Source organism: Meleagris gallopavo, chromosome 1 (genome assembly GCF_905368555.1).
Source record: "Meleagris gallopavo chromosome 1, MGAL_WU_HG_1.1, whole genome shotgun sequence".
Classification (NCBI taxonomy): Eukaryota; Metazoa; Chordata; class Aves; order Galliformes; family Phasianidae; genus Meleagris; species Meleagris gallopavo.
Window position 1 is genome coordinate 151,436,645 of NC_139404.1, and position 136,186 is coordinate 151,572,830.

The 136,186-nt window shown below is 38.7% G+C and overlaps 1 protein-coding gene across 8 annotated transcripts; it reads left to right on the forward strand.

Moving 5' to 3' along the window:
* The first annotated feature begins 60,668 nt into the window (after window positions 1-60,668).
* EDNRB (endothelin receptor type B) lies at window positions 60,669-117,510 on the forward strand. 8 transcript variants are annotated; one of them, XM_085215680.1, is made up of 9 exons: window positions 60,669-60,816; window positions 62,804-100,874; window positions 100,996-102,061; window positions 110,518-110,630; window positions 110,796-111,000; window positions 111,350-111,499; window positions 112,414-112,547; window positions 113,112-113,220; window positions 114,794-117,510. In XM_085215680.1, the coding sequence occupies exons 3-9, from the start codon at window positions 101,207-101,209 to the stop codon at window positions 114,923-114,925; spliced, it is 1,698 nt and encodes a 565-aa protein (XP_085071806.1). In that variant the 5' UTR covers window positions 60,669-60,816; window positions 62,804-100,874; window positions 100,996-101,206; the 3' UTR covers window positions 114,926-117,510. The 8 variants fall into 8 exon arrangements, with proteins under 8 accessions (XP_085071806.1, XP_085071807.1, XP_085071811.1 ...); XM_085215681.1 differs by having other exon boundaries at window positions 62,804-72,108; window positions 72,750-102,061; XM_085215685.1 differs by having other exon boundaries at window positions 62,804-63,871; window positions 68,536-102,061.
* Window positions 117,511-136,186: the final 18,676 nt, after the last annotated feature.

The window sequence follows — 136,186 nt, forward strand, 5'->3', positions numbered from 1 at the left end:
GTGCCAGGCCCTATCGGCCCCAGGCTCCCGGCATGCATCTGAGGCTCCCTATAGAGCATGTGGCCCCCAGTTGCCTTGCAAACAGGTGACAGAGAGGAATCGGCAGACATACTGTGCTCCTGTTACAGTGAGCCCTCAGTCTGCTCCTACCCCTCACAATACTAATGAAGAACTAGGGGGTGTGGGACTGGGTCAAAACCACTGTAACTCTCTCCCAAAAGGGCAAGGTGATATCCACTGCTCAGTGGAGGAGCCTCTGCCCTGTTGTTGCCGACTAGAGCAAAGCTGTTTGAGAGAGAAGGACGGGTGGAAACAGATACCTACTCGGCTCCCCAGGTGCCTCTGCAAAATAGATTTGAGGCCCTGGAACCCGAGGGAGAGGTGTGTGCAGGTGTGGAGGGAGGCCCACCCGTTGAGGGTGCCTCGGGGGAAGAGGTCACCCCCGTGCCTCAAGACTTCCTCCACCCGGAAGGATAAAAGGGTGGTTGTCATAGGCAACTCCCTGCTGCGAGGAACCGAAGGCCCTATATGCCAGCCCGACCCTACCCGCAGAGAGGTGTGCTGCCTCCCTGGGGCACGAGTCAGAGACATTGCTAGGAGACTTCCCAGACTGACCTGCCCTTCTGACTACTATCCACTATTGATAGTACAGGCTGGCAGTGAAGAAGTTGGTAAGAAAAGCCTGAAGGCTATCAAAGATGACTTCAGGGGACTGGGGCGGGTAGTTGAAAGAACAGGTGTGCAGGTGGTTATTACATCTGTACCTTCAGTGGCAGGAAACGATAGTGGGATGAGCCTAAAAACCCATCTCTTGAACAAATGGCTTAGGAGTTGGTGCAAACACAGGAGTTCTGGTTTTTTTGATCACGGGGCAATTTACTCAGCACCTGGCATGATGGCTGCAGATGGATGCAGCCTGTCTCCATGGGGAAAGAGGGTTCTTGCTGAGGAACTGGTGGGACTTATTGACAGGTGTTGAAACTAGGTATGAAGGGGGAAGGGGACAAAATGAGGACCGCTGGGACTGAGGGGGCAGTTCGAGGCTCCAAACAGAACTTGATGGGTGGAGACAGTGGAGTTCAAAGGCTTGGAGAGGGGTGGAGGGATGCTGCTTCTCTTAAGTGCCTGTATACTAATGCGCGTAGCATGGGGAATAAACAGGAAGAGCTGGAGTTCTGCGTGTGGTCGCGAGGTCATGATCTCATTGCGATCACGGAGACGTGGTGGGACAGCTCGCATGACTGGAATGTTGTCATGGAGGGCTATGTGCTTTTTAGGAAAGATCGGCTGGCTAGGCAGGGTGGTGGAGTTGCTCTTTATGTGAGAGAGCAGCTAGAATGTATTGAACTTCACTTGGGGGAGAGTGATGTAGCAGTGGAGAGCTTATGGGTGAGAATCAAGGGGCAGGCTGGTAAGGGTGACACTGTTGTGGGTGTGTACTACAGGCCCCCTGATCAGGATGAGGAGGCTGATGAGGCCTTCCATAAGCAACTGGATGTAGCGTCACGTTCCCAGGCACTGGTGCTTATGGGGGACTTCAATTATCCGGATATTTGCTGGACGACCAACATGGCCAGGCATGCACGGTCCAGACGGTTCTTGCAGTGCGTTGAAGACAACTTTCTGATGCAGGTGGTGGAGGAACCGACGCGGGGAGAGGTGTTACTGGACCTTATTCTCACCAACAGGGATGGACTTGTTAAGGAAGTAAAGGTTGGGGGCAGTTTGGGTTGTAGTGATCATGAGATGGTGGAGTTCAAGATCCTGAGTGGAAGAAGCAAAGCAATAAGTAGGATTGCTACCCTGGACTTCAGGAGAGCCAACTTCGATCTCTTCCAGGACCTACTTGGAGCTATCCCATGGGCTCGGGTGTTAGAAGGTAAGGGGGCCTCCGAAAACTGGTCAGCATTTAAACAGCTCTTCTTCCAAGCTCAGGATCGGTGCGTCCCTGTGAGCAAGAAATCGGGAAAAGGTGGCAGGAGACCTTTGTGGATGAGCAAGGAGCTCATGCGCAAGCTCAAAGGAAAGAAGAAGGTCCATGAAATGTGGAAAAAGGGTCTGACCACTTGGGAAGAATATAGGAATGTAGTCAGGGCCTGCAGGGATGCAACGAGGAAGGCTAAAGCCCGTCTGGAATTGAATCTGGCTAAAGTGATAAAGGATAATAAAAAAGGCTTCTTCAAGTATGTTAACAGCAAAAGGAAAACTAGAGAGAATGCGGGCCCCTTACTAAGTGAGGGGGGGGTTCTGTTAACGGGGGATGCTGAGAAGGCAGAGATACTGAATGCCTTCTTTACTTCCATCTTCAGTGAAAAGGCTCTCCCGCAGGAATCCCACAGCCTGGAGGTTAGTGAGAGGGTCTGGGGAATGGGAGACTTCCCTTTAGTCAGGAAAGAGGACGTGCGTGAGCGCCTAGGCAGTACTAAGGTCCACAAGTCCATGGGACCTGATGGGGTGCATCCACGTGTGCTGAGGGAGCTGGCGGAGGTCATTGCCAAACCGCTCTCCATCATTTTTGAGAGGTCTTGGACAACAGGGGAGGTCCCCGAAGACTGGAGGTTAGCCAATGTCACTCCGGTCTTCAAAAAGGGCAAGAAGGAAGATGCGGGTAATTATAGGCCTGTCAGCCTCACCTCTGTCCCTGCAAAGGTGATGGAACAGCTTGTGCTGGATACCATCTCCAGACAGCTGGGAGAAAAGGAGGTTATCAGGAGTAGTCAGCATGGGTTCACCAAGGGGAGGTCGTGCTCGACCAACTTGGTGGCCTTCTATGATGCTGTCACATGCTGGGTGGATGGGGGAAGAGCGGTAGATGTAGTCTACCTTGATTTTAGAAAGGCATTTGATACTGTCTCCCACGACATCCTTATAACAAAGCTGAGGAAGTGTGGGATAGACGAGTGGACAGTGAGGTGGGATGAGAACTGGCTGACTGGCAGAGCGCAGAGGGTCGTCGTTGGTGGTGCAGAGTCTGGCTGGAGACCTGTAACCAGTGGTGTCCCCCAGGGGTCTGTGCTGGGTCCCGTCTTGTTCAACATCTTCATCAATGACCTTGATGAGGGGATAGTGGCCACCCTCAGCAAGTTTGCTGATGATACAAAGTTGGGAGGACTGGCTGACACACCTGAAGGCTGTGCTGCCATTCAGCGAGACCTGGACAGGCTGGAGAGCTGGGCAGTAAGAAACCGGATGAGGTTCAACAAAAGCAAGTGTAGGGTCTTACACCTAGGGAGGAATAATTGCATGCACCAATACAGGCTGGGGGATGAGCTGCTGGAGAGGAGCTCTGCAGAGAGGGACCTGGGCATCCTGGTGGACGACAGGTTGGCCATGAGCCAGCAGTGTGCCCTCGTGGCCAAAAAGGCCAATGGCATTCTGGGGTGCATTAAGAAGAGCGTGTCCAGCAGGTCGAGGGAGGTGATCCTCCCCCTCTACTCTGCCCTGGTAAGGCCTCATCTGGAGTACTGTGTCCAGTTCTGGGCTCCCCAGTTCAAAAAAGACAGGGATCTCTTGGAAAGAGTCCAGCGGAGGGCCACAAAGATGGTGAAGGGCCTGGAGCATCTCTCCCCTATGAAGAAAGGCTAAGTGAACTGGGTCTATTTAGCCTTGAGAAAAGACGACTGAGAGGGGACCTGATCCAGGTTTATAAATATCTGAGGTGTGGTGGCCATAGTGGTGAGGCCAGTCTCTTTTCAGTGGTAGATGGAGATAGGACAAGGGGAAACGGACATAAGCTGCAGCACAGGAAATTTCGCACGAATGTGCGTAAGAAGTTCTTTACGGTGAGGGTGACGGAGCACTGGAACAGGCTGCCCAGGGAGGTTGTGGAGTCTCCTTCTCTGGAGATATTCAAGTGTCTTCTGGACACCTGTGCGACCTGGTGTAGGGAACCTGCTTTGGCAGGGGGGTTGGTCTCGATGATCTCTGGAGGTCCCTTCCAACCCCTACAATTCTGTGATTCTGTGATTCTGTAAACTGTTCCAATGCTGACTGTTCTCATGGGGGAAAGGTTTATTCCTAGATTTAGTTTGAAACTCTCCTCTTTCAAGCTCTCCACTTCCCTCTCATCCTCCCTCTGTATGCCACTACAAAGAGCCTGATTTTGACTCCTACTCACTTTCTAATAGACTTGTGCTCCAGCCCCTGCTATCCTGGTGGTCTTCCTTGAGCTTGCCCTACCTTATAGATGCACTTCCTGTACCAGGTAGTCCAAAACTGGATATATTATTATTAACATGGTCTAGAGAGCACTGAGCATAGTGGCGTTACAGTGGTAACCTTCACCTTGACCTGCTGGATGTGCTCCTGTTAATTTATCCCTAGACTTGACTGTCTGTCTTTGCTGCCAGGATGCACTGCTGACTCGCATTCACCTTGCAGTTTACCAGACCTCCTAAGACTTTTTCCATAGAGCTGTTTCCCAATCCATTAATCCAAATTGTGTATTATTAACAGGGGTTCTTCTTACCACCTGCTTGATGTGGCTGCCTAAACAGGTCTCTTGTGACCTTTGAGATCACCTAGAGAGTCTGAGAAATACTGCAGCCCACTGTAGACCTGCTCTCATCCAGAAGGGCATACCAAACAGTATCTCAGGTGACTGTGGATCTGTGTGTTCAGGCCAGAAGTATCTAGCGTCTGTGGCTAACTCCTCTCCCTGCTGAAGTTTCAAGCAGTTCATTGTGCTCCAAACTAAGCTTTTAATAGTGAATCAGACAAGTACGCTATGATGCTATGCATGCAAAGGAATAGACAATACATTCCAGTTGGGAGAGTTATGAAACACAAATTTAAATGATCAGCTGTATAAAAACATTAAATGATGCAGACTTTAGCCACCAGGAAAACCAATATTAAGAAAATAGAGGGGACTTAAAAAAATTAGATAATAATTTAATTGTTATGTTAGTGGTTTTATTGGAAGATGGAAAGAATGAAGAATATAAGTTTAGCTCAGTAAGGAAAAGTTTGATGTCACTTAAAAATGGGGAATGAATAGAAGCTGCAATAGGCATTATTCCAAAATCTGTTTCTTAGTTTGATTCCATGTGCATTATATAATTTTGAATGACAGCTAATAAGGCTTATTATAAATTGATGATTACACAGCACTTTGTATTTCAAGTCTGTCAGACTTATTTGCTAACCCTAATCTCATCATGAAAGACTTTTATCTGCCCTGAAAGGAAGTCTGTAGATGGAAAATGTGCTTAGGATATCAGAAACTGCTTGGAAGCTGGAAGAATAAGAACTATAAAAGCCTTTATATATTGAGTTCAGAAGACCAGTAGAAAAGATAAATGTATGCAATAGTCCATATCAAAGATCCTGCTAGACAAGTCTCTGTCTCCAGCAGTGGAAAAATGGAAATGTAGCTAAGGGTTAAGGAGGGAGCAACAGTATTCTCCCACAATGCCCAGACACATTCCAAAGTTGTGTTGATTTGAAGCTTCTTGAAACGCAGGTTTCTGATAGCCCCTTCTGGATTTCTCTTCCACAAAGAACAGAATGAGGAGGTGCTGTCTGATATAACAGCAGGGGCACAGAACTCCCACCACAAAGCCAACTCCACCTACTTGTAAAATAACAATCCAGTGAACTAATGAGTGCTCTGTAATTATAGAATTTGATATGACTAGACAAGCATAACTTTTCACTACTTTGGTTCTTTTATACATCTTTATGACTTCCTGGTCTAAAACAGCATGAACAGAATCTCACACAAGGCCTTGATTTGTCTGCCTTCTAAGATTCACCCAAGGTGAAGAACTAAGATGTAAGGGTTTCAGGATTTGGACTTGTGCTTTGAGGTTATAAAAAGGATTATAAAAGGGCACTAAGGTGAAGATTAGGGATAGGATTGAAAATTTGGTATTACTGAAGGATTGTGCGTGAACATAGAGGGGATAGGAAAGGTGAGCAATTGATCTTTGTTCCAGACATATTACAATCTCTTCAGGCCACCTTAACTCCACAGAGCTGAGAGACCTCAACTGCATTTTGTAAGTCTTGCCCTCTAGACCCTTCTTCATAGCCCTCCTTTGGGAACTCTCTAGTAGCTTTATGGCCCTGTTATATTGTGGCACCCAGCCCTGCCCCCAGTGCTGGAGATGAGGCCGCACAGCGCAGAGCAGAGCAGGACAGCCCTTCCCCTCCCCTGCTGGCAGTTCTTTGGTACTGGGGGGGCTGCAGGCTGTGTGGGAAGAGGACATGAACTGCTCTGTGCCAGGCAGCCCATGCCAGCTCTGATGTGGAATAACAGAAGCTCAGCAGACAGAGGAAAATCTGGAACTTCTGCAAAACCGTGCTAGGTGATAAATGCTGAGACAAGGAGAAGGAAAGCGACAACAATTCTAAGGAAGCACGGACAAGTGATATTGCCTGAAGAGGGTGGGCAAGTAAAGCAGGTAAAAAGCCGAAGTACTGCAGCCTGATCAGGGGCTGGAACTGCGTTAGGTATGTGGGCATGGACAGAGAGGAGACTTGAGAGGATATACAACTCTAAAGGGACTGCAGCTGGGGGAGGAAACACTGAAACAGTAAGAAGGAATTGCAAAGGAGCCTGATCTTAATCTCTTGCATTGTCCCGGAAGGGACAGAGTGTAATAAGTTGAGTGAACTGAAGATATGAAAGGGAGGAATACACCTAGAAGGAAACTGAAATGTTTTCCCTATGTGTCTGAGTTTCTGTTTGTTTGTTTTTAACAACATCAGAAAGTAAAAGGGTTGTGGGTTGTTTGTTTTAGTTTTGTTTGGTTTTTTTTTGGTTGGTTAGTTGTTTTTAATTGGCATTGAATTGCATTAATTGAAATTCCCTAACACAAAACTGTTTTTCATGCCTGTAATACTCACCTCCTCAGGCTTTAACTCTTCAACCTCACAATCCCTGCCCTTCTTCAACCTCCTGGGGTTGAACACATGCAAGCTGAGGTTAGGAAAGGGCTGTAGCACCTGAGGCTTAGAGCAAGAGAGTGATGGCGTTGGGTTAAGGTTGTGGCATCTGGCATCTCATTAGGATTTCTGCGTAGGGGTATGCATTCAGGCTAGGTTTGGGTGTTGAGGTCTCACTTATGAGGTTTAGTAATTAGCTTTTGGGATTAGGGAAAGGCTTCAGGTTAGGGTTCAGGGTCTACTAAAGGTTCCTGATAAGCAGTTAGGTTATGAGCTAGCTTTTTGAGTTAGGGAGCTGTTGTACTTGTTAGAAAAACTGCCTTTCTCAGTCAGTCTTATGTTGGCCATTTTATACAGAATCTTTTTTTTTTTTTTCTACTTGTTATATATTTCTAAAGGAAGTTTATATCAAGCTATATTTTGGATCTTACTCGTTTCTTTTAGTCTATTTATACTTGATTTGTTTCCTTGTTGTTTTCTTATACTCAATCTAAATTTATCCTTGAGATTGGTGGATTATTGGGAATATTTATTAAATATTAATAGAAATCAGGAATTAGTATATGCTGTCTGCCAAGCTAAGTAAAACCTGATTCTGCAACAAAACTAGGGATCACACAAATTGCACTTCCTACTTACCACCAGCAAAGGGAGCTGTTAAATGCTTCAAACTGCTGCATCCTAGTGACGGAATGGAAACCTGAATGTAAACGTGAGTGATGTTACTACAGAATATGTTGCCTCAGTTCGTTCTGTTGTTTATTCATAAAATATCACTTCTTTTGCATTTTTCTTCCCCAATAACTTTTGCACAGTACTTCAGAGTCCTGAAAATTATATTTCACTCACATCATAGCAATAACTGCTTAGAAAGATGTTTAAGAACCTGTTGGTAATATCACACTCTGAGCAGGTGTCTGTTGTTGTCTTTTTGTGATATATTTGCTTTGTGACTGACTCATAAATGAATACACAGTAATTACATCTTCTGACTGCCTTTCATCTCCCTGAGATAGTGATGAAATCATTCTGCTTTCAAAACAGAACTAAGAAGCCCATACCATAACACACTAATTGTGTGAAGGATAGGCTTGATAGATCATGAATGCACTTTCTGGTCTTTCAACAAGCCAGTGTATATAGCAAAGAGTACAAAGATCTCTTTTAACTTCTTGAGGAAAATTCAAAGACAGGAAAATGAAAGTGGGCGGCTATAAAAAGGAGAGGTGTTACTTTCCTCTGTTCACTCATCACTTAAACTTGAACCATCTGTCTTATCATTGCCAAGATTAAGGAAAAATAAACTTTGCTGTGTAATGCTATCTCCTGACAGGTATTAATAACATTTCAAACAATCTAGCACTTACATATGCTATAAGTAAGTGTAACTGAGCATTATAAAAATATTCTGAAAGTGTGTTTTCTTTCTGTAAAATGGCTATGATAAAGGAATTACATTTATATGACAAATGTGGAAATCTTCTTGGAAGAGTACATCAGCATAATTCATGTTATTGGAGGCCAGTGGAGCTGCGGAAGAATCATATACTCTGAAACACAGGTGAATTGGTTTTTGTTTTAGTACCTAATCACCACAAGCTCAGAGCTATGGACTGGAAAGAAAAATAATGATTACTGCCCTAGAGCTATATCATGAAGATATGTTTAGAAGCCATGAGACATATACAACAAGAACAGTTTGGGCATAAGGGTTTGGTGAGCTGTAAAATGCAATTTGATAAGATTGAACATTTGATTATTAAAATAAACAAAGAAAAATAAAATATCTACTTGTTCCACTAACATCTCCTGACTTTACCTCCCAGTCCTTACTTTGTACTAATTCCAGCCCTCATTGGATTCAGACAACCACATTTGCTAAACTCTCAAAAAACTTAATCTGGTCTTCTCATCTGTTTCTCACTCTCTAAAAAAAGTGAGAAGTTTTGTGCAACAAAGTCAGTCAAAACTATTTGAACCAGGACCAGAATTCCCAGAGGTTTCTTACAAGGCAGGACTGTGGGATTTTCTTCTTACTAGTAGAGTTCACTGATAATAAAATGGTTATGCACCACGACAAAAAGTTTTGGAGTCTTCAGAATTGAAGCATTGTATGCCACCACTAGATTGAAACTAGTGAGCCTAACTCAGAGCTTAGCAATTTCTTCTCCTTCAGTTCATGCCTAGACTCCTCTCTGCTTTCAGCAGCAGAAAGCTGGGCTTCTGAGTTTTATAAGGATTAAAGTTGCTTTTAAGTATGTCTTTCTGAACAATTCTTAATTGTTACCTCTTTTTTACGCTGTTACACAATATGTTTGCATATACATTAAGATGCCTCTGACTGCATATTAATATGCCTCTAACTATAAATGCAGAAAAGGTTATATATGAACTTAGAAAACCTATTACTAATCTTGTATCTTGTTTCAGCTATAAATATAGTGGAGAGAAGACTTCATCTGCTTTACACATGGCGATGCCTTTCACTACCCTTCTTGAAAAACTTATGCCACAAATGTTTCAGTTAGGGTTTTTTGTTTTGTTTCATTTTTCCCTTTCATATGTTGCAAGATATGTGCATCTCTTCTATTTCTCACAATATTTAATCAAGAGAAAAGGCAGAGTGACTCTGGGGCACCACAATCTGAAAAAACAGGAACCAGGAACCTAAACATCATGAAACCAGAACAGCAGAGGCTGGCAGTACAATTTTCTTAAAACAAACATCCTTTCAATCACAAAATGATCTAGGAGTTAGTGGCCTCTGTTGATATGAAAATCTTTAAGAGGACGAAACAGCCCTTTTGATGAGACAGAAGTTTTTGAGGAAGGTCCCTCACCCTAAGTAAGCAGATACGGGTTTCATCAGCTTTCCAGAAAATTTCTGAACTTATAAATTAGCCAAGTAAGAATTTTATTCACAAATGTGATGGTTTTTCATCTCTGGTACAGCAGTAATAACAAAGCACAAAGCAGTACAAAAATACCTTGCATTACTGATTCTAAGCTACACATATAACACTGAAATACAGTGAATTATTTTCTCTGCAGTGGAGGTTCACTTCTAAAGTGCTTGATGAAACTTGGTCTCATTTAAATAAATTGATTTAAATTACATTGTCTGCAGTCAAACCAGGACTTTGTGTGTAGAGCTGAAATGATTTTTTAAATTATTTTGTCTTTCTTTCATGTGCAGAAAATGAAAGCAACAAGGATAGTTTATGACAACAAAATATCACAGTTTATTACTTACCTATTGGCAATAATGTGATAATTGTGTTTTTTACTGTACAACTTAAGTACAGAGACCTAGACAGACAATTGGAATACAATTAGTAAGTTTATGCAAACCTCACTTCTGTGATTTGCCAGGTCAGTGAATTCTTGAGTGAATCTGACAAAAAAGATCATGAAAAACAGTGATGGGAACATGGCAGTGAAAAGTATTCCTTGATCATGAAATCTTTTCCTCTCCTACCATGTTAAGCAAGATTTTAATTTATTTTCTATAAATGATAGCACCCTCCATCTTCAAACAGATGGGTCTTCTCTCTCCTTTTTTTTTTTTTTTTCTTTTTTTTTTTTTTAATTTCCCATCGAAATAATCTGTTCCTTACTCAGAGGAAAAGCTTCTAATTTCTAGTCCTAAGTTACTCACTGCCACTTTATATTCATTTATTAAATTCATATTCCAAGTGTGTAAATATTTTTTCCTTCTACCTCATATTTACTATCAGAAATATTATCTCCTCTCAACTCCCATTCTGTTAAACAAAAAGAAACATGTCTCATTGGTCTCCTGTTGCCTGACAGGTTCTTTGTCCTCTGTGCTCACTCTACTCACCATTCTGCACTTCTGGTGTGATTTCAGAAGCGCTCGTACCTTCTCTATGTCTTCTGCTTAGACACTGCAGTGCTTAGTAGAATACCCAGGGTAATCTAGACTCCCCAAGGCTGCAGAGGGCTTAGGAAGATTCACACTAGGCATAATCTCTATAAACTGCTAATGAAAAAACATAAGAATAGTTCTGAAAACTTAAGTGAAATGGCAATGTCTCTCACTGTCAGTTCTGATGTCCATCAGAGATGAGAGCAGAGACCACCCACAGAGTCACTGAGCATTGTGGTTTCTCATCAGGTTATATATATCTTTCATTCTCTAGATATGTGCAGCATATAGGTGTTTTAATTCAAAACCAACCAAACAAAACACTTAGTGCACCACTAACCATACGTCTGAATTGTTTCTTCTTATTTTGTACTAAGTGTTTGACAATAAGAAACAAGAACAAAACTTCAGTCTGATGTTAAGTCAGTTTCCTCATCATTTTCAACATCAAACAGCACCAATATGGGACAGCAGAAAAATAATTTTTCTAATTTATAGGTATCGGGGCTTTTAGTAACATCATTAGTTGTTATATTTTTGCTCACTTGTGTACTTTTTTTTTGTCTTCTAGAAGGTAACAGCTTGCTCACAAGTGTGGAAGAGTAGAGAAGAAGCTGAACAATCATGCAGGTTTCTAAACCTGATATCAAAAAATCCTGTGAAGGAAATAATCATTTAACAAGCAGCAACCATTATGAATGACATAAATGAACACCAAATGACCTCGTTGCTCTGAAACTCAGCCAGGCCTATTCTATCTTTTCATCTCCTGCGTTTACATTAATTGGAATGCTTGTTCCTTAGTTTAACATTGAGATATGTATCACTATTACCACACAATGCACATTTGCAGGTTGTTTATAGTGGATTTTGCAATAGGATATGGATTTCAGTATACTATACTTTAGGGGAAGTACAGTGATGATCCTTTAGAAATATCTATATTGAGAATTTTGAGAATTTCCATGACTCAGGCAAGCTCTATAACTCTAAAACTCCCACCCTTCTTCCTCAAATACCATATTAAAGAAGACAAAGAATGTTCTCACAGCCAGTCACTTCCTTCAGAAATCCAGTGGATTAGTCATATGTGAGAAGTTGTGCAAGTAGCCATTTTTGCTGAGAAAATACTGCATTGCTAATTAGAAAAGTGTAGTTTTTAATCATATCTTTAATTGAAAACAAATTTGGCTACAGTAACTCTGTACATAATATTATATTGCTCTGAGTTCACTTTCCAACAAGGCATGTCCCGGTTCCTGCAGAAATACAGAAATAAAAGAGCAACGTGGTCAGATGAATTACTCCCTCAACTCCACTGATTACAGATTAGACCTCCTCCACCTATAGTGTGAACCTAGATGATTTTATATAGGTACTGCAGTATTTATAGTGCAATAGGATTCATGTCACCTGCAGATCTGCACTGGATTTCCTTAGCTCTGCTAATGAAGTTTAATTAAAATTAAGCCTAAATAGAAAGTGCAGAAGCACATGTTAGCATTTGTTAATCTTTAACATTACTGCTGCCCAGATTACAGAATAATCAACTTCAAGGGAAATTATTAGAGGAAGAAAACTTTAAACAGAATTTGAATTAGCATACAATTCAGTTACATCCCAAATAAAGCCTGAGCCATTGTCTCAAGGCTCTTGAAAAATTGTTTGTTTACAAAATTCTTGTGGTATTGTTCCAAGGAGGAAAATTTAGTCTTCTACCAACAATAAAATATGTGAGAAAAATGTAAGAAAAAGTTTTTCAAATTACTACTAATGATTCTTCTCAAACATTTGAAGCATTAACCCAATTACGATATTTTCCTGTAATGAGAAAATACAATCAGAATATAAATTGGTCAAAAAATTGATAGATAAATGGGTTGACATCATTAGAATTAATGCATGAATCTAGCTTACATTATCATTGAGGACACTTAAATTTTTTAAATTACTTTAAAATAGATTCCCTCAAAAGCAAGAACAAAAATTATACTTCTTTGGAATTTTCCTGATTTCAGATTAAGAAAACTGTTGAAATACAAATACATTTTTTTTTCTTCCTTATGTTCTTCCAGTTTATGCTAGATTTGCCATCTTGAGAAGGTTTTGGCCTTGCTTTGCAATCCAGGAAACTCCAACAAAAGGCTATAGAAAATGGCCCAATACTATCACATAGATAGAAAGTATGGAACACTTTGTACAAAGCACTTCAGATACAATAGGTGACTCAGCTTTAGGAGAAGTAGTAGCAGAGATAAGGAGAGTAATGGATGGTAGAACATTGTTCAGAATAATCGTTCAAGCAGTTACAGGAAGAGTCTCTGTGAAATGGGTAGTATGTGGGCCAGGGTGCATCTTGCTTTTATCAGCTCAAACTCTGACCTAACTCACAGGCTCTACATTTGTATTAACCCTTAAGAAAGTAATCACCATGCAAATAACCTGCAAACTATGACTTCTGTATCCTTGTTCTGATACAGGCTTTGTGTAAGATGTCTGCACTCAATCTCCTGGTAAGAAAAATTAAGATTATGATGTCCTTATGTCAAGGAATTGCAGCAAGAAAAAACATAATCCTCTCAGAAGAATGCAAATATTGCTTAGTGCTCAGGACATGGTCAGCTGGTGTGGAAAGAAGGATTCTAGAGGGTTATTCAGAGAAGAGAGTCTGCCACATTCTGCACAGCTGATGGGTATAGCTAACAACATCCATATATCCAGACAGAAAATTGGTTAGCTTGCAAGAAGGACTTGGCAAGTGGCATGAAACACTACTGAGTTCTCCAAATATTTCTGCAAGCCAGAAATTATTTCAGAGAATGTATAAACAATCTAAATGTCGGGCATTTTCAGCACCCTCAGAAAAGGACTGTGAAGAACATTACGTGAGGAAGCATCTCTTTTTTCTTGTTTTGTGTATGGTTTTATTCAATGTTTATTCTATACACGTAATAAAATGGGCACAACTGGTTCCAGGACCAGAGATAGAAGAGCTCATGTTGAAAGTGAATGAGGCAACAGAGAGGGCCAATTTTGATCTGTATTAATCTCAAAAACTTGTGAGGGCAGTGACATGATGCATGATGCTTCAGATTACAACAGGAAAGTATTATGTCCACCACAAATATATATATATATATATGTATCTTAATATATATATATTTATTGTCCTGTATATACATATATATATGTACTTATATAGACAATATCTATTTATATAACTACATATATAGGACAATATAAACAAATATATATAAAAAAGAGTTATATAAATAGATATTGTCTATATAAGTACATATATATGTATATATAGGAGAATAAATGTATATATTAAGATATATATATAGTTACTCTCATTAAATATATAATTAATATATATAGTAAGCTCTCGTTAAAAATTACTTTTTTCACATTTTAAGATTTTTCAGTTACAAAGAGTAGAAAGAAAAGGCACATGGAACAATCAGTGATTCATATTTGCAGTATTTCAAAATTTTGAAATTAAGAGCAACTTTTTTTTTTTTTTTTTCCGCCTAGAGGAAAATGTTCTGGGGATGTTGGTTGAAGCTCGGCTGAACATGAACCAGCAATGTGCCCAGGTGACATCCTTGCTTATATCAGAAATAGTGCCACCAGCAGGAGCACGGAAGTGATCATCCCCCTATTCTAAGCTCTGATGAGGCTGCATCTTGAGTACTGTGTTCAGTCTTGGGCCCTTTACTACATGAAAGACATTGGTGCCCTGGAGTGTGTCCAGAGAAGTGTAGTGAAGCTGGTGAGGGGTCTGGAGTACAGGTCTTATGAAGGAACTGGGATTGTTCAGTCAGTCAAAGAGGGGAGACCTTATCACTCTCTACAACTACCTGAAAGGTTGTGGCAGGGCAGGGATCGGCCTCTTCTCCTAGGTAACAGTGCTAGAACTAGTAGGAGTAGCCTCAGATTGTGTCAGGGGAGATTCAGGTTGCATATTAGGAAGAACTTCTCCAAAAGAGTGGTCAGGCACTGGAACAGGCTGCCCAGGGAGCTTCCCCTGGAAGTTCCCATCCCTGAAAGTGTTCAAGAAATGTGTAGATGCGGTACTTTAGTACAGGTTTTGTGGGCAATATTGGTGGTAGGTGGACAGTTGGACTAGATGATCTTGGAGGTCTCTTCCAAATTTAATGATTTTATGATACTATGAAGATCTGGAAGATTTCACAGTACAAATAGATATAGTTTCTCAGAACTCCATCTGTAAATTAGAACCTGTTCCATGCTAAACTCTGTGTATACACTTAAGACTAAAGATAAGCTGTCTCCAAACAATTTACAGATGAATCAAGATACTGGAAATATGTAAGATGCTGAATACATTTTTTTTTGCATAGAAATATTTCTTAAACACTCTCTGATAAAGTAAGCTGATAACACAGCCAGATATTGCTAAGCTGATTTTTTCTTAGTTTATTTGGGACAGCATCAGCAAGGAATAAGCTGTGCAGTTTTACTCAACAGTTTCTCATGTATCTATAGCAACTTCACTATCTTAGCAATTAAAATGAATGCGTCTGTTCTGAAAATAAGAAGTCATTACCGTTGATTAATTAGAAAGTTGAAATTCTCAACCTTACTAAAGGTTGATTAAAAAGCAGGATTTAGCACTGATTATTTTTAAGCTCTTAACACAATCTCTGTGTGCTCATTCTTCAACAAGCTTCTTAGGAATTCCCAACAATGTATGATCCATGGAATGTATGTTATTTCCACAGAAAGCAAACAGTAGTAAGTTTCTGGTTTGACCATTCAACTAGGTAATAGCCACAGGCAGCTGTGGCTAAAATTAACCTAATAGAAGATACATAGATAAAAAGCTTTTGAGTTCTTTTAATGTGGCTATGTACAAAACTGAAAATAGATTTATTTTTAAGGAAAAGCAGATTAACCAGGTAATGCTATGTTGTGGCCCTTTTTATGCAGAAGTTGTCTGTAGTGGCTACAGAAGTTTAACTCAATATGATAAATCAGAATGAAGGAAATATATAAAGTTACTAGAACATAAAAAGTTTTCTCTTGCTTTGTTTTTAATTGAGAGAGAATACAAGATTAATCCAAATTCTGGAATGTCAAACATCTTATAAGTTTTGAAAAATACCATAATTAAAAGATTTGGTAAGGATGTAGAACAGTCTTATCTTTATATATATTTAGCTTTTTTTTGCTGTGAGCTACATTAATACTGTATAAATATTAAAGGTGAAAGCTTATAAGTTTCCTATAATATAGGAACATAAGTTTTCTATAAATATAGTACCCTTGCACAAATTATTTTTAAGTATGGAGATGCTATCACTAGGCTGAATACAGGACTGATTCTCACATATAGTCATCCTGGCCCAACAGAGATTCCACATGGCCCTCATCTGACTCCACAGAAAAGCACGTGTTCTCATAACCTTCACGTTTTATCTCCCAGCCTTGTGGTGATAACTCTAGCACTTAGGAGATATCAAACAGCAGCTGTTGGCTGCAGCTTGGCAAGGGAATGAAACTGTAAGTGTTGGAAGCATACATCTTAGTCTAAACTATAGCTTAGCTCACTTATAATTCCATGAAATATAATCCAGTGAGAAACAGAACTGACAGTATAGCACAAAAAAAAATGCCTGAGGCTTCTATTTCTCTTCATAAAGAAGCCTCCCCAAACTAGATCAAACTTAGAGTATAATTTCCCTGAATTAAAGTTAGGGCAGAATCTCAAATTTCCCTAAATACCCTAATACTATATGATCTCATATTTCTGATGCAGATGGAAAGTTTCTTAATGCTCTGTTTAATGTTCTGATAGAATGCTCCTTTTGCAACTTGCAATCTCACAAGACAAACAAAAGAGAAAAAATAAATAATACAAAAAAAAAATCTACTTCTCACTCTTTTCTTCTAAATCATGAACATGCAGAAACTTCTAGGATAAATGAAATCAAGACCATTGGATCCCACAGGAACAGTTAACAAGATGATGCAGTCAGTAAGAGATGGCTGCAACAGTTTGGCTGCCAGAAGATGTGGCCAAAGTATCTTTCGTAGAGGTGACCAATAAAGAACAACACCAATTTTATCAATAAATTGGAAGTTGATGTGGTTTGTTAATCCTTTAATAGTTTCTGCCAGCAGTGTAAATCTCATTACATGCTTATCATCTTGTAATATTACAGCAAAAATGAAAATTGATAAATAGGTGATAATTTGTTAAGTCAAAGTCTAAACATAATCATAACCCAAAATTTACGTAAATCACCTAAATAGTACAAGGATATCTCTTAACAACAATCCCATCATATAAAAACATATAAAAAGGACAAGCCTGGCTAGAAGAGTCAAGAAGTGTTGAAATAAGTTGCTGAGAAAGAGAAGCCTTGCTGTTGGCTACCCAAATAATTGTGCTTAGTAAGCTGTGTGAAAACTCTGTTCTCTGTGTAATTTAGCATTGTTTCATTGTCAAAATAGGCTGATTCTAATTAGAATTTTCTACTTATGCTAAATTTGGTTCTGATCAGTCATTCTAAAAGTATTCCAGGAAGTCAAAGTTTGACCCAAGCAAAAATCAAAAGTGAAGAGTTGTCACATTTTATTGCTAGACTTAAAGGTGTGTTCTTAACCAAACAAAACCCGATCAACTATTATCCCTTTGCAAATAACAACTCTTATCTTGAAAGGATATGGATATTTATAGATGTTAGTGTCTTATCTTTGAGAATGGTCTAAAAAACATTCTTAAGACCCATCTTGTTATAATTGAAAATATGTAACTTGTATTATCTTTTAAGCCTGATATGGTCATAAGTCCCACGGTCTACTGGGATGCTACCTTCTCACTGTTTAAATACAGTTGTTTATATTTTCATCACGTGACATTAACAACATAATTGGCATCTTTATCAATATTTATTGAAGTAATTAGAATCAGAACAGCATAGCATCCCGAAGATCCCATTAGAACATCTTTTTCACCTACGGTAAGAACGTTCTTTGTGAAAAAAATTGTTGTCTCAAGAATTCCACACCTACCACTCTGTCAAAGACAATTTATTTCTATTTTTTTATTTCTGCTGGAGTAATTAGCAAAGCTAAACCAGTCATGCTTCTAGAATCCAGTTATTTTCTAATTAGTCCACTAGAATTACGTTTGAACAGTCAGGGCATGACACTTCAGATATTACATTACCCTAATTGCTTCACTGAAATCAAATAATGCTTCCGATTCACATATTCCTTAGAAATACTCTGCTACTGTTGTCTCATTCTCTTTATCCATGGTCCTGCACAACTGCAAATTTTCCAGGTCTGATCATCCTTGATGTTTGGAACAAAGGCACAATGGACTCTGATGATGCAGTTATCCACAGATATAAAGACATGAAGCTATTGGAGTGGAGGAGGGCAATATCAGAGGGCTGGAGCACATCCCTTATGAAGAAAGGCTGAGGGAGCTGAGCTTGTTCAGCCTGGAGAAGAGGGGAGACCTCATTTGAAGCCTTTCAGTATTTAAAAGGAGTTATAAACAGAAGAGATCCTGACTTTTTACACAGCCTAATAGTAACAGAATAAGGGGGAACAGTTTTAAATTAAAAGAGGGTAAATTTAGGTTATGTAAATCACTCTGAGTAATGCCTCCTATTTATTTCCTGGAAATCTACAACAGATACAAAGAGTACTATTGATACAACACTACTTGATAGACCTAATTCTCAGCTACAAAACACTCTTTTTGACACAGCGACCATCATTCACAGTGCATTTTCACCAGCAATGAATAAGAGCTTAGATCAATAGGAAAGAAAGTGATAGATTGAATAGAGTAATCTGTTCATAATCTGAGAAGTGAATGTTTCTAATTCACAAAACCTGTTGAATTAGAAACAATGATGGTTTCCAATCTAGAGAATTAAAACTGTTTTAAATAGATTGGCTAGTGCTAGCTGCTGAACATATTACTTTTCTTAAAAGAGTGTAAAATATTGAGATGTGTAAGACAAGATGGACTTATGTTCGTTCACAAATTCTAGGCATCAACAAATTTCTGTGACTATATGACTCATGGATACTCTGAACCATAATTACTTAGATAAATCTGATTTATGTGCTGTGAAAATGATATTATCACTCACATCTGTTGCAATCGCTTCTAATTAGCCTCCATCACCTAAATCATACTGCAAAATAATCGTTAATTGGCTTTATTTATTAAACACAAGGCACATCCCTTATGAATTTATGAGTTATGAATTAAAGGAAAATAATAAATGCACTAGAATTCAGAATTATTCAGTTGATCACAAATATTTCTCAATATATTCGATTGTATTTTAATAATTTAGCATATTTATGATATAAATCACCGTCAGGTCCAGCTGAAAGGATGAACAGTAAAAGGAATTATGTCCAAAGGTTTTCAGGGTATAGCCAACCTGAGGAGAAGTTAAAAAAAATGCCTGCCTTATCCAAAGCTTCAGATTCTATAATCATTGAATTAAAACAAGTTTAAGATTGCTTTATTATGTATTGCTGTTTGTACACTGTATTGCTGCTAACATGCAAAACAGATTATTATCTACTGTACACTATACATATTTTATTTCTAAGTAGCATTATCAGCTGAGCTCCAAGGTAATAAATCTAATAAATATAATTTCCAAGAGTATGAATCAAAGGAAAATGTTTATTTTTAGGATCAAAAAGGCCTTTTTTTTCCTTACAAAAATGCAGTTACACTAATAGTTCAGGCTATAAAAACTAAAAATACATGTATCTATCTTCACAAATTAATAAGAGTTCATGTTACAAATACAAGAGACTTGTATAATATCGCTGTTCTACAGAAAAGATCTGGTTCAGATCTCTTAATGATACATAATGGCAAAGTTATATTTACTTTTTAGACATAAGTTATTTCTGAATTTGTACTATACTTACTGCCTTTTGTTGTATCACATAATATTCAACAGCTAAAGATTTTTGTTTGTTTATTTATCAAAATGGAGTAGTCAAAATGGACTAATCTGGAATTTTGAAATGAAGTCAAAAATTCTATAAGGACAGGGATAGGATCATGAAAGGTTCACAGGAGAATTCTGGATACAGGAGACCTTCTTCCAACCTCTTACTCAAAGCAGGAGCAACTCTGAGGTCACACCATGTTGCTTGGTGTTGTGTCCAGACAGATTCTGAAAACTTCCAAGGACAGAGACATCCATCCTCAACCATCCCTTCGCTGCGCTCACCACAGTTTACAAATAACTTTCCTGTACTGCAGGGTACCAATATGAATGCAATAGTATGAATCCTGATACTTGAGCTGCGAGTAGAGAGGATAATTCAAAATCAAACGTGATTCAAAATCTTAACATGATAACAAAAAAATGAGATTTACTTCAAATTTGGTAAGTAGCCCTTTCTGATATTTAATGTAAAATCATGGCATTTTTCTCCAAAGCAAGAAAGATTAAAAGCTTAATAAAAAATATCATTTTAGGAGAATATTTTTATAGCTTCACTCATAGTTTTCAGTTTTGACAGTGCAGCTTATTGGAATTCCCCTCAAATTTCTTGCTTGGCTTCCAGTCCTCACTATACATATTGATAGAAGAATGTTAGATTCCTGTAGCCAGCTGTGTAGCTCTTGCCCTCTTCTATTTCATCATGAGCCTTTTAAACCAAGATAAAGCAGCACATTTGTTTTGTGGAAGGTATGTCTACTATCTTCCAACATTAAAAAAATAAATAAATAAACAGATCCAGAGAGCACTTAGCTATGTCATTATATCTCATTGCATAAAAAAAGGGGGGAGGGGGAAGTAAACAGGTTAAAATAAGAAAAGATGACAAAGTACAAAATAAGCTTACAAGGAAGAATATGACGTCTGCTACATTATTGTGTGATCTTTTTCAGGGATAAGGAGAGGATTTTTATTTGGATGATAGATTTTATCCCTACTCTTATTTTGTCAAATGATTGTAGAATAGCTTGTAAGAAATGTTACTCAATCACAAACATTACTTATCTTCTTAATTAATTTACTATCTTTAAATGTATGCATACCAGCAACTAGAATTATGCACGTTGGTTTATTCAGCTTACAGACCTGAGGACTTCAGACTGATAAAACCCTGAATAATACTAATGAAGAGCGTAAGTACCTCGTGAGAACTTTTTGCTTACTTTTCCTGTCTCTGCATGTGACAATTTATCTCCATCTGAAAATCTTTCTGTAATGTCATATTTCTCATTCCTTTGTGAAAACCATTAAATCAGATGAAAAAAAAAAAATCCAATTAAAGAATTACCTCAAAGATTTTGAACCCTTTAAAGTATGTAGATCACTCTGAAAGTAATGTCTCCAATCTATTTCCATGGAAACTATGGAACCAAGGGCACAGTAATGCTATCTATCTGATAGAGAAAATTCTTAGCTACAGAACACTCTTTTTCAACACAGTCACCACCATTAGCTCTGCATCTTCACTGGTAACAAACAAGAACCTGCATGCCACAGCCACAAAAATCTGCACCAGTGGAGGTGATCCACTGCTTCATAACTGCGCCTATTGACAGCATTGTTATTAAGAAAACGTTGCTCACAAAGTCCATCTTTCATTAGCCTGAACAGACAGAAATTAGAATTGCAGACTATATAATGGGCAGTGGTAGGACAGTCCAGCCAAGATTGGCAGTGTGTTCCACAGTCTTCGATCTGGTATGGGGCCTGACATTATCGCATTGCAAGAGAAAGATTATCTTTTTCTCTGCCTGACTCTGGAAGCTGGAGCATTCAGTTTAGTCAGAATGTAGTGGTCACAGCTGATGATTTATTTGGGCTTCACGAAATTCAGAAGGAACCCACTTTTCCCATCCCAAAAGACAGTGAACATTCCTTTATCTGCTTAGTGCTGCATCTTGAACTTTGATGGGGAATTCACATGCCATCAGTACACAGGCTGTTGTTTTGACTCCAGTTCATAGATGTGACACCCTGTCTCATCACTTGTAATGATGCAATCCAGGAAACTGTCACCTTCAGACAGTATTACTTCAGTAGGTTTTGACAAGTTTCTGCTCCTGTGTGAGCAGCTGTGAGAATCACCTGTCACAAACTTTGCAATATTCCAACATTGCCACCATTATTTCCCATGTATTGACACCAATACTCAGCTCCATACACAGTTTCCAGCTTGGAATTCACCTATTCACACAGATGAGCTGATAAAGACACTCTTCATTTCATGGTGTGACAGATGTGCAAGGTATCTGGAACATGGCTTGTCTTTTACATCACCACTGCTGAAATGCACCACCTATCACCTCAGTGTGCTCACATCTCCATAAACATTCAGCAAGAGTCAATGAATGTCAATAGCTGCAATTTTTTTCTGCATAGAGGAATTCAATGACATACCTTTGCTTCATACACACCTCCATGTCAGACACATTTTTTGTCAGACTGCCCCTCTGCTGCCATCTGTCACATGGCAACAAAATGTAAGAGAATATTGGTGGGAAGGTTCAGCTTCTACTGTCATATCACCAACACCCGCCTCTGATGTCATGGGCCAACATAATGAAACAGAAAGCATTACTTTCAAAGCAGCACTTGGTGATAACTGTGTTGAAAAAATATGGTCTTGCTATGTAGCTAGCTCATTTAGAAATTTGAAATTAAACTCAGAACAAGATAAAAAAAGGAAAAAATAAAAATATCAATATTAAATGCATAAGCCATAACACCAATATATGATAGAAGTTTTCAGGGTACTTTTTCAAAGGCTTATTTTGTTTTTAATTTGGTTAGTTCAAATTTAGTTTCAATGTTAAATTTGGATCATTTTGAACCAAGCATAATTTGAGAAAGAGATCAGAAACCAAATTTAAAAAGTACAAAGATCCCTTTCTAAACTCAAGGAATCAGAGCTTCTCAATTAGGGTTAGGGTTAAGGTTAGGGTTTCCTAAACTCTAGAAAACAAAAGGAATTAACATAGATTAAATGGATAAACAGCCAGTGCAGCATACTGTCACAGAATGCAGCAAATAAGCTTTCTACAATTTTGTTGCATGTCATGATTTAGATCTGAGGTCTTAAAATCACCACAGATCATAAAAATAGAGAAGAGAATGAAGAATTTCTCACAAATAAAGCTATTTTGTCAAGGAGGAAAAGAGATAGGAAGGGCCTGCTACTCATTTTTGAAGTTTATAAGTCTGGACTTTGGGGAATGAAGTCTACATATCAAAGCTGGAAAGTTTTTTAAAATGCAGTAACCCCTCTTGACCACATCTGAAGTTAAAAAATTTAGAAAAATATGAACTTTTTCTGTATGTATTTGAATTTGACTATGTTGATTTTATAGGAAAAACACAATCTTGGACACCTACCTGTGTGACCTATCATAGGGTACCTGCTTTGGCGGGGATCAGTGACAATGATCTCTTGAGGTCTCTTCCAACCCCTGTGAAACTGCGATTCTGTGTCACAGCTACCCATTAGATAGCTACTGAAAGCTATTCAACACAAAGCACTGGCATAGTGGGTGCCTTAAGAACCCACTATGAGGCAACACACTGTTGTGCTCTGCAACACCTTCAGCTCTGAGCAACAACAAGGTATTTCACCATGTCATCCATCTAATGGCAAATTAGCCTCTGGTTTCATGAATACAGCCTGCCATTGTGAAGTTCACACTGGAAACGAGAGGCCATCCGTTCCTCAACAGCCAAAGCTGTTTCAGAAAATGGTGGAGGAAAAAAAAAGGAATGAGATGACAATGCACAGAAAGATGCACTCTAAAAGTGGGGCATTTTATTGGGTGTTATTATTTTCAGGAAAAAGAAGAACTAATAATGTAGTTTAAAATGTAAAAGTTCTTGGGGAAAAATAGCTATTTTTGTATGTCTTTCAGAATCACAGGCTATAAGCAAATATGGATTATCAAAGGTTATGTTTTAGTGATGCAGCCTTATTTGTTCAGACAATGCCCATGCACAGCTTGAGACACTTTTAGTCTTATTTTGGGAAGCTTGATTATAGAAGGTGATTGAGCAGAGCAAGGGCCATGACCTTTCTCTCATTAACCAAATTAAGTCACTGTCAGTGCTTCACTCTAAACTGGTAATTAAGCATGTTATTCAGAAAACAAATGAATAGCACATAATTCCACATTGCTTTCCAGTGTCCCACACGCAGTCTCTCTATGCACACATTGCGGGAAGCCTGTTGTCTCAGACGAGCATGAAGAAAGACAACATACACAAATCATCACTTCACTAATCTGCAATATTCTTAATCCATTTAGAAATACTGGGCAGCATATTAAACACAATCACTACTAATTCTGTGATTGTTCACCCTTATTGCCCTGCCCCATCTCTTTTCCAGCTTAGTTCCAGATCATTCCTAGCATCCAGAAATCCTTTTGCTCATGACAAGCTGGTGATGTTCTGTGACAGCTATCTGTCACCAAACATTACCTGTTGTGTTTAGTTGCTGTTCTTGTAGAAAAGCTCATTACCCAGTAACCAGGATTCACAGATGCCATCTTCCAGAGATCTGAAAGTTCTTTCCTCTAATTCATTCTCAGCTCCAGACTGTTGGATAATAAAACTTCATAGTACAATGTGCATTTGGCCATACTATTTGTGACTTCTAAATTGACAAAAACTTTATTTAAGCTCCCATCAAGGACATCTGACTGATAATGGAAAGCATCCTTTTTGCCTCAGCTACTCTGTCACAGAGACAAAACAAGATCTTGGTCTAAGAGGGAAAAAGGTAACTAACCAAAAACCTAGGTAAATCCTGTCCCTTTCTAATACATTGGTAGGAGAGCACAAACACGGAGCCAAAATGTAACCTCTCTCCAATGATCGCTCCTCCTTTTATCTACTATTATCACTTCAGTTAATTTAATGACTACAACAACCCTTCCTCTACTTCTCCCTGTGCAACCCCACAACATAGATGACAAACTTCAATAAATTACCCTCATTTTTATTATCAGGCCAGGAACAGAAATAGATTAATGCAACTAAAAGCTCTGTGTTTGTCCTTTGCTCCTTATGAACCACCTGATTATCTTTCCCCATTCTTGTCCTCAGAAGTCTGTGGAAATTTTAATATATTTCTTGATACAGAAGAGTTATGTAAAATCCAGTGAGACTGTAAATGAAGTTATGACAATTTGTTCCAGTACAGATTTTTTTTTTTTTTTTGGTCTGAATACAGATAAACAAGCAAATTCTGTTGCATTTTAGTTAAATCTCTATAAATAATAATCAGCATTTTAATTGGATCTCCTTAGATTCTGTGCTGTGTCATGTAACACAGCAATTAAGCTTCATTTTTGCTGAAGATATTGCCTCTTCTAGAATTTCAGCATTAGTTTATGCGAAAATATGAGATAGCAGAGAGAATCTTTCACTGAAATGAAGCATGTCCCAGTGGTTGTTGAACTGCAGAAGTATTTCTGAAAGAGCGTCATTTTTCCAGCGAGATCTGTGGATCGACAAAATATCTAAAACTCCATGGTTGTTTAGGGTTATTTAAATTAACACATACTGTCAACCTAAGGGCTCTCAATAAGGGCGGCCATAACAGTGAGACCAGTCTCTTTGCAGTGGTATGTGGAGACAGGACGAGGGGAAATGGACATAAGCTACAGCATAGGAAGTTTCGCACGAATGTACGTAAGAACTTTACGGTGAGGGTGACGGAGCACTGGAACAGGCTGTCCAGGGAGGTTGTGGAGTCTCTTTCTCTGGAGATATTCAAGTCTCGCCTGGACGCCTACCTGTGCGACCTGGTGTAAGGAACCTGCTTTGGCAGGGGGGTTGGTCTCGATGATCTCTAGAGGTCCCTTCCAACCTCTACAATTCTGTGATTCTGTGATTCTGTGAATCAAATTCCAGTAAAATTGTCTTATCTGACAAAAAAACTAACCCCAAATAACATAAATATTTTTGACACTGGGTGAGAGAACAAGGAAACAAACAATTTGAATTCAAAACTGGTAGGTTATTTTATTAACATATATATATTCATAAACTTATGCCTATATGTTATGTGGTTGTAAGATGTATAAATTCAAAAATAAATGCTGTGATGGCAATTGTTTCAGATTTCTTATTTTGTTTGAAATAGTTAGGAAGTTTCTTATTTGGTTGGAATTGTGATTACAAGAGCCTATGTAAGTTTTTCTTCTGATTCTAGTTAGATTCTGATTTTCACATCCCCAGATTCTGTTTGGGGGTGAGTAGAAAACCACAACAAAGCTTAGCTGTGATTATCAGTTTCTGGTTCCTTAGAGTACAAATCCAAATTCTTAATGGCTTTTACCTAAAAATGCGCTTCATTAGAAATTTGGCTTGACTTTTTTCAACACGTGAAGGGCCAGTTATTAAAGCAGTCCCACAGCTTCTTTTAAAATATACCCACAGTTAATAAAAAGTCTATGATAGCAACAATCTTCACTGATGTTTAATTCTTTTGTTTACAAGGCAGATGATAAGTCTTGAAGATGTTTTTAGATGTGGTGGAATACACTTGCACTGTGTTCCTCCCAGAGAAAAGGACTTGGGTACTTTGTAACTCATACATATTTAAGAAGTGTGAAATGTTTTATTTGGAAATAAAGTTAGATTCGATTCTGCATTTTGAATATAAACAGGAGCCTTGATTCTCTTTGAGAAATCATAGTATGCTAATAAAACGTACTGTCTTTGTATCATAACAAAGCCAGATCTTTATAAATACGCACATCTCTTACATGCTCATAAATTCATCTTCCATTTCCTCTGTTTCCTCCAGCCTTAGTTCCTTAAACCACATGCCAACACTGCCTAATCTGCCAATGATTACTTTACCTGTTCCTTTCATAGGTGACTGAGTAGTTTGTTCTTCTAAGCTTTATCTGTTAAACATCTTCTCTTCAGATTGGGATGATTATTTTCCCTTGCCTTTTGCAGTGAGGGACTCCTCGGCTCCAGGCTTCCCATGATATTAACTCCTATTTTCTCCTCTCTTTTCTTGCTGCCAATCCACAGAAATTATTAAACTAACAAAACCAAACAATTCGAAGAGTTCCACTGATGTTGTTTTGCATACCAATATCTAAGCATTTTGCTAATTTGGGAAGCTAACCACTTAGCATTAAGAGCTTTATTATCCAAATATATCAGGAAAACAGTGATTCTTGGATCAGAATCCAAGGCAACAGTATTTTATTTCGCATGGAATCTTCTATGCAACAGATGTTTTACTAACAGAGAAGAAGGAAAGGAATATTAAAAGCTTGTTTTAACTGTGGACCTAGAAACAACAGGGTGGAATTTGTGCCCTCTGAAGGGGTACTTTAAAAACATTTTTGTCAGGACAATAGTTTTTCATAAAAACATTTTGCATTCCTTATATTTTCAAAAGAAAAATGCCTTTAAAACTGCTAAAACTTCAATGAGATAAAAATGTTTTAACACCACTATTTCAAGTCATTTTGTAAAGTATATCTGGAAATACATCAGTGACTTTGTAATCTGACTGGGGAAGAGTGATGATTTTCTTCTCACTTTTTCATTCAAAGTGTCTATATTTCTTTTATTCTGAAATGGAAATTCATTTTTTACCATCAGCTCTGCAGTTAATCTTTTCTAACACATCTCCCAGCACGTCTAAAATCCTCTCATTCCAAAGTAATACTGCATTAAACCTGTGTTTAAGCTCCTTGAAGAGGAGACACCAGACTCGAGGAATGCTGACATTCCCCACTATTCTCATTATGTCTCTTTGTTTTCTCAGAACTCTACAAAGTCCCTCACAATTCACTCATATTCGCCTGTGGCTGCACTGTGAGCCAAGACAGGGCCCCTGGAAGTTTTAGCAGTGCATTTAGGTGAGTGCACACTCAAAGGATTGCTTTCCATTCAGACTGCTCGCTGTTAGGCTAAACTCATCCATATACAGATCTCACTGCTTAGTATTTTCTTACATATATGCTCAGGCAAAAAATAGTAACACTGAAAACAACAAAAAGGACAGAAGTAACACGAGACAACAGAGGAAGGAAGACAATGGATCTGTGAATGTTAGGAAGGAATTACCCAAACTGCATCAAACAACATAATGCTTCTACCATGTCACTTTCTAACAGACATACATAAAGCATACACTTATTATTGAAGCCACTGAAAATGAATGCTCTCAAACCGCTAGATTTGCAAATCTGTAAGGATGTCTACAAAAATGAGTTCTGAGGTTGAAGTCAGAGGCAATCACTGCAGATGATTTCATTTAAGCACTAGTCTGCTATCAATTCGTAAGAAATAAGAAATATTGTCTGACCTATTAATAAAATTCTCATTTAATATTTTGTCAAAATAGCAGAACTCAAACCTAAACGAGATTCCGCTAGTTACAATAGAAAATGAGATGAATGTTGAACATCTCTTTTATTTGTTTGATCATTTGCCATAAGGAAAAATTATCCTCCATCTTTTGAATATGCACATAAAAGAAGTTTCCTGCTATTTTGCAACTGTAAAGCCACAACACAAAACAGTTCTTGGGAATTTGCAAATCAGAAGAACTTCTAATTGCAATATCAATTACTAGTAACTTTGAACTAAAGCAGTTTATATAAGGACAGAAGCGTCAGATCTTTAAAATGGAAATGAAAAACTGCTTTAAAAAGACATGAGGATGCTGCTTTAATGAACATGTGTGCCCAAAAGGTCGTTTTAATTCTGTTAAGACTTGAGTGACTTACTCCACAGAGCAAAATACTGTTTGTAGGTTCATTCCAATCTGTCTAAATCTCCAGGCCTCCATACTCCTGAATTCCATAAATGAGTCCATTGACCTAAAATCTACAAGGGAAAAAAAGAAGAACTTGGAAAAAAACAGAGAATATAAATGGAATGAGAATCTTTGTATTAGTTAAGAATAAGAGTCTCAATGGTCATAAAAGTTAAATGAAATCTTCAACACAAATTATAAAAATAAACGTAAATTGCAAAAACTGCATAGTTTTTGCTATAAATAAACTGATAAGGGATTTTAAACAATGCACTGTGAAAAAATAATACCTAAGAATTTTTTCCCCAGAATACTGAAAACTTCAATTTTTTTCTATTCTAATATAATATAATAATATTCTATTATATTTACATGTAAGTTTATTTTAAACAACATGGAAAATAGGTATGATTGAGAACATCTTACAAGTGTTTGGGTCACCTTGCAGCATAACAAAGGCTTTCTCAGCCCACAGCCCCATGAACGATGTACTTTCAAAAAGCTCTGACTTAAGCCCTTTATTCTTCAAACGGTGACATAGACTGAAAAACTGAAGATGCTGAAAAAATACCTGTTTTTATGCAGGAATTTAAGCTTGTTTTCCAGCAGTTCCTTAATCCAGCAGAACATCTGTGTCCCAGAGCAGGGAGCTGCCTATGCTAATGGAAGTGATGCTGCAGCTGAATGCATAACTGTTGACTCAGAGTGAAGAGCGGAGTACAAACTCTTCTGAAGGATGTGTACACATCACTCTCTTTCGGTTGCAGATATGTCACATGAAAAGGTTAAAGAAGGGTCATCTCATTCTGCTCATCTTACTGAATGCTATCACCTCTTCCATCTGCCATTTGAAGTGTTTGCATGATCTCTCTCTTGTCCATTTGAGGTAAAACACACTAGATTAGTTTACAGACATTAATGGTAGGGCTTGACTGACAAGAGTTAGGAATTTCTTACAAAATCAAAGTGGTTGGCAGTTCAGATCTCCAGAAAAATGGCAGTGAGATGTTGGCACTGGTCTGCAGATCTCTTTAGTCAACCTCCCTGCAAGACAAGGAATCCATCCCTAGGTATCTTTATACATATAATTATACCATTAAAGAGAGCACTGTTAGACAAGACAGCCAGAGCTCATACTGAAGAAGTCAAGTCTTTGCTTTCTTTTCCACCTCTCCCTCTCTGCTCTTGGATATGTACTTTTGCCCTCACCCTCACTCTTTCTGTGATCAATGAAGAGCTCATGTAACTCTCTAGCCTGTCAAAATACATTTTCTTCTTCCTCTTTGGCTGAGCTGGTTTCCCACTACTTCACTGAGAGGAATGGGCTCACAGTGTTACAGCAATTATAATATATTAAACAGTACCAAGAAACACTCCCAGCCTCTGAAACTGAATTGTACACATTGTCCACACTAAATTGTTATAATGACTTCGACATGGTTCTGGCCCAGGTTAACTACCTTTCCTCCAACAACTCTCAGATGCAGCTGCAAAATCACCAAACCATTCCCTGCAGGCAGCTTGTATGAGGCCACCAAATGCCAGAAGATTCCAGAGAGTGACAAATGTGAAGGAAGTTGTGTCTTGGCCAGAATATGGTCCGGGCAAATATAATTTACTAGAAAATATATAGCCCAAAAGTCTGAAGTGCCTGAGAGTGCAATAAGGGGAAGGAGAGCATATGAGAATAAGAAACAAGTTAAAAAGCTGCTGAGGAGGAAACAAGACTGTTCCTCTCGCCAGCAATAAGCTGTTACACAGGCTCAGCTTGTCTCATATAACCGCATCCCTATAGATTTATAATTTTACTCCTTAGCTAATAGTAGTACCAGTTGCTGCTGACCGCAACAGATACTCCAGGCAGCTGCAGAGCTACTATGGAGACAGTTATCTGCATGAAGGGAAAAAGTTGTTTTTCTCTTCTCCATTCCAAGACTGTGACACAGATTGTGTTTACACAAAGCAACCCTCAGGGACACAATAGCCACGCAAATAGTGGTTAAATGTTATGCAAATGATCATGATAACTGCTGAAAGTTTAGAGAAGAAAGAACACAGAAATGCATCTTATATCCACCAATCTTCTCTGAAACAGGGAACTGAGAACTTGGCTGGTGCATTTGTCCAGAAGATAAGCCAGATGTTAGCCATTTAAGCATTTTCATTTGTGGTTTCACGAGGAGTTAGACGCATTACTAGTTTAAGCGAAAAACAAAATGCAACCCCCCCAAAAAAAAGCAAGAAAAAAACAACTGAGACAGCAAAGACATTTGCCACAGTAGCTGCCATTAACCAAGCACTCAGGGTACTGGACTATATGAGACTCAAAAGGCTTACGTTTCTAACTGGACAAATTCACAGGTGAATTGAATCCTATGATCCCTCTAAGAGTCCCGAGGCCTTTCTTGCTTCTATTACTTCGCTTTGAGAATTAGCAGCAAAACAGAAGGGTAACTGCTGTTAACTGGGTCAGATCCAAAAAAAATGATTTTTGGAAAATGACTTCTTCCCATTTTTCTTTTAGTCTCCATTACCTCATTGACGAAGTACACAGACTCTTCTCTCTCTCCCCGCAAAAGGATATAATCATCCCAGTTGGTAGTAAAAGGGCTTAAACTAGAAGAGTCTTAAGCAAGAGAGCTGTCAGATATATTATGTTTATCTTTTGTGTGGTAGATGATACAAGAAAAGATCTGCATCACCATTCTGTTATGATAAACTTATATTCATCACTATTCCCAGAGTGAATCTTGATACCCTTGGTTATAACGATGCTGCTAAGCAAATAACTTTCAGAGACCAGTTCCTTGCTCTAATGCTAAGTGGCATCAATTGACACACATCCCAGTGCTTTGGAGCCATCTCTGGCAGAACAGATCCATCTTGGAAATTTGGCAAGATTTGTCTTGTTTCGTGCAGAACGAGGTGCAGCCTAACAGATGCATAACAGGGTAAAGTTCTTGAACTCTTTTCCTGGCCCTCTTGCGTTTTGTAGTGCAGACACTATCAGAGAAAAAAATTACACAGCATCTGGAAAGAAAAGATGGGGTCAGGAATGCTTGACAAGACAAGATCTTTCTATGGCAGTTTCTCGGTTAATTGCTCAGGAAAACATTTTCCAAAGTTGCATTTGCTTGTCCAGTCTCTCAACATTGTGATTCTGTTTGACATTTAGAATTAATTCGGGACTTCCTCACATGGAACTTGCCTCAGAATGACCTTGGCTTGAGCAACTGATTCTAGAACAGAAGTTTAAAATAAATACATTCAAATAAGTAACAAACACTTAAGCTACGATGTTTGCATCAGTTACTCAATAAAACAACAAAACAAGGTTATTTCTAAAAAACAATTATTTGAATTTGTTTCTTCAAAGTGCTCCACACTGCATGCATACAGTTGATCATTTTGCAGATAAAATCTTGCCTAAAATTGCCCTTTACTTAACTGTTTTATAGAGTAACATGTCTTCGATCATTTTTTAATTGTTACCATTTCCCTTCTTTCTCACTAAAGGTCTGTCGTCACCCAGTGGAAGACTGTTAAAAAATGAAACAAAATAAAAGACACTCAGGCATTAGTATGTTATAATCTTATTATTTTTGGTCCCATCAAGAACTGTGACATCAAAGCATGGATTATTTATGTCATTCCAAAAGGAGAAATTAGGAGAAAGTAAAAGCCAGAAGTTGATCTGCATCAGTGGCACAAAGGTGCTCTAAACCTGTCAAAGCCAGATGCTACAAATAAAGGTCCATCCGCTTTGCATCAGAGGGATGGTGAGAAACAGCTGGAGGATCTCCATGGTTCTGTCCCTAATTATCCATAACGGGGTTATTTCCTCTTTATACTCTTATACTGTATTAAACTAAGTTGGCACAATTCCTCCTGTCCTGGGTCTTTGAAGTGCTATATGTATCATTTTTTTCCCTATGTTTTCACAGCTATTGTTCTCCGTCTCCTTCTCCCACCCCATCTATCTTCTTCCTGGGGTATTTTTCAGTTCTTTCTACTTCTTCACTTATGATTTTATATCACTCCCCATATAAGTAACAACTTAATATTCATTTACTTCTATCTATGGAGAAACCTGTATTTTCTATTACTTCTGCCTGTCTTTTTCACAGATTTGCAAGTACAATCATCTAAGTCTGGATTACATATTTTCAGGTTAGATGTTACAAACCATTTATTCTCTGAAAGAGTGGTCAGGTGTTGGAATGATCTGCCCAGGGAAGCAATTGAGTCATTGTCCATGAAGGTGTTCAAGAAATGTTTAGATATTGTACTTAGGGATGTGGTTTAGTGGAGAAATACTGGTGGTATGTGGATGGTTGGAATGGATGATCTTGGAGGTCTTTTCCAATCTTGGTGATTCTATGATTTTATATCAGCTATGGTGAATCTATGGAAGTTGTACCTCAAGCTCTGTTGAAATTGGAGTAGATCTAAAGAATCAAGTTTTTTTCCCCACACATTTAAAAAAAAAAAATGTAAGTAAGCAGAATATATCATATTGTTGTCTGAAAATGGATTCTTCCAAAGAAAAGATGATAAGCATGAACAACTATGGTAACTATGGTAAGGAAATTAAAGGAGAGTTAACGCAGGACAATGAAAAACAGACAAAAAGAAAAACAAACATGGTCTTTCAGATCTGACATCTGAACTCCAAGCCTAAATTTTGCTAGTTCTCATATACTTATGTAATGCAAAAACTATCCCTTGTGAGCTCTCGGTGGAAGTCTCAGATAGCAATAGGTCTTTTTGGTACTCTGGGTGACTCAAAATTTTGCTGGTGGCAACACAAAAGGAAAGACATTTTACAACAATGGGCCTTTTGTGGCCCATTTGCATTTTGCCACTTGATTTCTTGGATAAAGTTATAAACACCAGTTCCAGGTTCAGGTAAATGGCATCAGTAGTAAAGGCAAACAGGCCCTGACTTCCAGGAGCTACAGAGCTTCCATGTACACCTGTCTTTGTAGATTTTATGTCCTACTTCATGTCTATGGTATCTTATTATCTATAAGAAAACACTGTTTGAATAGGACTTCTGGCCTATGATCTGCAAGTCCCCAAATAATGATTAACTTATATTCAAAGTCACCAGATCTCTCTATATAGTCACAATCAAGGACTTCTGATATGACTTGTTTATAAATAATGTAGTTATGACATTAATAATACAAGGAATTAGATCAGTGTGTTATCACAAGGAATTTAGATTTCGCTAGGAAAAAAATTGAACACTATGCCTGAACCAATCCCAGTAAATGAAGGATTCCTCTTTTTTACAGTAGAATTATTTTCCTCCTTCTCAGCACCTGACAACATATAATCTTGATCTCCACCAAAAGCATGAAATGATTGAAGTATCACTGTTACTGTTTCCTGATGTCAGCTTTTAGGATCTTAAGTTTCTTGACTCTTTAAACCACGTGTCCAATCTGCTAATTACATGTTTTTTATGCCCTTTGTTTTTTTCTGTTTTAGTAAAAAATATTGAATAAAAAAATAAAAGAAATTAATGTACATAAGTAACAAAACTATATTATATATTTTATATGCAGCCCAAGACAATTCCTCTTCACTCAGTGCAGCCCAGGAAACCCAAATGTTGCATACACATGCTTTAAAGGATACAGCCAGATCTTTTGCTTGACTTAAGATTATATGCCTTTCTTCAATGTTATTAGAGGAAAAAAATTCGTCTCCAAATTTTATGTGAATGCACTGTCAGTAAGCTGAAAAAAACTTTCTTTCCATTTCTTTAAGGCCCATTCAGAGTGAAATAAGATTAGACTGATTTAGGATTTTATATTCCTGCATATTCAGCTTAATCTATTTCATGCTTAACACTCTTAAGTAGTGTTTTAATTACATTTCATTGTCATTTTAATGCCAAAATGAGAGCCATTTTAGTCTACCTGAAAAGTGAGATGAATTTACACAGAGAGAAGGTGGTACATAAATAATCAGCATTCTAAGCAACTGTGCAGCCTCTGACAAATGTTTTAACTCTAGGCCTAAGCTAAAGAAGACCATCTTCAGATTTTTGTGGGTATCTGTTTCTGACCCACATGCATCCTGATCTATTCACTTGAATGTTAACATTACTGCTTTGGGTCTGATTGTACTGCAATTGACACAGAGATCATTAGGGAGATCGTGTTCCTGCTTATTCCCCACTCTAAACCACAAGGTGATCAGTTACTGTGAGTTTAAGAGTCAGTGTTATTGAAACAAATTCTGTGCTTTCAATTTTCCATTAGTTTTCATTAAGATCTGCGAAAGGATCTTTCCTTTTGGATGCCTTATCCTGTGGTCTTCTTATATCTTTTTCTTCAGCAAATAATGTTAAAACTTGTGGCTGGTGCAAATGGCTTAGTGATGTTTTAAAGAACAGGCCAAGCTATCTGCGTAGCACCTGAATAAGCTTGCAAAACTGCAGATGCTAGTTATCCTGATAATTTACATTTTATTTATTTATGGAGAATGTCCAAACCCTGTGTAGTCTCAGAGGTTAAGTATCATAAATATATTATTATGATTTTTTCAATTAGGAGGATTCTAAGATTAGCAGCAAGTTGCCAAATTAGAGGGAAACCTGTTCTGTTCTGGCACATTTCATAGAATAGAATCACAAGGTTGGAAAAGACCTATAGGATCATCTAGTCCAACCGTCTTCTCATTACAACTGCTACCACAAGCTACTAAACCATATCTCGTAGCTCCTCGTCCAGACACCTCTTGAACACTGCCAGGGATGGAGACTCAACGACCTCTCTGGGCAGGCCATTTCAGTGCCTGACCACTCTCTGGGGGAAAAAGTTTGTCCTCGTGTCTAACCTAAACCTTCTGTGATACAACTTGTGGCCATTTCCCTGGGTCCTGACCGTTGCCTGGGAGAAGAGGCCAAACCCCTCTTCAACCCTCCCTTCAGGAGGTCGTAGAGTACAATGAGGTCTCTCCTGAGCCTCCTCTTCTCCAGACTAAACAATCCCAACTCCCTCAGACGCTCCTCATAAGACCTGTGCTCCAGACCCCTCACCAGTTTCGTTGCCCTTCTATGGACACACTGCAGGGCCTCAACATCTTTCCTGTAGTGAGGGGCCGAAAACTGAACACAATACTCGAGGTGCGGCCTCACCAGTGCTGAGTAGAGGGGGATGATCACCTCCCTGTTCCTGCTGGCCACACTATTTCTAATGCAGGCCAAGATACCGTTAGCCTTCTTGGCCACCCAGGCAACTGTCGGCTCATGTTCAGCCGAGCATCAACCAGCACCACCAGATCTCTTTCTTCTTCACAATCATCTAGCCACTCATCCCCAAGCCTATAGTGCTGCTTGGGGTTATTGCAGTCAAAGTGCAGGACCCGGCACTTGGCTTTGTTGAACCTCGTCCCATTCATCTCAGCCCAGCGATCCAGCTTATTCAGCCCCATTAGAGGCCTCTCTGCCCACTGTAGGGCCTCCCTACCCTCAGGCAGATCCACACCACCTCACATCTTGGTGTCATCTGCAAACTTACTGAGGGTGCACTCAATCCCCTCACCTAGGTTGTCAATAAATATATTAAACAAGATGGCCCCAGTACCGACCCCTGGGGGACGCCACTCGTAACAGGTCACCAGCTGGACTTAACTCCATTAACCACTATCCACTGGGCACGGCCCTCTAGCCAGTTCCTTACCCAAAGAAGTATATATCTGTCCAGACCACGGGCAGCCAGTTTCCCCAGGAGAAGCCTGTGAGAGACCGTGTCAAAGGCTTTGCTGAAGTCTAGGTAGGCTACATCAACAGCCCTTCCCTCACCTATCAGACTGGTCACCCAGTTGTAGAAGGAGATGAGGTTGGTCAAGCACAACCTGCCCTTCATGAACCCATGCTGGCTGGGCCCGATCCCTTGGACACCACGCATGTGCCATGCAATCTCACCCGAGATGATTTGCTCCATTACTCTCCCTGGTACTGAGGTTAGGCTAACAGGCCTATAGTTCCCCAGATCCTCCTTACGGCCCTTCTTGAAGATGGGAGTCACATCGGCAAGCCTCCAATTCTCCGGGACCTCTCCAGTTAACCAGGAGCGCTGATAGATGGCCGAGAGGGGCTCAGCAATCACCCCCCCAGCTCCCTCAGTACCCGAGGGTGTAGCCCATCTGGTCCCATGGACTTGTGACAGTCCAGATGGAGGAGGAGCTCTCTGACTGTCTCCACCTGAATCGCCGGGGTATATTCTGAATAGGGTCCCAGACTTCCAGATCAGGACATAAAATGCCCAGCGGATGACTGGTCTGGCAATTAAAGGCAGTTGTGAAGAAGGCATTGAGGACCTCAGCCTTCTTCTTGTCTTCAGTGGCCACATTCCCTGCTGCATCAAGTATAGGATGAGAAATATCCTTGGCTCTTCTTTTGCCATTGATATATTTATAAAAGGATTTTTTATTGTCTTTTACTGCAGTGGCCAATCTGAGTTCAAGTTGGGCTTTTGCCTTCCTAACTTCCTCCCTGCATACCTTAGCTACTACCTTGTAATCCCCCCAAGTAGCCTGCCCCTTCTTCCAGAGGACATAGACTCTCTTTTTCTCCCTAAGTCTCAACAATAGTCCACAGCTCATCCACACCGGTCATCTTCCCCTATGGCTTGCCTTATGGTACTCAGTGACAGCCTGTTCTTGCGCCTTTAAGGTTTCCGTCTTGAGGAGTGTCCAGGCCTCCTGGAGCCCTTTACCCTTGAGAAGTGACTCCCAAGGGACCCATGCTACAAGCGCCCTGAACAGGTCAAAGTCTGCCCTCTGGAAGTTCAAGTAAGTAGTTTTACTGGTCACTCTTTTGACTTCTCCAAGAATAGAGAATTCTACAATTCCATGGTCGCTCTGCCCAAGACAGTCCCCAACCTTCACTTCTCCCACCAGCCCTTCTCTGTTAGCGAAAACCAGGTCTAGCAGGGCACCACCCCTGGTAGGCTCTCCTACCAGTTGCATAAGGAAACTATCTTCCATGCAGTCTAGAAACCTCCTGGACTGCTTCCTCTGTGCTGTATTATATTTCCAACATATATCAGGGAAGTTGAAGTCTCCCATGAGAAAAAGCGCTGGCAATTGTGCGACTTACGCAAGCTGCTCATAGAATGCCTCATCCAACTCTTCATCCAGATTAGGCGGTCTATAACAGACCTCCACCAAGATGTTGCCCTTACAGGCCTTCCCCCTGATCCTTACCCATAGACACTCCACTCTGTCATTCCCAACCCCAAGATCTTTAGCATCGAAACAGTCCTTAATATAAAGGGCCACACCACCACCCTTCTTGCCTCGTCTATCCCTTCTGAAGAGCTTGTAGCCATCTATCACAGCACTCCAGTCATGGGAGTGGTCCCACCATGTTTTGGTGATAGCAACAAGGTCATAATTAAGCTGACTCACAGTCGCTTCCAGCTCTTCCTGCTTGTTGCTCATGCTGCATACACTGGTATAGATGCACTTCAGTCGAGTCATCTGCCTCACCCCCAGCTCAAGATCATTCCCCTAGGCTCATCTCTTGAGAGGCCTGTTTTGTCCTCTTCCCCCTTCGTAGCTAGTTTAAAGCTCTTTAGATAAGCCCCGCTAGCTCATCCTTTTATTTCTAAGAGTTGTTATTCCTCCTTTCATATTCACATATGACTGACCAGATATTAAGTGCAGGAAGTAACTTTCCATGCCTGACTGTATCCTCTCTTCACAAGACATACAACAGGAGAGTTTAAGAAGGACTTGGCTACTTTCACAGGCTTTGTGTCACTGCTAATTACTCTCTGATCCAACTGGCAACTCAGGCTAAAGTGAAAGGAAAGACAGGAAAAGAGTCTGACAGCTCTCAAAGCAAATAGCATCCAGTTCCTTTCTTTTTTCAGGCTTCCAGGAGTGTCTTTCCTATAACGTTTAAACAAGTGGCTAATGCCTTGGTCTCCACTCCTTAGCAGAAGTCACTGACCTTATTTTACTTCATGTGTTGGCAGTCCTGCCAGAGAAACCATGCCACCAGTCCTGTGACAGGGACCCATGCTCTGTCCCTTCTGAAGTTACTAGAAGGATTCTTGCAACCAGAAGCAAAGCATGCAAGCGAATTTATAAAGTGTTTTCAATCCTGTAACAATAAAACCAATGTACTTGAAAATGGCATTATGTTTGCCTTTTCATACTGCAATTTTCTGATGCACTGTGTTAAGTCATTTCAGCCTGCACAGCACTTCAATGAAAGCTAAGGATCCTATCAGTACTCTCTAAGGAGATGCACAGTTCACATGACCATTAGAACCACTATGACAGCTGAGAGTCACATTTAGTCTACAGTTTGTATTCTAAGAAGAATAACTTCATTTACTAAGTTGTACCTAACATGTAAGGAAAAGGAAGATAAACTGAATGGACCTGGAGAATCTGATACGGTAAGCAGTGCTTATTTATGAATAGTAGTTATAAATCTGCAGAATAACGAAGCTTTTCTTTTCAAAAGCAACTAAATAAGTGCAAGAAAGCATTTTCCTCTGTCTTTTCCTTCTCTTTTCCTTTTCTCTTCTATCACACACATAAACACAGGAATACAGATGTTTAGTGCCATTTTTCAGCACAACTCAAGATATATATATTTAACATTGGTCTCAAACAGATTAAAAAAACCTGTTTATTGATCAACTTTTGAGTAAAAATTACTCAAATTTCAGACCTTTACAAATCTAAAGTCTATGTTTCCATATAAAAGTAGAAGATACTCAACTGTACTCCCCCAATTGGACTTCCTCTTGTAGATATTGATTCTGCATTGTTTAAAATTAGTCTGGTGATAATCTGTAGGTTCAGAGCTCTTATCGGTACCCTAGTAACATGAACAATTTTTTCCCCCCCTTTTCTCTTTCCTTTCCCTCTCCCTTTTCTCTTTATCTTTTTATTTTTCCTTCCATATCCATTTTCATACTTTTTTCTTTCCCATTTTGCTTCTTCAGTTTTCAATTTTACTTAACATCCTGGGGAAAAAAAGTTGCTAATTATTTCATCTATAAACTATATGGATTCAGTGTATCTTCAAACATCTTTTCCTAAAATGAATCAGCTGAAACTGAAGAGTTTGCTGCACTGAGGTGATGGGAATAATGATTGGCATTATACCAAAAAATCTTTGTTATTTATTGAACCAACCTTATTTTGGTAAGTGAATCTTTGTAAAATCCATCCTTCCTAAATAGTGAGGATGTTACAGTTAAATTCAGAGTGTTTAGTTACAAGTAGTAATAATATTTTAATATTTATATTATCAAACATTTCTAATGCCTCTGAGATGTTCAGTAAGACATAAAACAAAAGTTGGTTCAATTGCCTTATAAAGCTAAGCCAGTCTTTATCATACCAAAGTCAACATTACACTCATATTTCAAATTATTTATATTAGATTGTATTCTATTATCTCTAAATAAGATGAATTTCATATGATGGTCATGATCTGTTCCTTGTTATTAGCTTATATGTTCTTCTGTGTATAAAAGAGAAAGTTTATTTGTTATTCTGTCTTTCTTAAATTTACTGAGGTTGAAATATAACTGATGGTGATTTTTCTCAACTGTGCTATAATGCCCAGTACTTCAATAAATGGTTAAGAATCCTTAATAATTTCTTTATGTAGTATTCATGCCTTAAGAAATATAAATTTTGAATCCAGTAACATCCATGCCGCGCATGAGACTCCTGCTGATTCAGCTCATTGCACTTAGAGTGCCTGCAAATATAGACTCTAAGAAAAAATGTGATTTTTTTTTTTCTTGTTTCAGAGATTCATCAGCTCTGCTCTATCAACTTTTTATTCTTCATTTATGTAAAGGAGTATGTGTGGTGGAAACCTGTCTTCGCACAACTCATAACCCCTGATGTGCAACTCATCTTCTCCCACTATGCTGGCCAAAGTGACTTAATAGGCATTTGACAATTGGAAGAGGAAGATTTTCTTGTTGAAAACTAAGCCAGGCACTGATCATGGAGCTATCAAACTGATACGAAATCACACAGTTGCTGGCATAGAAGAGTGACAGTATGTGGTCAGTGTTAAGGGAAAATCAGTGTTTTCATCAGTGTTGCAGTGCAAACTTATATTGACCTAGGTTGGTTGTAAAATGGCATCTATCTGAGCTAGTTTTTGAGTAAAGAGGATGATTGTCCCATATGTTGCACAGACTGGTTTTGGTACTAAGCATGATGTAGAATATGAGCAGCTAGCAGATGAGACCTATTCATCAAGACAGTTATAGGATACATACTCAAGGTGTATCCTGAGACACAAGGATGAACTGCTTGTACTCAGCTGCTCTAGCACTCCCAAGATACATATATTTGAAAAAGCTCACAAGACACATCTAGAATAGACATATAGAATGTGAGGTAACAGCTGAGGTGTGGAAACTGAGAGTCTTTAACTTGTAACAGTCATGGGGGCTGAATGCTCTTCTGGATCTAGGTTTTGCCATATAATAAAATTATGTCCTAGAATTTTCTGTCTATTTTTAAGGGTTTAAGGTATTTTTCCATGTTTTGTTTGTTTGTTTTGCATTCAATTTTGATTGATTTTCATTTCTGAGGTAGAATTCACCATGCAGATACCCTTCACTCAGCATTTCACCAGTGGTTTTCTGCATGCTTCCATCTCACATCTGTTCAGAAATTTCTTTTAGACGAACACCAGAGAAACGGATATCTGTTGATTTTTTAACTTCAGTTACTTTTTGGCAAACTTTTTCCGAACTTCCCTGGGAAAGATGATATCTTCACAGATGAATTCCCTGTTCACAAAAAGCATTTTAATAAACTGTGTGGCCCAATGGCTTAATGGCTTATTTGGCAGAGTGGACTTAACAAGACCTACAAATGACAAATTTATTTTAAAAAAGCAATTGGGTGAGGATGTATAAATAACCAATTAAATGGAGCTGTACATTCTGTTAAGAGCTTAAGGCTCTTTCCAATGTATGAGATACATGACTCTTCGAGCTGCCAGAAGTTTCAGTTGTCACCAGCGGAGAGAGAGATGTGTCTCAAATCCCAGTTCTGCTGTCACTTATATTCACTTTACATAGTATAATTTTTCTGGATGCTACGTTAAAGACAGGATGACTGAGGATGGAATCAATTAAAAAACCGAGCCTTTATAGAAGCTACAAAAATTACTGTGAAAATTCTGTATTACTTACTTATAAATTAGTAATTCCCAACACATAAAGCCTTGCAGGCTTTTTTTGCAGAAGAAAGTAAGAGGAGGTTGTAAAGATATTAGTTTACTATCCAGTGTACCCCTTCACAATTCAGTGGTCATTAATTTTGGAGAAACAACTAAATACTTGTTACTCCTTAAATGAGGCTGACATGAAATTTCTATACACACAATTCAACACATAAAAGTATCCATTTCAAGGAATGTCTATCAAATCATAACATTCCTTATTTTACAACTGAACTAAAATGTAAAGAGATCAGGTACAGGAATTATGTGCTTCTAGTTTAGGAACATAAATAAAAGGAACATCTAAGTCAGAAGTACAGAGCAGTAGAATCTGTTCAAGTAAATTAGCAGAAGCAGAGTGCAATTCAGTTAACCTATTTTGAAAAGCATTAAGAGAAATTAAACCCAGTACTAACAGCTAAAGACGTAGATACAATGAGTTCAGAACTAGAGTTCTTTGTTCTCCACTGAGAAAATCAGACTGTTGCTCATGCTGTCCCATGTTGTATTCAGTTGCCAAGTGCAAAGGAGGCAGTCTAAAAGTATACATAATCATAGCAAACCCAGGTTAACCACTTTATTTTTATACCTACATTTGTAGGTAAAATGAAAAAGCTCAACACTTTTTTCACTCTTCTCAAATTTTGGAGTGTTGTTGATCCTTTATTTCAATGAAGGTTAAAGTTAAATAGTAGTCCCCACAGCATTTTTGCCTTTTCAGAAGTACGTCTTCTCATTACAGTTACCCCACTTTCAAGAGGAGTAAGCAACCATTTCAAAGCAATCTGCCAATGTCAAATAAAATCTAGTGTAAATGAATCTAATAAAACTTCTGACAGATTGAAAAATCTTAGTATTCTATATTTTCATAAGACAAAATGTAACTAAAAGCTCTGCAAATGTTGAAAAGAGTTTTCATAGAAGTATTTTGCCTTCAAAAAGGGACAGAAAACTTTATTAAGAAATAAAAATTGGAATATTATTGTAATTTACTCAGCCATTTTTGGCAGCTGAATTATGAGAACAGCACTTCAGACAGATGTTCAGCAAGGATTTCCAGCTGCTAGCAGAAATGATGTCAGAGTGTTGCACAATTCCCAATGTTTGTAAATGACTGGAATAAACAGTCACATCTTTAGGTCAGTTATTAGTATCCAAATTCCTTTCAAGGCTTCTGTGTTATGAACTGAACAGCACTGTATACCTTTTGGCTCATCTAAGTGATCTTATAAGCATTTTGGATTTTGGACATCTGTTTTATTTAGAACTATATAACTGTGTATAATAGGGGATTGTACAGGTAGAAGATTAACCCATTAATTACTTTTATCTGTACTTGATATATCAAAATGATTTTAAGGCGTGACTCTGAAGTTCTTGCATCAGTCAAAGCCTAGGCTGCAGCGTCAGACTTACCAATCTCTTTCTGCGTCAAGCTTCACAGTTCAGAAGTTTCGTTAAATTTTCCTAAGTGCACAGTGTGTGAGCCATTTAATTGTGTCACGTTCTTATATAGCCTCTGCCCTTGAAATTTAAATCCAGAAAGACAGTCTATGTCTTTCTAGTCTATGAGGATCATCTCTTATACTTTTTCCATAATCCCCCCAAGTTTGCTTTATTTCTGCGCAGTCCTAGGAAGTGCTATTAGAATACTATGTCCGTGAGAATTAGAGTATATCTCACTTTGAATCTGTTACAGAACTTTTGCCTTACAATATTATAAAGAAAATATGTAGACTGAAACGAGTAGTCAATAGTGCATGCACTGGCTGAGATAATCCCCACTTTTTTAAAAGTAGTAAACCCCCTCTAGGCAGGTGGCTTTCTCACATTGTTGTGACTCTGAGAGTAAGGAATGAGAATATTCATTACCCCAGCCAGAATTTTCATTTTGTGGAAGGAACTCATATATTTCAGATTATTTGAAAGTCAATTGGAAGTTGCTGACTCTACAGACAGAGTACTTAGCTCTCCTAAGAAGTGCAAAGAGGTTTTTGTTTACTGAGCCCCCCTACTCTTTGCACTTGGAAACTTACAGAACAAAAGGGCATTGTAAAGGCAAAGATCAGGAGGCTATATTCATTCATTTTGTAACTCAGACACCAGCCTTCATGTAGACTTTAAACTATATATGAGAAAGATTAATTTCATAGTGCGTATTAAATATATCTGCACTGAACTATAAAACAGAATAGATTACTGTCAGAGAAACGAGATATCATTTGTTCAGGCTGGTAACAAGTAGCAAAAACAAAGGAACGGGAAAAGGGAATGAGGTGGGAAAAGTCTATCCAAGCAGATATTCAGAAGTTACAAATTCATATTAAAAGAATTAATATGTGTATTCGTTTATATATTATAGCAATCATTAAGCTTGACCATGTTTCCAATGAAAGATAAAAGACAAAGGGTATGTTTGTATTCATTCACTCCACTACATAAATTATATTTTCTTAACAATTAATGTTCACTATTCAAAGCTTAGACCAAAACTCAAATGCTCATCTGTTCTGTAAAAGCATGATTGAATGACATTTTGACATATTCTTCAAATATGACATAAATTCCTAAGAAGCAAAGAGGACTTTCTAGAGTATGGTTCACAATAATCTCAAGGATTTTTCTGCCTACCATGTCTGAGAGCAGTTTAAAATGGACTGTTCCTGTTAGATGTTTATCTGTACCATACCCATGAGCTGAATTCACCGCAACAAAAGAAAAATGATAACCTATCATCATTCTTCCAGGTCACCATACTGGGGCAGAGACCTCTCCTGTGACTTCTGTGCTCAGATCAACTTACTGAATCAATCATTCTTTGAAGACAATGAAGGAGTTTTCTCCGAGGAAGAAGCCACAAACCTCAAACAAGTTGCTCATGGGTGGACCATGGGAAACAGGTTATGAAGTTATATTTATATCTACCTACATTTCAACTATAGTTTCTGTTGACAAGTCTAAAAAGGTTTACAATACATATTGATAAGTATGGGTCAAATGTTAAATGTTGCTAAAACTGAAGACTGCTAATATCCTTGATAAGGATTTCAAGCTATTTTAGGAATAGTCAAAAGTTTTTGGAAAAGTAGGCAATTGTTGTAAAAGTCTCTGTAATTTATTACAGGCAGCAAGGAGTGAGGCAGATCACCTGACGTAACGTAATGCAGAGAAGTCTGAAAAATAAGGTAAGGCAGCCTTGGTTATTAAGCTAAAGAGAAGTTCTGAAATTATGCCTTCTGCAAGACCTGCAACAGGCCTTTTGCTTCAGTTATTACACTAATCTCTTTTTCCTGTTTCTTACTTTACCTATGATAGACTATGAAATCTTGTTCTTTAATCATTGTTTTCAATGTGCTAAAAATACATACAATTAAGGGATATAAATGGCTCCAAAATTTGTGACATAAATATTTGGTCTGGTATTTCCTGATTAGCCTAAATAACATTAACAAGTGTATTCCTATAAAAGGACTCTAAGTACAAGTATTTATGTTAGAGATGAGCTAATACCCTTCTCAATCCTTGTAGAAAGAAGTTCACTGAATGCCAAATATTTCAGACTTCCTTTGAATTTATATTCCTGCACTATGTTATAGTTAAGCTTTTCACTGCACATAAGATATTGCCTTGAGAACATGTTAATTGGTCCTCTACCTAAGAAATTATTGGTGTGCTTCAAATACTCTGATACAATAATTTTCATTGCAGGAAAAAAAGAAAGAAAATTTTAGACAATACCCCCAAGCCTAGAAGTTCATCAGTTGGGGTTTCTGCTTTTTCACCATTAACAAATGTGTTATCAGGCCATCACTTAGGCATGGATTCTTGCAGATGTTTGGCACCTGAGAGTTTAGAGTTCTTTACTGGAAATGAAAAGACATATCCAAAGAAAAAGTTAAGTAACAGATTTCATGGCTGAGTGCACAGTTACAAGTGCTTGTTTTATCTAGAAATAGGTTAGCATCTTGGGCTGAGATTCACAATAAGCTTTGTTCTAAATTAATCAGTAGAAACCAGGATATTTGGGTCATCTCTGTCTTCCAGATAGAAAGTCATGCCTCAGATTGTATAGAGATCAGCATGAACCTGGGTTTTACATTTTGAAACACTTTACTATGCTTAGATTCTGTATTCTTTCATTTAAGTTGAGAGACTTTGCCCACTGAAAAAATGGCGAATGCTCATATGAAACTACAGTGCCTGAGGTATTCACCATGAATGTGCATTTCCCCTCTCCTATATTAGAGAGGAAATAACACATACCTGATTTTAGTTTTTCTTTCAAAATGATATGGAGTAAGAAAAAGGCTACAGAATTTGAATGGAGACTCCTCTTTGTCCTTTACAAATAGAGTGACCAAGAAACAAAGAATACTGGATTCTTGAGTCTACGAGGAAAGCAAGCAAGATGTATCCTAAATATCAGACATTACCAAAAGTAAGGTTAACTTTATCTAATTTAAAGCATCCATGGTACAGATATCTACAGAAGAGATTCTCTAAATGCAACAAGAGAAATTCACAGGTGTGATTTACCTGTCCTATTTTAGGCAGCATTGTAGATATTTCCATTTGATCCCATGAATCCCACCCATGTTGTTCTTGTTCTCTGACATAGCCAAAGATGCAGGAAAGACACCAAAATAAGGTCTCTAAAGATGTGATACTTCACTGCTTTTGAAAGAATCATACTAATATATTGTGTAGGCTGATAGTTCGACTCTCAATACTTTTACAGGAATTGCTTTATCATTAAAGTTTCATTAGTTTTCCATATGCAGCACATATAGACAGTGAACAGATATTAAATACAGTTACTGAGAAGATGATGAAACATAATCCAGTACAAAAACATGGCATGATAACGTCAACGTAAGAAACATCTTGTAGGACAAAATGTTTGTAAAAACTTCTAATCATAGTTCACCTTTGATAAATACAACTTTACTGAAACTGATGCAGTTGTGGCAATCTTTCCATGTATGAGTTTGTGGTAGAAGTTGCAGGTCCAGAAGAATACCTACAAGTAGCATAAATTAGACAGTTTTGTACTTTTCAGATAGAGCAGAAGAATTCAGAAATTTTTTGAAAGCGTTTTACCCATGGAAAATACACTAACTGAAAATTAAATGTTTCAGAGAATTTGATTGACTGAATGAATATCTTTTTTTATAGTAAAACTTTATAGTAACAGAATCATTTCACGAGTAAGGATGTAAGAAATCACGCAATTCAAAATCCTTTCATTTTCCTAGTATCAGTAGAGTTCTGATTCAAAAAGGAAAACAGAGGAAGAACAAACCTGCTCAGGCAGGTTTTGCAGTTGCGACAGAATCTCCAGGAAACCTCCAAGAGACTTTGCTTTTCTTTTTAACTTTACATTTCAGACATTTAGATAATTGGGCTACAGCACAAAACTCCAATGTAGATATTTACTTTAGATCAATTATTATGGTTTTTTTTTCCATTGTAAAATTATATTAATATTTGTTCTTTGCTAATTCTGTATTATTTTTGACATCTTTTTACCTGGGATAAACCATGACATGTAGAGGCAAGTGTCTTTTATAATGAGGAAAAGAGTAGCTTCCTTTGGAAAAGAACTTGTGGAAACACTTGTAAGAAAGCTATTGTCTCGTCTGTAATAACAACCTTCCAAAGAAGTAATGACTTGCTGCTGATGATTTAGTCACTATTTATCTGTGATAATAGCTCAAGTGCTTGTGGTTTGCATGCCTATGAATAAGTACATTTGAAAAGGAATCCATCTAGTTACAGTTGTTTCTTCATCCTATTGAAGTGACATTTTTGCATGTGCTGTCACTTTCTCTTGATATGATGTTAAATGTTGGCATGCTTGCCCAGTCCTGTCTTAACTACACTTCAATAACAAGTTTTGAATCTTAGTTAAGTCTTGACCTTGAAGTGCAGCTGGGTGTTCTACTAGCTGGAAATGTGGGAAATTGTGAAACAATATTGCCGAGCAGAAGCGTGGGTGTTTGAGACATAGTAGGTGTTTCCTTTGGATAGTCCCATTTCCTACAAGAGAAACAGAATTCCATCTAACAGTAGAACTTCTCCTACAGCTCTTTCACTTCTAAGTATGACACAGCACCAAATCCAATGCTTAAAAATGAAACATGAATATATATATATTCATACATATATGTATATATAAAATAAAAATATGTAAGAGGAGGTATTACTATATGCCAGTAGAATCCAGAGAATGAGCAAACAAAGCATGTCTGTTATAAGATTATCTTCTTAGATTCAAGCGTTGCCAGAGGCAGGATGTAGCACCTTTTCTACAACAGTTGAAGAAAGAAAATGAATCTCATAGGCACTGAGCTTCAGATATAAAATTAGAATGGAAGAGTCAGTAACTACTACAAGCAGTATTTTCAGTACTGTTAAGGGGTAAACAGTCTGAAAGAATAGGGTATGTGGCAAAATGACAAACAACATTATTTTTTTCCAGTCAAAGTCATCCTTTATTTTGCTGTATCTGCTCTTGTCCTATGCAAACATTTTTGAATTTTATAGTTAGAATTAGTTTAGTGCCCATGAAAATTACCAAGATGAGAGTCTGGGCAAGTGACATACTCCAGATTGTAAGCAGTAAAGGAAAAGGGAGCATAAGATTTCATACAATCCTCTATCAGTGAGTTTGTCTCCTGAAAATAGAAATAAATGACATCAGATCTGTGTTAAATCTTCCTCAGATTTCTTTAACAAGTTCTTTGCTAAGTCTTCAACCTAGATGGGGTGAACAAATGCGCCATATATTAACAACAGTAATGCCAGATGTTATGGTCAATAATAAACAAGTTCTTCAAAAAATATACTTTTAAGAAATGTTACTCAGTTTGTAATAATACAGAAAAACCAGTAGAGGATGCTCACTTGGACAGAATGGTGATTTTAATTTAAGATATAGGAACATCTTAAGTATTTATTTCAGAGGAATCTGAAGTTGGAAGAGAGAATTGGAGAAATGTTAAAACTTGTGGGTTGAGATGAAGTCAGTTTAGTAAAAGAGAAGAGGAAGGGAATATAAGAAGAATAAGAATATACAAAACAAGTGATGTATGATACAATTGCTCACCACCTGCTGACTGATGCCCAGACAGTCCCTGTACAATATGCCCTGGCCAACTCCCTCAGGCTAATAGCTGAGCATGACAGCAAATGCTGTGGGATTTCCATTTGGCCTCATTACCCTCACTGCAATCTGAAACTACCTGTAAGGTTACAGCAAGAATGATATCAGTCACTTTTATCAGGTGACAAGTGACAGGATGCATGCAAATGATCTCAAACTATGCCAGGGGAGGATTAGATTGGACATTAGGAAGAATACATTCACGGAGAGGGTGATCAAGCATTGCAATGGGATGCCTAGGAAAGTGGTGGAGTCCCCATCCCTTGAAGTACTGAAGTGATCTGTGGATGTGTTGTGCTAAGGGACACAGTTTAGTGATGGGACTCAGCAGGTCTTTTAAAATAAAAAAATACTGAAAATTGCAATTGTCAGTGCACTAAATTAATTTGGTTCTTTTATCAGACAAAATCATGGCATTTTCTTCACAATTTTGCTAGGTATATAGTCTACTTTTGGATTTATCTTGTCTGTCCCACGATTTTTTTTGCCACAACACACAACATCTTTCATGTTGAATGTATTATCATTTCTGAATTATTTCATCAAACAATAGAGTTGAAGGGTACACTTACTTGAACAGTAACTTACAATGATCTTATAAGACACAGGGCAATTGTGACAGAGGAAATTAATTTCTGATAAAGGATTAAATTTGTCCCCATTTCTAAATGAGTGTGTTCAAATACTACGTTACAATAAGGCCATAATTTTCTATTAAAAGAAATACTTTAAATGTGATATTGGATAATACTTTACATATTTGTGTTCTTCATGAAAACCAATCACTGAAAACACCAGGCAACTGGATTTTAGAATGTTCTTCACTGTCTCTTGCTTACTAAATAAGCAGGAAAATGCTTGACCTCACATTGCTTCAGGGATTAGAGACACACTGTGTAGCCTGCAACCTGGTCACACAGAAATACCCACAATCTGAGCAAAATTATTAGAGTAGTGCTTGGGGGAAAATTCCCCAGCCAATAATAAATACCCTCAACAAAGAAGTTTCTTCTCTTCTGTCTCCATTTGCACAGAACATGACCATGAATAACAGCTTTATGAATCTCATAAATATTTTTCAGACAAAGCTTCTTTACTTAGTGCAACACTGAATCTTAATGGCACAGTAAGCTGATTAGTATACCTGAAACATGAAAATATTTTGTAAAATACTTTTATATGATTAAAGTATTTCACTAGAATGAGGCACAACTGTTTTAATACTGGCAATTTTGTTCAAACCTAAAAACAGTAGACAAATGAAAGGTGGGTTTTGTGTGTGATAAGAGTTCTGTAACTGACAACTGGCATAAACGGGTGGATAACAAATAGATAGATAATTTGGCCCAATGACACAGGAATGGAAAATCCTTACAAGGATACTGTGTGAAAACTCTTCCTCAGGAAAGTTGTTCTGAAACCTGTACAACTTGCTAATGAAATTTAAAAAGTAATAAAAATATCTAGCTCTCATTTGAAATGCCATAATTCAATGCACCAAAAAAAAAAAAAAAAAAAAAAAAGAGAGAGAGAGAGAGAGAGATGCATAAATTAAACATTACAACAAACAAAATTATCCTGCAGGATCTATTTTTAAGACCTCATTCAAAACAGTTATACATAATAAGCTCCATAAAGCTCAGACTGTCTGTGTTAGAAGGATAAAGAGCAACATTTCTTCACATTCAAGGATTCTATTTCAAATGAATGTTTAAGCCAGTAAGCTAGTTTTTCTGGAAATTTCAACCTCAAATATCCAATTGCCTCTTTCTTTAACTTCCTTTGTATATCAGATGTAAAACAGGTTTTTTTTTAGAATAGTTTTTAACAGCAATGAAAATGTTTTCATGGTTTTTTTTTCCTTTCCTGTACATCCCAGTCACTTTAGCATATGTAAAAGAATACTAATATTTAGGAAAAAAAAAAAAAAAGAGTATCTACTTCTATGACTTCTTTTTTCCTTTAGTTGTACTTATTTGGCACAATAACCTCTAGTATCAACTTCTTTCATCAGGCTAAAGGGAAGGAAGGAAAGACTTAGTTTACAAAGCTCTGCTGTTGCTGGCACTAATATTTTAACAGTCAAACGTGACTGAAGAATATGAACTAATGTGCACAAAACAAAATGTTAAAGCTCACGAGTTGTAACTTCATTTTGACAAAAAGTGATGTTTTGAAATTTGGATAAATATCTTGAACTAAAACTTCATTTGCCCTTATGAAATAAAGGTAAGAATATATAAAAATTTCAGCATGAACAAAAATCAATCCTTGATTGCACAAATGATCAACAGGTTTATTTCATAAACTCGATTAAGAATGTACTTACTTTACATCCCTAGTTTGCTACCATTTTGAATGCAAACAAAACACAGTGTTTATCATAATCTTTGACTCAGGTAACTAAAGATGAAATCCTGGATTTTGGATAGTAATACAGATTTTACATAGCCATTCTGGTTTCCCTAATTCAGTATTTTTGCTGTACGGATTGTCATTTGACAATATAAAAGCTGGAAAAGTATCAAAGGCATCAAAGTAAGGTTGTATATTGCACTAAGGAAAAACATAGTATCTTAAGAATTAGTAAAACAGAAAGTGAAAAAAAAAGAACACTGTCATCAGATTAATGGAATAGAGTAATGGGGATTACTGGAGATTATCCTGAAATTTGTCAGAAAGTAGTTGTGCAAAGAAATACATTATAACTATTTTCTAGCTTATGTAAGGGAAGGGAGTTTGTATAGGAGAAGCACTCTGGGAACTCTGTCAGGGCATTAAAGTTATCCAGGCTTTGGAGAGATGACTGGCGTCACTTCCCATGAGAACCACTGCTTCAAAGTGCCTTCATGAGTTGTCGTTGTCAGAATGAACAAGTAAATGGATGTCTCACACATCAGTTACTCAAAGTTGGAACGAAAAATTCCTCAGATGTAAGACAAAAGCATCACCAGGCAAAGCCTGAGTAGGGATGAGCTGATATCATCCTGTACAACAAATTAATAATAAAAATAATTTAAAAAAATCAGAGAAGGTCGTTTGACTTATTATTTCATTCAGATTGTTAGTAGAAGTTACTTGCTTTTTGAACAGAAATGAATCTGGAACTGTGTCTTGAGGAGAATGGTAGATGTCCAATGGCTAAATGGTAAAATGTGATAGGACAAAGTTGTAGAAAAGCTACAGAAAAAGATAATTTCAACATGTGCCATTGATGACTTATTAACATGTTTCCAACTCTGATGAATTCTATGGCTTCTTTATTTACAGAGAATGCCAGTCTTGAATTTTTTCACTAGGAATGACTAGACAATTCATAATTACTGACTGCACATTACACTGTACACATTCTTTGCAGCCTGGTCCTTTACTGTTCATTCTCTGTTAGTGCCAAAAAAATGCATGACAGTTTAATTGAATCTATACATATAAATGATCTTTCAGACTCTATTTCACTTATATGCATCTGAAGGAAGACAGGGTCTTTCAGTGATGTTTCTTTGATTTCCCTGCACATAAAAACTTCTAAGTATGCATAAATGTCATCTAATATTAGTTTGTCTTAAAAAATAAAACAGAACAAAACAAAAAAAGAAATCCTTGTATTGTCAAATATAAGTAAGAAATTCAGAAATAGCTGTAATATATAACTGGATTTTGTACTTTCTACAAAAGAGTTACATCTGGAGAGGAACAACACCAACAGCTGCAAAGTCAGTCCTGTTCTCAGAGGAGCTTTCAGCAGAATAAATTATGAAGCAGCAGTAAACTCTCTGTGGGGTAACAGTTGATCTTTGACCATGCTGACAGCCAGAGCCCTTATAATCTTGCTCAGCAACAAGTCAGATTGGGGTTTAATTACTGTTCTGAGAACAGTGCACAATTAAACACATGCAGCACAGAAACTGGTATGGGGCAGAAGGAAACAAGAGATGTCAAGGAGTCACAAGACAAACTCTTTTTTTGATACTCTGTTCTAAAGACAGTGAGCTTTATACGTAAAGTTAAACTTGAGAAAGTTCCCTAACAGGCACTGCCTTGAAAAATCAATACTTAATATCTGGTTTCTTAGCCAAAGCTTGAAGTGCTCTTGGGACAAAATCTATACTAAAGATGTCTGCATCAAACTGTCAGGATTCATTTGTTGCCTACATTATCTTTTCACTTATTTGCTTACTTAAAAGATGTGGACACTGAGAAACTTGCAGATAAATTCAAATTAGCTAAAGGCACAATGGACTCCACTAAAGTGAATTAAATTATCACAGAATCACAGAATCACAGAATCACAGAATTGTAGGGGTTGGAAGGGACCTCTAGAGATCATCGAGACCAACCCCCCTGCCAAAGCAGGTTCCCTACACCAGGTCGCACAGATAGGCGTCCAGGCGAGACTTGAATATCTCCAGAGAAGGAGACTCCACAACCTCCCTGGGCAGCCTGTTCCAGTGCTCCGTCACCCTCACCGTAAAGAAGTTCTTACGCACATTCGTGCGAAACTTCCTATGCTGCAGCTTATGTCCGTTTCCCCTCGTCCTGTCTCCACGTACCACTGAAAAGAGACTGGCCTCACCACTATGGCCGCCACACCTCAGATATTTATAAACCTGGATCAGGTCCCCTCTCAGTCTTCTTTTCTCAAGGCTAAACAGACCCAGTTTACTTAGCCTTTCTTCATAGGGGAGATGCTCCAGGCCCTTCACCATCTTTGTGGCCCTCCGCTGGACTCTTTCCAAGAGATCCCTGTCTTTTTTGTACTGGGGAGCCCAGAACTGGACACAGTACTCCAGATGAGGCCTTACCAGGGCAGAGTAGAGGGGGAGGATCACCTCCCTCGACCTGCTGGACACGCTCTTCTTAATGCACCCCAGAATGCCATTGGCCTTTTTGGCCACGAGGGCACACTGCTGGCTCATGGCCAACCTGTCGTCCACCAGGACGCCCAGGTCCCTCTCTGCAGAGCTCCTCTCCAGCAGCTCATCCCCCAGCCTGTATTGGTGCATGCAATTATTCCTCCCTAGGTGTAAGACCCTACACTTGCTTGTGTTGAACCTCATCCGGTTTCTTACTGCCCAGCTCTCCAGCCTGTCCAGGTCTCGCTGAATGGCAGCACAGCCTTCAGGCGTGTCAGCCAATCATTTTTCAAAATTATTTTTTTCAAAATTATTTTTGAAGATATTCTATTTAGATGCAAATTCGCCTTGTTTCCTTGTAATTTAATATTCAACTTCAGTAAATAGGGTCTAGGGAAGGCTATCATCTCTTGCACAATGTTCTAAAATGTTATGCATTCTACTTTCTTCAGGTCTTTCACTTGCTTAACGTTTAAACTGAGTTTTCTGATATCTTGGTAACAGTTGTCCAGCAGAGTAGTAAGTAGTTTCTTAACTAGTAGTAAGAAAAGGGGCAGAGACTGCAATTCTATTTGCATAAATAATACTTTACAAGCTGTAGGCACAACTACCTAGAACACATCTGCCAATTTAAAAAGCGGAGGCAAATCCAAGCACACTTAGAAACATAGAATAGAATCATAAAATCATAGAATGGCCTGGATTGAAAAGGACCATAATGATCACCTAGTTTCAACAACCCCTGCCATGGGCAGGGTCGCCAACCACTAGACCCGGCTGCCCAGAGCCACTTGATACCTTAAGCTTCTCTAAAGCAAACCATAAAGGCCAGAAAACTATAAAGCCAAAATAGCTCAATCAATTGCCATCACAAGCTAAGGTAAGTGTGGGACTGAAGCTGGAGTTTCTTTCAAAAAGCAGAGACCAAATCATTCTGCCATAACTCCTTTTAAATGGAAGAGTTTTTTTTCCCAGAGTAAAGAAAAGTATTGTATGACAACCCAAATTCACCAAATTCTCCTTTGTAGGTGTTAAGGATTTGAATCAGACTTATTTTGAATTAAAAACAGCATGCAACCATTCTCCTCTAGTCAGCTTCAAGAAGCCAAGGACTAAACCATGTGCCTTCCTGCCACATCTAAACATTTCTTAAATCCCTCCAGGGACAGTGACTCCACCACCTCCCTGAGCAGCCCAATTCAGTGCCTGACCACTCTTTAGGAGAATAAATTATTTCTAATATCTAACCTGAACTTCCCTTTGTGCAACTTGAGGCCATTCCCCTAGTCCTATTATTACCTGGGAGAAGAGGCTGAATCCAACCTTGTCACAACCTCCCTGCAGGGAGTTGTAGAGAGCAATATTGTCTCCTATACTGAGCCCCCTGTTCTCCAGATTAGATAATCTCAGTTCCTTCATTTGACTTGTGCTCCAGACCCCTCACCAGCTTTGTTGCCCTTCTCTGGACACACTCCAGGGCCCAAAACAGAACATGGTACTCAAAGTGCAGCCTCACCAGAGCTGAGTATAGGGGGACAATCACTTCCCTGCTCCTGCTGGCCCCACTATTTCTGATACAAGCCAGGATTCCACTATCCTTCTTGGCCACCTGGGCACACTGCTGGCCCATATTCTGGCAAGCATTGACCAACACACCCAGGTCCATTTCTTTCATGCAGTCTTCCAGCCTCCCTGCCCCAAGCCTGTAGGACTTGCCTTTCATGAACCCATGCTGGCCGGGCCTGATCCCTCGGTTGTCCCACACGTGACGTGATCTCACTCAGGATGATTTTCCCCATAACCTTTCCCGGCACCAAGGTCAGGCTGGAAGGCCTGTAGTTCCCCAGATCCTTCTGACTGTTCTTGTAGATAGGAGTCACACTGGCAAGCCTCCAGTTTTCTGAGACCTTTCCGGCTGTCCAGAAACACTGACAGATGGTAGAAAGTGGCTTCGCAATAATGTCTGCCAGCTCCATCAGTACCCTTGGGTGGATCCCATCTATCCTTATGGACTCTGTAATGTAAAAGCCACACATTCTTTAGATCCCAGTTCAGGCCCTTAGAATTTTATGATCTGATGCATTCTTTAAGTCTAGAAACTTTTTGTCAGTGTTGCCAGATTATTTCAAGAGAATAAGCAATCATTTCTTAGTGTATTTCAGTTTCATAGATACAAAATAATATCACAGCAGGAAAAGTTGTTGTTCATGTTGAGCACGTAATAAACTCATTTTTCATCCCAAACAAATTCACATTCTGAAAATCGTGTTTGTCATAGTACTTCATCAGGGTAACTTGAAATATTATATCACCAAGATAAGCAATTTGAGTCTCTTGATTCAGTGAAAGGATTATTCGATTTTATCTCTCCATGAAATCATTACACATTTAATCCAATTTAACATCATGCAGTGTCTTGGCATTGTTCTCGCATGTTGAGAACTACAAATATTCAGGCTGACAAAAGAATAGGGTGCTAACTCACAGCCTCCCAGTTCCCATTTATTTTCTTTAAATCATTGTCTTAGCTCCTGGCTTTAGGCATTTTTTTAAGAGACTAAAAGGGAGAATATAATCTCTTGATAGAAAGTAGAAATTTAGCACGCTTTTTGTATTCATTAAATTTATCTTTACATACCTGAAGTTCTCTCAAAAGAAGGAAATGGAAGAAAACCAAGAAAGAAAGACAGCTTTTCAGCAGTAAAGAATTCAAAGCCAGAAAGTTGATAAATTGCATCTACAATACCACATTGTAGTTTCTGTCTTGATTCTGACTGACATTTAAGAATGTTGTTAAAATAATATTCAGAAAGCACTTTTAGCTTATTCTTACTAAATGTTATACAAATTTATGTATGTCCCTACAGTAAGGAGTCTTGGGTAACTGTAAGGTATACTATGTATAAACATAATTTTTTTGAAAATATTCTGCATTATATTCAGCAATAAAATAATTAATGGCAGAAACTATACATAGCACAGCTAAGGAACAAAGTTAGTGAACCAGGCCAGCAGTGATCACACATAATCAGTGTTACTTAAGAAAGGGAGGATAAAACAAACAAACAAACAAACAAAAAAACCAACAACAAAAAAACAACCTTCTGTTCTTTTTTGCACATCAGCTGAATGAAAAATGAGATTGTCTACACTTTGTCACAGACCAGATGTGTTTTTTGACCTGATTGTAAATGGGTAAAGTCCTGTTTCATACTCAGGTCAAAATACTTGTTATTTATTTCAGTGGAACTAGGCTCCTGAATGTCTACCTTTCACATCTACATCATGTCTGAAATAGATCTGGATTTTCTATTACATTTACAATTTCTTAATTTGTACTAAATTTTATATAACTTTAGGGTCTCATGATCACCCACATAAACAAGAAGTACGTAAGATTTTCTGTATTTTCTGGATGTTTTTAATTCTATTTTGAAAGGTTTTCTTTTAGCAGAGAGAATATATTTTCAGAAATCAGGAGAAGCCACATCTGCCAGAAGTTTTACAGAATCACAGAATGGTTAAGATTGAAAAGGACCACTTGGGATCATCTAGTTTCAGAACTTTCACATAGAACACATTGCCCAGGATCACATTCAGGTGAGTTTCAAATATCACCACAGAAGGGGAATCCACAGCCTCTTTGGGCAGCTGTTCCACCTCAGAGTGAAGAAGTTTTCTCTCATGTGCAGATGGAACATCTTGTCTTTTAGTATGAGCCTATTGCCACAGAAAACAGCCCGGCCCCTTTCTGTTGATACCCTTCCTTAAGAAATTTGTACACCTTAATTCCATCTCTGTCTTCTCTACGCCAGGCTAAACAGGCCTGGGATGTTCTTGCCCTGCCGATCTCCCCAGCCTGTCAAGGTCTCTGAATGCCAGAGCAATCCTCTGGTGTGTCTGCCACTCTACCCAATTCAGTATAAGCAAACTCACTGACAGTACACTCTGCCTTCATCCAGGTCACTGAATAATTTGAACAAGACTGCAAAACTAGTGATATAACTTGTTACAGGCCTCTAACCAGACTCAGTGCCACTGATCACAACCCTCTGAGCTCTGCAAGCCAAATAGTCTTTGTCTATCTAGCTGTCCACTAACAGAGAACTTATTTTCTAAGCTTACTTACAAAGATGCTACAGGAGACAGTGTCGAAAGCCTGCAGAAATACAGGTAGACAACATCCACTGCTCTTTAAGAAATGCTACTTATGAAAAGCATAATTATCCATGATTTAATCTTGTAAAAAAAAAAAAAGTGTTATGAGAATATTGTTTCCTTTGAATCCAATCTGCAAGAAATATTTCCACTGAAATGTATTTTAAAAAAAGAGATCTGGAGAGGAATTACTTACGAAACTCTACTTAAAACAATATAAAAACAGTAAGACTGAGTGATCTGCCTTCATCAGTATTGCACAAAAATTCTGTATAAGAATTATTAAAACTACAATTAGCAGCAAAAGGAAAACAAAGTTGCTGAGCTTAAAAGTGTGGCTTCTTTTTAGGGGGGAGCTGGAGGATATCCGTCTTCAGTGAAAAGGCCCTCCCTCAGGTTTCCCACAGCCTGGAGGTTAGTGAGAGGGTCTGGGGAATGGGAGACTTCCCTTTAGTCAGGAAAGAGGACATGCGTGAGCGCCTAGGCAGTACTAAGGTTCACAAGTCCATGGGACCTGAGGGGTGCATCCACATGTGCTGAGGGAGCTGGCAGAGGTCATTGCCAAACCGCTCTCCATCATTTTTGAGAGGTCTTGGATAACAGGGGAGGTCCCTGAAGACTGGAGGATAGCCAATGTCACTCCGGTCTTCAAAAAGGGCAAGAAGGAAGATGCGGGTAATTATAGGCCTGTCAGCCTCACCTCTGTCCCTGCAAAGGTGATGGAACAGCTTGTGCTGGATACCATCTCCAGACAACTGGGAGAAAAGGAGGTTATCAGGAGTAGTCAGCATGGGTTCACCAAGGGGAGGTCGTGCTCAACCAACCTGGTGGCCTTCTATGATGCTGTCACATGCTGGGTGGATGGGGGAAGAGCGGTAGATGTAGTCTACCTTGATTTTAGAAAGGCATTTGATACTGTCTCCCACGACATCCTTATAACAAAGCTGAGGAAGTGTGGGATAGACGAGTGGACAGTGAGGTGGGTTGAGAACTGGCTGACTGGCAGAGCGCAGAGGGTCGTCGTTGGTGGTGCAGAGTCTGACTGGAGACCTGTAAGCAGTGGTGTCCCCCAGGAGTCTGTGCTGGGTTCGGTCTTGTTCAACATCTTCATCAATGACCTTGATGAGGGGATAGTGGCCACTCTCAGCAAGTTTGCTGATGATACAAAGTTGGGAGGACTGGCTGACACACCTGAAGGCTGTGCTGCCATTCAGCAAGACTTGGACAGGCTGGAGAGCTGGGCAGTAAGAAACCGGATGAGGTTCAACAAAAGCAAGTGTAGGGTCTTACACCTAGGGAGGAATAATTGCATGCACCAATACAGGCTGGGGGATGAGCTGCTGGAGAGGAGCTCTGCAGAGAGGGACCTGGATGTCCTGGTGGACGACAGGTTGGCCATGAGCCAGCAGTGTGCCCTCGTGGCCAAAAAGGCCAATGGCATTCTGGGGTGCATTAAGAAGAGCGTGTCCAGCAGGTCGAGGGAGGTGATCCTCCCCCTCTACTCTGCCCTGGTAAGGCCTCATCTGGAGTACTGTGTCCCCTTCTGGGCTCCCCAGTACAAAAAAGACAGGGATCTCTTGGAAAGAGTCCAGCAGAGGGCCACAAAGATGGTGAAGGGCCTGGAGCATCTCCCCTATGAAGAAAGGCTAAGTGAACTGGGTCTATTTAGCCTTGAGAAAAGACAACTGAGAGGGGACCTGATCCAGGTTTATAAAGATGTGGAAGCCATAGTGGTGAGGCCAGTCTCTTTTCAGTGGTATGTGGAGACAGGACAAGGGAAAACGGACATAAGTTGCAGCATAGGAAGTTTCGAAAGTGCATAAGAACTTCTTCACGGTGAGGGTGACGGAGCACTGGAACAGGCTGCCCAGGGGGGTTGTGGAGTCTCCTTCTCTGGAGATATTCAAGTCTCGCCCAGATGCCTACCTGTGCGACCTGGTGTATGGAACCTGCTTTGGCAGGGGGGTTGGTCTCGATGATCTCTAGAGGTCCCTTCCAACCCCTACAATTCTGTGATTCTGTGATTCTGTGATATTCTAACATTCCCTAAGAAGCTTTAATTATTAAGAATCACTTCAAAGCTGATTGTATCACACCACTTGTAAAAGCTGGTTTTTCCTGTCAAGACCATAATATTCTCGTAGTAATGCATTTTTAAAAGAAGCTCAGTCTATTCCAACCCTTTAATCAAGGAAAGATGACACAAGGTAAAAATTGATATTGCCTTGCCTACACTAGCTATTTAAGTGGCATGGAATAAGCATTGGTTAATTCATACATCTTTGCCTTCTAGCTATGAAAAATCTAGTAGCCTTAAGAATTAAATCAAAACATGCTTGCAAGAGTAGATTCTGTGGAAGTTAAGAACATGGATGTTATAATCTCAGGTCAAAAACCTAAAAGTAAAACACTGTTACAATGGAAAAAATAAAAACACATTCAAATTTGCTCTCCTGATTTTAATGAAGTCTTATGCTGATAGTGCTAGGCGATCCTTGATCGAGGTTCCCTGTTTCAGAGCTGCACCAGCCAGAACCGCAGCGAATGACCACGAGATACAAGGAGGTTTCGGTCGGTTGCCTCATTCGGGGATCCCCGAGACAACAGAGCTGCCGGGCAGTTCTCGGCCGGGCAGTTCTCGCGAGAGCGGCTGACGCGGCGGGGGCGTTGCCATGGCAACGGCTCTGCGTCCATCCCCTGGCCTAGAAAAAGCCTCCGGAAGGGCAGCAAGGCGTCGCTTCCCAAAGGAGACGCAGAGGAGTTGGGGGGGTGAGAACCACCTGGGCTGTTTTAACGAGGAGAAATAGTAAGTCACCCATACACGGGATTACACAGCAAGGACGGTTGTTATCACCATCAAGTGAGTGATACGTGCGCGGGCTCCTGTTAACGACCCGGCAACAGGGCGAGGGCAGAGCCCACACTAACGGCAGCAGGGTGGGGCTGATCAGTCACACCCAATTAAGGCTATCTAGTAGTGTTAGTGTGCCTGCTGATTTGCAATGGCTGCATCCCAGTGGAACGCTACTGCCACAAAAATTGTGGAGACCCAGACAGAAGTCCCATGCTTATGCAGAAGGGAGACTGCAGCCAAAAAGAGCGTGGAGACCCAGACTGAGGTCCTGTGTGTGCTTGAAAGGATAGCTGATGCTAAGAAAAATAGGGAGTCTCAGACTGAGGACCTTAAATAAGATGCTAGTATGCAGGTCGTTGACTGTGATGAGTGCCAGAGCCTGGCTTGTATAAGATGTGACCACCTATGTGACTTACTCAGCTTTGTGGTTGACCTGAAGGAGGAGGTGAAGAGGCTGAGGACCATAAAGGAGAGGGAGATTGATTGGTGGTGTCAGTCCCTATCAGCCCCGAGATCTTGGCACACAGCTGAGGCTCCACAGTAGGGCATATCACCCCCTGCTGCCTTGCAAACAGGTGGGAAAAGGGAACCGGCCAGCAGATGGTGCTGCAGTGAGCCCCCTGTCCTCTCCTCCCCCTAGCAACAATTTGAGAAAGGAGGAGGAGTGGAAAGGAGTTCTGGCTCAGCGAAGTGGGCATCCCCCTTCCCGACATCCTTGGCTCCCCAGGTGCCTCTGCAATAGGTTTGAGGCCCTGGAACTTGAGGGAGAGGTGAGTGGGGCTGTGGAAGGAGGTCCACCTGTGAGGTTGCCTCGGGTGAAGTGGTCAACCCCATGCCTCAAGACTGTCTCCACCTGGAAGGACAGAAGGATGGTTGTCATGGGCGACTCTCTGCTGAAAGGAAGGGAAGGCCCTGTTTGTGGGCCTGACCCTACTTGTAGGGAGGTGTGCTGCCTCCCTGGGGCATGGGTCAGGGACATTTCTAGGAAACTTCCTGGACTGATTCACCCTTCTAATTATTACCCCTTATTGATAGTTCAGGCTTGCAGTGATGAAGTCTCTGAGAAAAACCTGAGGACTACCAAGAAAGATTTCAGGGGACTGGGGTGGGTAGTTGATAGAGTGAGCGTGCAGGTAGTTTTTTTTTCTTCTATACTTTCAGTGGCAGGGCAGGATACTGAGAGGATCCAAAAAAGCCGCCTCATAAGTAAATGGCTTAGAAGTTGGTGCAAACACAGGAATTTTTTTTTTTTTTTTTTGACAATGGGGCAATTTACTCAGCACCTGGCATGATGGCTGCAGATGGAAGTAGCCTGTCTCTGAGGGGTAGGAGGATCTTAGCTGAGGAACTGGTGGGACTCATTGAAAGGTCTTTAAGGTAGGTATGAAAGGGGAAGGGGACAAAACAAGGGCCACTGGGGTTGAGCGGGTTGTTTGAAGGCTCGTTCCAAACTTGATGGGCGAAGATGGTGGAGTACAAAGGGATGGGCTATGGCAGGGGTATGCTGGGGATGCTGCTGTTCTAGAGGATCCTAGGTCCTCTATAAAGGCGGTGAGATGGGAAGCCTAGCTGAAGTGCCTTTATACCAATGCACACAGCCTGAGAAATAAGCAGGATGATTTGGAAACCGTGATGCGCTTGGAAAGTTATGACCTTGTTGCTATCATGGAAACATGGTGGGATGACTCCCACAACTGGAATACCGCCATTGAGGGATATTAGCTCTTTAGAAGGGATGGGCGAGGTAGGAAGGGTGGGGGAGTTGCCCTCTGTGTCAAAGAGTAGATAGACTGTGCTCCCTCTGAGAAACAGTCAGGAACAGGTTGAGAGCCTGTGGGTTAGAATTAGGGATGGGACTAACAAAGGCCAGCTGGTGATAGGCTTATACTACAGGCCACCTGATCAAGGGGAGACTGTTGATGAGGCTTTCTTGCTTCAGATGTGGGAAGCATCATGCTCACAGGCTCTTCTCCTGATGGGGGACTTCAACCATCTGGATATCTCTTGGAAAGACCACATGGCGAGCTGCAAGAGGTCCAGGAGGCTCCTGGAATGTGTTGATGATAACTTTCTGGTCCAGGTATTGGACAGATCGACCAGAGGTGAAGCTTTGCTGGACCTGCTGTTCACCAATGCAGAGGAGATCACTGAAGGTGTTAAGGTTGGAGGCAGCCTGGGCTGCAGTGACCACACCCTGGTCGAGTTTGTGATCTTGAGGGATGTGGGCCTGGCAAAGAGTGGCATCAGGACCCTGAACTTTGGAAGAGCGAACTTTTAAGCTGTTCAATGGACTGTTGGCCAAGATCCTCTGGGATGCTGTCTTCAAAAACAAAGATGTTGAGGAGAGCTGGCTACTCTTCAAGGATGCCTTCCTGAAAGCACAAGAGCTCTCTGTCCCTCTGAATAAGAAAGCAGGCAGTGGAGGAAACTGGCATGGCTTGGCAAGGACCTGCTGGGCATGCTGAGGGCAAAGAAAGGTGTGTACAAGCTCTGGAAACAAGTGTGTTTCACTGGAAAAAATACAGGGATGCCATCTGAATTTGCAGACATTCTACAGGTACATTGGCCAGAAGATACAGGCCAAAGCGAGTGTACCTCCTTTGGTAAATGTAAAAGGAGAACTGGCTTCTATGGACGAAGAGAAGGCTGAGGTACTGAATGAGTTCTTTGCCTCAGTCTTCACCGGCGGCCAGGATTCCAGTATTTCTCACATCCCTGAGCCCTGCATCCCTACACCTCTAGGTGGGGACCGGGACAGTAAATTCCCCCCACACTGTAAGGGCAGAGCAAGTCCGAGACTGCCTCATGAAACTGGATGTGTACAAGTCTATGGGCCGGATGGTGTGCATCCCAGGGTTCTGAAGGAGCTGGCTGAGATGGTTGCCAAGCTGCTCTCCATCATAATTGAAAAGTCGTGGTTGGTGAGGTACTAGATGACTGGAGGAAGGGTCACGTCACTGCCATTTACAAGAAAGGGAGCAAGGAGGACCTGGGGAACTGCAGGCTGGTGAGTCTCACTTCTGTGCCTGGGGAGATCATGGAACAGATCCTCCTGGATGACATGCTTGATCACATGAGGAATGAGTGTATGATCCAAGATAGCCAGCTTGGCTTCACCAGGAGAAGGTCATGCTTAACCAATCTGGTGGCCTTCTATGATGGAGTGACGGCATTGGTGGACAAGGGAAAGGCGACTGATGTTATTTACCTGGACTTGAGCAAGTCCTTTGACATGGTCCCCCACCACATCCTTATCTCCAAATTGGAGGGATGTTGATTTGATGGGTGGACCACTCGATGGTTAAGAAATTGGTTAAAAGTCTGCAGACAGAGGGTAGTCATCAATGGTTCTATGTCCAGGTGGAGGCCAGTAACGAGCGGTGTCCCCCAGGAGTCTGTCTTGGGACCGGTGCTCTTTAACATCTTTATCAATGACATCAATGAGGGAATTGAGTGCACCCTCAGTAAGTTTGCTGATGATACCAAGCTGAGTGGTGCGGTTGACACGGTGGAAGGAAGGAATGCCATTCAGAGGGACCTCAACAGGCTTGAAAGGTGGGCCTGGATGAACCTAATGAGGCTCAATGCAGCAAAGTGCAAGCTTTTGCATTTTGGCTGGAGGAATCCCAGGCATCTATACAGACTGGAAGGAGCAATCCTTGAGAGCAGCCCTGCAGAGAAGGACCTGGGGGTCTTGATGGATGAAGAACTTAATGTGATCCAGCACTGTGCTCTTGCAGCTTGTAAAGCAAATGGTATCCTGGGCTCCATCAAAAGAGGGTTTGCCAGTAGGGACAGGGAGGTGATTGTCCCCCTCTACTCTGCTCGTGTGAGGCCCCTTCTGGAGTACCGTATCCAGGTCTGAAGCCCCCAGTACAAGAAAGGGAGCTCTTGGAGAAGGTCCAGAGAAGGGCCACAGAGATGATCAGAGGGCTGGAGCACCTCACCTACAAAGACAGGCTGAGGGAGCTGGGCTTGTTCAGCTGGGAGAAAAGAAGGCTGCAGGGTGACGACATTGCAGCCTTTCAGTACCTAAAGGGAGCCTACAAACAGGAGGGAAATATAACATCAGGATGTGGGGAAATGGTTTTAAGTTGAGGGAGGGAAGATTTAGGTTGGATGTCAGGGAGAAGTTCTTTACAGAGAGAGTGGTGAGGTGGTGGAAAAGGCTGCCCAGAGAGGTTGTGGATGCCCCATCCCTGGAGGTGTTCAAGGCCAGATTGGATGGGGCCCTGGGCAACCTGGTCTAGTGTTAAATATAGAGGTTGGTGGCACTGCTTGTGGCAGGGGGGTTGGAGATTCATGATCCTTGAGGTCTCTTCCAATCCTGGTCATTCTGTGTTTCTGTAGTGGCTATAAAGAATGAAACCAGAATTACAGTCCTGGAGCTCAGACCTAGTCTTGTAAGTGGTTTAACATCTGCCTACTCTTCAGTTTGTTGCAGATTAAATTGCATGTGAAACCCATTCTATTTAGTTTAGGTAATTCAGTTGCAACCATTTAGGTTCAGAGAATAATCCAAGTCACCTAATACAACTACTTAAATTCCTAAAACAGTCATTGAATATTGTGAGGTAAAACTGAGGATCAGTAAAAAACCATGTTGAAGGTAACTCCAAATCATTATTTTGTTCCCCCTTATTTCAGTTTCTACTTTAGCCAAAGATAGCACTGATATTCAGTGAGGAGTATAGGTGACTCCCATTCTTCTCATAGAATAGCAGCTCATCAGAGAACAGGAAGGTAATTTCCACGCTGGCAGTCTGTTGACTGTGGCTGGAACTGACCCCAGAGGAGAGGAAAATAAGAAAAGTTGAGTCTGTATGTTCCCAGTGTTCTAAGACAATGCCAAAACACCAAGGAAGAAATCATTGTGGATGAGGCCTTTTTTTTTTTTTCCTATTATTACTAAGCTAACCACAAGGAACATTTACTGAAGTGACATAATCCAACTTCATATGAGGGGGTACCCTGTGCCTTGTTAATCAGGACATTCTCCAGCAGTTTTAAGATGAGGGTTCAGCACTCTGCTCAGATTATATCTAGTCAAAGATTGTCTCTTACTATTTAGATTTCTTCTCTATTATCCCTTATTTCAAACAAATGGTTCCAGAACTTTAGAATATTTTTAGAATTCAGGTACCTGTATTCCCAATCTTTGATCACAACCTATTTATTTATTTATTGCAGACTTTATAGGACATACATTAAGAACTTTTAAACAGTTGTCAGTGACTTCTTTAAAGCAACTAAAGAGGTACTCCAATCTAGCAGGGAGGCACTTATTGAAAGTCAGAATGATAAGAGTTAAGTAGACTTTGAAAATTGCTGACTCCAGCTGTGATGGGTATTAGGCATCTGCATACTCAAGCTATATTTAGGCCTACTAGATACCATCTAGTTGTTTTGCATTCCACACATACATATCTTTTTTCCTGCAAAATATTTGAGCTTTGAATACACATACATTAAACAAACAAACAAAAACTGGTAAAACACAAGACAACACAGCAGAAATGCATGCAACCTAGTCAGAACATCATACACCTGTCAAATCTGTACACAGCTATCCCTCAGTGTCCCACCAACTAACTCAATCTCTGATTTCTGGATCATCTTTAATGGAAAATGTATTAAATTTAAATTTAAAAGGTTGTTAAATATTTAAATTTAAAGTAAATGCTTAAATCCTGGTGGCTCCTCAGGATCTGTCCTTTCATCTCACAGACTTCTGTCATGGTACCAATAATTAACTCCACACTTGTTTAAAGAGATTCCTCTTCCTGTGTTTTTCTGAATTATTGGCAGGTTTAGTAGTAGGATGGAAGATGTCAAAACATGTCAATTCTCCTGTCACTTTTTTTTCTGTGCTGATGCATCTTGGCATTTCCTTTTCCATAGCCTCTTGCCAAGGTGTTCCTTCAGTCTATGGCCTTTACTTGCACTTCTGACCACTGTACTTTCATTCAGGTTGTGGCAGTGGAAGGACAAAGTTTTATAAGTAAGACTTTTTTATTATTATTTTTAATTAATGCTGCCTTTTTAGCAGTAAGTACAGAAAAAAATAAAAATTGAAATATGGATCAATATGTTTATAGCTGACATTTTTATCAATTCCTTCAGCTGGGAAATCGTTATAGTTCTTATCACATAACTTAGCAAAAGTACTGAGTTTCATTTGAAACACTGGAGAGAGGAGAGAAAAAAAAAAAAAAAAAGGAAAGATACAGTAAAATGTAGTAAAATCTTAGTTCATCATGCAGAAGGAGAAAATCAATTTTATTTCTGGACTGAGTTTCTTTATTTTCCTCAACTCTGAATTAATAAGAGCTGTAATGTTGAAAATCATTCTAGTCACGATGCCTTATTTTACAAAACTAAGAAAAGAAAAAAGGAGAAAAGACCCTAAGTTAAAGAATTTCTATACACTATTCTATGTCTTGTAGAGCTCTACACATTTTGTAACATACTTCACACAAAAGTCAACAATCTAGATTCTTTTAGCGTTACTGAAAAGAGTAACAATAGTAATAAAAATTCCTGAAGGGGTGTTTTCCATTGTCTGAACTCTGACTGGGAATTGTCAGGACCCAAAACACCACCAGCTGCACAAGCCAGAGGATCTTCAGGAGGTAATTAACCACAGAGTTCACAGCTTTGGCTGGCCCAGGGGCAGTGCAACTTGGTGCTGATTAAAATGCTTCCAGGACCTGAGTTGTTAGCCTTCTTTTGAACTGCGCTGCCAAAGAGACCTACCAACAATTACAGAACCAGAGTAGAAATCCCTGTGTGATCATCATGTGATCTAGCCATACTACAAACTGTCAGCAGCATAGAAGTTTCCACTCTGATATTTTTGAACTCCAAGGATGTATTCAATTGCTCACATATTTCAAAATTATGTAGCACCAACAATCTCAGAACATTTGTTTATCAATACCTTCCTTATAAAGTAGACATGGATTTCATAACATTTTTTCCACCATTTCCCAACTACTGATGTTATCACATATTCCATAAAGGGAGCATGATTTTGAATTATAGTAGGCATATTTCATAGCTTGTCATTAATACCCACATATTTTTTGGAGGACTTAACTTCTGAATAATATTCAGAGTATTTTTTTCTTCTGCTATGATACATATTATATTTGACTTTCATATTTAGTATATCCTTTTAGTTTCCTAATAAGTGACTCATAGAATTTTCTAGTGATTTTGCTACTGGTGCTGAATACTGACCAGTTTGAAAAGTATGTAGCTAAATTGAAGGATATCAGAGGTAATACAAAAGGAACACAAAATTATTCTGTGCTCAATGAAGAATGAACGTTTGGTAAAGTCTTGCTCATCAAACTCATGAGAGCTTCAATGAGTATCCAAATACCCTATTTCTCAGGAATCTTTCCTTTACTAGATACAATCTCTGAAATACTTTCTATAAAATCAGTACTTCATAAAGATAATACTACCATAGCATTATAATACAATGCAATAACAAAAATAAAACAATAATATCACCTATTATAAACTCCATCTATTACTTGTAAGTTTTGTTATCAGCCTGAAGCTACTACGTTAGTAACTAATCATTACCCTTTGTTTTCTATGTAAAACTATGAATACTGCTTAAGCAGTCTTTAAAGCAGAATATAATCTGTCTCTTCACAGAGTCACAGAATGGCTGAGGTTGAAAGACATTTGCAGAAGTCATCTTGTCCACCCCACTGTTCAAACATCCATCTAAAGCTGCTTGCCTAGGACAATATTTCAGTATCTCAAAAGGTGGAGACTCCACAGCCTCTCTGGGCAACCTGTTCCATTGCTCAGTCTCACATTAAAAATTGTTCCCTTGTGAAAAAAAAAAAAAAGTGTAAAAGTGTTTCCCAATGTAAAAAAAAAACCAAACTTTTTTTTTCCTCTCGAAAGAAATACAGGTCTTGCTAACAAAGTCCAGGTAATCTTTCTGTTGTATAAAACTATCCATCATTTGATTGTGAAGGCCTTTAAAACTACTGAACGGACATTAGTAAATGTCCTCTTCAGATTAACCAAGGTTTGTACAGAATCAAACAGTAGTCATGTTGATGCTATCTGATCACAGGATTGGCTGGGGCATTATTGTCAGTGTCTTGATCTAAACTATCATCTGAGAGAAATTATCTCCCCAGAGATATTTGTATATTCTAGTGCACATCACCAAATTTCAATTTGCTGACATTAATAAACTTCAATACTGACAGACAGCAGCCTGAAATTGTATCATTTTGGATGAAGGTAACCAAGAATTCTCCTTGTTGAAGATCTATTTCAGCGTCACATCTTAGGGTTGAGATTTCTGAGAAATGAATATCTCAAAAGATTTGAGAGAATTACCAGCTTTATATTAACATCCTTCCAGTCAATACAGTATTAATCATACACCTTTATCTATGTTTGCATCACTGTGATGACTATAAATATATACTTGAATATGTATGAACACACACACACAGAGACAAACATATTTGAAGGTTGCATGTGTGTGTGTTTAGGTAAATAAAGTGTACAACATTAACCACTGCTTCCTTCAGGTTTCCCATCAGTGATTTCTTTGGAAACAGACCTAACTTACAGAAGACAAAGAATGAAAGATGTGGAGAAATGGGTTAGAAAGATTCACTCTGATCAGCTGTGCCATATGTTGCCATCATATCATTACCATTTTGGTCTCATTATACTTATAACACTGGTATTTTTTCTTTCACATCTAGAAGGAAGGGCTCAGAAGGACTGTATCACTGACTTAGATAATGGGATTGAGTACACCCTCAGCAAGTTTGCAGATAACACTAAGCTAAGGGGTGCCATTGATAAAACATAACGAAGAGATGCCATTCAAAGGAACCTGGACAACCTTGAAAACTTGGACCTATAAGAACTTGATAAGATTTAACAAGTCCAGTGATAAGGTGTTACACTTGGGTTGGAACAATTCCAGATATGTGTACAGACTGGGAGAAGAAATCATCGAGAGCAGCCCCATGTAGGACCTGGAGGTTCTGGTGGATGAAAAGCTTGATGTGAACCAGCATCATGTGTTTGTAATCCAGAACGCCAACCATATCCTAGACTGCATCAACAGAATGGTAGCCAGCAGGATAAGGGAGGTGGTTGTCTCTCTTTACTCTGCCTTTGTGAGAACTTGTCTGGAGTACTGTGTCCAGGTCTGGGGCCCTCAACACAAGAAAGTTGTGGAGCTGTTGAAACAGGTCCAGAGGAAGATTATAGAGGACCTGAACACATTTCTTATGAAGAAAGTTAGAGAGAGCTGGGCTGGTTCAGCTTGAAGAAGGCTTTGGGGCGACCTCATTGCAGCCCTCCAGTATTTAAAGGGAGCTTATAAACAGGAGAAAGACTGACTTTTTGCATAGGCAGACAGTCAGACAGTGATAGGACAAAGGGTAATGATTTAAAGCTAAAAGTGAGAAGATCATTAGATTAGATATTAGGAGGAAATTTATTACTCACAGAGTGATGAGGCACTGGTGCAGGCTGCCCAGAGAAACTGTGGGTGCCCCATCAAGGCCAGTTTGGATGGGACTCTGGGCAGCCTGGTCTAGTGGGTGACAGCCCTGCCTATGGCAGGGGGTTGGAACTAGAGGATCTGTAAAGTCCCTTCCAAACCAAACCATTCTATGATTCTATGATTCTATAATTCTGTGATTCTATTGTTCTATGATTCTACCATTCTATGATATCTCTAACCTTAGCTCTGAAAAGTCATATATAATAGAATGTTCCCCTGGAATCTTTTGGAAAAAAACTTCAGAACTGAACTTTACACATCACAAATCAAAATGAGAAACTATCTGAAAGCTCAAATGTTAGTCAAGACAAAAAAATTCCACACATCATTATTTTAGCAGGAATGATATGCACCAGAGAGATTCTTCTTTAACAGATAATTTAGACAATGAACTTTAGTTGGAGACTCGATATTTATTTGATGAAGGAGAATGTAAAGATAGATAGAAATCTCAAAATGTCTTGGCCAGTATTTAAATTTAGACACTCATGAGTGTAAGAAATTTTCTCAATATTTTGAAGTGTGGAATAGAATCCAGATAATGTAAAGTAAATCAGCAATAGTTCTAACAGAAACAGGAACAAGTAAATGAACCGTCATTTGTTGAATGCAAAATCAAAACAGACTAGAAAGCTCTCTTTAATTTCTTCTGTTTCTACTTCATGAAGGATAATAACTCAGTCAGTTTGTCCAAACTGGAAAAGTGCCCAAAATGGAAAAGTGTGAGAAGTTCAATGCATATTGGAAATATAGCATCTTGCCAATATATATTATTCCTCATTTGAAACAATTATTCCTCATAATAGAATAAATTCACTGTGCTTTATGCAAAGTCAGTGTCTCACAAGGGAAAAGTACCACGTTCTTAGCTCTTGGATTACTTAATTTTGATGTCAAGTAAAAACAGTATTTTAGTAGTTTACTCCCCCAGTTTTCTCTGTACAGCATGCTTATGACATTTTTAAATCGTCTTCACCAAGATTTCATAACAAAGTAGAGTTGTTGTGTCTCCGTTTTTAGTCTGGGAAAGTAAGGGAATTATCTGGCTTCTCCTTTGCATTGATTTGCTTGTGTTATTCCATAAGCGCTGAAGAATCTAGGAACACCTGTACCAACTTTGGTTTCTAGGAGTTATTTAAATGAAAAAGACAAATTACCCACATCAGTTTCAGTCTCTTAATGACCACACAATTAAGACAACTTTTATTCTTTTTTTTTTTTTTTTTTAATAACTGCAGCATTGCTGTGTACTGTGTGTCTGGCCTGTGTCTGCATTAGAGAATTCTAAAAAATTTGTAATGAAATATGGAACTCTGGTGCAGCAGTAACTGATCTAATGGGGACAAACTCTACTAACTTCTACTAATTTCTACTTTTCCTATCATTATGTCCATTAATACATTATCTCATGTAGAAAAAAGCACAGTCAGGCTGAGCACCAAACAACTGCAGTAATCTGTATAAGATCAAAATGATCTTCATTATGTGACATATTATTGCATAGAAATTGAATGTTTACCAGTTTCTTCACTATGCTGGGAGAACTGTCCCATTTTTTTATTAAGTAAAGTTGAACTGAATTCTTCTTAACTTACTTTCGCCAGATATAAGACAAATTTTAGATATGAAGCAAGCTCTCTCTGTCATCAGTAAAGAACATCCAAAGGACAATTTATGTGAGTAATCTTGTGCAAATACTTTGAAAATGCCTAACTTTTGCACTGACTATAGAAGAAGTCTAGATGACTACCTTAGATTAAGTGCCTTAATTTCAGTACAGCTTAAAGAAAGTGAGGTCAGTCACATCCCATATGTAATATAATTTCAGTACATAATGCAGGTATTATATAGTTCTGTGCAGAAGTAGTTTTCTTCTGTGTTTATATGTATATACACATGAAAGCAATATGGATGGATGTGTGTCTGAATATGCAAACTTAAATATAAAATCTATATGTTTTAAGAGCTTCATAAACTTAAATTAGCACAGATATAATGGAGCACACAAAAATATATTCCTGGATCTTTTTATACAATAAATAGTTTAAAACTTTGAAGGTAGAGATCAATAGTACACCTAAGTATATTTCCTTTCTGATCTCTGTTTCAGTAGCTTAACATGTACTTAAACATATTCAGGGCCCTAATCTTGAGACCAGTCATAGCATGGCATAAAAATAATGCCACAAAGAGTGAGAGAAAGCAAGATTTTAATCCAGCAACAATGAGATAGTCTTATTCATGTCTGGTGCACACTGAAATCATTTATATGGGTTCTTTTTGTCATTGTTTCGTTTTGTTTTCCTACACATCACAGAATCACAGAATCGCTTGGGTTGGAAGGGACCTCAAGGATCATCAATCTCCAGCCCCTCCACCACAGACAGGGCCACCAACCTCCACATTTAATACTAGACAAGGCTGCCCAGGGCCCCATCCAACCTGGCCTTGAACACCTCCAGGAACATGCTCCCTAATTGATTTAATCTGTGCGTTCCAAAATCTTCATGCTTAATCTAAAGCACAAAGATTCACTGACCATTCTTCAGTATATTTTCTACAACAATACACATGGTGTAAACTACATAAGGAGGATGCAAAACGAAAGTAAAACGAGAGGCCAAAACTACTGCCACTGCAACAATGGGACAAAATTTGCTGATTTATCATTAAAATGAAATGTTAGTTGTCATTTTCTTTTTGCCAGATTTTATGCATATATATGTTTGCGTAACTCCCACTGATTTCATTAGAATTTATTCTTATGTACTAGAGAAGTGGGTTTGGCTTAAGGTTTGTAATCATATCACATTAAAAATACTTGTTCTTCAGGTGCAGCCAGAAGTTCAATGAATTAGCGTCACGCAAACCACAATATGTAAATATTTAGGCTCATTATTTTTTATTTTACAAAACATCTCAGATTGAGTAATGTATTCTGTTACACTACTTGTCTTATCAGGAACAGTATTTCTTGCCAATGTCAAAACAAACCAAACAGGAGAGTTAAAAACCTATAATGCAGAATGCAGGAAATAATGTATACTGAGAGGAGTCATTGAGAAGCAAGGAAATGAGACATTTAAGGATTTTAATAATTAATCACTTGTTCTGTTCCACCAGATTACATCAGGAAGGTGATAGGATGTTCTTAACAATATCATTACCTCTTGCTAGTGACACAAATACTATATATAATAGAAGAATTCTTTTTCAAAATCACTTTATCTCTATGGGAAGAGACATTCACAGGAGGCATAATCAGTGCTGTAGGTTGGAATAAGACTATTTCTCCAGTTCTCAGCATTGTACGAGTGATATGAATATTCCTCTGAATAGGATTTAATTTCCAATTAAAGCACTTAAATTCAGGTGTTCATTACAATGTATCTATGAACTGTGTATTTATTTGATCTCACATTATAGACACAGCACTGTATTCAGTCACCTAAATATAGATGTGTGGTGTCCTCTGTAATATCAAAGGGTACCTGAGACCCCATATAGTGCTGACAAATATGAGACAGGACCTACACAACAGCTGAGTTTTCTAATAGTAAAAAGCCAAGCAAAATAACCTAGACAGTGGAGTCAAGCCTTGGTCAATGCACAGTTACAATTCACTTCCCTGAAGGTAAGTATCAAGTGGCGTTAGACACTCCTAGAATGTTAAAATTTCTGTACATATCTGATGGACGTGATTCAAGACCAATGCAAGACTGGAAATTTTCCACAAAAGTGACTGTATTCTACATGTAAGACTGTAGAGAGTCTGAAATGGCGCAGAAGATACATATTTAAGCAACTGCAAATGTAGTCTGAAACGCTATTGGAGTAGACATCCTGGGGTAAGATTCATTTTGCTAAAAATAGGTGTGATATTTGAGATTCCATGGGATATTTGAGAAACCTTCATGAGTTGAGGAAGGTATGAGAGCACATCTTGTGCTCTTCTGAAGTTGCAGCTCACTGAGCTTAAAATGACCCTGGTCACCTATCAGCATGCAACAAGGTTCATCTCTCTATGTTAGTTGAGCTGAATAGCTCAATGCTGTCTTGTAATGGGCTTTTTTGACTGCAGGGGGATCTTGCATTCCATATTGGTATTTATAAAATGGACACATAAATTTGTGTGACTGAATCTGGAGTTGAAATTAAATCAGTTAATGTCTCTGGTTAGAGTCATTCCAAATATTTGATGTAATACTGTATATAGCAGCATTACAATGCTATATAACATGAAACTCAAACTTTATATCAGCCACCATGATGCTAGAGGACATCCCTAGTGTTCCTGTAATTCCATCTTGCATCTAAACTTTTAAACATGAGTCATATATATAAATGGCCCTCTACAGTGACCTTCATATGACCTTCACCAACTCTACTTCATAATCATGGTCAATACTGCTGAAAAAAACAGCTTTAAATGCTGCAATATGAGCAAGAAAATCCATGAGCTGTTGTTGAATTCAATACCTTCTATAAAAAGTACGAATTTTGTAAAAATTTTTACGATTTCTTTCATACCGTGAGTAATTTGATACATTGGAGGGAAGTGAAACCATCCAGAGGAACCTGGACAGGCTGGAGAAGTGGGCCCGTGAGAATCTAATGAGGTTCAACAAGGCCAAGTGCAAGGTGTTGTACTTGGGTCGGGGCAATCTCAGGTAGTTATACAGACTGGGGAAAGTTCTAAAGAGCAGCCCTGTGGAGAAGAACTTGGGGGTCCTGGTGGATGAGAAGCTGGACATGAGCCAGCAGTCTGCGCTTGTAGCACAGAAGGCCAACTGTGTCCTGGGCCACATTAAAAAAGGGGTGGCCAGCAGGGAGAGGGAAGTGATTGTCCCCCTCTACTCAGTTCTTGTGAGGCCCCATCTGGAGTACTGCGTCCAGGCCTGGAGCCCCCTGTACAGAAGGGGAGATGACTGTTTACTGTTGGATTGATAGTATTAGGACAAGGGGGATTGCTTATAAACTGAGACAGGGGAAGTTTAGGTTAAATATTAGGAGGAAGTTTTTCACTCAGAGGGTGGTGACGCACTGGAACAGGTTGCCCAAGGAGGTTGTGGATACCCCATCCCTGGAGGCATTCAAGGCCAGGCTGGATGTGACTCTAGGAAGCCTGGTCTAGTGGCTGGTAACCCTGCACATAGCACGGAGGTTGAAACTAGATAATCACTGTGGTCCTTTTCAACTCAGGCCATTCTATGATTCTATGATAATTTTTCCCTCTCATTTGTACTATCTAATGTGTTCATTAAACTATACAACTTAAAACAAACCAAGTGATGAACTGCAAACTGAACAGATCAGTTTAATATTCTGAAGTGTGGGTATTGATACATTGGAAGATCACAGATTTGATCTTACATTTCTACTCTGAAAACAAGACAAATGCTTACATGTCTGAGAGACAAACAGACATTTGTTCTATTGAAAATAAATAACTGGTCCACACAATTTTTATACTGTTGTATACACATGATGTAACACAATCTAAACCTCTTCCTAATAAAAATAAATTATTTAAGATTCATGTCTTTAACCAAGAGAATTTAAATTTGGAATCATTTTTAAGCTGAAATATAGCTTAACTGTAAGTCATCTTTTTTTCTCACTTTTACAAGCTAGACATTTAAAAATTAAATACCACATAATTAATCATCAGAAGGTCAGATTTTGCACTCACTTGTGCCAGAATGCGTTCATAAAAGGACTAGTGAAAGCAGTGTATTTACATTAATGATATATTTATATCACTGAGAGATTAATCACATTCAGTGTATTTAAAAAGAGCAGGACACTGATCTAAGCAACATACATTCCCACGAGTATTACCTTCCAACCGAGGCTGTCAGATTAGATACCCAGAACTTATGTGAGAGTCCAAATAAATGGAGCCTGATGAAAATTCTTGCAAGGTGATTTCAAGACCTATGTAAGTTTAAATCATTGGAGCTTCATTAAATATTCTAGCGAAATCCAGTGCTCAGCCAAGTAGAGCACCAAATATTTTTCTGTCAATCTGGAAAATGACATACATTATTATGAATATAATGAACAGAGTAACTTAGGGTCTGTGTCCTTCAGTGGCATGGGGTCATAGCTTCTGACTGCAGCTCTCAGTGTGAAGTCAGTGTCTATGAAAAGCAAGAAAAAAATATATTGTATATTACAGAGTCCACATTCAGAAGGTCCAGGCAATTGATATCTTTTGCCATTTTGTGTTTGAAGCACCCAAATTGCAGCCCAGCACGATGACCTTTGGTAGCAGGAAATTGAGAGTGTGTGGTATACCTCTTGGAGTGTGACTGTATGAGTGACTTTTAGGCTTGAGCATTCCTAGATTGAGAGATTCCTGGGGAGTATAAGAGAAGATATGACATGGAAGAAGCCAACTATAGTGCTTCCATGTGAGAATAAGCATTCTTAGAAGAATAGAGAAGGTCTACTGTGAAGAAGGAATCAAAATGGAGAGGTTATGAATGTAAAACAAGTTGCATAATAACAAAACAAAATATGTCTAGTGTTCTGTGCCTTTTTACCCGCAGCAAAAGTGTGTACCCTAGCAGTTGAAGGGCCTACCAGCAGAAGTGTTCTGACTCATCAGATGCCGTTTGAGGAATAGCCAGAACAAATGCAGATAGCTGATAAATGCACCATGTATGTCATCCACAGATAATGTTTAGTAAGAACAGTTTGGAATAACACTGAAACATGTAGATAATGTCATAGTCAGCCTGACTTAATCATCTACTTCAGAAAACCCACAAAAGAGAAAAGAGGGCAGTTACTGTTCCTATTGCATTCCTATAGAAGTTTTTCCGGGGGAGGGGGGGGGAAGAAAAAAAAAAGGTTTACTAAACTTTTCTGAGATGCACTTTTCAGAGAAATATATGTAGTATAATTGTTCTGAAATAGCACATCCCACAGGTATTGTGACCATCCTCTGATTATCACTCATCATTCAGTTCTGAAGGTAACACTGAGGTAAACACAAATTCTGCAGTCATTTTACATGGTGGCAGTCTGCCCTGGAAGATTCTTTCTTATCAGCTCTGTGTCTTTCCTTTGTGCCTTACCACAGGAATCAGGAATGATTCTCTTATTTTATTATCTTTTTGCATGAAATGAGAAACTTGCTGAAATAAGTATTTATAGCAGTAGTTCTATATACTGTAAAGGAAAGGCAACACAAGGGAGGTCCTGCTTTCTGATAGTCCATCTAAAGCTATCCAGATATAGCTTGCTGGCTCGTCCTTGCCCTTTTCAATATCTAAATTGCATTACAAGATGATAAGAAATACACTGAATACTCCCACAATGGTTGCTACAGGAATGCAATGTAGTTACAGATGAGAAGAGAGATGGTCTGTCTGAATACAAGTGAGGCAGTTCCCCTAGACAATCTCTCCCTCTCTTAGAACACTGCTGAGATTCATATTCTGGGACCATGATAAACTGTGGGAAAACAATGAATAATTAGCAGTCTCTTACAGTTGCTTCAGAACTCAGAGCTACCATGCAGCTACGTGACCTCTGGTTCTGCAAGGTCGCAACGAGGTAAATAATAGGACAAAGGCAGTAAGTGAAGCATTATTGTGCAGACTCTGCCTGTACTGTATCAGTTCTGTAGAAAAATAAAGGTTTCCTGTGTTCTCTTCCTCCACGGTCTCAATTGTGTGATTAAGCACAGCACTGTGTGGTGTGACTTGCTTTGCCCCAGGCTAAGCACTGGGAGGTTCAGAGAAACAAAAAGATTCCCAGCATGATGTAGTTTACATAATGAAAGTTTGGGTAAACTGCTTTATATCTGTGGTCTGGGACATACGGAGTGACCGAGGGGCAGTACCATGACCATGCCTTACTGCAAGAGGTGAGATAAGGGGAGAAGTGGTCGTGGAGTCTACTTTTCCTTTTCCAAGATGTGTGTGCCTCCTCTACTCTTCTCCCCTAATTTACTCACATTATAAGAGTATAATCTGCAAAACTATCCCTTAAATCCATGAGCACATTTGCTTCAAATCAGTGACTGCATGAAATATATCACTGGGAGAAGGGAGAAACAAGGTGCATTATACTAGACAGAATGCAATAGGTATATTGTCATTCCAGAAATCTTGTCCATTTGGACATGACATTGCAGAAGATCTTGTAGTGATATTCCCTGGGAAGTCCCTTTCTAGCCAAACACAGAGTTAGAAAACTGCAGAATTTTAATTATACTCAAAACTCAGAATAAAACAGATATACGAAATGTAGAATTACAATAAATATTTTGCTTTACTCTCGTGATTTCTAAACAGTCTCACAGATCATGATTTACAATTTTTAGACAATCAATATCCATCACATCATGGTAAAGTTATTTTTATCTAGTAAAAGATGGTTGGCTTGTCAATCAAAATGCAGCATTTTCACAAATATGCAAGAATCTGCTGCCTTGAAACAAGATCTGGACTTCCTCCTAGAAGCCCTTACTGTTGTCAGAAATCCTATTACACATGAACAATACCAATTAAATAATCAATAGTATTCACTTCAGATTAAAAATATTATGTCAGGCCCAAATTTGAATGTTAAACAATGGCTCTTCCAGGTAAATGAGTCAGAATTGCGCATTATATTTGCACTTCCTTTGAACATCAAACCAGCTCCAGCAAATTTTTCACAAGCAAAATTAACCACTTTCACACCCCATTTTAATCTAAGTCATTCATCTAATGCTCTTCCTCTAATGATCCAGACATCAATTTATCCTCTACTTTTCTACTACAAATGAAACATCTATGCTTAATGGGAAAAAGGAAATACATAACTTCTAAGAAGCAGAAGCAAATTTGAAGTAGTCATAGCTGTGCAATGTTTTGTTTGTAGCTTACTAAGATTTAATATATATAAATTACAAAATCTCCAAATTGTCGTCTGAAATCTGGGAAGAAAACTAACTCCAATGTGGCGTTAGAAAGCAGTATTCCTTTATTTCTTACGATATGTACTGGGCAACTTGACAAATCAAGCACACATGCACTCAGAGTTACAGTTATACGTTTAGGCAGTTAAGACACACATATGCAATACATTTGTCCTTAAACTAATATACTGATTCCTATTGCTAAACCAGCCTATATGAAAGTAATAGAACACACTTCTCATCAAAAGCTATATGCCACTCTTATGGGCAGAATTATACTATGGGCCAACAAAATAAACTTAAGTACTCTTTTGTATCCAGTAGCCCTCTACGAATAGTGAGCGAAGTATGAACTTGATGTGGTGGCAATTCAGTGAACAAGAAAAAGAAGAACGATGGAAACTAGAAAGACGTGTTTACAAGAGAAAAAAAGGGAGGAAGCTGACAAAAGAGCCCACAATAGACAGAGTTTTTGGAAAACGTGCAGAATATCTGTTGAATATCTGAGTCTGAAAATGTTTTTCACAACAAGCTTATCTGGACAAGAGAATTAATAATATATTTCATTACATCTGGCTTTCAACAAAATATCTGAAATACATCAGTGCTGGCTTGGGTGGCCAGTCTGCTTTGGTGGTCACTTATTTTCCCATCAGAGACATTCAAGTTTATCTCGGATTAAAGTTCTACTATAATTAAATTTTATGATCAGTAACAGCAATCCATTTTCATTTAGATTAATGATATATCACTCTGAACATTCTAACAAGACAGAGAAGGTCTTGGAAAACAGGCAAAAAATGCTGTAGATGTTTATGTACATCATACCATTCAGCTGTTTCACAATGAATTGGCTTGGAGATATTTCTATCCATGTTTTTATAGGAGATTTGAGGTATTTATTTTTGCCTCCAAGAACTGTTGATTAAATAATGCTTTTCAAATGAACTTTAAGTTTACTCAGTTTTCAAGAAGCAATCAGACAATTAACTATTTAAATGTTGAATCAGATTTTCTTGTAAAATGCCAGAAAATTTGCAGTCTAATAACTGAGGCCTCATTAAGGACAAATATGCTCACACTAGAGTCTTCGGATTTGAAGTTAGTTTGATTTTAGTTACTAATGGAGATGGCCACCAAACAAATACAATAAATGAACCTGGATTTCATCTGGAGACATCAGTCCATGTAAATATCTCTCACTCAAACAAGATCAGGGGAAAGAGCTAGGTATGCCATCCAGTCAATAATAATCTGACCAGTACCAGCATCAGAAATATATCTCTGTTTATGACAGCATACAGGCATAGGAGGAGCTGAGCGACTCAAATGAATACAGATGAGCCTGTATTCTTGTCTCAACTACAATTATCATGCAGCTGATATCTTTCTCACATATTTCCTGAGTAGGCAAGTGCTAATCATGCCCACACGCTACAACTTCAGCTTGGTCCTTAACAGAATGACTTTGTTCTTGTTTCTGTGGTTCCTTTGGAAAACATTGCAGCCTAACACATTCTCAGCTTGAAGATTCACTTCATGAAAACAGTAAGAATAGCTTGGCATATCTGCAAGAGCCAATGTCCTCAGCTGTTTTCTAGGAGAAACTGTGCAGGTGTCAGACAAAAGACATACTTCAGAGTATGAAACTCAATATATGAATCTATAACTCTCAGTCTGCAGTGATATTGTCACAAGTTCTCCATATGCTGTGAAGAAAAACTGTAATGGGGGAACTTTGACAGCACTGAGGCTAGCCATGAGAAAGTCTTGCCTGACAAAACATACAAGCATTTCATTTTCTAAATAATTGGTATTTGGTGAAATATTTGTGCACACTTATCATTGTGTCAGGGCCAATTGAACATCTGAGGCATTCTGCAACTGAGATGACAATGGCCCTCCACTGTGCAATTTGCAGTGCTGTACTTCAGTGAAACCTTTTATGTCCCATGTCAGACAGACATACTCAAATGTATCTGCTCTGCATGACATTGATGACATTCTTTTTTGATAGCAGTGGACTTTCATTTAGGCTGGATCTGTTAAAGTTATGTGAGCAGGAAATGATGTGAACCCCAGTGTGCAGTTTACCATATGCTATACACAGGATCTTTGCTTAAAAAAGCTTTCAAATATTTCTTATATCTGTAGATTGCTATTCTACCTGATTGTCATTTTGAATCATTTCTGCACTCTTAACATCAGTGCATAATGTGCAGAGGAACACAATTTAAGCAATAGTAGAATATACACTAAGCTGGAATTTGTTTCATATCACCAGGAATTCTATTGCAAGCAAACACCCTCACTCTTTATCTCCAGTTCATCATTAAAGAAGAGAACACTCCCTCTGGTATGCTCTAATAGCCCCATGCCATCTCAGATGTGCAAAGCAATCATAAATCCACTTTAGCTTGTTAGTTTACTGCTGTTTTCTATCACCAGACAAGCACAAAGCAACTGGAATGTGTCAGTGAATCTGGCACTAAATCACACTTCCTTTTTTTCTTTTTCAAGTGGTATTTTCAAGCCATGCCAAGTAATGACATTCCAGGGAAGAGTGTTACACTATATTCAGTGGCTTTCTAGTATGCAGATAGCTCAGTTCTCTGGAAGCACTGGTTGCATGGCTCTCTTCAGGAAAAGGCAATTTAATTCCAGCCCTGTTGACGAATTAAATAGAATTTACTAGAGTAGTATGTACAAGTATATTCTTTGTGAAAGAGGTGCAGCAGCATTCAACAATTTAACTCATTTATTTGTTTTATTAAAACGTTCAGAAACATTAATAAAACTATAATTGTAGTGGAGAAAGTTTCTTCCTATCTTCATTCCATTTGTACTGCACTACATCTACATCGTACTGTTGTTTTATCAAGAGAAAACCAGAAGTATGAGTGACAGTTAGGAAGATAAAACTGCACTGCTGGGTCTAAGTTAAAAGTCAGATCTGTACTAGGTTAAAAAACATGCATAGAAGATGCAAAGACAGTGGCTAGTAAGCCTGGAGAGACAAAGTTTTCTTTAGCAAGACATAGAAGCCTATAAAGGTCTCGTTAACACTACATTCCAAAATTACCATGGTGGTTCCATAGCCTGACTAAATGAAGTGACAATACATTTGACAAGGATGTTGCTGATACAAAAAAAAAAAAAATATTTCTTTCACATGTCACTGACCCAAAGAAAACTATGAGATTACATCAAAAACTAATGAAACATTAGGATGATCTGAATGCTCCTGTGGTCAGAGAACGACTTCATATCTTTGGAAATTATGGGACTTCAATATTATTTTGCTTAATGTGACAGGAAAAAGAAGTCTGACTGTTTTTCTCAAAATCATGTATAACAACTTCAGTTGCCTTAAATAAGTACATGGATCAAATTATCTACATGCTAAAAAAAAAAAAAAGGAAAATTCAATACAAATACATTTGGTTTATTGATAGACAGCAATCCAAGTAATCTAGGACGGGAGAGAAAGTATTTATATGGAGACCCACTTTCCACATTTGTGACTTAATTGTCCAGCCTAGCAGGACTTCAAATACAGGCAACCGTTTAAGGTAGTTAGGGAAATAAAGCCTATAACTGGAGGTCCTATAGAGAACCATGTTTGTTTAAAAAAAAAACAAAAAAGAGAGAGAGAGAGATTTCTTTAGTGTATATTCTTCTGCTCTTATTCCATTGGTGATCTATTTCATAGATATTCCACAGTGCTGTAACTTAGTGGCACATGGCTTCCTAGGATAAAATAGTGATGTAGAGGTTGGTATATATTAACGGCCTGATTTCACAAAGCCAAACAATGTGATCCATCTCCTCTCCAGGCTGAACTATCTCCCATCCCTTGGTCTTTTCAAAGGGCAAATGCACTGGTTCCCCTAAGCATCCTGGTGGCCCTTCTTTGGACCATTCTCAGGAGCTGCACAATTACTTCTTTGGCATATACAGCTCAGAACAGAAGTTAGGTAGAAACACTCCATTTTAAAGTTAATTAATTCAGTATGTATTTGAAATATATACTTATAATCCAGTATCTGCAGGAGTTGTTCTCACCTAAACCTTCCTTTACATTGTTGAGCTTTGAAATGTTTCTCTTTAGACTTTCACATCCCAAATGTCTCATATAAAATTCTATATGGTATTCAATCACTCCCTTAGGTTTTTAACATCTCTCACACTCTCTCGCTCTTTTTCTTTCTAATGATCACTTTCTCTCCACATCTTATCTCCTTTCATACAGAAAAGGTATCCAAAAACATATTTGTAGATGCTTTCAGAGAGAGCACTTTTAAACTGACAAGACTGTAAAGTTGCATCATGCCCCAGAAGAAAAGCCACTCAGTTTCAGCTTTGTTTTCTCTGGTGTTTTGAGGCCTACTTGGAAGAAGAATAATAGCAATAATAACTATAGTGCACTCTGAAGCAAAATCTGGCAATCTGTGAAGCAATTTGAAATGAAACAAAAGAGAAGAAAACAAAACAAAAACAAAATGGTACAGGTACAGGTACAGGTACAAAATGTTTCTTGACTATTTTGAAATAATTACCTCTGTAGTTAGTTAACATTTTAAAAAGAATACTCACTGTAAGCTGACAGTCTAAACTATTTTCTATCATATCCAATATTCATTATTAGATTCCAGAAGATTTCAAAGACCTATTAAAAACAGAAGTATGGTATTTCTTATCAAAGTATTATAATTTTGATTATTACAAAGAAGACACTATTTGGCAGCTTTGGATAGGGAGTTCAAATTCAGCTTTAGGGGAAATACATTTTGGAATTGGCTAGTCAATTTTGTCCTTTGGTCCTTACTAAAATGACTCCTAATATATTCAACAAGCCAGAGAATGAGTTAATTGAGACACTTCACTGTGCCATTAGCTCCCTGTGCATTAAAATACTGCTTTTTCGAACTGAAATATTTCCTTCTGTTATCTAGACTTCTATGTATAAAAACTCTTCCACTGACTGCAGCCTGATCTTTAGGCCAGAAAGGGAAAATATCCCTATGAGCATGATGATCCTTACAAGCTAAATGGTCAGAGCATATTCAGGAGAGGAGACCGTATTTCCTGTTACTGTTCATAGCTTACTCAAAGCCAAGAAAAAATTAAATACAGCAAAAGTCCTTGTAGCTGATGCCAAAACATTCTTAATTGTTGCATAAAATATACCATCATAAAGTCACTGGCTGTCCTTCTAAAAAAATGAAAGCAAAACTTCTTAGCATATGTTACACTTGTCCAGAGTATATTGGTTGTATCAACTTTATCAGGGCAGACAGGCAAATGAATTTCAGATTCAGGACTCCAACTCTGTTAGGTCAGATGCTCAGCCTTGTAAAAAGCAGAATAATGCTGGGTATAGTTGGAAACATGGAAGTCAAAGAGGGAATTTTCTGGGACATTTAAGTACTTCAAATTATGTGATACCTGAGTGTACTAATTTGTATGTATATATAATTTAAATTTAAACTCTCAGTACCTACCTAATTCCTGAGATTTGATCTAGCTCCTACTGAAATCATACCAGTTTTTCTCCTTGGCTTCCCTGGTTGTTTACATCTAACCTGTGCTCTCAAAGTCAGGAGTTTTTTCCAAAATTGTAATTTCAAAAGAGTGAGATAACTGCAGATGAATCAGCCTTGTATATCTCAGACAAAACAGAATCACATGTGCTAAATGCCAAAACACATGCCCAAAGTGGTTCTATCCTACGTTTGTGAAATATTTTCTAATGAAAATTTAATCTAACATAGCACATTTCTACTAAGGATTTTAGTTTTCTAATAAAATTCACTTTCCTAAGCATACCTAACTGCTTTTACTTACAAGCAGGACTTCAGTGTCTTTAAGAGAGTTAGATTATGACACACCGTCTTCAATCAAGGAAGGGTCATACAGGAATCCACTGCAGCACGTGTTTAATTGTTTTACTGGATAAGGAAAAGTGTGACAAGTATATCTGAAGATCAAGTCCACCTGTGCAGTACTATTACAGATCAAAAATCTTACGAGACTTCTAAGGGTATTGAATACATTAAGCATCTGGAACAAAAAAACTGCTTAGGATTTGCAATGGGAAGATCAAGGCAGCAATTTATCTCCTATATTACTGGGGAGAGAGAAGAACAAACTCTCAAGGACCGCAAATGAACTAATCTTCATGAGGAAAGAAAAGTTGTATGAAATCCTAGATGTCTCAAATCACTTCTGAGAGATAAAGAACTGAGCATATAGTATGACCAGCTTTTTAATGTATTTTAATAACTCCTTCTTGCTTCAAAAATTATTAATATCTAATTATTTGGAGCTTTTAATTATTTTGCCATTTTCTGCATTTCAGCAATAGTCAAAGGGAAAAAAAATATAAAGAAGGCACAATAGAATCAGGTATGTACAGATGTTCAGAATTCAAAACATGTTGACAGTGTTTTATGTATTAAATGAATTATCAGAAGCCTTTAGATCAGTTTTTTGATTGCAAATTAACATAATTAAATAATCATAAATAATAAAAAGGATTATCAAGTCTAGACGTACTTAGGCTTCACATTCACAGGTGTATGGATCACTTCTAACATGCTTTTAACACTAAAAAAAAGATGTTGGCATTATTGCTGGTGATAGAAAATGTTTTCACGAGTTTATTAGGTAGGAAGCAGAGTGATCTCAGCAGGCATAGAAAAAATCTTTCAGATGCTCTAAACTTAGCATTTGTTACTGTATGACTTCCTCAGACAGAAAATTTATTACTGATGAACAAACCCTGAACTATGCACTGAAAAGTATCTATTAAAGTCTTATCTCTGTATCAATGACACAAATATATTTTATCAGGACCAGTATAATATCCATCTATTCAATTCTGTCCACACAGCCATAATTTGAGACTAATACTAATTCTCATTCAGACAGTCTGTTCATACTGATGAATTAACATAAATAGACTTTGATTTTCTTCTATCTCTGTAGCCTTTTACTGAAATATTAATGTCAGAGCACAGAAAAGCTACACAACTGTGTGTAACTAATGATAACATATGCAGAATTGCGACAAAGCTGTACCAGATGATAGATATTCAGACTAGATATTAAGAAAAATGTGTTTAAAGTAAGGGTCCTAAATACTGGAACAGGCTTCCTGGTGAAGTGGTTGATTCCCCAAGCCTGTTAATATTCAATAAGCATTTGGATAATGCCCTCAATAATACACTTTAATTTTTGTTTAGCCTTGAAGTGGTCAGGTAGATGGACTTGATGATCTTCGTAGGTCCCTTTCAACTGTTCTCCCCTCCTTTCCTTAGAGGAGAAATCCAGACTACTCTCCTCATCTCTGTTCCATCTCAACATTACAAAACACTTATTTGCTGTGAAAGTAACTGGCCACTGGCACAGGTCTCCCAGAGATGTTGTGGAATCTCCCAGCCTTTAGATACTTAAAAGACATCTAGGCATCATCTTGGGCAACCCTCTCCAGGTGGCCTTGCTTGAGAAGCGGTTTGGACCAGACAGCCTCCAGAGGTCCCCTCCTATCTCAGCCAGTGATTTGTGATCTTTGATGCCAACAAATGAAGCCTCATAGATTAAGACTTTCACAGGAAGGATGATAAGTAACTGGTTAACTGTAAGAAAGAAGCTGGGACAGAATAGAGAATGTAGGTAAGTTCCAAATATTTAGTATGAAAGAGCACCTACATCTTACCTAGCTTTTCAACTTATCATATCCACCACATATTTTTCCACAAGCCCTCTAAACTTCAGTCATTATCTTTTACTAACTCTGACTACTGAGAATGTGGGAAGAGAGCAGAACACAGGTCACTGGAACTCCTACATGATAATCCAAAATGAACCACAACAAACATGAAACACCTTCTAACTTTATAATATATTTCTACTTTAGCAATCAGTTACCCAAAGTCTCTGTATCAGTGAGAGTTACCTGTTCATGTAGGATGTAGAAGCTGTTTCACATTCCCTCTTTAATAACTTCATTCTGGTACAGCCAAATTCTCTTTCTTTCTAGGCTGATTAATGTTTCAGGTGAGAAGTCCAAAGACGTTTTCACCCAGTGAGTATAATTCCCTTTTCAGTCCACAGCTCTCTAGAAGCTCTTTCATTTAAAAAGGAATTCAGAATGAATCTTCTTGCATTTGTCTGGTTATTTGTGGTGATGTCCCTAACTCCGTAATTTAAAATACATTACACACTTTTTTCAGCTTCCTGATTATTTGTTAAGTATTTTTCTTCTGATAGGATTCAAAGAAACCTTCCAAGCCTACATTCACACATCAGCTCAGGGGCCAACTGTGTTTTATAATCCTGGCAAGAGTTTATCTTACTGGAGTTCACAGGAGTCTTCTGAGATGGAACAAGAAGATTTCCTTTATTTTGAGTGATCTCATGAAGGAAATACGATGCATGATCTGTAAAACACCTTTTTGAGTTACATTCCCAAATCACACTTTAGTTAATCATCAGCTAAATCTTGTAATTTGCTATGAATACGCTTACTTTGGTTGGATATTTAAAACCACTAACAAAAATTTGTGATGCTTCTGTCAAGTTGCATTCATTTCAGATTTGGGAACTACTTAAGTACTTAATGAAGTGTTTTCACACAGAAAATCATGGGTGAACTCCAGTAAGCTTGGACAAACCAATAAATGTCCAAATGATTATTTAAAAGTCTTTTGAACTTAATCAAGCCATGTTTCATGACAATCTTATGTTAAGCTTCTCTCAAAAGATTTCTATCTTTGACTGGGCCAAAAATATATTAAAATTCCTTAGAATATACTGACAGACACATAAATAATCCAACAGTAAATAACGCCCTGTAACCATTTTAAAATAAAGTTAACCCTATTTGATAGGTTTGATTTTGGAAAGGGTTTTAGTTCAATTCATTTCAATGATGGGAGAAACTGAATTTCCTATAATCTCTCTCACCTTTTTTTTTTTTTTAATAACATTAATTATTTTTAAAAAGTACTAGGAATTATAATGAAAAATTATCAGTTATGCTGAAGTAGGATGCTGAAGTAGGAAATTATACTTAGAAAAGATACTTAGAAAAGGCAACTGCATATCCTTTTTATGTTATACTTACACACAGCAAAAGAAATAACAGAAGAAATTAAGAGAGAAGAACAAGAAAAGAGTAAAAAAATTGAAAAGGGAAAAAAATCCACAGAAAGAAAAAGAACTTATGATTCAAATTCAAATGCCTAGAATCATGTTAGGAATTAGGAGCTCATTTGTTGTATCAATAGCCAACACCAATCTGGCTTTGTTGAAGTCACTAACACCTTTGCATCAGTTTTTCCACCTTTAACAAGGATATTTGACAGCACAGAAGTAATGGTTGAAATTAGATTATCTTTTGTGAGATGAAAACTAATGCTTGGAATCTTAAGTCTTCAAAAGGCTGTCCAATTATTAACTAGCTTACTAGAGCTTTAAAGCACAAAACATTGTGACAAGATTGACTCAGTAGATCACAAACAGCCAATACAAATGTTTTTTCCTCATATATAGAAATAAATCATTTGTATAAAATAGAAAATGCCTGCTGTGCTTTTTATGAAAATAACAGTAGCACTTCAGACAATGAAGCTGAGGGTGGGACTACTAACAGTTATAAATACAACATTAACAGCGTCATTGTATTTCCCTTGACTTCCACACTTCTATCTCTGGGGAAATAAAGGCCCTGTTACTTACTAACTTGAATTCCTGTCATTGTGCTTTGAAAATCAGTTGCTTGAGATGAAAATATACAACATATGCCTAAGGTTATCATATCTGGGGTCATACACAAGCGCGAATGTATAGTTGAAATAAATATTTTTATTTTATTCTTTTTATTTCTTCTTTTTTTTTTTTTCTTTTGTGAAAGGGACGCAGAGGGAGAGAGCTTCAATAAACCAGAAATTAAAAAAAAAACTATTAAAGTGATAGCAGAAATGTTGTGGGAAAGTGAAAGATTTCCCATAGTAATTTTACTAGAAAATAACCATTCTGTACTGTGATAATGATAATGTCATTATTAAGTTTTTGGCCTGTCAAAGCGATTATGTCTCAAGTTTTGCAAAAATATCAATTCCATAATTTCCTTTCCAATTTCTTTCCCTCCTTCTTGCCATTATGCTGTTAAATTGAACTGATGACATCAAAACATACTGTTCTCATACTATCTAGTTTTCCAATAGATGTATGATTAAAGAGATATCTAAATTAAGAGCATTATTGCTGCAAGTTTCCTTTGTTGTCATTAAGACAGGGAGGTCCTGCAGATTCTTACTCAGCAGATGCTGATTTCCCAAAACTATCTCTGCAGATTTTGTTATTTCCTACTGAATCTAGGAGTTCTAGGAAAACAAATTCTAAATTCAAATGACTTTCACTATATATTTTTCAAACTACCTGCATGGTCTGCATGACAATTTAAGATTCTCCAGTCAATATCTATTTTCAGTGTAATGTGTGAAATCCCAATAAAGATAGTTCAGGTCATCAAATCCATTCAATTTACTTTTTGTACAGTAATCATTTCTACATTTTCAGACCTTCTGAAACATTTTGATTATCATGATAATTCAATACAATTTATCAGAGCACACTGCCTTTTCAAATACACACACACACAATTTTTTTTTTCTAGAATGTAGAATATCCTATCTCCTTTACTTGTTACATATTTATTAAACTATTATTTATATTATATATTATAATTATTTATATTATATAATATATTAAATATTTTGTCCAGAAAATATAATTGCTGCTGATTTGTTGCTTTTGTTATCAATATTTTAAACTAAGATAATTGAATTAATCAAATATATTTATTATGTTATCCTGTCCCTCCAGAAGCCCAATTGGAGAGACATTACGGATTTTCAGAAGAATAGGACTGAATAAAAATTATTTGACTCAGTGCCAATAAAAAGTTTGTTTTGGTCTGAGCTTTTAGCTAGTTTCTACCACCAAAAATAGAGATAAAGGAAATGTTTCCTCTTGACCATGAATATTAACCCATTTGAATCAAAATATGTGTTACACTCTGACAGCCAGTTTAGAAATGGAAATTGTAAGGAACAGGCAATAAGCTGTTTTCTAGAAAAAATAATCCTAATTTACTAGTGATGACTGAAGTTATACACGGCTAATTATTGTGTCAAGGCACACTAATATTGAGCAGAGCTTTAATGACAAAAGAGTCTCTCTCACATAGTTTACTTTTAATTGAGTAAAAAATTTATGTGATAAACTGTGGAAAAATGAGGAATCTCAAGAAGTTCAGCCAGCAAGTGTTGGAAAAAAACCTTATTATCTTTTTAACTTATGTATCCTATCCTAAACATTCTTCCTGAACTAACGCTCAGACGCCGGTGTTCATCTCACCAAGTTTGAAATATCTAAAATCTTGACAATTAATTCTCAGCTAGTGGCTGTGCTCTCAATAGACTCAACAGGAAGAGAGTAGTAGATAATCCAGAAGACAAATGTCCTGATCAGTTTTATGCCTAATCTGCAGATGCAATTAATCACCTGGTTTCATTCAAGCACAGAAATAGAAGCTACTTCAGGTTCAGAACCCTTTACAGATGTCTAGCTCTGAAATTATTCTCATGTGTAGTACAGCCTCTAGCATACATTTTGTAGAGAAGCAAGGAAATCAGGAAAAACAGAGCATTGTTTAGCCAGAATCTGTCCACAGTTGCCTAGTCATTGCTGAAGGCCTCATTTGCATCATAATACTTTGAAACATAACACTGAAATGCACAGATATTCTACAGCCAGCCTGCAGTGACCCATTAACTTATTTAGATGGTTCTGCATCTAGATCTAAAAATGGATACTTTTCCTCTTTCCTATTCTACAGCTGTCATTCTCCTCAGTTGAGTCTGAAACTCCCGTTTTTTGCCAGATGACCCTTTTCTTTCAGCTGCTCGTCTATATGTTGCCTGTGTTATAAGCTGATCCAGACCTCACTGTGAAAGCTCCACCTGCTTATATTTGAGATGAGTGGCTCACAGCTGCATGACATTCCTCCCTAGACAGAAAACAACTCCAATTTCAACCATAACCCTGTCTTTGAGGCTTCCCTGGAATATGCAGTTCGTACCTGCATCAATAAATACGATTATCCTGGGAACCTGGCATGACCCAGCTTACTTATAGGCATCTAAGTGCTCTTTCTTCACACACAAACCAAGGTGGTTATGTCCAGATTTCTTACTGTAAAAGTCAATACACACATTATCCCCATAAAGCACCCAGGAATCACAGAATCACAGAATCACAGAATTGTAGGGGTTGGAAGGGACCTCTAGAGATCATCGAGACCAACCCCCCTGCCAAAGCAGGTTCCCTACACCAGGTCGCACAGGTAGGCGTCCAGGCGAGACTTGAATATCTCCAGAGAAGGAGACTCCACAACCTCCCTGGGCAGCCTGTTCCAGTGCTCCGTCACCCTCACCGTGAAGAAGTTCTTACGCACATTTGTGCGAAACTTCCTATGCTGCAGCTTATGTCCGTTTCCCCTCGTCCTGTCTCCACGTACCACTGAAAAGAGACTGGCCTCACCACTATGGCCGCCACACCTCAGATATTTATAAACCTGGATCAGGTCCCCTCTCAGTCTTCTTTTCTCAAGGCTAAACAGACCCAGTTTACTTAGCCTTTCTTCATAGGGGAGATGCTCCAGGCCCTTCACCATCTTTGTGGCCCTCCGCTGGACTCTTTCCAAGAGATCCCTGTCTTTTTTGTACTGGGGAGCCCAGAACTGGACACAGTACTCCAGATGAGGCCTTACCAGGGCAGAGTAGAGGGGGAGGATCACCTCCCTCGACCTGCTGGACACGCTCTTTTTAATGCACCCCAGAATGCCATTGGCCTTTTTGGCCACGAGGGCACACTGCTGGCTCATGGCCAATCTGTCGTCCACCAGGACGCCCAGGTCAAATCATTTAGCACAGCAATAGTTAGCACAGACATAACAACACTGCGGTGCAGGTGTTTGCTAAACAGCTTTATCCCTACATTAATTCATAAGAAAAATGTGGAATTGCTCCTTGTTTGCCAAATCTTGCTCTTGTACTACAGTGTTTAGATATGTAACTGTTCGTGGTACTTAACAGGCTAATGTGCTCCTGAAGTAAAATCACCTGCCAAGGGAGAGGCAAGAGGGATGTGAAACTCTCATAGATATCCTCTGACTAACATTCTCAAGACCATTTTCATCAACCAGCCATTGATATGTAGGAACCACAGATGTACATGTTTGCAGCTACCATAAAAAAGTTAGGGAAGGAACAAATTTCTCCGTAACCTACTTCTTTGTTCTTGACCCAAGGAACCTACACATCAGTTTTCTCTTTTGCCTGTTGAGCTTATTGGAGTTTAAATATTAAAAGGGGTAAAAGAGTTCCTTAAAATAGCAGCTGAAAGAAAGAGTGATGAGAATGGCAGCAAACTGTCTCTTTTCTTATCAGTAAGGGCAAGCACAGAGATACTCTGGCAGACACATTGCTGGTCTGATATATATCAGTACTAACTAGCCCTAACCAACAACAAGCAGCAGTAAATCTGCACTGCTGCACTTCTTAATTCCTAAAACAGATATAAATTTATTAGGAATTAAGCTGGTTACACTGGCACTAACAAGTAACTTTTGGCAAATTGGATGTTGCTATAAAGGAATCATACAACAGAGAAAATTGCAGTTGCATTCTTAGATATTATAGTATTTTATCTTCCTTACCATAATTCTCATGGCTTTTTGCCCTTTGCATCTGGGCTTCTGGCATAACACAGCTATGAAAGAAATGTGCATTTCAGTTAAGTGATTCAAAGGAAGGTTTGCATCAATCATAATGCACAGGAATCATGTCTGAGGGATGCAACTTGTATTTATCCAGGAAATTCCTACTAAAATAAAGTGTCTTGTTTGCAAGGGCATTCTGTGTCTAAAATAGAGGAAGCAGTGATCCTCATTCACGTCATCAGAATAAGGAGGCAATGCATCTGTAGTGAGGACATGGGCTAAAGGGTTATCATTCTCTTACATTTGACTAAAAATACAACTTTGGCACTTTATTTTTAACATAATAGAAGCAAGTTCTTTCTGCTGACAATGAGCAGAAATAGGGGAAGTGGCTCAGATATAAGAAAACCTTCTCTGTCATTTCTCCCAAATTAGAATGACCTTATATAATCTGCAATATTTACACTTACTTTTCTTTATTATCACTTAAGTTTCTGCCTCTAAATCCTACCAAAAAAGAAACAAACAAACAAACAAACAAAAAAACACAAATAAGAAAACAAGTGAAATATATCTATTGCAAAATTACTGTCCTGACTAGAAACCAGAATTGTAGAAGTGACCACGTACTGAATTTTCAGTTAATTAAAGCTGTTTCCAAAAAGAACTCAGCTGAATTTGCTTAATCAAACTGAATGCATACTGCAGGTAATATGATGTGATGCAATGACGTGAATTTTTGTTCAGTTTCTAAGTACATTTTATATGGTCTCATTCCAAAAGTCAGTCATATATAAATATCAGACACACCAGAGAAGAGGCAAACAAGGCAAAGAGGTAACTTTATTAACTATTTGCTCTACTGTGCGCATTAATGAGCACAGAGAGACAAAGGTGAGCTAGAATTGGCTTTGTAAGCCACTGGCATCATGGAAAATGAGAAATGAGTGGTTGTCAAGACTTGGAATGGTGAGAGTGATACAAGGCAGAAGAATTGTGAAAACCACAACTAGTTATTTTTGAAGATGTAGGCTATTTATATGAAGAATTTATTCGTTGAGAACAGAGGGTATCAAGAGACACTCATTTGGATTGAAGTTAAGCTTGGAACTACCTCTCCAAGGCTTTGTCACATAGGTGTAGAGTCCTCCTGGAACCTAAAGCTGAAATTTCAGAAGAACTTTATTCTGCCTGCTTATGGCAGAATTACAACCCTTATTCAGTTATGGTGAAGACAACAAATATGTCTATAAGAAGACGCTGCCTTTGTGAAGGACTTAGAGGAGTTTCAAGCCTCTGAAAATAGAAAATGAGCAAAATCAAGATTCCAAAGGTAAAAATTGACATAGTAGAAGAAATCTAATCTAAATTTTAGAAGAAATCTAAATCTAAACAAATCCAATTTATGAAGAACAAGTAGGAGTAAAGCAGTAAATTTGAATACCATTTTTCTTCCAGAACCTGGAAATACCTGGATCATCCTGTTAGCCTGCACGTATGTGAATGTGGAGGTTTATCTGGGTGTTATAACAGATTCATGTCATACTCAGAAGCTTTGAGGAAGGAGAACTAGAGAAGAGAAGAAACAGTATTCTGTGTCTTTGGATTCCGGGAAAGTTCAAATTCTTCTATGGAAAAATTTCAGTAGATGAGGTCAAGGCTACATTAAGTACATGAGATATCACAGGAAGAGAAATGCCAGAAGTGCAGTTTCAATGACTGGATCAAAAAGCCAAAAAAGATCAGGAAAAGTGAAAAAAAAATTAGTTTCAGAGTATAGTTAACAAAAGAGAAGAGATAGCGCTGAACCTTGAATACTATATTTGTACCCAATGCAAACAATGGAAAAATTAAGTTAGAATGGAACGAGTGCAATATTAGAGAAGCTTATTTGGAAAGATGAATCCCAGCTGTAGAGTGTCTCCAGCTCAAAAAACTGTGAGAGGAGTGGTAAGGAGCTCATTTCTAATTGATGCTGGGGAGAATATGATTATGCTGGCCTGGAAGCTTAAGAAAACAGAGGTATAAGGACACTTCTTTAGCAAAGAAGAGAGGAAAGGAAGGGTCATAAAGGGAAAGTCACTAAAAGATGATATGTAAAGGTCAAGGATGGGGAGAGAGCTAAAAAAAAAACTGGGGGAACTTTTCCTTGAAGAAATCAAAATGTATTTTTGAGTGAGAAGTAACTTTAGAAAGTTCTTCCTGAAACAAGAATACCCTACTTCCTGGAGAGAAAAAAAAAAGAAAAAAGATTGCCATTAGGAGCAAAGAGGTCCACTTCAGAGAACAGTGGCTTGATCTGAGAACGGACACATAACCAAATGAATCTACAGAGATTTACTGTTAAGTCTGCAGATTCAAAAACAAGCAAGGGAATGTTCTGTTAATGATTATAAGTAGAATGGATATAATGGAGCACAAGTGTATGCAAGCCAGATGGAGAGTTCTGGGCACCCCCATACAAGAGAGATATGGAGCTACTAACCAGAGTTCAGTTTAGATGATTAAAGGGTTAGAGAATCTTTCATATGAAGAGAGACTGAGAGAGCTGGGACTGTTCAGCTGGGGAAGAGGACGCTCAGAGGGGAATCTTGACAACATGTATAAATATCTGCAGGGAAGATGCCAGGCCCTTTTAATTGGTACCCAGTGCCAGAACAAGAGGCAATGGGAACAAACAGGTTGTTTCCTCTGAACACCATAAACAATTTTATTGTGAGGATATCTGAGCACTGGCATAGGTTGCCCAGAGACACGGAGTTTCCCACCTTAGAGATAATTAAAAGCCACCTGAACATGGGCCTGGGCACACTGATATGGTTGTCCCTGCTTGAGAGGGGGTTAGACAAGCTGGAAGCAGGAGTCCCTTCCAACCTCAGCAATATTGTAATTCTGTGAAGTTTTGTCATGACCAATGGCTACCAAGCTGTTCATCTGAAGGACCAGAGACTCCAGGAGATGTCACACATTTAGAACCCAAAATGGATTCTAGAAAAGAAAAAAAAAAATAGAGAAAGGGAGAAAAGGGAAAGAGGAAAGGGAAAGGGAAAAGGGGAAAAGGAAAAAGGAAAAAGGAAAGGGAAATGGGAAAGGGAAAGAGAGAAAGAGAAAGAGAAAGAGAAAGAGAAAGAGAAAGAGAAAGAGAAAGAGAAAGAGAAAGAGAAAGAGAAAGAGAAAGAGAAAGAGAAAGAGAAAGAGAAAGAGAAAGAGAAAGAGAGGATTGGTTCCAGTACACCTGGGGGAAGAAGGGACAGTAAACTAAATAAATGTCCTTTATGTAGCAACAGGATGATCTCTTTTTATAGAGGACTTGTTGTGAATCAGTGCCTATACTGGTTATATTAAAGGATTATTTTAATAGTTGTACTGTACCCAAGCAAAAGAATCCACTTTGGTCTTTAAGCTCCCAATGTGCTGAAATAATGAGAAATATGTGTAGAGTGAAATAGAAGATTTTGAAGCTAGAATCATATTGGTAATATCAATAATAAAGTTAGGGTTTGAGACTTCTTACAGAGGCCATCTTCTATAAAACAAAACAAAAACAAGCAGAAAAAAAGCAAAGCAAAACAATCAAAAACAAAAAACAAAAAACAAAAAAAAAAAAAAAAAACCCACACCAGCAACATCTGAAAACAGAATTCTAGTTTTCTTTTAGCTAACAGCATAGGATCTCCTAGCACTAACCACAGATGTCTGTAAAACAAACATTCAGTTTGAGTATCATATGAAGGGCAAAGTAGGTCTTACTTTACAACCACATTTTTTTAACTGGTGAAGACTACATATTGCTGCAAAACACACAAAATAACAAAAATATATATCTGTATTCAATATTGTATGGACTGGATTTGATTAGTCCCTAAGAAGTAATGCATCTGTTGTAACAACAGAATGTGTATGTCAAATACAAAGCCTACACCAGTACCTTGAAAAGTATAACTGAAGTAACAATCTCAGCAAATATCTGTACAGATGTGATAAAAGGTGGTTTCAATTCATGAGATGATGATCTAGGTCTCCTCTGGTACAACTTGTGGCCATTTCCTTGGGTCCTGTTTGTTGTCTGGGAGAAGAGGCCAAATCCCTCCTCACCACAACCTCCCTTCAGGAAGTTATAGAGTGCAATGAGGTCTCCTCTGAGCCTCTTCTTCTCCAGACTAAACAATCCCAGCTCCCTCAGCCACTCCTCATAAGACTTGTGCTCCAGATCCCTCACCAGTTTTGTTGCCCTTCTCTGGACACGTTCCAGGGTCTCAATGTCTTTTTTGTTTGAGGGGCCCAAAACTGAACACAGTACTCAAGGTGCAGCCTCACCAGTGCTGAGTAGAGGGGGATGATTACCTCCCTACTCCTGCTGGCCACACTATTTCTAATGCACATGCACCCAATGAGCAGCTCACACAGCAGGGACTATTCTTTCTGTTCCTCTGGAATTTGCACAGTTAGTGGGCAAATTTCCACTGGGCTCAATAAAAACAAAAGCAGACCTGATGCGGCAGATTTCCAAAGCTACTTGGTTGCTGATCAATATAAACTGAAAATGAATGAGATTTGCAAAAGTACCAGCAAGCCCATGCATTTGTTCAGTGAATACAGCATGCATTAAAATATGCATTCCTGAGCTGTGTCTCATCATCTTCATAAATGGAGTTCTGATGCCACAATCTTGACCATTCTGCATGATTTATTCTACATATAATGGCATCATTCTAAAAACCTTTCTTTTATTGAAAATCATCGTGGTAGTGGCTACAAGTTATCCAGTCTATCTAGTTTGTGTATGAAGTTCCAAAACTAATTTCAGAGCATTATCAGCCATTATATTGTAGGGCACCTGCTTTAGCAAAAGGTTGGACTCAATGATCTCATGAGGTCCCTTCTAACCCATGCGATTCTGTGATTCAGTGATCAGCCACTGATAAACATATTACATCTGACTTACAATTAAGCGAGTCACTAGCTATAGTTCATAAACTGCTAGTAGATAATGAAGTGGAAGTACAGAAAATATTTAAACAAGTGTTAGGGAGCCTGGAAGATATATTAGATGATGATTGAACTTCCCTCACTTTGTAGAAAAATGAACTAGGTCGGTCAGGAGTATTTCTGCTTCCTGAGAAAAAAAAAAGAAAAGCGAGTCAGATACATGAGCAGAACATCATTATCTGCGATGAATTCCATATAGTTCAGCACAGAATTTATTTCACAATTAGCAACCTTAATCAGCAGTTAGTTAATTAGTAATTTGGACCACTTAAGACAAACAGTCTATTTATTTACAGATGTTTCTCTCCTGTTACAATCTAGATGAATGACATAAGTTGCTTCTTCATTTATGCTACAACTGATTTGCCAGTCTATATATTATGTGGAACTGAGCTTCCCTTTTTCACTATTTAAAGGAGATTTGTATCATAGCATACTCTCTTTTTTAAATTTCTCCAAGTATTCTATAAAGTCAGAGAATGAAGAAAAAAAAGAAAAAGAAAAAAAAAAAAGAGGCAAACATAGCAGCCCTTTGGCTTTTCTGAAAGTAATGCCTCCTATTTTATTATGTTGGTCCATGATGTCAGAGGCAGATGCTAGTGATATAGCAGCAGAGGTTGAACCTTCCCACTGGTATTCCATTACATTTTGTTATTGTGTGACAGATGGCAGCAGAGGGGCAGTATGACAAAATGGTATCTGACATGGAAGTGCATATGGAGCAAAGGTGTGTCACTGAATACTTCCGTGCAGCAAAAATGATTCCCACTAACATTCATCATTGCTTGCTAAATGTTTATGGAGACCAAACAGTGGATGTGAGCACTGTGAGGCTGTGGATGGTGTGTTTCAGCAGTAGTGACAGAGACAGTACAGCTTTGTATGAGCATGGCATGAAGACTCGTGTTCATCTTCAGTGAAAATGTATTGCTAATTTCCTAGGATTTCCTAGGTAAGTCTGTTGAAAAATCTTTTTTTAGTTATTTTTTTCTTTTTTGTAGCTGAGCATTTGCTCTATCAAATAGTGTTATTTTGCTCTTTGTATCTGTTGTAGTTTCCAAGGAAATAAATAGGAGGCACTACTTTCAGAGTGACTTTGTATTTCCTTGTCTATCCCTTCAATTCTGAAGACCAGTGAATTTTGTCATTACTGATTACTCACCATAACTAACTGGTCCAGGAAGACTGCTGGATCCAGAAAGACACCAGGTGCTTTTTTTGTGTAATGCTACAAAGTAATTTTACCTCAAGAATCAGCAGCTGTCTGGAATTCTGCCTGCACTAATGATATTACTAAAATTTTCTGAAGCTAAATTGCAATTAATAATAATTCTGAATCTGAAATAAACACTCCCAAACAGTAAGAAACATATCCAGTGGAACTGAGCTAACAAAAATGTTGGCAAACATATCTCTTTGTAACCACTCTACATCTATTTCTTGATGGTCAGGATCAGCATAGAAACCCTCTAGATGTAGAAAACAATCTTGCTAGTCAGAAGCATTTCATAGAATCACAGAATAGTTTTATTTGGAAGGAACCCTTAAAGGCTGTCTGGTCCAACTCCCCTGCAATGAAGAGGGACACCTACAGCTCTATCAGGTTGCTCAGAGCCCCATACAGCCTGACTTTGGATGTCTCCAAGGATGGGGCATCCACCACCTCTATGGGCAACCTGTTCCAGTTCTTCACCATTCTCACTATAAAAAACATCTTCCTCATATCCAATCTAAATCTCCCCTCTTTCAGTTTGAAGCCATTTCCCCTTGCCCTATCATACCAGATCCCACTAAAGAGTCTGTCCCCATCTTTCTTACATCCCCCCTTTAGATACTGAAAGTCTGCTCTCAGGTCTTCAGCACTTATTTCCAACTAAAAGTTAATGCTATGCTAATTGGCAAGAGCTTGTAATAAAAATCAGCGCTGCAAACACCGACTGCAGAACTGTAAATGCAGAAATGAAAACCAAAGGACCTGAAGCGCACATATCTCAGGATTTTTTTTAATTTAACACTTGTGTCACACAGAGCTGAATTAGCTCTGCAAAATGTATCCTACTGCAAAATATAATTGGAAAAAGGCTGAACTTGGAAAGATCACTTTTCCAGCTAGAGTGCAATTAACCTCCAGCTACACTCCTGCAGCTGAGAAGTGAGCGCAGTGCCTTCATTTCACAAATGCAAAAGAGGAGAAAAATGAAAGTGCCACTACATTAGGAAATGGATCGAGAGTGATTAAATGGGAAAGATGCTGGATATGGCCAACTTCAACAAAGATGAACGTACAACAGTGCAGTTAAATGAGGAAGGGAAAAGGCTGTCTGCTATTGTGGCTTCAGGAAATGATAGCAGGAGATGCTGGAAAGATGAGAGATCAGACCAGCAACTGAAGTGAGCTTAAAATAAACGTTTCTTTTTTGTTGTTTTCCCCTCTGGGTGTATATCAGTGATGTAGGTGAGTTGGTCATAAACGCAGTGTTTACTCATCCACTCTGCATACGACTTTTAGCTTCCAGTGGGATTAAGAAGAGATTGGGAAGATGCACTAGCTCTGTTGGACACAGCCTCACATTCATTTCAGCTGGACGTGCAGTTGTTTCCAACTTTCGGAGGCACTTCTCGCTTTCAGAAGACCCTGCACAGATGCTTCGCTCAAGGAAGGGCCCTGTAACTGGAAGGAGCTGAGATCAGAGGTATCGCTGAGGCTGCCCGCAGCGGTGAGATAACCGCGCTACATCACACGGGTTCGTAGCGGTCACGACGCTACTGCAAGGGGGATAAAACGCGGAGGGAAACGCCTCTCCCTAGATACTGGGGAGGGGTCCCGGTGAGACCGGCAGGGAAAAACCCTCCTCCTTCCCATAGGCGACCTGTGACAACGCCAAAAGCTGCGTCGCTTTGAAAACTGCTGTGACACCTCAGCGCTGCTGTGGCTGAAGCCGACGCACCTGGTGCAGGAGGAGGAGGACGGACGCAGGGAGCCGCGGGACAGGCGGGCAGCCCCCAGCGGGGCAGGCGGAGGGCGGCGAGAGGGGCGGGAGGCGCGGGTTGGGTCTGGCCGTGACGGACGGGTCAGATGCGGCCCTATGTTTTAGAAAAGGGGGGGAACTGCCCCGCCGCCTGGGTTTTAGCCGCCGTCTTTGGCGCCGGACCCGCTTTGGCTGCCGCTGACAGCCGCCGGGTCCCTCCGGCCGCGGCGCGGGGCGAGTGGCGGCAGCCGGACGGGGCGGGGAGCGACCTGCGGAGCGCGTTTCCCTCGCTCGGCAGCCGCAGCCCCGTAGGCGGCGGGCGGGGAGACCCGGTCCGACCCGACCCGGCCCGGCAAGAGGGAGCGGAGCGGGAGGCGCGGGAGGAGAGCGGGTCTTCACGGTCACGCTTTTTCCCTTCGCCCCGGCGGGACTCGCTGCGGCCCCGCACTCGCTTCCCGGCCCCGCTCACCGCGCGGCTCGGGGCCATGCCTGCCGCCCGCCTCTGGCTGCTGCCCGCCCTCTTGCTGCTGCTGCTCGGCCGCCGCCCCGCCGTCGCCGAGGGCGACGGAGCCCTGCGCCCGCCGGCTCCCGGGCGGCTGAGTCCGGCGGCGGCCGACAGAACCCCTCCGACGGCCGCGCCCCCAGCGCCGCGCGGCGCCGAACCCAACGCCTCCCGGGCGGCAGCGCTGCCCCAGGGCGGCGGGGGAGCGGGCGGAGGGCGGCCGCGTTCGGGTTCGCCCCCGATGTGCACCGGGCAGACGGAGATCAAGGAGACCTTCAAGTATATCAACACGGTGGTGTCATGCCTGGTCTTCGTCTTGGGCATCATCGGCAACTCCACGTTGTTGCGGATCATCTATAAGAACAAATGCATGAGGAACGGCCCCAACATCCTCATCGCCAGCCTGGCGCTGGGTGACTTGCTGCACATCATCATCGACATCCCCATCAGCGTCTACAAGGTGAGTAGACCGGGTGTAGTGTGGATGTGATTCCTTCACAGCCAGACGGGCCCTGTCCTGGCTGGAAATAAGGCAGAGATTTGTGCCTGGAGGTGGGCAGGCAACAAAGTCACCTGGAAGCCGGCACTGACCTAGGGATGAAAGATGGTTGGGCAGCAGGTGAATGCTCTGTTTTATAGAGTCATAGAATCATGGAATGGCTTAAGTTGTATGGGACCTTAATGCTCATCTGGTTCCAAACCCCTGCCGTGGGCAGAGCTGCCACTCACTAACTAGATTAGGTTGCCCAGGGCCCCATCGAACCTGGCCTTGAACACCTCCAGGGTTGGGGCATTCTCAGTTTCTGTGGGCAGCTATGCCAGCACCTCACCATCCTCTGAGTAAAAAATTTCCCCCTAACATCTAACTTAAATCTCCCCTCTTTCAGAAAGAAGCAATTCCCCCTTGTCCTATCACTATCTGTTCTTGTTACAAGTTGGTGTCCTTCCTGCCTATAAGCTCCTTTTAAGTACCGGATGGTACACCTCTCCTTCCCCAGAGAAACATAGGCAAGGCACATATGTGGGTACCGCTCAGATCCATCTGTTCCACTGGGAAAAGGCTGGTGGGTCCTTCACAGGGACCCACACAGTCAGCATAAAGGGGCTTTGAAATGTTTGTTCCATACTTGGGGTGATAATGGGTGTGGTGCTGTCCTGTCTGGAGCTGTGAGCTATTTCTTAGTGCTGCAGCATGAGCTGCAGGACGTAGCCACACCTGCTGCTTTCTGCTCTTTAATGTGATGTGGCTTGGCACAGGAGCACAGTATGTCCCATATACCGACTTGAGCAGCATATATATCCTTATGGATTCATTGTGTGTGTGAATCCATACTCTAGTGGGATGAGTGCTCTGGAAGGGGATGCTGGTAAAAAAGAGCACTTTCTGCCTGGACAGTGTGCATGTCCTTGAGCACCCACTGGGTAGATGGACCAGATGACCTTTTAAAAAGCCCCATCCAGCTCAAGTCTCATTCTTTGATCAGCTACTGCATAATGTGAGCAAAGACTTCATCTCTTACTTCTCCTCATTTATGTGGTTTAAAGCTCTGGGCTGCATTACTTTTATCTTTGGAAAAACCTGTTGGAGGGACAGGTTTTCAGTTTAGTCTTCTGTGTCTGCAGTGATGAGTTGCAGAAGCTGTTGAAATGGGAGAATGCTAGATCTTAGCATCAAAATCATAGAATGGCCTGGGTTGAAAAGGACCATAATGATCATCTAGTTTCAACTGCCCTGTTATGTGCAGGGTCGCCAACCACTAGAATATAGAATAGAATATAGAATAGAAGGATATTTTATCCTTCTAAAGTACTGTATTACCAAACAGGGAACTCAGAGCTCATCCTGGTTGCATTAAATTCCTGAGCTGGGTAATCTGGGTTACGTGAGAGCTCCTCAGTTTGTAGTGTATTTCCCATACGGTGTGTTTATCATAGTTCTTGTGAGAGCTGTGCGAGTCTGGAATTCACTAAACAAAACAAACCGTTGTGAAAAACTGTATTTTTTAGAACAGATGAACCATTTTGTTTCCCTTCTGTTTCCAAAAAAGAGTATGGGGGTAACAGTTGCTCAGCACGAGACTTCGCAATCTCAGTGACACTATTTCAAAATTAAATCAGTGATAAAGTGCAATAACATGCTGCTGTCCTTATCTCAATTGAATGCCATTAAGTATATCAGCGTGGGTAGGTTGGAGTGGGAGGAATAAAGGGTCAGAGGCAAACTGGTAAATATTATACCAGCTGCAAGCCCAGGGTTTTGTTGTGCTGGGAGGATAAGGCTGGGAGCTGAGCTGTGGCCCACAGGTGCTGAATCTGCTGCATGCCCGCTCATCTTGGTTAGCAGCCCATAACAGAACTGTATTATCCATTAGAACAGTGAGTGAAATATTGGCTGTTTTAAAACAAGGCTTTTAAATAAATGGGAGTAAATATGAAGGCAGACTTTATGTATGAAGCATGTGTTCAATTTAAGGTGATAACTCTTTTTCTTATCAATTCTGCATCCATTTAATTCCACCCACAGAGCACCCACAGAGCAGCGAAGCCATAATCACGCTGCCATAATCACCCAGCAATGTGGGAAAACAAAGGCTAGCAAGGACGCAGTTTGTAAAACAAGTGTGCTTCACTGTTGTAATTTGCAAGCTGAAACAATTTCCAACTGAATGAAACAGATGTTCAGAATTGCTACCAGATCCTCACTTAGCCAGCAACATGAACAAAAAAGTGAAAGGATTTCTTCTGTTAAATGCCATCAGCTTCCTTAACTGCTCTGGGAGTAGAGTGCATGGAAGTGTCCCTGAACACTTTCCAGACAGATCTGTAAGAGAGAACTCAGAATTCACACTAGGAGCATCATTTTTTTAGCTATTAAATGTGATAACTGCAAAAGATGTCCCCTGTGAGTATTTGAGTTAAGTGAGTGGTGTCCAAGGAGCTGAAAAACTACACAAATGAACTTTTACATCACTCATTTGAGTGTATCTGAAGAAAACCAGATTTTCTATATACTGTGAGATAGAGGCAGTCCAATGTGTAACACACTAATTAGTCCATTGCAGCTGATAAATGTGTTGAATACGTTCAGTAGAAGATGGGTAACACTGGAATCATTCACACTATCAGCAGAACAGATACAAGATTAGGGAAAGAGGAGCACTGTGTTTTGGGAAGCAGAACCTGGAAGGTATTTCATCTTTCAGGGTCCTGGGAATCAAGCTGGCTTTGGCTGTATCCCCAGAACTTCAGAGTGAAGTAAAGAAAAGTCTGAGACTCTCATTCTGCAGCAAGGTGCTTTGCCAAATTGCTGCCAGTTGTAGTGGTTGCAAATATGCTTTATGCCTAGATCAGCTCCACCACCATGTCTTTGTTCATTGTTAGATTTTAATTTATTAGACTTTCTCTTCACTTAATCTATGGAAATTGGAAAGCAGTGGCAGTTTGTTCTTCTGACGGTACAGATCTGGGAGGCTGACACTTAGCTTCCCGAACTGACAAAGGTGATGTCTCATGTGTCAGATACCAAAACAACATCAGGACAAACTTAATGCCTTTCCACAACAGTAGCTCTGCTTCTTATATGTATATCTGTAGCGATATCAAAATGTGTAGCTTTAAGAACTAACCAATCTGTGTAACACCCTCCTTTCTCTTCTTAAGTTGACCTCTCTCTTTTTTAATATTCATTCTCTTATATTAAACTAAATTTATGGTCATGTTCCAATGAATATCTAACAGGGGAAAGATCATAGCCTTCACAGACTCTTGTGTGGCTTTCTGAACTCCGGTTATCAGTCTACTGAGAATAAATAAATGAGGAAGAATGTCTACCTGGAAATACTGTGATGGATTCCTTTATCACAGAGTGTAATTTAAGAGTAGAGGAAAGGAATTTCAGAGAAGGAGCAAAAATTGGTGTTTATCTAAGAAAATGATCTAAGGCCAAATTCAGCTTTGTAGGGTGTTTAATTGGTTTAGGATTTCTTCATTGTCAATGAATGGAGGTTGTGGGCACTTGGCAAATCATAGAATCCTTAGAGTTGGAAGGGACCTTCAAAGGTCATCTCATCCAACTCCCTTGCAATGAACAGGGACACCTACAGCTCCATCTGGTTGTTCAGAGCCCTGTCCAGCCTGATCTTGGGTATCTCCAGATACAGGGCATCAACCACATCTTTGGGCAACCTGTTCCATCGTCTCACTACCCTTACTGCAAAATACTTCTTCCTTAAATTCAGCCTAAATCTACCCCCTTTAAGTTTGACACCATTTTGAATGGTCCAGCAAAATAACCTAACTGGACTCCAGAGACGATGGGGGTAACTTTGTTATGTAGTTAGAAGGGAAGAATCTACACTGAGATCCAATATGCGGAGTAGCAGTAATGCCTGTATGGTGGAAGTGCATGCAAACAGTTTTCACTATGGGTCTCCAAACCAGAGTACATTAAACAACATCAGCATAGATTTCTAAATCTAGAGTAATTTTTTCACTGTGCATATATTTGTTATGCATACATTCACTTAAAGATGTATGTGACAAATTTCAAAACAAGTTTTCATATTCTCACTTGGTTTTGTTTTCGGTTGTTTTTTTTTTTTTTTTTTTTTAAGCTCTGTTCTGCATTTATGCTCCCCAGTCTTACAGTAGAAGAACTTTCTTTATGGTTACTTTTGATGCAGTCCTCCACTGGGTTTATGAGATTGCAGAAACTTCTGAGTTTGACAAGACCTTACAAGGCTTCTGTCATTTTCAACATGTGTGTGTGATACTGTTTTCATCTTAATTCAGTTTTTTGGTTTGTTTTTTCCAAAAAATACAATTGGTAAGCAAAATTTATGAATAAAGGCAGATGAAAAGGGAATTAATCATGTGTTGCACATTGAGATTTAGACTGTTAATTGGATAGATCAGTAAGACATTCTTAGCTTAACTGTGAAAAAAGAAACTAATTTTCTTGTCTGAAGAGAAGATCCCATTCTGACATATGAATAAATCCTAATCATCGTTAAATACTAGTACATTTTGTAATATTGTCTGAGTCATCTCTGACCGTAAGCTTAATTTCCTGGGCAAACACATGTTGTGGAGAACTCTTGCTCCTGTGAAATACTGAAAAATCTTTATCCGCCTGACATCCTTGTCTAAAAAGTGAAAATCTGCCAATTGTTTCACAGATATAACAAAAAGTGTTGCTTGTGAATTAGTTGTATACCTGCATGCCTGATTTCACGTGTAGCTCTGCAATTCATAAATACGAATATCAAGTCCTACCCCACTGTGAACTAGATGTAGTGCAAGTGCTCAGCCAGGAGGAAGTAAGTTCTGCTTAGTGTTTCCATGTGCATTCATTACTTCGAATTAGGACAGAGATGTAAATAAGCACACACCTTGCTGTTACTTCATGTCTGACTGTGGAAAGCCAACAGTGGTGAGCTGGAGCTATGGCATCAGCCCTTGGGCTGCTGGCTGCAGCCGCTGGGCCAACAGGAGTGGTGCATTGCTCCCACATGCTGGGATATTCCATAGCAGATTACTAACATCCCTCTTTTCCTACGCAGCAAGAGGGAGAGGGTAGGAACTGTAACTTGCAGGTGTGTCTCTGAGTCACAATATCTCTTGGGGCTACTTTCATTGCTGAGCAACTTTCACATCAGCTGAAGCCTGGCCTGAGAAAGTATTTGCTAGGAGTGCATCAGATGTAGAAACAGGGATTGTGATAGAAGTAGTTCATTTCAATTTAATTTCTCATCATTCTGCAGTGTGCTATTTCATAGAATCATCTGAGTTGGAAGAAACCATTATAGATCACGTAGTCCAACTCTCCTGCACTGATTTTCAGCACTTCAGTCTTAGCAGCTGGAACTGTCCATGCAAAACAAATGACAATAAAACATTGGAAAACACCACTCTGAATACTGCCAGTGGTAGAGTTCTTTTGACGTTTTACTTCTGAAAATGCAATATTATTTTTCCCTTTCCTGCCATTTGGCATTATCTCATGACTCAGAGTCATTTGTTACTTGTAAAATGGGACTCTTGTTATTACAGATACCCTGCCATGAATCATAAAAAAACTGTTATACCCATATGAAATTGTATTAGACTGTTTCAATACAAAACTAAGATTAACAGTTGTTCTAGTCTGCAAATGCTTTATAATGGTTTCTTACTGAATACTTTACAGAAGTTTTTCACTATACTTTAAGGCAGCGTTTTGAAGAGATGGAAATACAGAGGACAAACAAACAATAAGGAAGCATATGTAATTCAGCAATTAAAATACTTCTTCCTTTTACTATCTGTATTTTCAAGCTTTTGCTGCAAAGTATATCATTAGCTACTTGCAATACCACGGTAAGGAAATGAATGACTCATGCATTAAAATGCTCAAATTTCATAACACATCAGCTGCAATGAGATAAAGGACATGCTTTTCCAATCCAAGGCAGACAGCTGTGCATCCATTCTGCCTCTGATTTAAAAGCTGGCTGAATGCAAGTAATATTTTGATGTGATGCTAAACCCAAACTAATTCCCCCTTTCTCTCAGAAGTGCACATTCACTCATGTGCAGTGCAATTATAATCCAGCCATATGGCTCCCAAACTGGAGCTGGCTCTGATCCAGGCAGCTCGGAGCACAGGTGTGACTGTCTGTACCTGAGAGATAAGCATTAGTTCTGGGAAGTTTCATGCGTGGCTAAATGGTTGTGATTTTAGGAAGAGAGAGAGAGGGAATGTCTTGTACAGACACCAGCTAGCTGTAGCTAAAATTCTTCGGTAGGATCTGTCAGCGGAAACTTGATCAATGCTCTGGATTTCTGTTTGGTGAAGAGCAAAATATTTCCATTTTAACAAGGTTTTTTATGAATAGGTTCTGACTTAATATATACAAATGTACAATATACAATAGATACTATAAAGAAGTGTACAATGCTTTCTATTAAGTCTTTGATTTCTCTAGCAACTTGGTGTGTGATAGAGTGGAGATTCACTGGCTAATTGATATGTATAAATTAGTCCAGATATCATTTGATTCTTTAGAGTGTACATTTAGAAAACCTGTAATTATTCACATTGCAATTTTAATAAGAGTTTGTTACTGTCATCCCCCTTCAGCAATTAAAAAGAAGTCTCAGGGAGAGGCTTTGCTGAAAATACTTTAATTACAGTCTGAGTTATTTTCCCACATCACGGAAGCAAAACATGCTGTACAGTCCTTACAGCCTTCTCCCTATTTCCTCTGCTTTATTGCTTTCCATGCAACTCAAGAAACATAAATCCTTAGAATTTATTTTTCTGCTTTGTTTCTGCAAAGGCATTACACTCCTCATCCAACTTAAGGATATCATGGAAAAAGTAGATCAAAGCAGGGTTGTATTACAATTTGCTTGCTGCTGTTCTTTCAAAGATCCCATTTCAGCAGCATATGACTAAAGCAGGGTTTTGAGGTATTCTGGTCACTTCATAGGGATTTCCAAAAGCACATGGTCATGAAATGTACTTAACTTCCTTCATATGGAAATAAAATTATATTTAAATTATACCAGTACTCTTGAAAAGTTTTCTAGCCCATGTAACTGGTTATCCTTTAACACATATGTAGGTGTGCTTGAAGACTTCCCTAAACAAAACTAGCATCAGTGGGCAACGCTTTGGTTATTTTCAGTCATTTAGATCCTCAGCAGAATCCATGCTACATAGTGATCTATTTATTTTCATACATTCCCTTTAAAAAAGATGTCTGAGGGGATCAGAGCTGAGGGAAGGATTTTGTAATCTCGTGCTCCTTCTCTCTGTTTTTACATGTTGAAGTCCTCTCTCTGCAATAGATCCAAAAGGCCTCATTTGAAGATAGTTACGAAAAACAGATCTGTAGAGATGAGCTTAGATAATGTAACTAGTTACAGAAAGTCAGAAGGTTTACTTTTGTATAAAACAGTTGTGACTATTTCTTGGCTTAACCTCTGTTCTGGAGAGCCATGTTTTTATGAGGAATTGGAAGATTTGGCCGCGGCTGTGATGTGTTTGAACCATTAAAGCAGCTTGCAGTGAAGTACAGAGATTAAATATTTCTAAACTGAAGCTACAAGCAAACAGTTTATAGCTTCATCTGTGAGGAAGGTGCTTTCTGTGTCCAGTAAGACTTGTTCTCTAAATCAGCAAGAGTGCAGCAGTGGGGATTTGCCAGAAGATGTCTATGCAAGTATAAGAAACAGGGATTGTGATAGAAGTAGATACAGGGTGTAGTATTGCAAATTATTGGTGAATCGCAAAACTGATCAATAAAGATCTCTAGAACAGCATTCATCTGGTCTACCTTACATGCTGTGAAATCTTTATATCAAACAAGTTAGTTGCATTCCTTGAGTGGAAGGAAGGAGGACCCTCAAGAAGGCCCCTCATGGTCAGCAAAAAACACATTGCCCTCCTGTCTCACCCATCTTCTCAGCTGAGGAAGCCTCGACACTCAGGTTTCAAATAACCCCCACCCGAGGTGTGCGGCTGTTGATTGTGTCTCTGTTCCAATCAGCCTTGAGTTGTTTTCTCTGTTTCCAGTAAATGGAGAGTTATTTTCAGGAAAAGCCATGAACACTCAAGTCAAATAAAACCAATATGAAGTGGGAAATCCTCACTTTTTCACCATAAACACTGAAGTGGTGAAGTTGGAAGCAAAATGAATTGAATTTGCAGGGCTTGAGAAGTCAGGATTAGGCCTTTATGCATATTCGTGCTCAGCCTGTGGCTGTGTTGCTACTGTTCAGTTTTTAGGACATTCACTTTAGGGTCTCTTTTTTGAAATGGTTCTAATGAAGTTTTACAAGCTGGAAAAAAAAATAGAAAGACAATATGTTGCATGTAAGGGAATTATTTTTAAAAATTGCTCATTTCTAATGGCTGCTTTCCTTTTACAGCTACTTGCAGAGGACTGGCCCTTTGGTGTGGAAATGTGTAAATTAGTGCCCTTCATTCAAAAAGCATCAGTGGGCATCACAGTGTTGAGTTTGTGTGCCCTCAGTATAGACAGGTGAGACCCATTTTTCCCTCAAACTCTGTACTCTCTTAAATAAGGGCATTGCCCCAAATTCTCTTTTCCATTCAATTAAGAAGCTGAGTTTAAAAGCCAGTTAAACCAGACAGCTTCTTTTGTTTCTTTGTGCTTTTAATCTGCAAACGTATGCTGTTACTTCAGGTACAGAGCAGTTGCTTCTTGGAGTCGAATTAAAGGAATTGGAGTGCCAAAGTGGACTGCTGTTGAAATTGTACTCATCTGGGTTATATCAGTGGTATTGGCTGTTCCTGAAGCTATTGCATTTGACATGATAACAATGGAGTACAGGGGAAAGGATCTCAGAATCTGCCTGCTTCACCCCACACAGAAAACATCCTTTATGATGGTAAGACACCAAAGTTGGTATCACAGCTCTCTGGAACAGCTGCTTCAACTTCCCCAGTGTTCTGTGGATCACAGTGTTCACAAGTGTATGAGAAATGCATCTGAACATGTTCCGATGAAATCCTGGCAAATTTCTGAAGTATGTTAGCTAAATAAGCACCTTCAGAAGACTATCTTTTTGTGAGTTGAGGGCACATTGCTTTCTTGTCCTGTTTTCTCAGCTGTAACATACACCTTATATAGATATTTTTTCAGGACAGACTGACCAATTTTTTATAGTATACTTTTCAAAATTGTCAACAGTTAACTCTTAACAATGCTTTTTTTTTTTTTCTTTTTCCCTCTTCTAGTTTTACAAGCAAGCTAAAGACTGGTGGCTGTTCAGCTTTTATTTCTGTTTGCCACTGGCTATCACAGCACTTTTCTATACTCTCATGACCTGTGAGATGTTACGAAAGAAAAGCGGGATGCAGATTGCTTTAAATGATCACTTAAAACAGGTAAAAATTTATCCCTGACAACTTTGTTGACTTTACTGCCACATCATTGTCTTACTCTTTTATGACAACTTCAAGATAACTACTAAGGAGTACTTCATAGCAGTGGTGCTAATAAACTCATGTATGTATCAAAGCGATTAGAAACCTAAGTTCAGTGATGATCGCAAGACAGTTGTTCTTATCTGCTGTCAATACTCCAGATTTTATAGGCTTATTTCTTTGTAATAATGAGAGCTGGGTATTTTGTGATTAAAACTAAGGTCATCCCATGATATTGAAACTGGTTAATTTCATGCCAAACTGTAGTAAGGTTATCAGTATCAGAACAAAACACATTACAGAATACACTCCAAGTTAGTAGTGTATCAGACGGAAATATCATGTGTCATGAATGGAATTCTAAAAACAGATAATTAATTTACATTTGTACTGTAAATTATACTTGTGATCCATGCTTTTCTAATAGCTAATTTTGCATGCTAATTTGCAATGGTGGTGTAAATAAGCATGATCTTCTTACCTTGATAAAGCTATAATTTCAATCTCTTAGAACCATGAATGGAAGAACTGAGATCAAAGTGCAAGAAAATGCAGTTGAAAACTAGCTGGCCTTTGAAAGTGGTTGAGCTGATGACTATCTTCCTCATTTTGATTTAAAAGACTGTTTATGTCTGTGATTTTTCATATCATTACTCATACTTTAGTAAATTAGAGATACAGAGAATTGGTGCAAGACATCTAAAACAACAAAGAACATTAAGTACATATTCCAAGAAAATAAAGTACTCTGATGTTCTCATAACTCCTATTTTTATAGGGATTTTATTTTATTAAACATTTGGATATTAGAAGGGAACAACCATCAAGAGAGACACAGAAACTACAGCGATGTTCTTTCCAATTTTCATTTTCAGAGACGCGAGGTGGCCAAGACTGTGTTCTGCCTGGTACTTGTTTTTGCCTTGTGTTGGCTTCCACTTCATTTAAGCAGAATATTGAAACTCACTATTTATGATCAAAAGGACCCCAATAGATGTGAACTTTTAAGGTGAGACTACACAAATAAAATATATATGTGCTGCTGACATTCTCCATAAGGATATTTGGATTTCCCAATTAATTAACTTGTTCTGTATGTCTGAAGTTTTCTCTTCTTCCTTATCTAGAACATTCGTGTTTCACTCCATTAACAGTTGGGAAACTAAGAGGAAGACCACAAACAGAGGGCTTCTATCCTGTTTGTCCAGTCTTTTCCCGATCCCTTTTGGGGATCTCATTCTATGTAGTGACATTATGTGGATGTGGGGGAAATTCTGTCCCTATTTTCCATTTTGACTGAATAGATAGGATTAAATCTGTGAAGAAAACATTGGGAATATTTCCTCCCAGAAGTTAAGGCAACTGGATCTTTTGAAATTACTTTCATGAGAATGGTCTGCTGATTCAAACTTTGTCATTAAGCACAATCGTTACCTGCATGAGTTAATACTATTGACAGAGGTCCCTTTACTATCACATTTCTTCTTTGTTGAGTATAGTGGAAAACAGTCTTCATAACTGTAAACATTTTACAAGAAAATTAGAAGTCTCACTTTCTTTAATTTTCACGCAGCTTTTTTCTTGTGATGGACTACATTGGCATTAACATGGCCTCATTGAATTCCTGCATCAATCCAATTGCTCTGTATTTGGTGAGCAAGAGATTCCAAAACTGCTTTAAGGTAAGAGACTAATGGGAGTTGCACCTCTGGTTAAGAAATGGTGTCACCTGTAAAATTCATTGTCTAGCACACACACAAAGTGTTTTAAACCTTTGTTGAAGTTTACTTTAAATTTCATTTGGATTACGGTAAGTATTCTCACCCTCTCCCTCTGAAGCTGTGTAGAAAGGTACTGAGGATTCATAGAGTTAAAAAAAGAAAACAAAATAGCATAACGTGTAATAAACCTTCCTAGCACCATGGTCATAAGCCTACATCATTTCCTGACTGGTCCTGGCATGCGGCCACTTTGAGAGCCCTGACAAAGCAGTCTTGGGCTGCTCTGCAGAGATTCGTGTAGTCGTATCCTCTGCGATCCAACAGAGGGAACACACTGACCCTGTGTTCCCCAGAAACTGACTGAGCACTTGGTTCAGTAGGTGCATAGGTAACAAAGAGTGTATGAGTATTCCCTTGTCACTTTCAAATGCTAAGGGAAAGGTCTGATCTGCTAGTAGTTTTGTCTAGGCTTGTATCAATAGCCTTGGGCACTCATTCTCCACATAGGACTTCAGGCTCTGGTTTGCAGCCCTTCTCTCGTCAGTCCTGCAGCTTTACAGCCAGGCAGATCTACCGTGTCTGCTCATAAAATGTCTAGATCTGACATCCAGCAGCACCAAACATCACCGGTGTTCTTTGAGCTTTTTTGAGGCCGCTCACTGTCTTCAGACAATGAGGTTCTTATCAAGATTCTTACACTGCTGTGCAGTAGTTCTTAGATTTTTCTTTTGTTGCAAGACATTTAACAGTTGATCACTGCTAGGCCTATTACCTAGTTGTGTAAATTCTTCAGTGGCTATATTTTTCAGATACCAGTCAGGTCTACATCTAGTAGTGTAGTAGTGCAGTGATGTCTCCCTCATACTTACAACACGTTGCAAAAGCTTTAAGTGTTGACCTCATCTTCCCTGTCTACATTGCTGGCACTCTGAAGGAATAACGGGCTAAGAACACACAACAGTCAAAGCTATGATTGTGCAGAGAGAAAAAGCCTGGGACAGAAACCATGTAATAACCCCTCCTGTCAGGACCATAGGAGGACTTTCAGAAGCCAGTCAGTCTGTAACACTTCAGCAAGAGGGCTGAAGTACAACTGCTACAATTTGTGTAGTTTTTTACCATTCTCCAACTTAGTTATCTTTTTTTTCCCTCTAAAAATGAACTAAACAGCGCTTTGCTTAAGAAGTACAGATTACTCCATAATTTTTTTACAGGAAGGATTATGAAAGAAAATAAGTGATTTTATTTTCAGATGCATGTAGAATTGCAGACCAGACTCAGCTGGTATGTATGTGGCTGAAACATTGTTCTCCCTGCCATCCAGTGCTCAGTTTGCTGTGGCTAGTTGTGATCTGAGCAGTGCAGAGCATAGCCTTACTATTTTTGGCTTACATTGCCTTGCCAACATGGGAGCTTACAGATTGTCTCTTTCATAGAGTACCACTGAAGAAGGGCAGTGTTTCCATGCATCCTGCAACATGTGCAAAACAAAATGGTGCTAGATGTTCATTGTTCATTTCTTTCATTTTTACAGTCATGTTTGTGTTGCTGGTGCCAATCCAAAGATCTGTTGTCCCTGGAGGAAAGACAGTCGTGTTTAAAGTTCAAAGCTAATGATCACGGATATGATAATTTCCGTTCCAGTAACAAGTACAGTTCCTCATAAAACAGGTATAATAGGTATATTCTCATATATTAACACTGGTGTCCTTTGAAGAAAAAGTGGCAATTACTTTTAATGAGATGGTAGCATTCAGAAAACTTTAGTTTTGTTTTTGCACAAAGAAGACTTGATAAAAAGAATTGCCCCAAATCTGTGTGGCTTTCAAAATCATGGACATTTATAATGTCATTTATAAATAGCATAAAAAGTCATTGTTAGCACTTGAATCCTTCTGAATCAGCACTTCCGAATGATCCCTGCTTCCTGTATATTAAATCATCATTTGTATTCACCGTAACAGTTGTAGGAACTGGAGTCACAGTAATTGCTAAGCAGTATAATATACTTTAATTGGGCCAAAGCCAGTATTCTGTTATAACTCAATATATTATATTATCTTTTATAAAGCAGATTAACCACCATCACTGTTGTTTTGTTCTTGGTTTTTTATTTTTATTTTTAAATAAAACCTGAAATATGTTGTAATACAAGTTTAAATGTAAAAAAGTAGAACTTTTTATCTGGGTTTTATAGATGTAGTTAATGAATTATTAAAGGATGCAGTCAAATTGAAAGTGTATTTTGCTCAGATGACTGTTTTTACCCATTGTTGTGGAAGGAACCTCCAAGGCCTGTATAAATACTGTTCTGTAGCCTCTTTGCTTATTCAGTGCATTTAGCAGCACTCGAGTATGATCCATTTAACTGTTTCCATGTTATTTGTGTTGAATGGCAAGAGAAGAGAGAAAAACACACAAAAAGCAATAGCCTCGAGTAATAGATCCATACAAACAATGGCTAGTATTGGAAACTACCAACTTTTAACTGAAAACAAATTGTTTGTATCCCTTTGTAATGAGTGGGCATTCAAGAGCCCTGACAGCTTTCTCAAGATACTTTTGAGACAGTCAAAGCTGCAATTGGTATACTGTCCTTCAGAAACAGCAGGTGGAAAAAATGTAAGAAAAAATCAGTGGGAGAAGTTGAACATTTGTTTTCATATGGATTTAAGTCTTCACGAAGAAAAATAATTCAGAAATTGTACTTCGAAAGAGCAGTATTATGTAGCACACTCAATGTTGTTTTAAAATGTTCTTTTTCGGTAGTGCCACATTTATGAGCTTAAGAAGATGTGTGATTAGTTTCTGCTTCTGTAAATAGTTTAGTGAAGCTTAATTAATTATAAAGCATTAAAATGTGGGCAGGACCCTATAAAAAGCAGAAAGATAAAGATGCCTGTAGTAAACATGGTGTGTGTTGCCAGGAGCAATACACATTTTGTACATACATAACAGGTCATTCTTTGGCTATTCGTGTCCTATGAATTTGTTAAAGATGTCCCTAAAGACTTATTAACAAATTTTGTGCACTAAGGCATGAGTCTTTCAAGAAAAAAATATAACATGCTTTTATAAAAGACATTTTTTCAGTAGGCATGGCATGTTATTATAATGAAATTATTTATCAAAACTCAGGATTTTTTTTTAATTTCCAAATTTCACATAAAAGGACTTCTACCTTTTTTGTCCAGCCTTAACTCACTTTAGATTTTTTTTTTATCAAGTGCCTTAAATATGATCAGGATGAAAACAGTTTTTATGAAATGTTCAGCTGATGTTTCTTTGGGTGAGGTTTATCTCACTGGAGTTGAGGTAGTTGATACCTTGAGGACAACTGAAAATAGGAGAGGTGAATTCCATCCCTGCTGTTGCCCCATCAAGAATTAATAAGTTTATGTCTGTATAAACAAAGGAACTAAGCACATGCATTTGAGCATGTTTCTGTGTGTCTGTGTGTGAGTGTGTGTATATACATTTGTTTTCTAACATTAGGTTGCTGTTACCTGCAGCACAAACACCCAACTGCTGTAATACTGAAACTCTGAAGAACAGAACTTTTAATACATTCATATTTATGAAACACTTTTGGCTTCACTTTCATGGAAGTGGGAAGCCATGACTGTCACTTCACCCTGCCTGCAGCTTTTTTCTGTGAAGTGTGTTTCTTCTGTTAAGAATGGATAATCAGTTAAATCTTAAATTCAATACTGGTCAGTGCTATTTTCATCAAGTTTTATATCATTACAATATTGTACATGTATATGATTGTTGTTTTTATTTAAAATATAGCTGATGCATTGTGTAATATTTTTCATTTTTCCTGGATTAACTCTTTAAGACAAGTCTTGCTAAGTGAGTGCAAATAAAGATCACATATACTGCCCACTTTTCAAAGTAGTACGTACATATTTGTACACTTCTTGTCTTTTTTTTTTTCAGTATTTTTCAAAGCAGTATTTTTGCTGAAGGTCTCATTTTCTGTAAAAAAAAATTCAAGAATTCTGCTTTCGTATACTTAATACACAGAAGGGATCAAATGCATTTATGTTCTACATAAACCTATTTCTCTAATAGTGAACACTGACATTCTGTAAAGTTCTCAGTAGAGATCTGTTCATAGAACATCTGAAATCAGCGAATGTTAAACATTCAATTCAGTTGGAACAGCATTAAGGCAGAACTTTAAAAAAAAAACACATGCCTGAAATTTGCTGCCTTGAATTAAAAAAAGAAAAAAAAACAAAAAAAGATGCTCAATACTATTTTTTCTGGACAAGAGAATTGAAAAGCTAAAAAGAGGATAAAATCAGTTGTTGGATTAAAGCATCCCATGTAAGACTCATTTCAGCCTCAAACAGGGGGTTGCAGATAGCAGAACAACTGCAGAGGGAAGTTCAGTGTGTAGCGTGACTGAGGAAGAGTCATTGGTCACAGTGGACTGAAGAGCTGACGCATGATGAAAACAAATGAACTTGGAAGAAGCTACAGCACAGCTCTATGCTTTGGCCTTCAGATGGCAGTTAGATGTTTGCTGCTGCTCTGGATTCTGCCTGCGTACAGCTGAGTTAGGAGAGCAAATTTCAAACTGGGTGGACTGAACTGATGCACTGGTACTACACCTCAGAGAAACTAACGGAAAAGGCAGTGGTTATGGAGCATCTACTGTGAGCTGTGGTATTTCAGGTATTAATGCCTCTTAATTGATTAAGATACAGTAGGCTTAGCAAGAAAATGTTGTTTGTATTGAAATAATGTTAAAAGGACTTTTTAAAAATTGTTTTGTATAGCTATGTAAAATAATTCTGTATTTCATTTTCTGTGATCTTCTGTGGAAATAGGAACTCTTGTGGTATAGGCAGTGTAAACTAATGAAATTATCAATAAAATATTCAAAATTTCAATTCACTAAAATGTTTCTGATGTTATTTCTTCTCTGGGGTCTCAATTATTTAACAGTAGCAGGTAAAAAGTGAGTATTTCAGAACTGAAAATAAAAGTCTTTGGTCAGGATAACTTTATGCTGCTAGTTGAAAATTGGAAAGAGTTCAGACTTGCATACGCATTGCAAAATTGTTTGTTAAAAGAATCAGTCATGCCTATCTTTGCTGTGCTTGTTTTTGCTCAAAATGCCAGTTGCAATCTCTCTACATACCCATATATAGTCAGAAATCCTGCTGTATTAGGGGCATAACAAAAAAAAGGCATGAAACTTTAGATCTGTGTGCATTCTATCCCGGAATAAGCCTTGTGAAAACCATCACCTTTGTATGATGACTGTAATTTCATGCATATTTCAATTTACCTTCAGTAAAGCTGTAGAAAATTATATCAATCTAAATATTCTGTTGTTCAAACATACAAGTTTCTATGCTTGCAGTATCTCTACATTGCAAAATACATTTCCAAATGCTATTGGCATTTGGTTGCAGGCACTTATGTTTCCTCCGGCTTAGTTGGTGACCTGCTGCACTTGCTATAGATTTGCCTTTCCTTATGGTCCCAGGACTTTTATCATATAGTTTCAAGTTCCTTGTGCTTGGAACAGAAGCACCTGTAGAGAAGAAATCTCTTGTAAGTAAATGTTTTATTTAATACCTCTCCTGACCTCTTCATTTATTTTCCCTTAATCTCTGGTCCTCAGTAAGGTTATAGATTTGCATATTTCTTTTAAAATCCTACAGATTTATGTACGTAAAGCATAGCATTCACAGCCTAGTTCCTTCTCCCTTGCCACAATTTGCTTTTCTTGCTCTTGTCTCCAGTTTTATCTACTGCAGTCTTGACTGTTTCATTTAGGGATTAACTGTGCTGCTTGTTGTTGGTTTTCTAAACACACTAGAATTTATATAGCAACAAGGATATACATCCAGTTTACGTTCCTCAAATACTGACTTGTACTAGCTGCTGAGGGGGTATATTTGATGCTGTGGTGTTGATGGCTGACTGGTCCATGAAGTGGTTCAGTTTGTACTATCCCTTCCTTTAGGCTGCTGTTCTTGTGGTCTGCTCAGTAAGGCTGAAGAGTTCTCAATATACATGTGCAAATCTGCTATATTTCAGTGACTGACACCTACAGTAATCACACATTTGATACATATTTATGTATATACACCTCCATTCCTATACACAAACATAAAATACTGGACCAGCCTATTTTATTTTTTTTAATGTTATTTTCATAATCATTAATGTAAAACTCACAAAAGCCTACATAAGGAAAATAATGTCTCACATATAGTTTAGGTTATCTGAGATTTGTTTACATATGTATGTAGCTTATGCAAGAGAATCTAACATAAAATCTTCTTTAGTTGACTAAAAGAATAAAACAATATTATAATATACAAACACATTCAATATGCAATTTATATTTAAAAACACCGATGCATATATTTGTTTTTATCTGTCTTTGCATACATACATATATATGTATATATTACATAAGTGCAGGTGTAATTACACTTATCTCTATTTATTTTACTTGTAATTACACTAACAAATCATTACAGTGAAAGAAGCAGAAAAGACTAGAGAAGCTATAGTTAGGAGTTAAAATACCAGAGATTTCTTGCATAGAAATTCTAGTCTAGATTTACTCAGACGTCTGAGCTTACAGCTTTGATTCAAATAACCATTTTTCCAGCCAACATTATTATTCCAGCTTTTCCAATGAGTGGTAAAACCTGGAGTACAATCATGTTTCACGGCTGTCTTACAGAGGAGCAGAATTGCTGATGCTGGGCTCTTTGCCAAATTCCAATTGAAATAATTACAATCTGCTTCTTCTTTCCTATCAACTGTGGTGTGGTGGTGAAGAGCATACTGCTTTGTTCTGTAGGTTAGCACTCTGCACAGAGACATCTGCTATGTCTCAGTTAGGAGGTAGGTAACTATTTCAGTGCTAGAAAGTGCGAGCATTCCAACCTGTCGGTTTGTAAAATACTTGAGGGTGTTTCAGAATGAAAAGCAGATTTAAACACAAAACTTGTATCTTAACATTGCAGGTTTCTTCTAGTATATGTCAACTCAATGTTAAATGTATCTAAATCGCTCCTTTTCCTATTCTGTTAAGTAGTTTTATAAATATACACTTTAAAAGACTTTAAAATTTTAGTGTATCTTTTATTTGTACAGTTAGAAAGATTTATTATTATCTACATTCCACTAAATAGTACTGAAGTACTTTAAATAGGTATTAAGCATATCTACAAGGTTGAATGTAGAAAGTCAGGAGTGTTAGGGCTCAGTGGCCACCAAGCTGAGGCTAAGGTAGTTGTACTGCTTCCAGGGCAGAACAGGCTAACTTATATTCAGCTCATATCTTTAGTAGAGTGAATTAGTGAACTAGTGTCAGTTTGCTTCCATGCTTGCGGGTAGATCCTAAGAGATGCATGGCTACTTACTCAGATAAATGTTTGAACCATTAGAGTATATGAAAAGACCATCACCTCCAATTTAATGGATTTATAAAAACAAACTAATAAGGAAGCAAGGAAAACCCCAAACAATTATCATGCTTTGAGCAATTCTAAAATTACTGATTTTTTATTGATCTTCTGTTTGTTTACATTCAGAAATTTCAAAAATCCTAGTGGAAATAAAGTATTTTCCAGTCAGTGATGTTTGGGGAAAAAAAGATGGGCTGAAAATGAACTTGATTTGACTGTGTTTGTGTAACAGAATTGGTGTAGAACAGGCAACACTTATTTAAAGATGTTTCATTCCTTGGACACACATTGGATCATCTGACATGCAAGGAGAGGTTGAGAGAGCTGGTACTGCTGAGCTTAGAGATGAGAAGGCTCGGGGAGGGTCTCATCTATGCATATAAATTCTATGCATATAAATATATCTAAATGAATAATGAAGTGAGAGTACAAAGAGGATGGAATCATAGAATCATAGAATGGCTTGGGGACCCCAAGGATCATCAAGTTTCAACCCCTCTGCCACAGGCAGGGCCACCAACCTCCATATCTGGTACTAGACCAGGTTGCCCAGGACACCATCCAGCCTGGTCTTGAGAATCGCCAGGGATAAGAAGTATGTCTAGTTAACAGAAAAAAAGAGCAGTAGCGAAAAACTGAAACTAAGAAATTTCATTTATAACAAATATTTTCCTTATTGCAAAACTGAAACAGGTTGTCCATTGAGGCTGTGAAGCCTCCATCTTTGGTGACACTTGAAACCCAACTGGACACAGCTCTGAGCACCCTTGTGTAGGTGACTCTACTTGAAGAAAGGAGTTTGGACTAGATGATCTCCAAAAAACTAAGCTGATTTCAGCAGTTCAATGATTTAAATCTATTCTATGTACTTTCTGAAACTATAGGAGCTTCCACTGTCAGAGAATAGTCATATGATCAGAGAGATAAGTTACTGCATTAAAATAGTGTGAAAATTCCCTTTTTGTCCTTAATGTGTCTATTTCAATCCTGGTCACTTTTTTTAATATAACTAAAAAGACACGGGAAGATCGTAGATATAAAACAAATGATTTGATAATTAATGAATAGATGTATGTATGCCAACAAGAGTCCACAGACATTTTGCAAAGCTTCTCTAACAGCCTACCAAAATGGACTTCATTGTTGTTTAACTGGGCTGCTGAAGTCCATGAAAGTTTGCAAGGCAAAGGTGTATTGAACAGCAAAAGAACTACTAGGTTTTATCTCTACTTTTATGGGCATCAATGTGGATTAAATTATGATTGTGTCTGTAGGGGTTATATGCATGCTGATAATGCATTGCATTAATTAACTCCTTGCATAGTAAATACGAAGCCATCATCTCCCAGGACCTTTTTTCTTTGGAGGAGCACACGAAGCAAAACAGTATTTGTGAGGTGGCACAAGTGGCACAGGAGGCACAAGTTTTCTTCATTTTATCTCATTAACAATTGAATTCAAAGAGACTTTGAAGTAATAATTCTGTTGTTCAAAAACCTTTGGTTTCGCTGGGCTTCTTCAAAAGCAGGCAGAAAGTTGTGAAACACACACTGCATATACGCAGATGTTGAGTACAATTAATGAAGATAAGCAGACGCATTCCTTAGTAGTAATTTGAACAAGAGGAGAGAATATATTGTCTACTTCAATTAAGCATTTTCTCTTCAAGACTCTCTACCTGACAACAAATGTCAGTTCCTTCTCATCATCTACAGCAATATTTTTTTTAAATTATCTCTCAAAGTATACTACACAGTGAAAACAACAGACTTCTCTGTAATACAGGATTATAGTTTTGCAGCTGCACCAGCGCAAGTACTTAAAGTTCATGCCTTATTTTGCTGTAACAAGCACACAATAGACACTGACAAACTATGTAGCATACAGTACTTGAAAGATAAAAAGGTTATCTCACATTGGAACTCCACAACATATTTATCATAAATATGTCTCTCCTTTCAATATTTCCCACAATTAGATTTCTCTCTTTTTTACAGTGTTATCATGATGTTGAATAATCTTTATACATTGATCTATTACCACCCTTGATCTTTCCTGATTTGTTGCCCTGTAGTTTTACACTGTTGTTTACAGACTGTCTCTCATTCATCAGGACAGTCTAGAGTCCTAATACAAAAGCGAGCATGCATATTCTGTGTTATTTACAATTCATTGGATACATTACCTGTAATCAATTCAAGTCATTTGTAAAAGTACTGAAGAGACACATGTCCACAGCTGATCTTTGCAAGAGTTCCTACTTAAGGGTGATTTTAAAATCATGTGAGTTTAGAATAACTGTATGAATTATTTTAGATAAATTTTCAGGGAGTTCATGAGGCTGTCATGTATGACAAGGCCAAAAATCTTGACAAGGTCAAAAATCTTGACAAAGTCAAAGTCTACCCATAAGGCCAGTCAGCCCTTATTTATCCCTTGTAAATCAGATATGTAATTTCCCCTCCCTCCCACCCACTACTGCCTATGCAAGTTCTTTGGTGCTGTGATGTCTCCTGCCCAAACTGCCTTCCCAATTTGAGTTTGAATAACATGGACTGTGAGACACAATAGGAGAGGAAAAGAAAATTAATCCTATGGCTGCCATGGCTAACTCCAGAGGGCATTGACAGAGCTGTCCTCTGGGATCCTTTTTTCTCTCAAACAGAAAACAAGCAGCTTGTGATTGCTGCTGCTTTGAGTACAGCCAATTGGATGTTCTGAACCTGAAGGAAGGACTTGTGGTTTGTGGACAAGATCCAGGATCCATAGTATTGGCCTGATTAGTATTTGAAGGTGCTGTGTTCAAGGAAAGGAATAAACTGCACAATGGGATTTTAGTACAAAAACCCTGGAGATCTGTTCTCAGGGCTGCCATGGGCAGTTCATTTGGTTGGTACAACTACAACAGAAAAGCACTCTTAAACAAAGAAGACAGAATATTTTCTGAGGCAGCTACTTGATATATACTATTTCCTTGGCTCTTGGTCCTCAGGCTTTAAAACACCCAGAAACACTTGTTGTCAAGGTCTACAGCCCTTAACATAGCACAAGAACCATTTCAGAGTGCCTCAGGATGTATATTGCCACATCCATCAGATATGCATTGGGCACAATGTGATGATGAGTACCACTCAGAGGTTCACTCCTGAACATCAGCATCAAGCAGTGGAGGACACTTAAAATGAAAATTCCAGTTTAGTTTATTCAAAAAATAATCTAGTTGGAAACCACTAAAATTACTGAGACCCAAAACACATTCCAACAAGTAAAGAAAATCATGTCTTTTCCTTCAAAAGCCACCTGACTGCTCTGAGCCAAGCATCTGTAGACAGAGACCAAGATTCATGAGGTACCTAAATTTTGTTACTGATTACTCAATTATTGCATCTTAATTTAACCCACCTAAGTCTTTATTCTTTCTCTCCTCTCTAATTCTTCTATAATTCCTTTTTAATTTTTTGAGGTTATGTAAGTGTTTATAGGCTTGCATTTAGTGAGAGAGCTGTAATTTTAATTCTGAGGTTTCACTGCATATTTATTTATTGGGGTTGTTTACTGGGGAAGGCTTTTTAGATGCTGTAAGATTCCAAGTGACTATCATATCTAGAAACTCTTGTTTGAGGTAGAAAAAACCACACATCCTCCCTTAGCCCAGAGATATCTTGAAATCAGAGAATATATCTGTGAAATTCCAAGAATGAGATCCAATAATACAAATAATTACTTCCATGTTGCAAATATTTATTTGAAGTAAATAAGGAAAGAGATATGTTGTGGTGCAGTGTCCAACTGACTGCGATAAACAAGTACAAACAACTGTGAAATGGTTTCCATTATTTTTTGTTATTTCACGCAGTTTTTCAGAGAAGTTATCCAGTTTCATGTCATCAATTTCCTCTTCTCAGTATAAATGTCACAATAAACCCTCTGTTCAGTGTTTCTCCCTATAATACAAGTAGGAGCATCAAACAATTAGAGCCAAAAACTGGAAATAGTGTGTCATACTGTGACCAGTTTATTAAGGGAACTAGGCACCCTGAACTATCTCAGCAACACCGATATTCAGATATGTAAAACAGCTTAAAATACCACAATACAATGTGGTATCACAGTAGTGACTTTATCTTCATTAAACAGAGAAGCACTCTATTGTAGCCATTTTTTTTAGTACATACTAATATGCTTAGGGTCTCTGTTGAATTGTGCAAATAGTGAACAGCTGCACAGCCCTGGTTTGTGTAGAGCCAGCTCTGCAAAGGGAAGCACGTTAGTCAAATTACAATAGACTGATTGGTCCTGGAGCCAATCATTGTTAATTAGCCTGAGCTCACCACCAGAGCACTTTGTATTGCTTAAGGTAGACTTGTTCCTACCTCAGTCTATACAGATTCAGACTAGTTCACAGTGAAGAATGGACACACCCATAATGTTGTAGAAAAAGGGCAGAAGGGCTTAAATATGCTTGACCACTGTAATCTCACCTGTGACAGAGGTCGTAGAGTTTTGCAGTTATTTCAGGACAAGCAGACCTGTTGCAAATCAAAACTTGTTTTTAGAGATACACCTAATCCAGATTTAAAAACTGTTAGAAATGCCATGCTTCTCTGATAAGTGAACTTAGCCACTAATTTCACAGATTTTTAAGGAAAAAAATGTTCTTTTTTTGTTTGAATTCTTGGCTTCAGAGGAACTTGTCAGACCTTTGACTGCTGGACTGAAGAGCACTTCACTATTTGTCCTGCTTTTGTGTACCACGAGGAGTTATCTTTGAGTCATCATGTTGATAAACAGATAGAACTCCTGGAGACTTTCCAGGTCTTTAATATTCCCATGGCTTTTCTTTGACCCTTTCTTCAAATTATTCACATCCATCACAAACTCTGAACGCTAGAACTGCAGCAATGACTTAACCTTCCCCTCCTGTCCAGTGGAAACACCTAATGATAGCATTTGTCTTTTTCGTCCAATGGAGAATTATATTATGTCCTCTTCAGGATCACAACTTCACAGAAAAGTCTTATCTCCCATTTTAATGGCTTAAATTTTTTTTCCTAAATGTGAGACCTTCTATTAAGCTCTACAGAGATATCATTTTTTCTGTCTGCTTAACCAGTGTCTCCAGATTTCTTTTCACTGATCTCTCTCTTCTCAGTTTTCCTGTTATATTTGTGTCATCACCAAATTTTGTCATACAATATGTTGTGTCTACCCAGTAGAAGTGGTGTAATTGATCAATGACGTGGAGCCAAAATATTCTCTCTGGAATCTCATGGAAAGCAGTTAATCAAACAAGACAGATACTCTCATAATTACAGTTACCATGGAAATAAGCAGTTTATCATCAGTGTAATTTGTGTTATGTTGATCTGCTAATGTGCTTATGTGTGTTAATGAAGATGTCATGCAATGTCTTGTCAAAGGTTTTTCAGAAGTTTCTCAGTCTGTGAACAAATGTTGAATTAAATTATTCAGCAACTTAGTATAAAAATATTTACCTCAAATCTGTTGGTTAAAATAAATGATGTTAGCTTTTCTTAATATTAATTGGTCATTACATGTGAAGTCTTCCATTATTTTCTGTTAATTTTCTGTTTTAAAATGTCATGATGTTAGCTTCTCTCGAATTCTCTGGAAATTCTAAGACTTACTGAAAATCATCACCAAAGAATATTCATATTAAATTTGGCAAAGGTTTGACTGCAAGATTACTTGATCTTACAACTTAAAGACATGCAGCTTATAGAACGTGTAGCTATCCTATGTACCACTGGATCTGAAATCACTATTAGCCAATGGGAAGACATCATTCACTTTTCACCCCAATTTATAATAGAGAACTGAAACATTTATTGAATTATTTTATATTTTCTAGAACAGCCATTGTAGCTCTGTCAGGGTCATCTAGTTTTTAATATTGTCAGTATTTCATGTGGATCTACTCAGAAACTATATTTAATGGAGAAAATTATAGGCTTCAATTCTTTAATCTTCTTTCATTCATTTTCTTAATGCTCTGGCTTTCAAGTTGTGCACTGATATCACTCATAAAAAATTCTTCCTTTTTATCGTTTATTCTGCCATGGTTTATCTTCATCCAGACTGCTTCTATTTTTAGATATAGGACTCTATCCTTGGAGCTCTGTAGTGTTTTCAACATCTAGTAAAACTATGTTTAAACAGATCCTAGTTATCATTCATGCATCTTTTCATATTGTTTCTTCTAACTGTATGTGTGCATCATCTTCTATAATGAGATACAGTAGCTGTGGACAACTAAGTGATTTGGACCATATGACAGCGATTGTCATGAATGAATCAGTCATCCAGCAACTGCAGGCATCTGGTAATAGACTAGTGCACATTTAATGGGAACAAGAAACTCAAAGGATCTACTTGCTATTGTTTTGTGCACAAAGTCAGTCTTCATCACATTTCAAAGATAATGCTGAGAAAAACAGTGACATACTGATGATGGAGAATTGCATCACAGTGACATAAGCCAGTTCCTCCAACAATCCTTAGTGTATCCTGTTCAGTTCCAGGATCTTGTATAGGTTCAGTTTTTCTTAAATGGTCTCTAATTACAGCATCCTCTCCCATGGGTAACACTTTTCTGGTTGAGAGTGCCGAAGACATTCAGGTAGCCTGAGTGCTTACCTTGCAAGTAAGAGACAAGGCAAAAGGATACAGAATCAATGTCTTCTCCTTCATCACCAAGTCGTCCATCCCATTCAACAGTGGGTCTTCCTTTTGCTACCAGCTGTTTATAGCAGTTCTTGTCACCTTCCTCATCAATTTAAATTCTGTCCAGACTTTGGCTTCCCTAACTTCATTCCTGTGTACTTGAACGATACCTTCTTTAGTCCTCCTTAGCCCCTCCCTGCTTATAATTTCAGTGTATTTCCATTTTGTGTTTGTGTGCAGTCAAGAGTTCGCTGTTCAGCCAAGCTGGCCTCCTGCCACACCTGCTGTTTCCTCCCTGCTTGCACTTTGAGCAGATGTCCCCAGAGATCACTGTTGTGCTCTGCCCTTTAAACGAGGGCTTCTCATGCAAGACAGAGATGAAGATCATAGTATTTCTACTGTTCTTTTAGAAGAAGAGTTTATATTAATGTTTCCTAATCCACTTAACTCAAAGCAAGTCAGGTAGACTGCTTAGCTAAAGTAATCAATCCAAGTAATTCTTCCTTAAATTAGTCAGGGAGTACTCACAAATCACTTTACTGGCTAGATATAGGGCAGTGTATATATATATGTGTACCTATGTATTGAAGCTACGTCTTCATTATCTGGATTATGGGATAAGTCTTTAACCTCCAGAAGAAAAACTGGAATTACTTCCTCCTTTCCTATGGCATGGGTAAAGCCCTGAAAAAAATCTGTAGACTTAAAAATAAATAAATAAATAAATAAACAAATAAACAAACACATAAATAATCACACAAAAAAAGCTACCTGTCAGTATAGTTCTTCTAGTTACTACCTGGGCTTGCAGCAGTTTTGTCTCCTTCTTGTGGTCCTGCCAGATACCCCTACCACTGGGGCTAAGTCCATAGCTGCTCCAGCAGTGATTATGGTTGCCCTTATCCTAACAGTGGGCTCAGATGTCTTGAAGAAAAGTAGAAATTCCTCACAGTTACAGATGGGCCTCACACAAAATCACAGCTCTTGGCCTTCCTCTAAACTACCATTACCCAATAGCTAAAAATGTATCTCTAAGTGGTGTGTCTTATTGACTACCGCTGCCATTTTTTTGTTGAGATTCTTCTGAGAATACCTTTACTGAACTTGACATTGGGTCTTTACAAATGTCTTATTGGTGCACATTCTCCAGGAATGGTCTGATTTTCAGTTTATTAGAACTAAGATGGTTATCATAGTAGGCAAAGGCTGAGGGGGATTTATTCACTGGTTCTCCTAGGCGTGGTTCTGTGACACAGCAGAGAAACAGTGAATATTTCACATCAGATGGCCAGGGTCTTAATTAATCTATTATCAACCAACCAAATTTTATATTTCCAAATATAAATTACATTTTCAGTTAATTTAAACTACATTTCTGGCAATTAAGTAAGCTAATAGGGAAAATATTATTTGGTTCCAGCCTTATATTTATTGTAACAGTGTTTATATAACTCAGCTACGAATAAATTATAAACATCAGTGCTTTGGAAAACAGTTAAATACAGCAGTTTACCTCTTTATTTCAAACACATATGCTTTCTTCAATCATTTACTGGCTAAAACTTCTAATGTTCCTTCCAGTGTTTGTTTTGTCATAACGAATTTACCACTGTTAATCTCCTCCCCTTTACTGGAAATAACAATTTGTTTTTCCCTCTCTTCAAACATCCTAGTCTGCAGATGAGCAGGATACAGAAAAAGGCACACCTATTTACCAAATCTAAACATGCCAACTTATCATGACATCTTCAAAGTGCTCCTCTTCCTTCCGCTCCCCCCCCCCACCCTTGTTGCCACATACATATTACAATTGCTTTTGATGTCAGAGTGTCTGGATTCCTGGTTCTAGTGTCAACCACCATCTATGATACTTAAAAGAAAAATTGAAAGAGGAAGAACAAGTCAGACTAGGCCTATGTTTTTTTCTAGGAAGCCTTGAAAACATTATTCATTTTAAGCATGGGAATAAATGGATTAAAATCAGAGTTCTTTGAGTAATTCATTTTAAAAGCTGTGAAAATACCTCACAAGACCAAAGACTAAGAGCAAAATCTAGGTCCATATTTTCATATACATTGCATAAATCAGAACTTTGAGCTATGATAGGTATCAGGAAAAAACATAGATATGTTAATGGCTACTCTAATACTCTGATCACCCATATGAAGGCCTAATGGTGGTTTTCAACTGCCCAAACACTGGTGACTAGTAAAATTTAAGCCCTGGAAATATTTGCATCTTGTATTTATCTTACTAATTGCACTAGAAATTGCTGAGATCAATTCCAGGACATCAGATCTGCAAGTTTGCACTTTGTTATGTGAAAGAGGCCCTACTACAAGGCTTTGTGCTTTTGAGCTGTAAGCCAGCAGTTTACAGTGCATTTTGATTATTGTTCATTTTAAGAAATTAAAGAGAAAACAACACTACAGGTCTGTTGGCAGATACCCCTCAGAGCAAAGGGTCTGTCAGGCTACTCTCAGATTGCCAGAGACCCCTGTGTGCTGCCTAGAGACAATACCTGAGTCCAGTCAAAGCAAGTCAATCACACTTTTTGCCCCAGTGTTTGTTTTTATGGGCCATGGTTGATGTGTTCAGTGTGATGATTGTTGAGAAACAGCCCTGAGGTCTCTGGCTCATCTGCCACATATTTCCCACTGTCGGTCAGCCTAACAGGTCTAGATACAGTGATATTTTGGATACAATACCATACATAGAATCACAGAATCCTTAGATTTGGAAGGGATCTTTAAAGGCCATCTAGTTCAACTCCCTTGCAATGAAAAGGGGCAGCTTGAACAAATTGATCAGAACCCAATCCATCCTGGCTTTGTATGTCTCCAGGGTCTTCAACCACATCTCTGAACAACCTGTAAAGTATTTTTTCCTTATATCCAACTTAAGTCTACCCTCCTTAAGTATGAAACCATTTCCCCTTGTCCTATCACCACAGACCCTGCTAAAGAGTTTGTTTCCTTCTTTACTGTAGCTCCCCTTTAGATGATGAAAGGCTACTATCAGCTCTCCCTGGAGCCTACTCTTCTCCAGGCTGAACAGCCCCAGCTCTTTATGTACCAGAGAATATCCTGTGATCACATCTGAGGCATAAACTCCATGAAGAATACAACAGTCTTGACCATCTTTCTTCCAGAATTCAGAAGTATTCATTTGCTATTAAAAGAAAAAAAGCTATTAATTGTTCAAAAATTGTTCAAAAATAGTTTATTCACATTCTTCTTCCCTTTCAGGCCTTCATACAATATTTCAACAGATGTAGAACCTCCTAAAATGGGAAGAGGAAACTGTTTTCAGATGTCAGTTTGCCTTTTCTCACCTCTAAAAAATGTACCAGACATCACACTGCAGGCTGCTAGCGTCAGGAAGCAAAGATTATCCCTGCTGTTTAACTGTGTGCTATACAAAGAAATTAAAAGTACTATCAAGATTGATCATCTGGAAAATAAGCAGAAAGCTGATTGCTCTTTTCTAGCAATTGTGGCACTCACTTACAGAAGGGAGGAAGCCAGATTTTCTTTCCAGCTTCAAAATCTGCATTTCACATGAAGTAGTCAGTAGCTAGCATGAGCATTAAGATCATTCATAATTTCCTTTTCTTAATAATTTATGCAAAGCCCTGAATGTTAAAAACAAAACAAACAAACAAACAAAACAACCACAACAACAGAAAGACAATATCTTACCAAAAATCATCTCAAAAGTCTTGGTTTGCTTTCTGTGACTAAGTAGTATTTTTTCACATCTTTTTCTAGAACATGGAGGATAAGATCACTGCAAATTACTTGTCAGAAGTATTTAACTCAACAATCAAATTAGTCTGGTTTGCTGTTTATAATTCTTGTTTTATCTCAACAAAAGCAGAAATTCACTAAGATGCAACTTGTGAGGTCAGCTGGGAATTAGTTCTAAATTCAGATTTTCATTGTGGAGCAGACTGCAAAGACAATAATGTCTGCATTGGTGCAGATACTCAAAAATATATTTGCTAATAGACAAAATATTTTCTTCAAACAAACAATAAATGAGACTGAATCTGTCATGTGAGATATTGCTTTGTAGCATAGGGATTTGTCTTCACTTATGTTTACTCATTCTCCTGTAATTTGAAGAATTCCAAAATTTGTTTGGAGGTTTTACTATCTTGGGCCTAAAGAAAAATATTTAAATTCAATTTAATTTCCATTTTTATATTCTCTTTTTCCAGCTCTAAAGAAAACTAAACATTAAAACACATCCTAGTTTCTAAGATTTCTAAACCTAGAATTGCATATGTGAGTTGTATTTCTTTAAGTAAACTTATTATTTAATACTTTAAATTTAAGATTTGTGGGTAGCATTATGTGGATTTCTAAGAGCATTTTGAGTAATTATCCAAGATTCAATGTGGAAATTCTGAATGATCTCCTGTCTGTATAACCTAGATTTGAGCACATGATGAATAGAATTCAACTGCATGAGAGGCTCACCTTGAATATGTCCACATATGTACACAACATGGTTTTTCTTTACTTTTACATTAATAGCATAGCACAAAAACAAACAAACAAACAAAACTGTTCAGTGTCGCTTTCATGCATGGTACAACAACTATATTCAGGAGGCACTTGGGCCAAAACACAGCAGTGCTAAAGAAATCAAACACCAGTTATATGAGTAAACGGCAACAGGCTAAAGAGTTATGCCACAACAGCAGCATGTACTTGGTTGGGGGATATTACAAAGAGTATAACTGCACTCAGATCCAGATCACAACATTTTCAGTGTGATCAGTGTCTCTTTTTAAATCATGTTAGTTCTTCAAAGTGCAGCTGGATAAGAGGGAAGACAGTTCTCCTCAGTCCTGTCATCTCTACAGCTCCAAAGCTCATGGGCTATACATGTTCCTATTGAAGAATAACTCTCCTGCATCACTACAGACAACTGGCCAACTGCTACAGTGTGATGAACAGGCACTAAGACTCAAATCTATGTTTATATATACTATTAGTAGGTCCCCATTAAGTTTTGATTCACGTATATCAGGATTTTTTTGCTCTTAGTAGGGCCAGGGGCCCTTCCACATAGGTATAATGTAGCCACACTAGTTGAGGGCTAAGGGAAATCAGCTCTGTGAGCGCAGGCCATTCCACGCTAGCAAATGTTTACAGTCATATTTAGTTTATGTGCCCAAATTTACCAAATCAAAGCTTCCACTTCCTAACTATTTCATGAAAACTATGCTCTGCCTCTGGCCACATAATGAACTGAATTCCATGTTGCCCATGTGCATTGTGGAGCTATTAGCTCCAATGACAATACTCTTTATTTAGGGCAGTTACCTAAGCTTTGCAGATCCAAAGAGAATTGCTATAAAGCGAGTCTACAAGCATCTAGGATCTGGCAGACTTTGTTGATGCAGGCAGAAATTCCTGTATTTAATATAGGAGCCAACTCTATACAATGTTTTGTTTGAACCACAATTCAGTATAGGTGTCTGTTATACTCAGTATATGTCCAGAAATGATCCACTTAGGTACTACTGGCAGGCTGGCAGGCTGAACATATACCTATGTATTTTCTTTGAATTGTAAACTGATAAAAAGATGCATCAATAGAAGATGGATATTTCTTAACAGTATCAGATGGAAAAAAGTACCTTGTCAAATAAATTGTTAATACTATCTAGTAAAGAAATAATGTCTTAAACACTGTATCTTACCTGACTGGAATGTAACAAAGATTAGAAGACATGAAGAAAACTAGCAATTATCTTAATAATCCTATTTATTGCTCACTGCATTACTTTAGTCATCCTGAACAAGACTGAATGACCAGTCTGGCAAGTCTTCTCTCTGAAAAATGAGTACTTAACATTTAACAGAGGCATTATTAGTTTGGCCTTTAATACTCTCTGTACTTCATTCCCGACAGCAGTTCAGCATTCAGACTCCTCTGCACTCAATCTAAATCCCATTAAAGTCGATGCAAGTCTCTCCTATTTTAATGGGATTTAAATCAAGCCTTTAATCCTCAGTGTCTATGTCGTGGAGAGAGAAAATACTGAATGCGATTTTGAGAGGTAGTTACATACCACTGCACTGGAAATTGAATGGTAGCAACAAGTACGAGTTGCTATGAGAAAAATATATTTTTGTATACCTTTGTTTCTGATAAAAGCATAAGATCTCTTATCCTGTAAGAAAATTTAAGGCAAAATTAATATTTAAGATGTAAAATTTTGAAGAAGGTGGCATTCATCTGCCCTAAAGAACTTGCCTAAAAATTGAATGCTAATTCTTCAGGTTCCTTTTGCTGCAAAAGAAGAGTTAGAATCATAGAATCATTTGAGTTGGAAGAGATCTTTAATTATCATCTAGTCCAACTCTGCTGCAGTAAACAGGAACGTCTACAGCTCAGAGTCCCATCCAGTTTGACCTTGAATGACTCCAGAGATGCAGCAACCACATCTGGACAACCAGTTCCAGGGTTTCACTTATTACAAAGAACAGCTTTTTTTAATATCTAGTCTAAATCTCCCCTCTTTTAGTTTGAAACCATTACCCTTTGTCCTATCACAGAAGACTCTCCTATAGAGTCTGTCCTGTTCCTTCTTATAGCCCCCTTTAGATACTGAAAGTCCACTAACAGGTCCGCCCGGAGCCTTCTTTTCTCCAGACTGAACAGCCCCAGCTCTCTCAGTCTGTCCTCTCATAAGGGAGGTGTTCCATCCTTTGGATCATTTTTGTGGCCCTTCTCTGTATGTGCTCCAATGGATCCATGTCTCTTCTGTACTGAGAACTCCACATCTGGATGCAGTACTCCAGGTGAGATTTCACCAGCACAGAGTAGAGAGGCAGGATCACCTCCCTTGACCTGTTGACCACACTTCTTTTGATGCAGCCCAGGATACGGTTGGCTTTCTGGTATGTATGGGCTCGTTGCTGGCTCATGTCCAGCTTCCCATCCACCAGTACACCCAAGTGCTTTTCAGCAAGGCTGTACTCGATTGTTTCATCCCCCAGCTTGTACTGATAGCAAGGGTTGCCACTACCTAGGTGCAAGATCTTGCACTTTGGATTTGTTGAAATTCATGAAGTTCTCCTGTGCCCACTGCTTGAACCTATCTAGGACTCTCTAGATCACATCCTGTCCCTTGGGCATGTCAGCCGCACTTGGTGTCATCCACAAACTTGCTGAGGGTGCACTCAATCCCACTTTTGATGTCATTGATGACGATATTACAGTACAGATATTATGGTACTGTCCCAGTAGAGAACACTGTCTGGGGATGTCACTCATCACTGATCTCCATCCTGACATTGAATCATTGACCACCACTCTCTGAGTACAATCTCACAATCAGTTTCTCCTCTATCAAACAGTCCAACCATCACATTTATATCTTCCCAGTTTGGAGAGAAAGAGGTTGTGAAGGCCTTACTGAAAATCCAGATAGATGACATCAGTGACTTCTCCCACTAATGGCAGTTACACCATTATAGAAGGCCACTAGATCAGGCAGGACCCACCCTTAGTGAAGCCATACTGGTTGGCTGTACAATATCACCTCCTTCTCTTCTGTGTGCCTTACACACAGAAAGATCTGCTCATGATCTTCTCCAGCACAGAGGTGAGACTGACAGATCGGTAGTTCCCTGTATCATCCTTTCTACCCTTCTTAAAAATGGGTGTGACATTGCTTTTTTTCCAGTCACCAGGGACTCAACCTGATTTCCATGGCTTTTCAAATATCATTGAGAATGTCTTGGTGACTATGTCAGCCAATTCTCTCAGGACTCTAGGGTGCATCTTGTCAGGATCCATATATTTATGGGTATTTAGGTTCCTTGGGTGTTTGTGAACCTGATCTCCACTTACAATGGGGAGGAACACTGCTCCCTCAGTCTCCACCTTCCGATCTATTTATCTGAGAGCTGAGTGAAGAGTAGTTGTCATCAAAGACTGAGGCAAAAAAACTGTTGAGTATGTCATCCTTCTCTTTGTTACCAGCCTGTCTGTATTACTCATTAGGGAGCATATGAGTTCTTGAACTTTACCTTTCTGGTTGATGTACCTGTAGAAGCCTTTGGTGTTCTTCTTTGCATCCCTTGCCAAATCCAGTTCCAGTGGGGCCTTGCTCTTCCTGACCCCATCACTACACTCTATCAGCATCCCTATACTCTACCCAAAGAGTTACCGCCAGAGAGCAATTCATCTGATCTATCTTAGTTATATATCTTCAGTTGAGATGAACTGCCTTCTTCTGATGCTTATTTCTTGATATTGATCATACTGGTAAGCTTGAATGCATAACTTAGATATCTAATTTTCAGCCATTTATAAGGCAGACTTTATTGAATTTCTTAAATGATTAGAGAAATTCTTTAAGACTGAAAAGTAGATAACGTCTTATATTGTGCTGATACTCAGTTCCATTCCTAAAGTTAGATGTAACAAGTGTAACATTACATTTTTCTACTGCTTTCTTGTTAAGTCTTCCGCTAATATAATGACAGTCTCCAAAATAATCTGTCCCATTACTGCTATCACAATGATGAAAAACAGTATATACCATCTGTTAGAGTCTACGTTGCAACATGATCTTTGCTCCTCATTATCTAACCGTTGATTTTCTGTGTTGTTGTCAAAGTATTACTGCATTACATAATTACTATTAAACTTCCATTGTGGACAATATGATGAAGTTGATTTGTTATCTGAGATATGATCATCAAATCATGAATTCTGTTTTTTTGTTTGTTTGGTTGCTTTTTTTTTTTTTTTTTTTTTTTTTT

Bases quoted from the DNA above. Each gene is read 5' to 3' on its own strand.
- EDNRB (XM_085215678.1), top strand. From the start codon at position 101,207: ATGCGGCCCTATGTTTTAGAAAAGGGGGGGAACTGCCCCGCCGCCTGG. The intron at 102,062-110,517 runs GTGAGTAGACCG...TTCCTTTTACAG, and splicing joins TCCCCATCAGCGTCTACAAG to CTACTTGCAGAGGACTGGCC. The intron at 111,500-112,413 runs GTAAAAATTTAT...TTTCATTTTCAG, and splicing joins TAAATGATCACTTAAAACAG to AGACGCGAGGTGGCCAAGAC.